General features: G+C 41.1%; 8 protein-coding genes across 18 annotated transcripts in view; 2 read left to right on the forward strand and 6 right to left on the reverse strand.

Moving 5' to 3' along the window:
* Positions 1-3660: 3660 nt before the first annotated feature.
* On the reverse strand, positions 3661-43469 carry nedd4a (NEDD4 E3 ubiquitin protein ligase a). 2 transcript variants are annotated; one of them, XM_061670613.1, is made up of 29 exons: positions 43273-43469; positions 40145-40218; positions 35489-35567; positions 35355-35393; positions 34968-35021; positions 21086-21136; positions 20630-20691; positions 20405-20507; positions 19632-19795; positions 19441-19549; positions 19063-19215; positions 18813-18896; positions 17969-18082; positions 17654-17857; positions 15281-15358; positions 15137-15191; positions 14988-15046; positions 14826-14891; positions 14518-14747; positions 14255-14376; positions 13914-13984; positions 13682-13777; positions 13520-13593; positions 13365-13425; positions 13216-13275; positions 13033-13140; positions 10477-10573; positions 10292-10364; positions 3661-6777 (listed from the first exon to the last, which is right to left on the reverse strand). In XM_061670613.1, exons 1-29 carry the CDS (start codon positions 43315-43317, stop codon positions 6675-6677), a joined length of 2688 nt encoding a protein of 895 aa, XP_061526597.1. In that variant the 5' UTR covers positions 43318-43469; the 3' UTR covers positions 3661-6674. The 2 variants fall into 2 exon arrangements, with proteins under 2 accessions (XP_061526597.1, XP_061526596.1); XM_061670612.1 differs by having other exon boundaries at positions 17963-18082.
* On the reverse strand, positions 30486-32080 carry LOC133399235 (E3 ubiquitin-protein ligase NEDD4-like). The gene has a single exon (XM_061670614.1). It carries the CDS (start codon positions 31826-31828, stop codon positions 30530-30532), a length of 1299 nt encoding a protein of 432 aa, XP_061526598.1. The 5' UTR covers positions 31829-32080; the 3' UTR covers positions 30486-30529.
* Positions 43470-45252: 1783 nt separating the features above from the next.
* Positions 45253-66618, reverse strand: LOC133399236 (DNA-binding protein RFX7-like). The gene is made up of 9 exons (XM_061670615.1): positions 66512-66618; positions 63857-63890; positions 57353-57444; positions 57158-57280; positions 54072-54192; positions 53582-53662; positions 53260-53473; positions 51711-51994; positions 45253-50794 (listed from the first exon to the last, which is right to left on the reverse strand). Exons 1-9 carry the CDS (start codon positions 66616-66618, stop codon positions 47717-47719), a joined length of 4134 nt encoding a protein of 1377 aa, XP_061526599.1. The 3' UTR covers positions 45253-47716.
* Positions 66619-67991: 1373 nt separating this feature from the next.
* On the forward strand, positions 67992-72626 carry tex9 (testis expressed 9). Of its 3 annotated transcripts, XM_061670622.1 has the most exons (12): positions 67992-68219; positions 68341-68409; positions 68651-68718; positions 68820-68892; positions 69103-69145; positions 69207-69262; positions 69362-69501; positions 70630-70721; positions 70811-70984; positions 71835-71969; positions 72120-72254; positions 72323-72626. In XM_061670622.1, exons 2-12 carry the CDS (start codon positions 68369-68371, stop codon positions 72398-72400), a joined length of 1035 nt encoding a protein of 344 aa, XP_061526606.1. In that variant the 5' UTR covers positions 67992-68219; positions 68341-68368; the 3' UTR covers positions 72401-72626. The 3 variants fall into 3 exon arrangements, with proteins under 3 accessions (XP_061526606.1, XP_061526604.1, XP_061526605.1); XM_061670620.1 differs by having other exon boundaries at positions 68651-68892; positions 72120-72626; XM_061670621.1 differs by having other exon boundaries at positions 68651-68892; positions 71835-71921; positions 72120-72626.
* On the reverse strand, positions 70163-82394 carry mns1 (meiosis-specific nuclear structural 1). Of its 3 annotated transcripts, XM_061670617.1 has the most exons (11): positions 82299-82394; positions 82134-82201; positions 80474-80683; positions 78200-78327; positions 77587-77689; positions 77240-77469; positions 75866-76082; positions 75675-75782; positions 74359-74616; positions 73766-73891; positions 70163-73405 (listed from the first exon to the last, which is right to left on the reverse strand). In XM_061670617.1, the coding sequence occupies exons 2-11, from the start codon at positions 82134-82136 to the stop codon at positions 73301-73303; spliced, it is 1488 nt and encodes a 495-aa protein (XP_061526601.1). In that variant the 5' UTR covers positions 82137-82201; positions 82299-82394; the 3' UTR covers positions 70163-73300. The 3 variants fall into 3 exon arrangements, with proteins under 3 accessions (XP_061526601.1, XP_061526600.1, XP_061526602.1); XM_061670616.1 differs by having other exon boundaries at positions 82134-82394; XM_061670618.1 differs by lacking the exons at positions 82134-82201; positions 82299-82394 and adding an exon at positions 80789-80847.
* Positions 82395-83114: 720 nt separating this feature from the next.
* Positions 83115-85377, reverse strand: LOC133416454 (uncharacterized). Of its 2 annotated transcripts, none has more exons than XR_009770251.1 (2): positions 85059-85377; positions 83115-83980 (listed from the first exon to the last, which is right to left on the reverse strand). XR_009770251.1 is itself a non-coding variant. In XM_061703360.1 (2 exons), exons 1-2 carry the CDS (start codon positions 85345-85347, stop codon positions 83429-83431), a joined length of 759 nt encoding a protein of 252 aa, XP_061559344.1. In that variant the 5' UTR covers positions 85348-85377; the 3' UTR covers positions 83115-83428. The 2 variants fall into 2 exon arrangements, 1 of the variants encoding a protein (XP_061559344.1); XM_061703360.1 differs by having other exon boundaries at positions 83115-83898.
* A 155-nt stretch (positions 85378-85532) lies between these two features.
* Positions 85533-116368, reverse strand: znf280d (zinc finger protein 280D). Of its 2 annotated transcripts, none has more exons than XM_061670624.1 (19): positions 116278-116368; positions 113633-113766; positions 113178-113422; positions 112988-113084; positions 110624-110836; positions 110471-110539; positions 103727-103833; positions 103461-103642; positions 99830-99987; positions 99641-99741; positions 99416-99562; positions 96252-96386; positions 95954-96171; positions 95409-95549; positions 95259-95327; positions 93836-93951; positions 93733-93754; positions 93364-93532; positions 85533-89410 (listed from the first exon to the last, which is right to left on the reverse strand). In XM_061670624.1, the coding sequence occupies exons 2-19, from the start codon at positions 113757-113759 to the stop codon at positions 88877-88879; spliced, it is 2850 nt and encodes a 949-aa protein (XP_061526608.1). In that variant the 5' UTR covers positions 113760-113766; positions 116278-116368; the 3' UTR covers positions 85533-88876. The 2 variants fall into 2 exon arrangements, with proteins under 2 accessions (XP_061526608.1, XP_061526607.1); XM_061670623.1 differs by having other exon boundaries at positions 116273-116361.
* Positions 116369-126881: 10513 nt separating this feature from the next.
* Positions 126882-143659, forward strand: part of tcf12 (transcription factor 12) — a 98520-nt gene continuing 81742 nt past the window's right edge. For all 4 annotated transcript variants that reach the window (XM_061670625.1, XM_061670627.1, XM_061670629.1 and 1 more), the window contains exons 1-4: positions 126882-127040; positions 128939-129027; positions 129216-129288; positions 138366-138439. In XM_061670625.1, coding sequence (XP_061526609.1) covers positions 128956-129027; positions 129216-129288; positions 138366-138439 — 219 coding nt within the window. In that variant the 5' untranslated portion in view covers positions 126882-127040; positions 128939-128955. The remainder of the gene's footprint in view (positions 127041-128938; positions 129028-129215; positions 129289-138365; positions 138440-143659) is intronic.

Below are 143659 nucleotides of genomic sequence, written 5' to 3' on the forward strand. Positions count from 1 at the left end.
ATGAAAATCAACAAATACTTGACGCTGCAAAAGAATTTCAAATTTCCAATATTAATGGTTTAAACCATAAAATATAGCACAAAGTGTGCTCCCAAAACACTTGGAAAGCAGGTCATAGCATTTCAAATTCTTACAAAAATACTGTAGACAGTAACTTGTCATGAAAAACTTTGGAGGAAGAATAATGCTAATAGAAGAGTTTTCCCACAAATAACGGGGTATACATTTCTCCACAAAAAAAGAAAAGGAAAAAGAAAAATCTGCGAATAGGTGACTCCGCGAATGCCGAACCGCGAATCTGCGGGAGTCAGCTTGATAAAAATAAATACAAAATGTAAAATAGTTCATTTTACCAATCAAATAATTTATTCTAATTTTTTGCTATTTATATTTAATGTCATTTTAATTCATCAAACAACGATTTAACAAAATAAATACAGACATTTTAAATGCATTTTTTATTTTATTTTACAAATAATAATAATAAATCAGTCAACCAATTACTTAAAGGAGATAAGTACAAACATAAATTTTAGAAAAATACATAAATACATTTTAACTAACACATTTCAGGGAAACGAAAATGAAATAAATGAAACAAATATTACTGGACTCTTGATAAATGTAAGCACAAATGTGGGTGCATTCACGGTCTGACCTGTGATTGTTGACATGTTTTGCCATGAAGACTTCAGCACTGTGAAGAACTGACTTTTATCAGAACCTTTCACTTTCCTTTATCAACACGAGCAATGCTGAATTGATAAGAGCGGACCCCTCTATATCACCGGCCAACTGCACACCAAATGTTCTCCGCCGACTCATGGAAATGAGCTTGTCCTTTCAAAGCTGGGGCCCCTTCAATTTACAAGGAAGCATTGATAGGAGCAAGACAGCTGCCTCGTCAATGTCGATATTGATCCCTTGCCCATCGTTTATTGTGGCGACGGATCGAAACCCCTCACCACACCCCAACCTTCTTGGACCTTTATTCAGCACTCCCAGCTGTGATATACTCTCAGTCACCACACAAAAAAGAAAACTTCAAGACACACTGCTGTGTTTAAAACAAAAACATAACATACCACAAAAAGCAAAAACGCTGGACTGCTTGTACAGAATACAATTATGCAAATATCACTGTTTTCTGCACATAAGGTGATACATTTGAGTTGACTTAACAATTTGACTCATATAGACTCATATGCCATTAACATTTAGTGCTTATAATGTTGTGAGATGCAAATACTGTTATGGTGTTATGCTAGTTGTTGGTCTGTGTGAACAAACTCATACATTGTAGCAACGACAATAACGGCATGTAATCTCCGCAGTACACAAACGCATAAGTGGCTGAGGCCTCACACAGCAGGCTGCTGACCTTTTGCTTACATAACTCATGACTCATTCGCGATGCGTTCGAGTCCGACTCTCCCTAGGCCAGGGGTGTGTAATTAATACAGATATTTGAGTAGAAAAAAAGACTTTTTCAACTCCTGTACTTGAGCAAGAAAAGAAGTACAGACTCGTTAATGGATTGAAGTAAAAAGCAAAAATGCATTTTTACTGTCCATGACTGTATATACAAAACCTGTTTTGATCACTTAACACGATGAAAGAAAAATGCACACAAAAAAAAGGTTTCCCTGTCATGAAATAACATACAAAAGTGTAAACAAAAAAATACCATTATTTACTGTATATGTTATTACAAGGCGGCACGGTGGACGACTGGTTATAGCGTCTGCCTCACAGTTCTGAGGACCGGGGTTCAATCCCCGGCCCCGCCTGTGTGGAGTTTGCATGCTCTCCGCGTGCCTGCGTGGGTTTTCTCTGGGCACTCTGGTTTCCTCCCACATCCCAAAAACATGCATGGTAGGTTAATTGACAACTCTAAATTGCCCGAAGGTGTGAACGTGAGTGCAAATGGTTGTTTGTTTGTATGTGCCCTGCGATTGGCTGGCAACCAGTTCAGGGTGTACCCCGCCTCCTGCCCGATGATAGCTGGGATAGGCTCCAGCCCGCCCGCGACCCTAGTGCAGAGAAGCGGCTCAGAAATTGGATGGATGGATGGATGGATGGATGGATGTTATTATAATACGGCTAAACTGTGGACAACTGGTGAGCACAGTTCTGAGGTCGAGGTGATGCCATGTTGGAAAGTTCAGAACCAAAATACACTCATCACTCATTTGCAATGCAATAGGGATTGAAAAGTGGAATCATCAGGCAACCAAACAAACGATTCCTAGGAATCGAATTACCAGCGAACCGGTTCTTTTCAATTCTCACCCCAACCGATGTTCCCGTCATTTTCTGCCTTTTAAGGCCCCGAGCCCCCACACAATCAAGTTGAATTGACCTTTCTCTATTTATGTTTTTTGTACCTTGTGTTGAGGATGTCAAAAGTAACGAGCCAATTTTGACAAGGTGAGGAGTAAAAGTAAAAAGTTGTCATAAAAATAAATACTCAAGTAAAGTACAGATACTTGAAAAGTAGAGCAATGAAATATTTGGACTTTGTTACCCCCCCACCCCCACTGTTAATCACCACTCTGAATATGGCACAGTTTGTGAGCAGATGCGGCCACTGATCAATGAGGTAAAAGTTATTATCGGGTTATGAATGCTGCCGAGGTTCTGAGGGGTGGAATGGGGAATGAGAAGGGGGAGGCCAGTAGGCAGCCTGCCAGCAGGGCCGCCGCCACCCATCCCCGCTGACCTCAGCGGTGTCCAAAAGGCCGGCCTGAATCGTGTGTGACCTATCCCCTGACCGCCGTGAAGGGGGAGGAGAGTTGTTTTAGTGCCAGATCAAGGGGGGCGCTGGAGAAATTATGGCTCGAGCACACAAAAGGTTCCCACCGCGGAGATGTGGAAGAGTCCACGCCGCGGCGCAAACGGCAGACACGTGAGGAGTGAGGCAGTATGACAACTTAGAGGGACTCTCATTAGTGGGAGAGAAGCAATTGCATCCAGTGTGTACACAACAGTCTTATGGAAAGCTGTGTGACCATTTATTCTATATCATTGATATCCAGTCTAAGGGCCATGCACTAATACGCTGTTTGTCCTCACTAGTTAAGTCAATTTAGACTAGCACTGGTAGAAACACTGTATCTTACAATTAACATTTTTTTCCACTGCTGTATGACATTTCTCTACACTAGTAGAACAACTTTGGCAATGGCATACCAGTAGGACAAGTGAGGCAAAACTGTACACTCGTCAATACTACTTGAACTATTATGAAGCGCTTGATGTCAACTAGTAGAACTAGTAAGACACAATTGTGCACCCAATTCATTCCAGTAGTACACTGAATTGGCTTACTGGTGAGGACAAAGCGCATACTGGTACATGGACCTTAGGATGGCTATTAAAGATATCGAATTAATGATCAAATGGTGTCCCATACAAAACAGTCTGATATGATACAACTGTTCAAGATGACCCAGCAAGAAAGGATATTTTCATCTTAGTGATTTCATTACTTCCAAAATGAAACACGATCCACTCTGGCATCGGTTGACTCTTGTTCTATTTTTTTTAAATCATCGCAAATAATGTAAAGGGAATTAATTAATTCTAGACGGAAACCCTCAAAATCAGAAAGAAATCAAATAAAATCATTAACACACATACACAAATCAGAGGCAGATATGATGGAGATGCAGTTGTTTTTACATTGCTTTATTAGTGAAATATATCTCAATTTGTTTGCTGTGCTATCAGCAAATTAAAATTTCGAAAACTATATTTCATTCCACACTTTAAACTATTTTAATATATATTATGTAGCATGAATGTTAGCTATAATGGACTTACAGGTGACATTTTAAAGAAAATGTCAGTCCAGATATTAAGTGTTATTATCTCATCGACGAAATTAACATAACAGTACTTGCTTTTCAGGATTAGAACATAAAGGATAGCTATTGTACATGACAAAAGAGAGACCATATATCGTTTTCAATACGAGAGACAAAGAAAAGAATGTGCTTCATTTCAGCAATGTTCACATGTAAACTTTTCCACAGGTGCACTTGAAGCAGAGGATCATTTTAAGAAGTGTGCAGGTGACACTCCAGAAGTAAGACTTGTTGATACAAAGTGCGCAACTTTATAAAAGCATCACATAGCTTTGTTGTCAGTGACGAGAACCAGCCCACAACACCCGCCCTTGTCAACAACCTCTAAACACAGCATGCGGTGTAAACACATCTTACCATTGAGAAAAGAATAAAACATTGTTTAAAAACCTATAGACCTACCACTGTATGAAAAGTCCATTGTGGATACACAGTATGATATGTAGACAATTCGTCAATGCACATAAACACAGTTTTCAATTGAGTGCTGCAGTGAGACTCCTGCTAAATGATACAGTCACGTGTTGGAACATGCTTCACAATGAGCAGAAAAAAACAAAAAGGCTGATTTATGTAGCGGTGGACCGGCTTTGAGTGACTTGTACAGCCATAATAAAAGCTTCATCATTTTGTAGGAGGCAACAATTTAATTGTGTCTAATAAGAGAGGCATATAAAATGATGCATAGTACTGTAACATACTCAAACTACTTTGCATCTGCACACAGACACGGATGTGGACTAGAATTCGTCAAGCATTGAACTGGTCCTGGCATTGGTACATTTCTAACTCCATTAAACTACACATACTTGGCTTACTTGCACTTACCCCACACATTTTGTGTTTTTAAGGGGCATACACTTCCCACCTTGATGTGTCTAATATACTGGAATGAATAATGTAAAAGCATGTATACAACTTAATAGAAACAATACATTTTACCCCTGTTTCAAGGAAAAAAAGACTTCAATGTCGGATTAGATTTTAATTTAAGAATACAGTGGTGCCTTGAGATTTGAGTGACCCGACTCACGAGTTTTTCGAGATATGAGCCGTTGTTCTGCCGCCTTTTGCTTTGACTTGCGAGCAAAAACTCGCGGTGCCAGTCAATCAACTAACTTCGCAACAAGCAGCAGTTTGGCAGATACAGTAATGAAAAATTGTTAAAAAAAGAAAACTCAAGCTGTTCATTGTCAATCCCAGTTGAAGTTTAGTGTCAAGCTCAACAAAAAACAAAGGGAATTAAACATTGTGCATTCAAAACAACCACACGATATTGCCTTTAAGCCCACAAGCTTAATGCTAAAACAAACGCCAGGCTATTGAATAGCATCTATGTGGTGGTGTAATAACCCTTCAAACAATGAATATTTGAACACAAACAGTGGGGCAAGATATGTATAAAGCTAGTATAATAGTACTCCCGGGCATACATTTTTTTTTTAATCCTCTACGAAAGACTTCAGGTAATATTAGTGTGGCTTGCTGAGGACTGACCCGTTTCCATGTATACGGAAACCATGGGCAGCCGTGGCCCAATGGTTAAGATCATCGCCTGCCACCGTGGGGGACCTAGGTTCAAGACCCCGACCGGACCATCCGCCAACATCCCCCGGACTCACGGCTGTGGGGTCCTTGAGCAAGACACTGATACCCTGAAATGCTCCCCAGGCGCTTCAGCTGCCCCCTGCTCCAGTGTGTTCCACTAACATGTGTTAACCGTGATGGGTTAAATGCAGAGAACAAATTTCATGTTCATGACAATAAAAAAGATGATTCTGATTCTATCTGCATTATACTGCCCTCAGGTGGTCAAAACATACACACACTAGAAGGACTAGCAGAGTCCATTGTCCAAAAACTGTTTAATTATTTACATTCTAATAATGTCAATATTGTATGTTTTTATAAAGTACAATATATAATATTTTTTCTTATTAAAAAACACACTCGAAAATATTTTCTTGTTTTTGTTTCAGGCTGGAACAGATTAATGGCTTTTCCATTAATTTCAATGAGAAATTATGACTTGCGATACAAGTGTTTTGGGTTACGAGCGTGGTCACGGATCAAATTAAACTCGTATCTCGAGGCACCAGTTTAATTCACTAATGAATCGGATGACTTCACTGTCATGCCTGTTATTCATTTTAAAAAAAATGTTTAAATTACTATTAGACGCGGGCAGTGATTACACACCTGGACCCACAATACTTGTCACTTACACAATTAACTCTTTACTTTTTACATGACGTTACTTTGCTAAAGTGAAGTAGAAGGACAACTTTCATAAAAGTGTAATGTGAAACCAAAGCCATGAGATTAATGTTTTGGTTATACGTAATAGTCCCATGCAGGGTCGGAATAATGCACAGGCTTGCACAGGGTCCCACACTGCTCGGCCGCCAAATAGGCATTAAAAAGATATTATTTGATTTAAATCTACATTAGATGAAAACAAAAAAAAAACATTTATTTCAATGGCTCACAGCAACTTCCAAAGCAATAATACAGGCGATTGGACATAAGGGGGCAAGTCCACAGACACCCTGAAAACTTTTAATATGGCTCTGGTCTCATGGCTAGTGTTTGTCATTTCACATTAAATGAAAAGACCCTGATTTGTAAAATTCAGAACACTAGCAGCGATAAGACACCTTTCACTCCAGACGTCGCCATTCCTTGTGTTGACCGAAGTGAGGGCTACGTGTCGGCCCTTTGTGCGTCTTACAGCCGACAGCTGTAATTTGGAACTTCACAACATCCGGCGCCGCTTGGCTTCTCACTTTTGTATCCGCGAATAGACTAATCCACGCCGTCGAAGCCCTGTGCATTCTCGATGGCGATGTGAAGTTTCTCCCTTAGTTCCTCAAACGACTCGTAGGGTGGAAGGTCCAGACGGTTAAAGCTTGATGGAAAAAAAACGGAAAGACGATCCAAAGTGAATCACAATTAGAGTCCAAAAATCACATCCGCCCACAAACTGCGGTACAGTGCTACCTTCAGACATTAGCATCTCTTGTAAATTGTCAGCTCAAGAGCATCTACGAAAAGATGTTTGAGCATGTATTCTACACCCTTGACTTGCGAGAGACCCGACTCGACCCGAGGTTTTCGAGATACAAGCCGTCGCTTGGTCTATTTTTTGTTTTGAGTTGCAAGCAGGCAGCACGGTGGACGACTGGTTAGAGCGTCAGCCTCAAAGTTCTGAGGACCCGGGTTCAATCCCCGCCTGCGGCTCAGAAAATGGATGGCTGGATGGAGTTGCGAGCAAATATTTGTGCTTGCATGAAGCTGTTTATTGCCACTCCCAGTTGAATTTTACTGTAAAACTAAATTAGACTCACGTGCAGCGTATTCAACTCGTCATCCATCCATTTTCTGAGCCGCTTCTCCTCACTCGGGTCGCGGGCGTGCTGCAGCCTATCCCAGCTATCATCGGGCAGGAGGCGGGGTACACCCTGAACTGGTTACCAGCCAATCGCAGGGCACATACAGACAACATTCACAGTCACACCTACGGGCAATTTAGAGTCTCCAATTAATGCATGTTTTTGGGATGTGGGAGGAAACCGGAGTACCCGGAGAAAACCCACGCAGGCACGGGGAGAACATGCAAACTCCACACAGGTGGGCCCGGGGATTGAACCCGGGTCCTCAGAACTGTGAGGCTGACGCTCTAACCAGTCGTCCACCGTGCCGCCCGTATTCAACCAAACCACATATATTTGTCTGATGAATAAACGCTAGATCAACGCTAACACACAATGCAAAATGCCATAGACATACCATCGGCTAATGAAACTAGCATAGATGTTGTGGTGCTATATCCCTTTTAGTGACGGCCATTTGAATACAAACGGTGCAACAAAACATGTAGACAAATAATATAACAACTCACAGGCATATATTCTTTATCCTCTGCTAAAAACAACTATTATTACTGCAGCTTACTGAGCTAGTTGTGACCGTCTTTTGTGTATAGACATTTGCATGGATTATACTACCCCCAGATGGCCAAGGCGTGCGCACCAGAAGGTGCTGCACAATGAATGCGTAAAATCATGATGCCTAAACTGTTTAATTCTTTGCATTCGATTTAATGTTATTACAGTATGTTTTTATGAAGTACAATACTCTAAACTTCTATTTGTCCTATTTAGAAACACATTACAATTTTGTATTCGTATTCTATTGTGGGGTGCGTAACAGATTAATGGCAATTCTATTCATTTCAATGGGGAAAGATGAGCATAGTCGTGGAAAAGATCAAAGTTATAAGTCAAGGTAGCACTGTCCTACTGTGCACTCAGTCCTCACTTGTGTGACAATTCAGTGCACAAGTTAGATACTTTAAATGAAACGCCAGATGATTACTAGTAGAATTTAACTCGTAGTATTGGGATTACGCCATTGTCAACTTGTGCACAGTTTTATCTCATATCATGTAGTTGCCCTACTAATTTTTTAAATGTATTAGTCAGATTCATGCAAGAATGCCAATGCTGCCTACTAATGAGGACATAGCGTACTAATACATAGACCTCAAGCTGAATATCAAGGATATCGAAGCAGTGCTCAAACAGCTTGCCACAGCGAGTTGATAAACAGTGCCCACATGGCAACTACAGAATGAGTCAGTGCCCACTCGAGGGCGCCAACATACTGATACGTCAAAGCATGCAACAAAGTCAACCAAGCAAATTGGTAAGCGCATTCCATCGGCTCATTCCTGCTGTAAAAACATGTCTCCGATAGCAACAAGGTACTTAACGGCACCTCACATGATGAATAGTGTCTCGTTCCTTCGATAAATATATCCTGTTTCTAACGGGTCCAATTATTGACCTGCATCAAGGAACGCCCAACACATTGTTAAATCTACTGAAGCACTGAGTGGTTGGAAGTAAATCTTTAATGACTAAAAATCAACAATCAATTATTTTCAATAGTGAGAGGCTATAAGAACATTTCAACAAGCTCATTTTCTGTTCATTTTTGGAACAGTGGACTGAACTTTGAACTAGTTCACGCTTAAAATGAACTTTCCCAACACTGAATGAAAGTCATATGGTTACTCCTGCGGTACAAGCCTGTGGGGAGAGTATATTTCATTTGAGTCTTTTATTAACTCTCAAGGCTCAGTGCTGGCCATCTGTGTCCACCTCGCTTCCTTTTTGAAAATAAAACATTTTTGCTGTCTTAATGCAATTGTAATGAAACTTCACGTGTGAGTATTTTTGTCAGATTTCCTTTATTCCTAACTTTAGCTATTTGACTATATCAATAATATACTGTTTACGTCACATTGTACCCTTTTGGATATATCACTGCCAACACATGACTTTTTTTTCCTTTTTTTTTTTAACCAAGTTACAAACGTTTTTGTACAAAGGAACAATTTCATGTAATAGTCTTGGTTTCCAAAAGAGGCATGTAATGGCTTAGTGTACTCAAATTGAGAAAAAAAAATGAATGACATAATTTGAATTTTTAAAAAGTGCAGTTGCATTGTCTTTACCGCTTATCGTCACTAGGGTTGCAGCTATCTTCGGTCGGGAGGCAGGGTACACCCTGAACCGGTCGGTGCATTGTATGACCATGGAGAAGAATTACATTTTCATTTAAAGAGTGGAAGCTCCCTCGGAAAGAAGAATGTAATAGAAAGATGTAGAAAGATGTAGAAAGACTGTACTAATAGTGATGAAGAAAACAAGGTGGCAGTGAGAACACCATTTTTGAATTTTGTATTACAACCTACGTATTGTGCAAGCCAATTGGAATCTGAAGGGTTAAAAAATATAAATGAATGGAGACTTTATATTAATGAAAAGACAGTAGTTAGTTAGTTAGTTAGACAATAGTTGCAACTTAATGCAGCATGGTCCTCAACGCTGCCGAACGCGACTTAACTGCGAACAAATTACAGAGAAGCTGAGTGTCTCCTTGTACAGTACTGTGTTCAGTTATTATATTTTGTTATTTATTGCACATCAATTGTTTTTTCGTTTTTTTTTTTTTCCTTCCCTGATATTCTATGAAGACGTAACTTGTAAAAGAATGGTGCAAGGAGCATGACAAATCAGATAAAGAAAACCAGACCTTTAGCATTAAGTACTGAGAATCTTTGGAATGTGTTAGGAAACGAGCCCGAAAACATTGCCAAATTGTCTTGTAAACTTTCCACAATGTTGTGATAAAACATGTCTCCCTACAGCGAGAAGAGCAGCATGCAACCTAATGCTCGTTTGAACACGTTCAATCTAGTTTCAAACGGTCATAAACTTCGATTAGTAGATTCAATTATTTTGATCGAGCATTCATGTTATACTGTGTTGCCCAACTACTGAAATGCCCCTCCCTTGATAAAATTAATAAAATTCCCATGACGAGCTGACAAACAATCTAGGAGGATCGCTCACCATGTGTGTGCTCGGGGGAGTTTGTCACGCGTTCCCCACAGCTCAATGGTGAACCGTTGTGGACCATTAGATCCTGGAAAATTCATTAAATAGCACACAAACACAAGGGTAATTACAATACGCGAATCAACAATGCCAAGAAAGACAGCAAACTTGTGGACCCAAACTGTACTTGTTAATCTCACCATAAAGTTCTGCAAAACCGTTCATCGGGACTCTGGAGGTTCCAGTCACAAACTGCAAGAGACGAATTCGCTTTTCGGCATCCATCAGCAGTACTGCCTACGAAAAGGACAAAGCGAAAGGAAGAACAATAATTAAACTCTTTGGAAAAAAGAAAAACAACAGAAAACATTCACCCCCAACAAAAACTCCCTTAAAGGTACATTTATAATTATAGTGGTGCATTGAGATACAAGTTTAATTTATTTAGTGACCACACATGTACAGTGTAAACTATTCAGACCCCCTTAGATTTTTCACTCTTTTTTTTTATATTGCAGCCATTTGCTAAAATCATTTAAGTTCATTTTTTTCCCACAATGTACACACAGCACCCCATATTGACAGAAAAGAAATGAAAGAAATTTGTGAAATTTTTTCAGATTTATTAAAAAAGAAAAACTGAAATATCACACAGCCATAAGTATTCAGACCCTTTGCTCAGTATTTATTAGAAGCACCCTTTTGTGCTAATACAGCCATGAGTCTTTGGGGGAATGATTCACACTTAGATTTGGGGATCATCTGCCATTCCTCCTTGCAGATCCTCTCCAGTTCTGTCAGGTTGGCTGGTGAACGTTGGTGCGCAGCCATTTTCAGGTCTTTCCAGAGATGCTCAATTGGGTTTAAGTCAGGGCTCTGGCTGGGCCATTCAAAAACAGTCACGGAGTTGTTCTGAAGCCAGTCCTTCGGTATTTTAGCTGTGTGCTTAGGGTCATTGTCTTTTTTGAAGGTGAACCTTCGGAGAAAGTTTTTGTCCAGGATATCCCTGTACTTGGCCACATTCATCTTTTCTTCGATTGCAAACAGTCTCCCTCTCCCTGCAGCTGAAAAACACCCCCCACAGCATGATGCTGCCACCACCAGGCTTCACTGTTGGGACTGTATTGGACAGGTGATGAGCAGTGCCTGGTTTTCTCCACACATGCCACTTAGAATTAAGGCCAACAATTTCAATCTTGGTCTCATCAGACCAGAGAATCTTATTTCTCACCATCTTGGAGTCCTTCAGGTGTTTTTTTTAGCAAACTCCCTGCGGGTTTTAATGTGTCTTACACTGAGGAGAGGCTTCCGTCGGGCCACTCTGCCATAAAGCCCCGACTGGTGGAAGGCTGCAGTGATGGTTGACTTTCTCCCATATCCCGACTGGATCTCTGGAGCTCAGCCACAGTGATCTTTGTGTTCTTCGTTCCCTCTCTCACCAAGGCTCTTCTCCCCCAATTGATGGATGGCCAGCTCTAGGAAGGGTTCTGATCGTCCCAAACGTCTTCCATTTCAGGATTATGGAGGCCAATGTGCTCTTAGGAACCTTAAGTACAGCAGAAATGTTTTCGTAACCTTGGCCAGATCTGTGCCTTGCCACAATTCTGTCTCTGAGCTCTTCAGGCAGTTCCTTTAACCTCATGATTCTGATTTGCTCTGACATGCACCGTGAGCTGTAAGGTTTTATATAGACAGGTGTGTGGCTTTCCTAATCAAGTCCAATCGGTATAATCAAACACAGCTGGACTCCAATGAAGGTGTAGAACCATTTTAAGGATGATCAGAAGAAATGGACAGCACCCGAGTTAAATATATGAGGGTCACAGCAAAGGTGTCTGAATACCTATGGCTGTGTGATATTTCAGTTTTTCTTTTTTAATAAATCAGCAAACATTTCAGCAATTACGTTTTTTTTCTGTCAATATGAGATGCTGTGTGTACATTAAATGCGGGAAAAAAATAACATAAATGATTTTAACAAATGGCTGCAATATAACAAAGAGTGCAACATTTAAAGGGGTCTGAAAACTTTCCGTACCCACTGTAACTCAAATCCTCTTACTCCATTGAAATGAATTGAAATGGCATTAATGCATTCCAGCCTCCCCCCAAAAACATATTTGTAAAAAAAAAAAAAGAAAACTAGAACTATATATATAAAATTGTTCTTTATAGAACCATAACAGTAATGACATAACAAAATAGATGAAATAAACGATTTTTGCCAAACATTTTTGCTTCAATTCAATCGGGATTGTACTGCTCCTTCTGGTCTGAGCGCCTTAGCTACCTGGAGGCATTAAAATACAAAAACACGATTGTACTTCACATGGAGCTAATTTCCGCTCCACGCTAAACCGCAGTAATAGTCATTTTTTGGGGATAAAGAATATGCCTGTGATTATTCTTATATTATCTGTCTAGAAGTGTTAATCTACCATTTGTGTTAAAATATATATTACTTAAAGGTTTATAACACCATGACACCAATGCTATTCGTTAGTCCGTCTAACGGAAAACGGAAAAAAAAAATAATAATTCGTCCAAACATTAGCGCACTCCTTGAATAAGTCGAGTCACTCGTATCTCACAGCACCACTGCATTTATTTATTGTTACTGTAATTGGGCTTTTATTTATTTTTGTTTCTATTTTCCTATTTTACTTCTGCTGTGAGTCAGCCCTTCTTAAAAGGAAGCGGAAAAACAACAACAGAGGTTTATGGTCTAGTGGCTCCAGGCATGGAACGTCTCTTACTTTCCAAAACCATTGGATAACTACGTGGTTGGAGTTGTAGCCACTCTTGTACTTGGTGTTCTGTCTCCAGTCGTTCACGTCCACATCTCCGAGACCACACATGAGCAACTGGGGGGGGAGGAACACAAGATCAAATTCATTCATGAAAGGGATAATAAAACCACAGATCCACAGAAAACTCACCTCAAGCTCGTTCTCGTCAAAGATCTTGATCAGATCTTGAGGGATTAACTCAAAAAATCCCTGCAAATAAAAGCATGTAGAATTTGCAACTTAAACTATAAATACTAATCAACAGTGGAGGTTTTTCTGCCAGCCCAAAATGTCATTACATCCTTGAAGGCAGTCATCTGCTTCTGGATTCGGTTTACAAAGCGCCACTGCATCACAAGACTGTTGATGAGAACATGTGCACATGTACAATTTACAGACACAATAACAGTTCAAAACTGTTGATAGGAGGTATTTTTTTTTCTTCGTTGCTTACTGGATGTATTCCTTCTTGTTGTCATTAGTGACAACAATCTCTGCACCGTCGGGCTTCAGCTCATGCTGGTGAGTCTGGTGAGGGCAAACGGAACATGAGCGACAAAGGAAACGTATCCGTACAAGATAAGGTAAGGAGGCAAACATATCACATAGAACCAACTTGTCCAAAGAGTTCCTCGTCAATGGTGAACATCAAATCCAGGTCAGTTGGGTCGTTCTCCAAAATCCACTTTAGTGAATTAAAATATTCACTATCCTGAGAAAAGAAAAAAAGAAAAATCACAAACATGAGGCTGGATTTCCTTTTATTTCAAAGACAGAAGGAATTCATCCATCATAACAACAGAATGTAAATATAATAAAGGAGAGATTTCTTGAATTTGGACACTTACAACGGACTCCATGTCCTGCAGGGTTATGGGTTTCTGCAGCATCATCTTGTAGAAAGGCCGAATGAAGAAAGCTACACATACAACGACACATAAGGTCAAAATCTTTCATTTCATCTACAGTCTTCAAATCCATAACCCTTGTGAAAAAACTACATGTAAATTAAGACAAACTAACAACCAATAATAATTGTTTTATATTCTAGAAAACTTTATCAGTTTCTAGGAAAAGTTTGAGGGCCCCTGGGAAATCTCAGGGCCCCACACAATGTTCTGTGTTTCATCCTGAAGTTTCACCTGCAAGCTGAATCTCTTTGTGTATATTAAAGTGAACAAAAACTCACCATCAAGCAGTTTTCCATGCCAGACGGCCATGCCTGCCACACGGCCAATACACTTGAAGTAAGTCAGATGGTCCTCGTTGCATAGACCTGAGTTGGGATTAATCTGCAGTGTATAGTTGTCCCTGAAAGACCAACCACATCAGAATTAATGTTACTTAAAAGGCATAATCTTCTCTAAGACGGCGTGCCTCATTGCTTTCGTGTTTAAATAAAGATATTGCAACACAACTTAATGATCTTCTCCAACATGGTTTTGGACTCACGTGGCAGAATATTCAAAGAGTCCGTAGTAGGGGTTGAACATCTCTTTGGACATGAGGAAGAACCACTCCCGGGCCAAGCCTCCATAGTCCAGACCGGTTTCTCCCTCAAACTCCACCCACAGTCGTGCTTTCAACAAGTCTGGCCGCTTAACTAGGAGGATTTGCCGGTATGAGTCCTCCAGCACTGCATTTCGTCTCACCTTCATCTCAAATCTATTCGGGATGTTGTCCTACAAGAGAATATGCGTTACATTTCCTTTACAGAAACCCCACAAACAGGTTGGTCAACATCGGTTGACAACACTCACTGGTTTCTTCAACTTCTTGCGGAAGTAGTCATATTTCTGCTTATAATCTCTGGAATAAGGCACTGCCTGTAACCAAGCGTACAGACAACCAATCAATCCATGACTTAGTTTTCAATGATGATCAAAGATGAGAATTAGATATGATACACAATTAATACTTACTGGTCCAGTTATTGCTGAGTTTTGTAACCTAGGATCATCCCATTGTGTGGTCTTGGTGTCTATGAAATACAGACAGAAGACTTTTAGTTCACTACAAATGTGATCTACATCTGTGGTCAGATGTAGATCAGATCAGGTGAGACACCCACTGTGATCAATGTAGAATATCCTCCCATCTGTGTGGACCCTCTCCTCCCAACCAGGCTGGGGAGAATAAAAATGTCAACAAAGGCTCACACAAACATTCAGAGAAAAAAAAAAGGACTTTCAATAGATATACTGTATAAACTCACTGGCAATGGGCCGAGATCGGAGGGGTCAAGTGTGGGTCTACTCCTCACACGAACAGGAATCGTAAGCCTGGGATCTTGCTGATTAGAAGCAAACAAACATGTTCAACGGAAACAGGAAACGCTTACGTGAGTTATTGAGCATTTATAATTGTGTAAAGTGTACCCCTGCCTACTCACGGCTCGCTATTCACAAATTCACCGATTAGGTTTTTTTCTGTGAAACCTATTCTCAGCTATTCTGAAAAAAAAAATGTTGTGCTTTCTTTAACGCCCTAAAATGTCACAAGGTGACGCCAAATCCCTACCTAGCTCAAAGAAAATTAGTGATTGGTGCCAAGGAAGTATGTTGACTAAAAATCTTTGTATGGCAGAGAGGGAGCTAAGTTGAGCTGAGGTTGTTAACGGTAGTTACAGAGAATTCTTGAATGTGACCGAGGCCTTCAGTTGATGATTGGTTGGCCATTAGCAGAAATACAGTATGGCGTAAAAGTCTGGGGACATATATGGAAAGCAGTTTGAGAATTTATCCATCTAAAGTATCATGTATTTGTACACTATTCGCCCTCACTAGTAAGACAATTCCGTGAACTAGTAGAATCACTGTGTCTTACTAATAAAGTTTCCCCCCCCCCAAAAAAAATGCTGAAATTGCTTTATGGAAAGCTGTTTGAGCATTTATTCAATATCCTTTATATCCATCTTAAGGCCCATGTACTAGTACACTCTTTGTACAACCTAGTAGGGCAACTACATGTAACTAAAATTGTGTACTAGTTGACATTGGTGCGCTATTAGTACTACTAGTGAAGGTAGACGTTAACTAGTAGAATATTTATACTGGCACCAGTAGTAGTAGTATCACACAGATGTCATCGAGTGCAGTTTTGTCTCGCTAGGAACATGTAGTTGTCCTACTAGTTTGCAAAGGTTGTCCTACTAATGAGGACAAAGAGTGTACTAGTGCATTGACCTTTAGCTGGATATCTGATAAATACTCAAACCGCTGTCCATAAAAACATTACTAGTAAGACAGTTGTTCTACTAGTGTGCTGTACTGTCTTACTAGTGCTGACAGAGAGCGTACCAGCACATGGACCTATTATAGCAAGTATATCGTATCAACACTCAATTAGGTTTCCATAGACATATGATGTACCATACAGTAAAAGTGACTTTTTAATTGCTTGTATACAAATACTTGATCACAATTGTTTGTGATTTCTGTTTGCAATGTTTTTTGGAGTCTGATTTGGACAGGGATAATTATATAGTGTCTTAATAGGATTGCTAAACCAACAAATCGAACAATGGCCAAAAACATAGGACACGGGACTCTACTAGGGCTGTGAAAAAATAGGCTATCTCAGCTAAGTCGACCACAAAAATTGGTCAACGCAAACAAATTCTGTCTCGAGCCAATCCAAAAAATATTAATAAAAGCATATTTGGGCGGCCCAGAACCATTTGCCCACTCTACATGTTTACCACACGGAAATTTGTTGCACACTGATGCATTGTTGGACCAGTGAACAACATTGCCAAAAACGACAGAGCAGCGTCTGTAAGCGATTTTTAAGAGACTATTAGATGTGTAGGCGGCACGGTGACCAACTGGTTAGCACATCTGCATCACAGTTCTGGAGGCCTGGGTTCAAATCCGGCCTCGCCTAAGTGGAGTGCATGTTCTCCCCGTGCCTACATGGGTTTTCTCCGGGTTCTTCCGGTTTCTTTCCACATCCCAAAAACATGCATGGTAGGTTAATTGAAGACTCTAAATTGCCCGGAGGTGTGAATGTGAGTGCGGTGCGAATGGTTGATTGTTTATATGTGCCTGCGACTGGCTGGCGACCAGTTCAGGGTGTATCCCGCCTCTCACCCAAAGTCAGCTGGGATAGGCTCCAGCGCGCCCGCGACCCTAGTGAGGATAAGTGGTACGGAAAATGAATGAATGAATATTAGCTGTGTAATGTACATATAATATGATGTATGAGTGAGCTGAATGTTTTTTTTTAACCTAAAAGTTCTTTTTTTTTTTACCTAACATGGTAATTGCGAGAGCACTAATTCTAATCGCGAATGATAACAGTTTCGCAAAGGCTGATTTTGCTATCTCAAATTCTGTACAGAGTTCATACCATACACTCAGTACCAATATATGCAGTTTAAGGATAGAAGTCCAGCCCTCATAAATGAGAATAAAATGCATGTTAGGAGTAAAATATATATATATATATATATATATATATATATATATACATATATATATTTTTTTTGGGGGGGGGGGGACGATTACTCAACAAACTATCTACAGGATAATCGATTCTAAAACGATTCAATAATGACAGCCCTAGACTATACGTCTTCAATTCTCACCCAGGTTGTAGTCTTTGTATTGTGGTCAATGAAAAAGGGTCTTCCATTGGGAGCACTGCGGACCTCCCAACCAACTGGCATGGAGCCAGATTCAGGTGCGGCTTCCGGGCTCGGAGTGTGCTGTGGAGATGCTTCAGGGGGGACGGACGGTAAGGGTGGTGTACTAGCCCTGCTCTGTGTGGCCGCTGATGCTGAATGTGTTCTCTGTCAGAAAAAAAATAAGAATAATTTGAAGAGACGTTATACGGAGACTGCATGTTTTTTTTGGTATGTTATTAATCATAATAACATTGTAAATGTGTGCTGTACCTGCACCTGGGGCCGTATCCACGAGCTGGTTCGGGTGTTGTGGTTGATATAATAGCGTCTTCCTTTACTGTCTCTCTTTTCCTCCCATCCTGGAGACAGCCCCCCAGAGGTCCCAAGCACCTATTGAATAACATGAAAATAAATAACTGCGATCACATTTAAGACCCTGAAAAGTGAATGTAGAGATTTCTTTCGAAATACGGTATGCATGTTTGAAGGTAATTGCTGAAAACGTGTAAAGACTGAAAATTATGTAGTACTCAATTGTGGAGCTATAGCGTTAAACTGATCACCACTTCTGGTTTTCCAGATTTTTGGGGGGGCGTGGCTAAAACATGGCACAGTGGCGCACCTCGGACCCGGCATTAGTTGCTTCTGCCCCACTATATAATAACTTGAGCGCCTTCGTTCCCATTAGTGGTTATCCGGCCCAATTGCGACGTGCAGTTAGCTTCCTAGCTATGCCTACACCCCGAAAATGTATCTTCCATTTGGATAGTCCGCAGGGTTTGCCGCTTTACAGCCTAGTTGTCAGCCTTGAGTGCTCGCACGTCATGCAGAGCGTTTGAGAGCGGAGAGAATATCAATTTTTTTATGATTTTGAAGCCTCATTTTATGTACAAGGAAAGTTTTTAATCATTTGAAAATTTGAAAGGTTAATAACATTTCTATGAGGTGTGTCAAATTTAGAAATATTTCTTTTCACTTGACAAGGACTTTAATCACTGATTACCTCCTTAATATGCGTGAGCAAGTTCCCACTTGTAAGTGCAGAAAAAACAAACAATTTCGACATAACGTTGGGTGAGTAAATCTTGGGAATGAGAGATTTCATAAAGGAAGGAAATACCACAGAATTAACAGGATGCTCCTCTGCTGGTGACGTGTGAAAACTTCTTGTGCGCACGGAATGGCTCGAATTACACGCATGATCCTGCAAGCAGAGAGAAGGGACACATCAATGACAAGAGTTGCCCATGGAGTGTCCATACGGGCCTCGCTCTCGCTCCCTCACATGAGGCTCATAATTCATATTGATGTCATTATCGCTCTACTCCAGTTTGGTAATCTTACAGGAATGTAACAAAGGAATGACTCACCACCTGGTGCTCGCAAGCTGTGGCCCCTGTAATATAAAAGTTTCTTAGCTCGTCATTCAACATCTGCATCTCCGGGGGCATCTGAGGTGGGGGCGATGTGAGCTGGTTGCCCTGGTTCAAACAGAATTCGTCTTCTCTAAAAACGTCCCATTCCTAGACAATAGGACAGTCACAAATCAAGCACGCATTGAGATCGGACAAGAAAAAACACCCAGAAAATGCCATCTTGTTTCAAAATTTGAGGGTGGTGACATCCAATGAGTTGACCATGGTAAGCTTCCGTTGCATATTGTTCAAAACCAATACAACTCTTGCTTTCATTAGGAAAAATCCCAACAATCCAAAAGGCAACATCATAATAATAAAAAAAGAAAATACCTCATCTTGCGCAGAGGTCTCATCAGGGTCTGAGATCTGTCTGCGTGTAATATAATTCTGCGCCGTCTCTCTTGTACTGGGTTGTCGCCTTGTGTCCACATTATTGTCTCTGTTCATGGGTGACACAAAAACACTCTGACCATCAAGACCACACCAATAGAAATATTAGATCATCACTGCGTCATCTTAACTGTAACGTCGGCGGTCGCCACTGTGTAGTTCGGCTCTCATGGTGGACATAGAAGGTTCTTCCGAGGTTATCCTGACGCTCCTCCCAGCCAGGGGGCAGAACAGGTGTCTGCTCGCTCTGCATAGGGCCTGACATGTCCTGAGATTCCAAAAACTCCCATGTAGGCTGCACAAAAAGCAAAACATGTTGCTATAATTCATTTTCATGCCGTGGTGTCCTTGCATGCATACAATAGTATTTTTGCATTTATGCTTTTACTCTTTTTCGCTGCGACTATCCACGCTGCTGCTGTAAAAGTTAATCACAGGGTACTAACACTAAGAGAAAGAAGAAAAAAAGAGAGAAAAGGAGAGAAAAAAGAAGAGAAAAAAGGAGAAAAAAAGAGGAAAAGGGGGAAAGAAAATAAAAAAAGAGGGGACAAAAAGAAATAAAAGAGAAAAGAAAGAAAAAGGAAAGAAGAAAAAAAAGAGAAAAAACTAACGCAAAGAATGGGTTCATCCTGGTTATGACCAGCCCTAAAGGCCTGGCAGGTAGTCTCTGCCCACCCTGGACACTACAAAACCCCCGATATACCCCTCCAAGATATATTATATATATATATATATATACACATCTCGGTGGATTTTGCCTTATTGTGGATGGGGTTGTTCACTGTATAGGCTTACTGTGTTCTAGTCCATCAAATTTGTGTCAATAACATTGAAAACAGATCGATGGTGGTCCACAATATTTTAAGGCTGCAATGAGACACAGTTGTTACTAAACCAGACTTACATCTGTGTTGTCATTCTGATCTGTTGGTTCCTCGTCTGAACCCCCGTTTCTTGGCATGTAGGTCATTTTGAGTCGCAGATGGCCCTTAACTCTGGACTTGTGACTGCACAAAAACATGATGAACAAATGTTTATAATATTGTTATAGTTTTGCAACAAACAATGAATTTCATTGCAATGCATAACAAAAGATTAAAAGCTTAAATGGTCATGAAGTGACACAAACCTTCTGGGGTGAAGCAGAAAATCCTTGAATGTGTAAGGCCTTTGTGCATTAGGATTTTCTGTCTGAGGAAAAAAATAAAATAAAATAAAACAACAAAAAACGAAAATACATTTTTATACTCAAAGCAATGCAAAGCACTGTACCACCACAGAGTATGTTTATTTTTTTTCACCCGGGAAACGTAACATGTACATGTACGGGGGTCATTTGTGAACATTTTGTATACTATAAAACAAATGCAGGAACATCACATAAACATGTTGGACTGTGTTTCCATAACTGGTGACAATGATGCGGAACAAACCCAACACTAAGGGTGTTCCTATTTACATAGAGGTAAAGCTGAGGTCTGCTCTTGTACGGTAAAGTAAATCACATGCAATGCCCATGAACTATACATACAGCACAATGAACAAGGGATTTGCTGCAGCTCTTTGCACATGACCAATAACTTACTGGTATCTGATTGAGAGGAACATCCACCTGTCCCAGAAAGTCATCACGTGTCTGACAAGGAGAAAGAGGGACACACACACACACACACACATCATGACTTGATAGTATTAGTATAAGCACACAAATTAAACACAAACTAATTAAATTGTCAGCATTATGTACGGTGGATATAAAAAGTCGGTGTACTCCTGTTCAAATACCAGATTTTGTGATATCTATATATATATGTATATACATATATAGAGATTTATATATAGACATATAAAGAGACCAAGATAAATCATTTCAAAACCTTTTCCACCGTTACTGTGACCTACAAACTGTACAACTGAACCGAATTTTTCTTAAATCTGTTTGTGAGGGGACGTAAAAATAACCAACGGAAATAATGTGCACACCATCTAATTACTGGAGAGGGGTGGGGAGCTGTGATTATAATTGACCAATCACATTCAAACTCATTTTAAAATGGGAGCCAGCACATACTGTATCTGTCACCATTTAAACCCAAATACATTTCAGATGTTCTAGTAGGCTTTTCCTGAAATTGTTTTCCTTTCTAGCAGAAGCCTGAAGGTTTTGTACAAACACTGACTGCTATTTCAAACTGTTCTCATTCTCTCCTTCCCGCCACCTCAACGGAGGCCCCTAGTTCCAGCTAAAGAGAAGCAACCCCAAAGCATGAAGGAGCCACCACCATGCTGCAATGTCAGTATGGTGGCTTTTTTTTTTTTTTTTTAGTGATGTGCTGTGTTTGCGACAAACATAACCTTTGGAATTATAGCCAAGTGCTTTCTGTATTTCTGTTATTGTCAAGCTTGTATTAGTAAATAACGAAATACGGGCATACAGTACAATAAACAGTCAAGGCAGAAGCATTTTTATGTCCTGATCCAGGAAATGGAAAGTCATGTGTTGAACCATCACGTTACGCCCAACCTGCTTCATCATCTCTAGGCCCTCAAAGGCATTTACAGAGCACTAAATGCCTTCAAGACACAACACTTTCTTTCACTCTATTTGTCATCACTGTGAAACTGCATTTACACCATGCCGCCAGTGTACTGTATATTGTGTACACATGTTTATACTGTGACGTTCACCTCCCTTTTGATTATGAGTAGCCTGGTAAGCTGCTAAAATGCATCTATTATGATTGTAGTCCATACAAATACAGCTGATGCTGTTAGTAGTAATGACTTGTGTAGTTTTTGTCTGATTTACATAATGCTTAAGGTCAATGGACTTGACTTTTACACAATTGTAAAAAGTGTATACAGTAAATAATTGGATTTTTCTAAAGAAGGCAATGGCATTTTATGTCCTCCATCTGCCCCCCATTGTGTTATCTAAGAACTAAGGTTACAAGTTCATTGTAGTTTTATCATGTTGAAGCTTGAAATACCCTTTTGGTAAAAGTCTGACTCAAAAGATCAAAAGTCACATTGTACAAATGATCTTGAGCCTAATTGGGAAAATGATCCTTTCAATAAAATGTCAGTGCAGTATTTTATAAACAGCTACAGGCCAACAGTGATGGCAATCCCAGGTGGTTTAAAAAGTTTTGTCTGACATTTACATGTTTGTATCAAACACTGAAAACAAACGTGAACATTTCAATGATAAAATGACACTGTTAAAAGCATGTCAGAAAAATCCTACGACCAAAGTCTGCTCAATTTTTAGGTTGCTGGCAAAGAGTTTTGTAACACAGTGAGGCATCTGTGAAGCAAAGTAAGTGATATTATCTCCACTTGGCAACTTTAAACAACTTGACAGGTGGACCGCAGAGCTTGTGAAACCTTAACTACTGACTAGCAAGCCAGTTAATGTTATTGGAGCAGCAGTACTACAAAGTGTCAAAAATGAAGTCAGTCTGATCAGCTGGTTAAAAACATTTTCAACAAATTCACTGTAAATTTGTAGAGTTGTTTATCAGCACAAAAACAACAGCGGAAAATCGGATATAATACACTGGACCAATCCATGTGGGGGTAATAAATAACCACGAAGATAAACTAGGAAGTCACCTTGACACTGCGCTTTAATATGTTTATTACAGCAAGAAAAGGCTTGGAAAATAACTGGGCTCCTTTCCTCTTAGTCTCATTTCTCCAAACAACGCGAACACTCCTGAAGGAATCTTGGCCAGTTCCAACTTGAACTCGGAAATGTACACAAACAAACAACCCCTCCACAAAAAGAGTGGCAGGTGCGCTGCACCACTTAGCCTGTCCAACGATTCTCTAATGGCATTTAGGTCAAGTTGTGCATAGCAGATATTGGTGATCGCTGGACATTTAAGAACAGTTTTTTAAAAAAATATATTTTAAGCTTACTTGTGTAACATGCACTCAGTTGTTGATTAACCCATGACATCGTCCATGGACTGATAACAGTTGACCTAAGTGTTAAAGACATTTTTACTCATCTTTAACACCCTGTTAAACTGATTTTGAAATCAACACATGATATATTCCATATACAGTGCATAGGCCTACGTCCAAACTGTCCAGCCCTAAAGTGGACTAAATTGTATCTTGATTTATGCTTTATTCATTGCAAAATAAAGGAAACACCTACCATTAGTCAAAAACTGAATCAAAAAGAAATAAAAGTAAAAAATATTTTTAAATTCCAGAATACTAGTCTTCTTTGGCAAATGTTACACCTCACCATAAACATTGTTTCATAATACAGTGGTGCCTTGAGATACGAGTAACCGGACCTACGTGGTTTTCAAGATACAAGCTGTTCGATCAATTTTTTTGCTTTGACTTGTGTGCCAAAATTCAAGGTACGAGCGCTCTATGATGGCAGTGAAATCAACTCACTTCACAACAATCAGCAGTTTGGCAGATAGGGAACAATTCTTCAAAAAAGAATAAATACAAATAAAAATAATTGAAACAACCAGACAATGCTTCATGCTAAGACATAATGCAAAACACCATAGACAGGCTAACAAATAGCATCCATTGTCAGTGCTATAATCCTTTGAAAAACACATATTTGAACACAAATGGTGCATCAACACATGCAGACAGTGAATATAACAATACTCACAGGTATCTATTTTTTAATCCTCTATGAAAAATGATCAATATTACTGCAGTTTACTGTGTCATTTACAGTAGTTGTGAAAGTCTTCTTCAGTCTTATTCTTTACGTTTGATTTAATTATGATACAATATATCTTAAAGTACAATATTCATGAACAATAAGTGTTTTTTTTTTTAAGTTACAAGCATGGTCACGGAACAAATTAAACTCGTATCACAAGACACCTTTGTACTTGTACATGTTGTGCATTTAAAAATTGTACAAACTACCATAGTGGCCATGGGTTTTTATTTACTTAGCCGCAAAGGTCTCCATTAGGCGCAAGGTATTAAAAATAAATAAATAAATTGATTGAGAAAACACAGAGAAACCCAAAACATAAACAATACTGAAGACAGTTCAAAGGCCACGACACAAATTGCTGTCTCAACATAACATAAGATCATCTTTAAAACCGCGCAGGGAACTCACTCACAACATCTGAGTGGCAGCCAATAAAACGCCACACTTTAATTCATCTGACAGACTGCTTACATACCTCAGTAAGTACTGTGATTTTGGTTAGCAACAGAGTTAGGAATGAAGACCTGCTGGGCTCAACAATTAATATTTTAACATCTGTGTTAATATATGAACTAGGGTAATTACTAGACTTTTCACCGATTTTATCGGCCTTATCGGCATCGGCCGATAATTAGCATTTTATGCTGATCGGCTTCCTCTTCTTTTCCTTTCGGCTTGTCCCTTTGGGGGTCGCCACGGCGCGTCATCCTTTTCCATGTAAGCCTATCTCCTGCATCCTCCTCTCGAACACCAACTGCCCTCATGTCTTCCCTCACGACATTCATCAACCTTCTCTTTGGTCTTCCTCTAGCGCTCTTGCCTGGTTGCTCCACCCACCAATATATTCAGTATTTCTCCTCTGGACGTCTCCAAACCATCGAAGTCTTCTCTCTCTAACTTTGTCTTCAAAACATCTAACCTTGGCTGTCCCTCTGATGAGCTCATTTTCCAACCTGGTCACTTCGAGAGCGAACCCCAACATCTTCATTTCGGCCACCTCCAGCTCTGCTTCCTGTTGTCTCTTCAGTGCCACTGTCTCTAATCCGTACATCATGGCTGGCCTCACCACTGTTTTATAAACTTTGCCCTTCATCCTAGCAGAGACTCTTCTGTCACATAACACACCTGACACCTTCCTCCACCCGTTCCAACCTCCTTGGACCCGTTTCTTCACTTCCTGACCACACTCACCATTGCTGTGGACGGTTGACCCCAAGTATTTAAAGTCCTCCACCCTTGCTATCTCTTCTCCCTGTAGCCTCATTCTTCCCCCACCACCCCTCTCATTCATGCACATATATTCTGTTTTACTTCGGCTAATCTTCATTCCTCTTCTTTCCATCTTCTTGCCTCCATCTTTCTAACTGTTCCTCCAGCTGCTCCCTGCTTTCACTGCAGATCACAATGTCATCTGCAAACATCATGGTCCACGGGATTCCAGTCTAATCTCATCTGTCAGTCTGTCCATCACCACTGCAAACAGGAAGGGGCTCAGGGCTGATCCCTGATGCAGTCCCACCTCCACCTTAAATTTGTCTGTCACACCTACAGCACACCTCACCACTGTTCTGCTGCCCTCGTACATGTCCTGTATAATTCCAATATACTTCTCTGCCACTTCAGACTTCCGCATGCAGTACCACAGCTTTCCATCAACATCCTCAAGGCAAATAATGCATCTGTGGAACTCTTTCTAGGCATGAAACCATACTGTTTCTCGCAAATACTCACTTCTGTCCTGAGTCTAGCCTCCACTACTCTTTCCCATAACTTCATTGTGTGGCTCATCAACTTTATTCCTCTATAGTTCCTACAGCTCTGCACATCACCTTTGTTCTTAAAAATCGGCACCAGCACACTTTTCTTCCATTCCTCAGGCATCTTCTCACGTGCTAGAATTCTATTGAACAAGCTGGTCAAAACCTCCACAGCCACCTCTCCTCGATGCTTCCATACCTCCATAGGAACGTTATCAGGACCAACTGCCTTTCCATTTTTCATCCTCTTTAATGCCTTTCTTACTAATCATTGCCACTTCCTGGTCCACCACACTTGCCTCTTCTACTCTCCCTTCTCTCTCATTTTCCTCATTCATCAACTCCTCGAAGTATTCTTTCCAACTGGAAAGATCATCCCAGATGATCGCACTACTTGTCACTTTAAACCGCATACACTCCTTGAAGTCTCAGCGCCCTTTGCACAATGGTCATTGCACCGGACTATTGCAATATTAGTCGTTCGAACTGCTCTAAGTGCTAGAGGACTCTGCATCTTTTTGCACAATTGTTTTTTGTCAATGTCTTTATGTCCCCAAAGTGTTCTGTAAATTGACTGTTTGTTGTACTAGAGCGGCTCCAACTACCGGAGACAAATTCCTTGTGTGTTTTGGACATACTTGGCAAATAAAGATGATTCTGATTCTGATTCTGAACTGTCCAGCACACTACTGGCACCAGTCAACATATTTCCATCTCTATCCTTAATCACCGTAGCCTGCTGCACATCCTTCCCATCTCCATCCCTCTGTCTGGCCAACCTGTATAGATCCTTTTCTCCTTCTTTAGTGTCCAACCTGCCATACATGTCATCATATGCCTTTGGCCTTTGCCACCTCTACCTTTGCCCTATGTCGTATCTCAATGTATTCCTTTCGCCTCTCCTCGGTCCTCTCGGTGTCCCACTTCTTCTTAGTTAACATTTTTCCTTGTTAGATTTACTGTACTGTGAGGTTCCACCACCAAGTCTCCTTCTCTCCTATCCTGCCAGAAGATATACCAAGTACTCTCCTGCCTGCCTCACTGATCACCTTGGCTGAAGTGGTCCAGTCTTCTGGAAGCTCCTCCTGTCCACCGAGAGCCTGTCTCAGCTCTTCCCGAAAAGCCGCACAACACTCGTCCTGTCTAGGCTTCCACCACATGGTTCTCTGCTCTGCCTTAGTCTTCCTAATCTTCCTCCACACCACCATCCTATGCTGTCTAGCCACACTCTCCCCTACCACTACCTTACAGTTGGTAACCTCCTTCAGATTACATCGTCTGCACAAGATGTAATCCATCTGTGTGCTTCTACCGCCGCTGTTGTAGGTCACCCTATGTTCATGCCTCTTCTGGAAAAAAGTGTTCACTTCAGCCATTTGCATCCTTTTTGTAAAGTCTACCACCGTCTGTCCCTCCAAGTTCCTTTCCTGGATGCCGTACTTACCCATCACTTCTTCATCACCCCTATTTCCTTCACCAACATGTCCATTACAATTTGCACCAATCACGACTCTCTGTCTGTCTGGGATGTTCAGAACTACTTCGTTTAGCTCCTTCCAGAATTTCTCGTTCACCTCTAGATCACATCCTACCTGTGGGGCATAGCCACTAATCACACTATACATAACACCCTCAATTTCAACTTTCAGCCTCATCACTCGATCTGATACTCTTTTCACCTCGAAGACATTCTTAGACAACTCTTCTTTTAAAATAACCCCGACTCTATTTCTCTTCCCATCTACACCATGGTAAAATAATTTAAACCCTGCCCTTAAATTTCAGCCTTACTGCCTTTCCACCTGGTCTCATGGACACACAATATAGCAACCTTTCTGCTAATCATCATGTCAACCAACTCCCGAGATTTTCCTGTCATAGTCGCAACATTTAAAGTTCCTACATTCAGTTCTAGGCTCTGTGCTTTCCTCTTCTCTTTCTGCCGAAGAACCCGCTTTCCACCTCTTCTTCTTCTTCGACTTTGACCCACAGTAGCTGAATTTCCACAGGCGCCCTGCAGGATGACAGCGCCGGTGGCGGACGTTGTTAACCCGGGTCACGACCGATCCGGTATGGAATTCTTTGAATGAACGCTCATATTTGTTTGGCAAAGTTTTAAGCCGGATGCCCTTCCTGACGCAACCCTCTGAATTTATCCAGGCTTGGGACCGGCCTACAGTTTGCACTGACCTGTGCCCCCCATAGGGCTGAATTTTATGCTGATCGTCAATGACGTCATTGATCGGCTCAGTAAAAGACATTTGCTCCGCATCGCAATCGTGCACAGTATATTTGAATTCAAAAGCTAGTTTATTTTTAGCCTTGTTGCGTGTCTTTTGGTGTAGTCCTGTAAATAGCTGACGTCCAATAAAGTTATTTAAAAAGAAAAAAACATGTTGGCGGTGTGGAACAGACAACACGTCTGAGACAGACAACACGTAATGCCCGGATCAGACTACAAGACATATTTGTTCTTTCACGATTGCACTATGACAGACTACTGCAATAAAATCTTGTATTCCAATACCACCGCATCCAATTTTTTATGATCATTGGGCTTTATCTTGTCAACTCAAATGCGACCGGATACACTTGTTACCGTGGCGACGACAACAAGAGTGACTATATTACGCCGACTATATTATGAGGGCAAAATGGGGAAAAACGTGTGATGGTGGTCACCAGTGCTCAGGACAGGAGAGGACGTTCGTTTCAGGCTTGCTTGAGGTATGTTCACGTACTTTTAATACGATACGGCTCAGAAGTAGGCAACAAAACGTTATGTAGCCTAGCAAGCGAGTGGTAGCACGAACGGTTGGATGCCACCGTTCTGTCGAATCATGCTCTCAAGTTTCAGTGTGTGTGAAATCATTTAATTAAAAATATAGTAATTTCATTAGTTAGTTAGCACCCATTATTTCTGTCATGTAATGTTGGTTTGACCTGACTGATAATACACGATCTGACTAGAGCAGTGATTTCCAACCTTTATGGAGCCAAGGAACATATTCTAACCTTCCTGCCATTTAATAGAAGACCATTAATTTGTTCTGTCTGTCACTATGCCTCACTTGCATAAATAGAGGAACAAAGATGCATTATTTATTGTAAATATCATTTTTGGAGCAATTAAGTACACAAGTATATACAGTAAATGAACAGGTCATTTAAATAGACACATTCCTCCATCTTGTGATCCGATCGGTGATCGGTTATCGTTTTTTTTCAACTCGCTGATCGGTGATCGTCCCCAAAAGTCCTGATCGTGTAAAGCCTCGTAATTACCGTTATAACCTGACACGAAAAATTAAGCGACTGTACGGGGAAAGGCGATTATTTGTTTCAAGTGGACGTCGCACCTGGCAAACAATTGAGAAGAGACAGCGATTAATAGTTAGTGTTGTTCACTGTCCAATGGGATAAAACAGTTTTTTGTTTTTGTCTTTTTCAAGGAAAACCCGAATCCTCAGTGACACCGGACATGCTCACGCAGTCAAAAAGCATAGTTTTTTATGTATATAAATCTATATATGGGGGGGGGGGGAACCTGATACTTCACAAACACAGCCTCGCAGGGGCACCCACACAGAGGAGGGAGCACACACCATGCTTTTACTGAGAAAGGCTCACGCTCCCACCCTGCCAACATTGACACCCACCAACACCAGCCCACCCCATTTCCAGACATGGTTGGCGTGACTGTGCGCTACTCTAGTGCCATGCTGTTAAATTTGAATCCACAGGACTGAGCCGTGCTACAAAGCACCAGACTATCCGGAGTCACAGGGAATATTTCAAAAGCACTTTATTTATATCAGCAAGGGGCAGTGCTTTTCTCACCACTAATATTAGCTTGGGTAAATACTTAGTTAGATTACTCATTGTGCAAAGAGACTAATGGTATATTTAAATAATATATAACTGAGTTTACATACTTGTAAATCCAAACGATCATAAGATAAGACCATTTGAGATTCAATATTTCAGGATTTTCTTTAAAAAAATTAAATTAAATTAAAAAAACTGCGAACAGATTTACTGTAATGTAACTGTAAATCTCTGAGTGTTCACATCGGGGTCGTAATTGCATTACTTACCTACAGCAATCTTCTCTGTTACCGAGTGCCCCTCTTACCTAGTGTATCGTGAGTTTACCGTCAGTACAAAGGCTTTAAGGGATAAAATCAGTAAAGTAGAGCAGAATTATCATATTATATTGAATGCAAAAAATAGTAGATATCATTGATAGGTCTGAGAAATAAATGGAATGGTGATATTAATGACTACCCTTGAGCAGGCGAAATTCATCTTGAAATGAGCACAGTATTTTGCTGATGCATACATTGTGTTGCACAACCGAACGAGCAACGTCACACTCATTCCATAAAATGTCACTTCAAGCTGTGAGAATTTTCTTCAACCGGTTTAACAACATTATAAGCAAACAGAAACTTCCTTTGTTATCTGCCGGAGTCTGAATAAAAATGGTGCTTAAGAGCTGCTTGCCATTGATGTCAGAAATAAAAATTACAATTTTCAGCTCAGGGAGCATCAGTCAATGTCAAACAAAGAAACTCACCTTAGCATTTTGGCTTAAGTTCTTTGCGGTACTGTTCCCTTTGCAGCTTGCATCTGCATTATTAGGTAAGCTCGGCAACTTAGCTGGACAGCACGGCGAAAGATGAATATGCACATGTGGAGAGTATGTACTACCGAGTTTTGTGTTGGAAACATGACATGAAATCCCAGTGTTGGCATAGGGCACCTCCAGAGAAAAGCTCTGTTGAATGGCGCGATGACAATGGTTTTCCTCTAACCTTTCTTGTTCTTTTGCTAAGGCACAGAGTTTTTCCTCTGAGGGTTTTGCTGAGGAGAACAAACAAGCCGAGGTACTACGGTACAGTTTTTTCTTATGGTTATGTTGAGTCTCAGGCTCTGCACCTGGGTAGGGAGCGTCAGGATATTCCGCACTGACTTCAGCTGTAACTGGTTTCTGATGGGCAAAGTGTAGCAGAACACTCCTTGAGTGATGCTGAGATTTCTCGTGAGCTGATGACTCTTCCATCACATCATTGCTGTCCAGCTCTGTACATTTAGGTTTGTCTTGAAAAGGAATATTAAAGTGTACCATATGTTTGGTGTCCCGACACTCAGATGAAGGGTTTCCTTTGAGACGTTGGCCACTTGTTGATGTGGCAGACTCTTTCCAAGTCATATCCTCTTCATCCTGTGAGAAATCAGTGGCAGGTGTCAAGAGTGGAGCTCTTGTTGTTGGGAGAGCAGGAAGAGCGACTGGGTTTACCGGAGAAGCAGGTGGCGTGCTACAGGGGCTCTTTGGGAATATAACCAAGGAGGAACAACGTCTCAAGGGGACCTTGGACGTGCAGCAGAGAATGCTCTTCTCTTGGGTGGTCCTGTGCTTTTCTGGAGTCTCTGGCTCGAAGATACTGTTGCTACTCCAGTACCCGGCATCGCTGGCCATACTACTGCTACACGAACCTCCATCAGAAACTGCAACCGCTCCGGCTTCACTGCTCCTGGGGTCTCCATCCCCTACGGTGCTATCCCGGTCTCCAGTGAGCGTGCCGCAGGGCTGTAGCGAGATCTGCACAACACCTTTTTGACTACATACTCCTGTGTTAACCCGCGGTATAAATACTGAAGAATATCGTTGTAAATTTCCATAGTCCGGTGACAGCGAAGTCACCTTGAAGTGTAGAGAACTGTGCGCCAGACTCTTTGTGGGGCTACCAGCTGACAAAATGACTCCACTCTCCTCACCATGGCTGCTGAGGCACTCTGACAGAGGGTCGGTGTGGCTTCTCCTTGACGCGAAGTCCAAACGAAGCCGCTGTGCCATTCGTTTAACTCTCTAATCCCTGCAGCACTGAGGAGCGCTGCATGATAAAAGTCGGTGGTCAGGAAAAAAGAAAAAGCAACTGCTCTGTGCTTTGCGATCACAATCATTAGTGGGTGTACATAGCCAAAATAGCTCTGGTGACATCCTACATTCCACTCCAGGCTGATCTCAGCTTTTAGTCAGAGGAGGTCAGTGGTTCTGTTTGGAGACATGACCAAAACATACAACCTTTCAAACAGGAGCAATCCAGGAGGTTAAGCCTCATATGGAGACCAAAATTATTCTAAAAACTTACACTGCCACTGATCTGATTAATAACCTTAACGTATTGGCCAGTTAAGATGGTTCCAGCCTATTCAGCGTCTCATAGCTCCTGTCTTGTCCGGTCACCTCACTCAAGTTGAACACTCCGAAACTAAAAACTACACGGTGCCGTTCTGTGTAGCTTCTCAAACCCAAGTGCTGTGTGTGAAATGTTACATCTGCCTGTGGCCTCTCACTGAAGACTCTACTTCCTGCTGGGGCTAGGCTTCTAATCTTTCTGCCGCTCGGTGCCCCCAAAAATATGTTTACCCGCTGCTATTGATTTACAGGAAATCAAGGGGAACGAATCTAAATAACTCTCTCTCGAAATTAGGAGTAGTTAACAAAATCATATACACTAATGGTCAAAATATTTGGTCCATATTATCAAATGCTTCTTCACTTGTATGATTGGCTAGCATCAGAAATAAGGTTGTAAATCTGCTACATTATCTGCCCCCCAACAGAAAATAGAAGATAAGAGTAAGGGCGACCTGATTTGACTGTGGCGTGACTGCTGTTATATGACACCTCATGTAACAGTCTGTACTGGTCTGATTTCCTGTCACTGCTGTTGCTGTTTATTAATGGCGGGCTATTGTGAACCAGGTTGTGCTATTTAAACTACCATGCTCTAAACCTTGTGACTGGCTATTAATTGATGGTGCATGAAATAAAGAATGGATGACGCGTATGTATTTATGTCCAGTCATATGTTATAGGACAATGAACCGTTCCGCCACTGAGCTAATATTAAAATTACCCAAATAATCTTAACACCTTTATAACTGTTACATGGCAATGTTTTAAAGCAGGAAAACCCAAAAGGATCACCATCACGTTTTAGAACTCTTTAATTATAAAACTATCAAAAGAGACCTTGGGCAGCATGAATAGTATCAATGTCATACTGTCACTAGCTTTTAAGATATTCTGTCATGAAACATTTACATAGGACTCAATAGTAGTACTACTAGGCGAAATGTCGAGCTGTGGGTAGCCAAAAAAACTGTTCCCGTCAATTGATTCTCGTTAGTGACATTTCATAGTCGACCAATCAAATGGACAGCAGGGATCTTAGCTCCACCTTACAGTACTGTACCATACCACATCAGCAGGTACCTAAACCAAAAGGGTGATGAAAAGTGGGATTGTAAAGATTCATGATTTTGGTTACTTTTAAACTTTTTACAGTGGAAAAACAAAACAAAGTATACTGTGCTGAAGTTAGCAGAAACATGCCAATTATTGGAAACTTGGAAATAGCTCAGAGCACTTCAGATGTAAATAGTAGCCCCTGGAATGTTATTACTCTGTTTCCGTGTTTCTGACCATAGAAGACAGTGGGTATAGCTTCTATCTCTTGAGTTGCCTCAATGAGCCAAGGGAAAAATCCTAGTATCTAGCTAGTCTTTCTGGTCAAGTACCTTGGTTTGTTCATGGTTTACAAACTTGCAAACGTCTTGCATAATGTTCACAATACGCTGCATTTCAGAGGTTGTGTTTTGGCCATTTTTGGTCGCAAAATTGTAGGGCATAATAATTCACTGATCATACAAATTCTGTCTAATTTGTAGAATTGATTGTTGAAATGGCAAAAAGGAGTCCAGCAGAGGCGCTGCTTATTCAGTCGCTTCTAGTTTGTGGTCCAAAGAGCAACAACATGATGTCAGCTAAGTTAAGTTGAACTACAGCCTCGCAGACCTCTGCTATGGGAACTCTTTTGGACAGCATCAAAACAATAGTTTAGAACATTTAGAGAGGGATTCTTACATCTACCATGAAAACGCAATAGATCAAGTGAAAATCACCATCCCTATCTGACATACCAACCATTTCATTTTCAATAAAATGTGCCCACAACATAAGGCAAGAACCTGCACTGTAATGAAATGCTAATATGCAGGAACTACTGTGTGTGTAATGACTGAAAAAGAATTGATGCATTGAATACCCAGTCTACTACCTCATCACATGATCTTCAGCTGCAAAACATAAGAATCCGTTGAATGTGTTTCTTGACGAAACTATTTACATACAATAACTCCTCTGTAAACAAACATCATCTGAAATCAACAGCCCATGTGACATTTTTTTGTACACCTTTAGGCAATGTGTGTCAGGATGGGGTTTTTTTTTTTTTTTTTTTAAGAAAAACATTTACCCATATTTACAGCTGGGAAAAAAATAAGTTGTTGCGGTTGTCAAACACTTTACTGTACATCATGGCAAAACAAGGGCCGCTTAATATTTAACAGGCAGTCAAACCAGACTTAACCTTGCAATCCGTCAGTCTGGGCCTTATTTGCCTAAATAAAACTTGCTACCCACATTCATAATATAGGACAACATAAAATAATTATATTTTTACAGTAGCTTGAATGCCATTGTGCAACGTCCTCATTTGTAACACTATACCCTACCTCTAAAATCTCTTCAACATGGCCATATAATACATAATACAGTAGTTAAAGTGTTTCAGGGAGCAACACTAACTATCAACCCAGAGATTATTGCAGTGTTTCTCAAAGTTTGGTCCACAGACCAATGTAGCTCATCCCACACATGACAGCACAATGCAGATCACAAGATTATGAACTCGAAGGGCCGTCTGAACAGCATAAGTATGTGAAGTGGGTGCGTTAAGTCATCAAAATATATATATTTTTAAATCTTCCTAGCGCATACATTTTCTCAGTTAATTCATCACAATGACACATGCACAAATGTGCACAAAGACAGGCACGTACAAAGCAGCAATTAGAAGACAAACATGTAACATTCCAGTCAGCCAAGTGTGCAACTTATTTAAAGTTACAATATGCATATCACTTACCAGGCGGTTCTCATCAAACACCTCCAGCAGCAGGCGGTGCTTCCTGGGATGGACCTAAAATCAAAGGTGAAGGAGACCACAAAGCCTTAATGATTACCTGCGTGAAACAATGTTACCTGTTCAGCAAGGCCAAAAGTTGAAACGAAAGCATTTCAGGTTCATGGTATGTTCATGTGAGCAGGGTGGAATCGTGTTTACATGTCGTCCTGTGTTAAGTTTGCGTGTTCATTCCACATTCTTAAAAATGCATCGTAGGTTCATTGAAGACTCTCACTTGTCCATAGTTGTGAATGTGAGTGTGAACTTGTTCGTCCGTATGCAATCTACCATAGACTGGGAACCAGTCCAGGGTATATTTATGTGAAGCAATACAACATTGACACTTACTCTAAAATAGAATTCCTCATTCCATTTTGGATCCAGTGACTTCAGGTGACAGGAGAGGAGCAAAAAACAAACACATGAGTACATGCATAACATGCGGTTGTAGTATAACTGCAAATATGTGCGTTCTCTGTCACCTTTTTAATTGTTTTAGTCTGGACACTTGCTATTTCCCCGCTGATGGGATCATAGAGTGACAGTCTTGTATACGGATCACTGCAAAATAAGAAAATGTATTTAAATGCGGTCATGAAGTCGACATTGATCTGCAGAGGACAATTGTCTACAAGTGCTCTATATTGCATTAGTGGTTCTCCATGGTGGGGATGTGCCCAAAGCAACATTAACATAATAGCTAATGGTTCAACTACTTCATGCACAATTGACTGTAATAGTTATTTCATAATGCTTTGGGTCAATGGGACGCACATTAAAACCACATCCAGTCTCATATTGCCACTTAGTCTTACAACACTGCATTATTTGCATGATTTTTTAAAGTCTTTTGATAAAATACACCAATTCAAATACTAAATCTAAGAAAAAATTTGGCCTTTTAGCAGAAAAAAAATGTGGTTTGTAACTCACATACCTGTTACACATTAACCTCCGCTGCTCTCAGACGAACCAAGAGCATTTCAAAGGTCAGAGAGCTTGTACAGAATTAATGCTTTCCTTAGATTTGAGGGAAAAAAAGGAGTCTTTCTTTGTTACAAATTTGAACTGTACTTTTTGTTAAACATAACAAAATGTTATCTTTGCCTTAATGGGATAATGGAGAACAAAAACAGTCATCACAGTTCACTGACAGACATGTGTGCACTATCATCACATACTGTCCTAATGCGATGAGAGACAAATTCAGCTAATTAAATTTTACGTTTGAAAAATAAGTTAGGGTTAGACAATTTACAATTAGATGTAAAGCATTGCATACGGTACTGTAGTGAATTAGGGATGCACCTATACGACTTTTTTCAGACCGAGTCGGAGTACTTCCATTTGAACACTTGCCGATACAAAGTACCAGTACTTGATAATGTCATTATGTCTTGCAATTTTGATGAAAATGTGTTTTATTCTGATCAAATATTTTTAAAAGACACCAACATTAATTGAACATAGCGTATGTTTCACTAAAATACAACACAGTACTCCTTATACATGCATATCATAAAGCTTTTCGACATTGTCTACTGTAAGCACTTCACTGCATTTTCACTTTATAAGTAATTTGTCATAACGGGAGACTTTAACATTCATATTGACAACATCATGGAAAAAAATCTAAAGAACTCTCTGCTGTACTAGACACATTTGACCTCTCTCAACATATTAAGAGTCCAACCCACACTCAAGGTCACATCTTAGACCTGATCTCGAAGGATGTTGAAATTCTATCAATTGACATTAAGGTTATTGCTATTTCTGATCCATTTTTGTGCATTCTTTGAATTAGAGATTCTTCCAAAAGTTCAGACAACCTCTATGACTATTAAGAAAAAGGTACATAAATGAGAGTACCGCCACGAAGTTTATGGAGACCATTGCTGTGCCACAAACTTTGAATGCTGAGACAGTTGATGAACATTTGGATAATTTCACCTGTAAAATCTCATATGTCATGAATGCTGTCGCTCCTATTAAAACTAAGACAATCTTGAGGCGACCTAGAAGACCGTGGAGGAGCACAATGATGGTAAAGACCTCTAAATCAAAGTGTAGGAAAGCAGAACGTAAGTGGAGAAAAACTAAAGTCCAAATTGACGATGACAAAGTATTTGTAATTTTAACCAAGCGTTAGTCAGGGCTAGACAGCAACACTTTTCTGAAATCATCAGTAAGAACGTCAACAATACTCGCACTCTGTTTAGCCACCCAGGAAAAACTCTATTACCATGTCAGAATTTGATACAGTTGACCCAAAAAACTAGAGAAAACGGTTCAGCAGCTGAAACCATCAACGAGATGTCTTGACTCAATACCATCTGACTATTTCAAAGCTATTGCAAAGTTTGTGCTAGCTGATTTGCAGCAAATAATCAATTGCTCACTTCAGTCAGGCGAGTATCCTAAAGCTCTTAAAGTAGCTGGCATTAAGCCTCTGCTAAAAAATAGAACACTGGACGCTTCCATGTAAGCAAGCTATAGACCCATCTCAAATCACCTTTTCAAAGCCAACATTTTTGAGAAAGTTATTTTTAATAAACTCAGCAATTTCTTGAACTTAAATGGACTTTTTGACAAATTTCAATCAGATTTGCGAACTCATCACAGTACAGAATCTGCTCTTATCAAAGTGCTAAATGGTATAAGGTTGAATACTGACTCGGGAAAGGTGTCAATTCTGGTCTTGTTGGACCTCAGTGCGGCTTTTGATACTGTAGATCATAATATACTGCGGAACAGGTTGGAAACATGGGTAGGACTAAATGGAACAGTCCTTAAATGGTTCAGGTCCTATCTGGAGGAAAGAAGTTATTTTGCAACCATTGGAAGTGTTCAGTCTCATCGAATGGCAATGGCCTAATGGGTCCTTCAAGGGTCAGTTCTTGGACCCCTCCTGTTCAGCCTGTATATGCTACCCTTGGCTCAAATTCTTCAGAACTTTCATTTTGACTATCATAGCTATGAAGATGACACACAGTTATATCTAGCACTGTCTTCAGATGACTACAGTTCAATTGAGGTGTTGTGTCACTGTCTAAAACAGATTAATAACTGAATGAGCCAAATTTTTCTTCAATTAAACCACAACAAAACTGAGATAATTGTTTTTGGCAATAAAGAAAAGAGGATTGATGTTAGTAAATACCTGGAGTCACTCTCTTTAAAAACCTAAGACCAAGTCCGAAACCTTGGTGTTCTGATTGATTCCCGACCTGACTATCAACAGTCATATCAAATCAATTACTAAAACTGCCTTCTACCATCTGAAGAACATATCCAGAATGAAGGCTTCCATGTGTCAAGCAGACCAGGAGAAGCTCATCCATGCTTTTATCTCAAGCAGACTTGACTATTGTAATGGTCTTCTGACTGGACTCCCTAAAAAGACCATTAAACAGCTGCAGCTCATTCAGAATGCTGCAGCTCGGGTTCTGACCAGAACAAAGATGTCAGAGCATATTACTCCAATTCTAAAGTCTTTACACTGGCTTCCAGTCAGCTTTAGAATAGATTTTTAAAGGTCTGCTACTGGTCTATAAATCACGAAACGGTTTAGGTCCTGAATACATGAATGAAATGCTAATAGAATATAAACCCAGTAGGGCTCTGAGATCGACAGACTCAGGTCAAATAGTGGAGCACAGAGTCCAAAGCAAACATGGTGAAGCAGCATTTAGCTATTATGCTGCACACGAATGGAATAAGTTGCTAACAGAAGTGGCGTCTGCCCCAAGTGTGCATGTTTTTAAGTCCAGGTTAAAAACTCTTCTTTTTTCCCATGCATTTTAGAGAATATCCACTTTTAAATGATATTTCTTGCCCTGTACGCTGTTTAAATTGTATTTTTCCTCTCATTGTTTTAAATGTTTATAAGATATTTGTTTCTCTTTTTAAATACTTTTAATCATGTAAAGCACATTGAGTTACCTTGTGGATGAAATTGGCTGTATAAATAAATTTGCTCCGCTTTGCTTTGCTACTACACTTTATTACCCCCAGCACTAAAGTGCTGTAATACAACCCCAATTCCAATGAAGTTGGGATGTTGTTTAAACATAAATAAAAACAGAATACAATGACTTGCAATTCATGTTCAACCTATATTTAATTGAATACACTACAAAGACAAGATATTTAATGTTCAAACTGATGAACCTGATTGTTTTTAGCAAAGAATCATTAACTTGGAATTTTATGGCTGCAACACATTCCAAAAACACTGGGACATGTGGAAAGACTGAAAATTGAGGAATGCTCATCAAAAACCTGTTTGGAACATCCCGCAGGTGGACAGGCTAATTGGTAACAGGTGGGTGCCATGATTGGGTATAAAAGGAACTTCCCTGAATTGCTCAGTCATTCACAAGCAAAGATGGGGCACTCCAGACCTGTCTCCCATTGAAAATGTGTGGCGCATTATCCATCCATCCATTTTCTGAGTCGTTAAAAAAAAAAAAAAAAAAAAGTTACATCTTACTTTACTTGACTGGCAAGTCGCTAGAGATTTCTCAACCATACAGCGAACGTGACCGGAAGGCCATTGTTCATCATACAACACACATTCAGGGTTTCATAAAATAAAAAAGCCCACATACAAACTAGCCTTACATATCTCGAACGAACACTCATAACAATGTGAGCAGTAACGAAGGCAAGCAAAGAGCAACGTTTAGCTTAAATAACTACAAGTATTTGCAAAGCCCCCCACAAAGCATGATGGGAAGTAGCAGAGCTCCTTGGCATCACTACGATAATTTAGACCACAAATATGCCACAAACAATAATCCCAAACACTTCAATAGCATTTCATATACTTACAAACATCTTTAAACATTGCTGTACTCTTTAATGCAGTACTGTACAGTACTGCTGATAAAGGGGATAAAATCTGCGAAAAAGTGAATTCACAATTGCCAAATTGCCAAACATTTTTATGAGACGTATGCAATTACTGTATGTGGAAGTGCAATGTATATCTATTGAGATTGGACCGACTTGAGTGATGTCCAAAAAATTTCCCCGAGGGGGACAATGAAGTTAATCCTAATATTTGTGTGGCTTTGAATACAATTTACGATCACATAATAAGAACAATTAATAGTTGGACCTCATATTTGACTTACCTTGCCCCAAGTATATCTTTTTTAGCCAGGTGCATCCCTGCAATAACTTTCACTTTAAGGATTCTGGATTCACTCTAAAGAAAACATAACAACAACAAAATGAAATTATTATGCAGTGCTTACATATTCTACATGTTATTGGGAGGAAACACAGTCAGAGATATAGTATTTTATCAATTCTGACTGGAATTGGATAGCAAGTCCTTATCCACTATATCAGTGGTTCTCAAACTTTTTACACCAAGTACCACCTAAATAAAATACATTGGCTCTCCAAGCACAATCAACATAATGACTGTGGAACATTAGCATACAGACACATACTAAACCACTGTAACATAATGCACAGTTTGAACATAAACAGTGCGCTTAAATATAGAAAAATAAACTGTATTTAAATGATGATTAAATTAAAATGTATTGCAAACCAAAGTTAAAACATATAAAAATATACCTAAATAAATATTTTAAAACAACTGGTCCTAAAAAGAATTATGCAAATGCATTGAAATTACAAGTTAAATACAACCGAACTGCACTTAACAAATGTGATTTTAAAACATTTAAGCCGCTCTAACATTGTGCACAATTTGAACACTTAATATAGTGATTCTATCACATACCAATAGAGGGAGCACGTGTACCACTAGTGATACTTGTTTTACACTTTCGAGAACCACTGCATTATATAGTTCCCTGCTGAGTTTTCCGTTTTGTACTGTTGCTCGAATGTATAGGTACTAGTAAGCTTAGGTTATCTCCTCTATAGTGCCCACAATGCATCTTGAAAATTACTGAACAACAATGGTCACTGCTCACTAGAAAAGCAACATAGGTATTGATAGACGAGGTAAAAATCCCTATAGAAGAGCAGTTTAGCAGCGGTGGGAGGAATTAAGGGCAAATACTGAACAAATTGATACTATACTGAGGTTTATTTTTTAGATAGTCCTTCTTTATTTGAATATTTATTTTTTGGACAATTTTTTCCCTACATTTGAACACAAATATCTGTACTTTCTACTTGGTCTTATTTGGCCCAAAAAAAGTATGTACGTAAATAAAAAGTCGCATCAGTACTTCTGCTTTCTTTCTTATTTTTTAATTTTTTTTACACAAGTACCTGTAATTCTACTAAACTGCAGTGAATGAGTACTTGAATGAACACAGCCAGTATGGATACCTAGCTTAAGGTCCATGTACGAGTACGCTCTTCTGTTCTCACTTGTAAGACAATTCAGTGCACTAGTGTTAAAAGTAGGGCTACTTTTTTCACTCCTGCATTCCACTACTGTATTACAGTTCTGCTGACTTGTCGGACAACTACATATTACTTTACCAGTGGGCATTTTGGTGCTAGTAATAGGCTCGAGGAGGGCTCTGTAAGACACACCTACTAGTTGGGCCTTGTAGTGTTTCTAGTGCAGCACAATAGTTTACTAGTAAGCTCTAATTCCATAAAAAAAAGGAATCACCAGAGGCTATCAGCTATCCGCAAACTCAGAGGACTCTAAATTGCTACTCCTGTTACTGTGTCAAAGCGTATTCCAATCAATTTTACTGTGCTGCTCGAACTGTCTGTTTCTATACAGTGCTGTCTGTTAAAAAACAGGACTAAACTCACACGCATAACCAACACTGCTGCAAAAATCGTCAACGTCAACATACCCAGCTTCACTGAACTCAATAACAACGCTATTACACGCGCTGCAACTTCAATAGCACAGGATGCTACTCACCCACTACATGAATACCTCATCCCACTGGCTTCAAGGCGCAGGTACAGGACGCTAAGGTGCAAGGCTCGTTTTGGAAAAAGCCTCATCCCCACAGTTATAGCTACCCTAAACAACAACACTAGTAGTGGAAAAAACATCACTAATAAGACACAATCATTCTACTACTGCAACCTAGTAGAGGTGTCATGATTAATCGACAACTAATCGATCATTAAATTAATTGACAACTATTTTGATAATCGATCGATAATCGTTTAAAGCGGTTATTTAACTTATAGTTGCCAAAACTCCTTTGATGTCAGCCTCTCAACTATGAACAGTCTGATTTCTGCAGTCATCCATGAAAGCTGATTATCTTTGTGTTTAATCTAAATATTTGCAAACATCTGTTTTTACTTTGAAAAACAATGATCAACATTTTTGCCTATTTTCTGACGACTGTTTACGGACCAAACCAAACTGAATCATAATCAATCTAAGGGAAAAGAACAACACTGTAGTCAGTTTAATATATTCTGAAAAAAATAAAAATAAACATTTGCAGCTGCAATGTGTGTATATCAAATAAGTAGCCCTCTCAACTTCAAGAGTTATGTCACTCCCTCACGTGTGATATTGCTTCATGATTAAACAGAACCAGATAACCAACAATAATCGGTCGATAAACAGTATCGGAGAAAAAAAAAAGATTTAGCAAAAAACGTGTACACCAAATAAATGTGGATCCGATTATTCGATGAAATAATTGATAGAATAACTGATTCTAAAAATATTCGATAGTGACAGCCTTATGAGCTGAATTGGTTTGGTAGCAGTGGTGAGAGGCACAGTACAAACCTTACTACTACACTTAAGTAGATTATTTTTAGTTTTGTAATTTCCTTGAATATTTATTATTGTGACAGCTTTTTTTTTTTTTTTTTTTTTTTTAACTTTCACTCCCTATCTGCGCTTTTGATTCCTTACTTTGTCACAGTACTTTTTAGTTCGCCATATAAAAATCGCTATCCAGCTCATTCGGGAATGATTCCAACCAGTGACTCCCATCACGTACACTTTTGCGAAATAAGTTTATTTGGACGTCACACGCCGATGACGTGTCCGAGAGCGACACGATTTGGCGATGAAGTGACTAGAAAGCGTAATGACGAAGAGTTGGCCTCAAAACGGGAAGTAAGCCTCCCAGAGGAGCGGGACATACTGCAAAGGTTCTCCTCAACTTAACATTTTTGAAGCGGACTCGGCACCAATTAGTCAGTTGGAACTGAAAAGCAAACATTAGTTTAACTGGCTTAATTCCCGAGACATTAGCAGTTACTCGTTAGCAAAGCTGCCTGGAGCAATATTGTGTTCAGAGACTTTTTTTTTTTTTTTTTTTTATATAATTACCTCGTCGCACGAAAGTCCTCGGATCTGTGACGAAAGTGCGGCCATAATATCCCAACCTTTCGTCTCCCGGAGGAAGAGAGCAGGTAAACGACACTTTGTTGCGACTGTTGAGATGATTTCCTCCGTGTGTTTACGCGAGGGAGTGCGACAAGGCGGTCACTCCCTCTATGCATCCTCCCGACCTCCCTCCTTCTCTTCCTCCTCTTCCTCCTCCTCTTTGACGCCCTCCTTTTCCACTGGTAAGCAAAACACCCGAATGCATCTTCAACCCCGTCACCATTTGAAAGCTGAATACAGTGGTACAAGTAACTCTGTTGAATTGATGAGCAACAATCTTAACTACATTTTATTGATAGAGCCCTTGTGCTAATGCTGTGCATTAAAAAGAAAAATTGAACAGAAGATAATTAACTCATTTACTGCCAGCCCTTTCAAAGCATCCAACACGCCAAAAGAAAGAGTTCTTGCTTTATCCGTTCTTTAGTAATCAGGAGTAAAACATGAGTTGGTGTTAGCCAAAACACCATTTTCTGACCAAAAAGCGGAGAACAAGCTTTTTGTGAAAAGAAACATGTCAAGCCGAGCAGTGACTTTGATGGTAATATGACAGACACCTCAAACTATTCAATAAAAACAAGCCCGCTGAGGCTGCTTCCCCGCACAAATGGATGGATGGAAGGGCTTTAATGGCAGCATAATTTATGTATTATTTACAGATATACGGCGAAAAAATACACCATGGGCGACGCTGACTCACCGCATGGCCCGAGTTGAACTTCATGAACTCCATCATCTTTTCTCGTGATTGCGACACAAAACTTTCTAGTAACTACCACAACATGTTCACTGTTCATACCATGCAAATACATACTTTGTTCATGTGTGAGATGCCTAAATTTGTCAGACTTCCAACGTGTTGGCATTTCTCCACCTCATAATCGATGCAACAAGCTGTGGTTCATCACATAATCTTTATCTTCCACTCAAAAGCTGCGCTTATCTGAAATCCAAATCGATGCAACGCCGCCATCCACACATCTACAGGTTCTCATTTTGCATTTGTGTTTGACTTTCTACCATTCAATAAACCCGTAAGTGAAGGTCAAACATCACGGCAAACAAAATTAAATAGTATTTATCAAAATTGCAGCGAGTCGGATAGAGATTTTTTTTTTACAACAAGCAATTTCTTTTTTTCTTTTTCTCAGAGCTCAATGAGTAGCCACCCCCTAAATCTAACGAAAGCCGTTCTCCCAGTAGCAGATGGGGCGGAGTGAGCGCTGGCTCGTTTCAATGAGACAGCACCGCCCTAAACAGGCTTTTCAGAAGACAAAAAATAGGGAGTGTAAGGTGCGATAATTCTTGATCCTTGGGGTATTTTGATGAAATCATATCACAGACATTGACAAATGGGAACTGAATTCGTTGGTTAAGTACAGTGAAGTGGCGTTAATGGATATTGTCACAAAGTAAAACATCACCACTCCGCTTGGCACCGTGCTCCTTTGCAGGTTGTCCTGACAAACTGAAGAAAACATCCATTATTCATGTAACTAGTTACGCCTGAAGTTTGTCTAATAGTGTCTGTGAGTCACAACAGTGCAAAATGGCTGCGACAATTATTAAAGGTTTGTTCGGCAAACTATTGTGCAATGAGAAACCTACACCAACACACCTATTCTGGTACATTGATTTTTACACTGGGAACCGAAAAAAATATTGCCCATTCACCAAACACAAAAGTTGGAAATACACGGTACAGAATTGTCTAAAATGTACGGGTAAGATGTGTGTCTTGATATGTTTGTCCATACCAGTGGTTCTTAAACTTTTTACACCAAGTTCCACTTGAAAAATACTTAGCTCTAGTACTACCATGACCAACATTAAAAACAGTAACATGTCCAAGTGTTAATCAAAAACAGAGGTTTTATTCCCAAAAAGTATATTTACTAGTGTTAGCCACTGTAACATTATGCATAGTTCCAACATTAACACTGCGCCTAAATATCAGAAAATTGACATTAAACCCACCCTCCCCCGTCTAAACCCTGACCTCCATGTGTGCTTTTTTCACCCACTGTGCAATATTCAATGTATCTGTGCAATAATTCATATACTGTGAATTTCTACAACTTAGACGACAATTCTATTCATCTTCTTGCATTACTAATTATCTTTGTTGTAAATATATATTTTACTAATTTTATTTTTCTGTACTTCATATATGAACATCTGCAATGGAGAGGGCATTGTGACAATAAAAGGCCTTCTCAAGTTTATTGTCTTCTAATTCAGCGATTCTTTCACGTACCACTTAGGGAGGCCGTGTACCACATCTTTACGACATGCAGACATTTACTCTTTGCAGCATTTTGGTGTACTTAAAATGGTTTATTAACATATATTTTTTTAAAAAGACCTCAAAAACCAAGCACTACCCCTTTAAAAAGCACATAAAATATATTCATTTTCACTCGACACGGCAACATAACAACTACAGTGGAGGGCAGTTCTACAGCTCTGAACCAATTCCAAGAGTAGTAAAGTCTGAAGAACATAAATATCAGTGCAAACCAAATTAAATATTCTTAGACACAATAAAAATAAACAGGAAAAAGACAGGAGAGATTTAACATATATTATTGAAAGTACTCATCGGGTTCAAAACTACCATGAAATAAGTCTAAAGAACTGTACTCCTCTACTTGAAAAACAATTGATATTCCTTTTATGCATCGGTGCATGACATCATCCAAGTTATCCTGACATACAGCAAAATTAAAAACAGTTCAACCGTATCCGTGCTAATATTATGCACGCTGCTGGAGCCTTTAAAACAACATAACAGTGCAAGATTAAATGGTTTTGACATCAACACATTCACTCTAACTGTACAATAAATAAAGTTAAATCATACATTAATTAGCGAAGTCTTCTTCGTACAACCTCATATGTTATAGCCCTTCAAAACTTGTCAATATGTCCACCGTTCAATACAGGAGTCTTTCATGACACAAGATGTTAGTGCATTTTAAAATGGATCTTTGGTATGGACATAAGGCCTTCTTACTGTTTTGATTCAGGACTTGTAGAGAAAAAGCACAGTGCATTTTTTGGTAGAAGAATTAATAGACAACTTTCAGATTGTCTGTGCAGGATGACAATTGCTCCGATCATATTCATCCATCTAATTGCATATTTTGCCATTCTTTAGTTTGCACCCACCACGTTAAACATGGTTTGAACATTTTGAAACAATGTCTCAAGAAACCTTTAGTTAGCTATGATTCCATTTCAAAGTGCTTTATGGCTTCAATTTAACGTTTATTTGTATATGGCCTATCTCTTTGGGGATAAGGAGTGAGTTTATGGATATCTGATAAACAGGCAACCGACCTTATGGGACTTTTAAAAAAAAAAGAAAAATTTAGTACATGTGGAGGGCTGGATTGCATCCAGTTATGTTTCTGGTTATTAGATAACCTGCATTTACTCCATCTGTGATCCACCTTGACATGTAAGATTGTACAAATCAGGGGTGGGGAATCTGTTCAGGGACCGTATATGAGCATTTCATCTGGCCCTGCCACATCCCAAGAACATGCATAGTAGGTTAATTGACAACTCATTCTCGTAGGCGTGAATGTGAGTGTGAATGGTTGTTTGTTTGTATGTGCCCTGCGATTGGCTGGCAACCAGTTCAGGGTGTACCCCGCCTCCTGTCCGATGATAGCTGGGATAGGCTCCAGCACGCCCGCGACCCTAGTGAGGAGAAGCGGCTCAGAAAATGGATGGATAGATGGATAGTATGGCCTCTGAGGATTGAAATGGCCCCTGATAGGAAAACGGTTCCCCACCCCTGGTACAAAAAATATACACCACGCTAAACTTTCTACACACATATAATAGTGATTATTATTATTTACATTTGCTAAATATTCTGCAAAGTGTTTCCTCTGGCTGAGGTGGGCATCGCTTTAGATTGGATCACTTTTTAGAATGGCCTGTTTAAAAATGTCATCAGTGGCAAGCATCACTTTTCAGACTTCACGAATTAATGCTCGTCATCGATGTAGAATATATTCTACAAATTTATGAATGTTTTAATAATCTACAGAAAATACAAAACATTTTTGAATTGCAGTTTTTTGGGGGCTACAAAATAGATGGAAATACATTTAAAAAGGTATAATTTTATCATGAGCTTTTGATCATGTGTCAGAAATGCTGTTACAGCAACAACACGAGGCGATGTTGTCTGATATAAAGAAATGGCCAGCATTTTGATCAGAGGGTTGCAGCATCATTTCAGCATCGCTCGGCACTTAAACTGGACAAACCTCACTGTGTCCAGTGTTCCACAAAAAAGTTACAATACATCAATCCGACAACGGAAACCACAGATTCAACATGGTCAACATGATATTAAGAGGCTCCACTCTTAGCCCATCAAACCGACAGTTGTGTGATCTTTGCTCTCAAGCCACTCAAGTCCACCAGAATGTGTCGTGCCGCTGGTGATTTGCTGAAACAGAGGCTGATTGTCCAATTCCTCTGGAGCAGCACTTTGATATTGCCCTTGCTGACGACTGGGGTCAAACAGAAGGTTTGCATCCAGTGTATTAAGGTCATTGATGCTACTGGAGAAGTCCGAAGACATTCTGAGTTCGTTCGGAAAATCTGCCCCTCCTGCCGCTAGCAGCGACACCTGTTGCACCAGCTGATTGCCGGCATGAAGGCTGCTGTCTGGTGGGGCGTCTTTTAAGGTGTCACTGAAACCCAAATGCTGTCGCTGTGAACTCAAAGTTTGCTGTGATGACTGGGCCTGCTGCTGATGCTTTCCCCCAGAGGCCGACTGCGCTCGGCCGTCGCTTGCAGAGAAAAACATTTGTTCATTATTGAGGTAATTTGGCCTTAGTGACACGCGTCTGCCGGTAGAGTCCGAAGGGATCGGGCTGACATTCTCAGACTGGAGGACGTGAGTGAGATTCATGCGTGCCGTATAGCCGGAAGGCAAATTATTAATACCCATAACCCGCACAGGGTCATGGTCTGCATCCAGCTTGCTCAGAAGGACATCAGTGATATTTTTGCCGCTGCATTGCTGACCCGGCATCGGTAGAACGTCCGTCTGCATCATGATGTTGAGGGGCACTGAGCGACTCCTTTGAGCCACGCTGCTCACCCCAAGATTTCCCTGGTTGTTGGCTAAAATGTTCAACACCTCAGGCGTTACCGGAGAGTTAAACGGGGAGACACACTGCTGGTGGATATTGTGAAGGCCACTAGTTCCCGTGTTCCCTACCAGGTTCCTCTGGTGTACGGCGGGGCTAACACTGCGACATCGAAAAGATCCACTCGTAGCGAGAAGGTTGGAGGTCTTGTTATCCAGTGGAGCAGGCACGGCGAACCCCTCTTGCGTGGTCGTGTTAGCCATGCTTGCTACCTGCTGCTGCACAGGGGAAATGGGAGTCAACCGGCCAAAACGGCCATCATGGTGCCTTACGTGAGGGACAGCGAAGGCGTGAGGCTTTTGAAAGTGGTCATCTATGAGGCCCTGATAGCTGGGCAAGATTCCCACGGTGCTGTTAGAGTTATTTAAGCTCCCACTGTTGCTATTGCAGCTATTATTCATCCAATCCAGCCTGGTCTTATCCGGGTGGGTGGCTGTTGGCCTCTGCATGGGTTTGACGGGGCTGCTGGAGACCGTGCTGCCGTCGTGGAAACTCGTGATGCTAGAGTTGATGGGTGTAAATGCAAAGGGATTCCTGCACTCCACGGGGCTGGGAGGCACAGTGCTGCTGCAGTTGGAGAGCGGAGTACCGACTGGAGTGTGTTGACTGCTTCCGAGGGTGCTGTCGACTGGCGTTATGGGGGTGATACATGAGCAGGGACTCTCTCTGGTCAAGCCTTGAACTCCTGTAATTTCCGACGTGGGAGTGGGTGTTGGTGTTTGGACTAAATTGTTGACGCCACTGCTGTTTGCAGCATGGCAGAAAGTGTTTATTGTCTGATTGGTGGGCATCATGTTATGTGCCATCGGAGCCTGCTGCCCTTGCAGCGTGATATTGTTTCCAAACTGTTGTTTATTGTTAAGTTTCATCTGCTCTTCCATCTGGACCAGCTCTTCCACGATGCTGTCTTGAGTTACATCATCATCAAACGAGAAGTATTCTATGTCTGTCCGCATAGGGAGTTCACTTGCTGTGGATGCTTGATCCAAAAAATCCAGTGGTCCAGAAACAGGGTTGGCTTGAGCATAGGTCTGTTGTTGAACATGTTGTAGACTTACTGACAAATTGGAATTATTAGGCATGGAATGCACGTCAGACATCATGTGCTCCTCTGGTTGCTGGATTGATGGGTGACCGACAGAGGTTTCCATAACATTGCAAGTGTTTTTCCTGTGCATTGAGCTCTGTGTTTTGGCAACAGCAAAGAAGCCGCTGGCTCTGAAAGAGTCATTGCCAAGTGTATGGACATGACTGGGGAGAAGAGAGTTAATGTTCATCTCCATCTCCCGGGTAACTGGTGCACTCTCAGGTCTTCGACTCCCATATCCAAGAGCAGCAGTGCTCTCTTCTGGGTGTGGGGACAGAAAAGCCCTTTTGACAGGAGAGAAGACTGGGCCTGGGCTGAGGCCTGAGCGCTTCCGGAAGCTCTTGGTCGCATAGATACATTCTCCAAATGAAGATACTATGTTGGTGTTGCATATAGAGGCAGCTTTCATATTCTGACAGGAAGGAGCTAAATCCAGAGTGCTTGTATTAGTTGTGTTGTTATTAATGTTAATGCCCGCTTCAATGGCCGCTGCGGTGTTGTTGCTCAAGCGGACATTTACATCATATTCCGTGCTGGATGTTTCCTCCAGGGCTTGGAAGACTTTAGTTTGAGGTATGGGCACGCTAGCAGCCCTCTGCGCTAAAGCTCCATGAGGCATCATTAAACTGCTCACATTTTGATTTTGTCTGTTCTTGTGTATATCTTCAACTTCCATTTCAACATCAATGTCATGGGTGTCAACATGCTCAGGCCTCGTCATCGGGGGCAGAATGGGGAGAGCAGAGGTACTCCTCGTATTTTGACGGGATCTCAGGATATCCTCTGACACGGTACAGCTGCTGATGCCTGCAGATGCTGGCCTCATTGTGGTGTTTGTAAGGGAAGTAGTGGCATTGCCGCTGTGGGGTGCGAGGGATATGGCTGTCATCTTGACCAGACTGACGGGACTTACGTGACACGTGGTCATCACAGTCTTGATGGGGTTGTTGGCAATAATCATGGTGGAGGGCGAGCACAAAGCGATAGCAGTGGTGGCCGCTGGCTTGGGAAGGATTTGAGGATAGCGTTGCCGAGCTGTGCGTTCCCCCACGTGACTTGGTAGAATATTTTGGGAGGTCTTTGAGGGTTGTTTCACTGGCTGAACTGGCTGGGTCACCACTTGGAAGTTTATAGGCAGCACTTTGCTCTCCTCGGTTCCTGCTGGACTGGCAGACATCAGCTGGGGGCTTTGCTGCGTCTACAGAGAAGGAAAGTCAATCAGAATAAAATCACTCAACTGTAGGTGAGGATGTAGATTAAAATGGTACATTCTAACCATTGACAACTACTAAATTTTTTAATCACCTGAGTAATTAATCTCAGACGTTCTTTGTGATTTTCAAACTCTTTCATTCTCAATTCCGAAAACTGTCGTAGTAGCAGCAATCGCTGTGAGGAATGGTTAACTTGTAGGTCCTTCCTTTCTAACCAACACTACACCCAATAGCATGTCCATACATTTCTATATATTATTTCCTCATAGTATTTATTCTAGGGCTGCAACTAATGATTATTTTAATAATTGAATAATCTGTCAATTATTTTTTCAATGAATTGGATTTTTAAAAAAACATTCAATTTCCATCTCTTTATTCAAAAATAGGACTACTTCAACTTTAAAGTGCACAAAATGCACGAACATAAATGGATTATTATTCAGTTACTGGTTTGGTCCGTAACTTGTCAGAAAATAGGCAAAAATGTTGATCATTGTTTTCCAAAGTAAAAGCAGATGTTTGCAAATGTCTTACTTCAATTAAACAGAGAGATAATCAGTCTGCTTTCATGCAAGAAAATTTGAGAATATTTATCATTGGGAGGCTGAAATTACAAGGATTTGGACAATTTGAAGTTAACGATTATCAAAATACTTGTCAATTACTTTGATAATCAATATCTTGTGGATTAATCACGTAATTGTTCATCTCTAATTTATTCTTTAAAACCTTTACTTCAGTCAAGTCAAAACAATGTTTGATGACATTTTCAACATGTAGTATGAACTATTTTTTTAGTTTATTGTACAGTATTCACCTCTAGTCAGTGTTTTATTCTTTACTTTTCGTTTGTGTCGGATAAATAGAAAAAATAACGGGGGCGGGGGGAATTCTCACCGCGGTAGGTCTTGGGACAGCAGTGACCACAATGCCAATGGTTGGCTGAGGAGAAAGAGAGACTGGGCTACAACATTGCCCACAGCTGTCATCTACAGTCTTGATCAAACCCTCTCCGGGTAAGGGTGAGTGCAGCTTTTGTTCTTGTTGCTTCCTTTGGATCTTCCTCTGGAGCTGCTGCTTGGCATCAACAGTTGGAGACGACAGAGTTGTCGTTTGAGGCTGGAAGCAGTGTGCGTCGGCGGTGGGCACAAAAGCTGAGACCGTCTGCAAAGGCTTAACTTCTGAAATAAATAGATAAATACTCTTAAATTGAAATTATGAATCAAGCAGTAATAGCATGAGAATGCTGTAGAAGAACATGCAAATAGTGTGTCGTGTCAGGAAAGGTAATCAGCTGTGCTGTGGGAAATTATCCAGTTTTACTTCTTATTTATCTAATACAAATAATGTATCTAGGTTCATCTCTCTATGCCAGTGATGTAAAGTGACAGGTAGAACAATGAAATGCTCTCCCACTAGATAATATAATCAAATATAATCTGTTTATCCACCTGTAGCCATTCAGATAATAATAGCTTTGTGTTCAACTAAATAGGCGCAGATTTCATACTGAATAAGTATTTGTGAGTAAAGTAAGACAAGATCATCATTATTTCAGTATATATGCTTTTCTTGCCATTTTTGTTTGGTGGTGTACCAGGAGATTTTTCTAATGTAAAATATGTGCCTTGGCTCATTAAAGGTTGGAAATCTGCCTGAGTGGTTGTGAGCAATGTTCCACTCTTACCACTCACATTAAAATGTTATTACTGATTAGAATATAATATATTGTCTTGGGCAGCATGTTGGCCTAGTGTTTAGCATGACTGCCTCATAGTTGAATGGTTCTGGGTTCAAGGCAAGCCCTCTTGTGTGGAGCATGTTTTCCCTGTGCTTGAGTGGGAGTTCTCTTTGCACTCTGGTTTTGCCTCACATTCCAAAAACATTCACGTAAGTTTAACTGCAGAATACAGATAGTCCATAGGTGTGAATGTGAGTGTGAATGTTTGTATGAATGATCCATGTGACTAGCTGGCAACCAGTGGGGATCTTACTAGGAATGTTTCTTTCACTACTGCACACTTAACTTATACATTACGAGCAAGGCAAAACTACGAGTAGGCATTTTAGTGCTAGTCTCCAGGAGGCTACCAGTGTGTGACATATTCTACTAGTTGGGTCTATTATTGCTACTAGTGCAGCACAGTAGTTTACTAAGGTTTAATTACATACTAGCCCAAGAGTGGCACTAACAATGAAAACAAACTTATTAGTAAGATACAGTCATTCTACTAGTGCGCTAAATTGCCTTACTGTGAGGACAAAGAGGATACTATTACTTTAAGATAGATGTCAAAGATATCGCATAAATGCTCAAAACGGCTTTCTAAGGATAGCAAATATATGCTCAAAGCCCTCACGTTACAACACAAGTAGAGCAGCACCAAGCCACTGCCACCAGATGTCGCTGAATGTGTGCACGAAGGGCCAACAACCAGCTGCTCACCTGTTGCTGCGCCTGTCATAATGGTGAGAGCTGCCAGGGACTTGTTGCTGATGTAGTGGCTGTCGATCAGGAAGCGAGCCAACTCTTCCACCGCCTCAAAGGGCCGTTTCAGTACCTTTTGAGCCCACTCACACACCAGATCACAAGCCGCAAAGCGAACTTCCTCCTTCATGCTGCCGAGGTGGCCCGCTGAGTCCAGTCCGTCACAATGCAGCTGGAACACAATAAATGCATGCTTAAATTGGCAATGTCGGTGAGAAATTCATTAAAAACACAAAGATTCATTGTGAAATTTAAGAAAGAGAGATGAAAATGGGCTCACTCCTTCTCCAGTTTTGTGTAACTCCAGACTTGGTAAACATGGAAAGTGAACAAAGGGTCTCTTCCTCAGTCCGCTATAGCAATATGTAAGGCAGTGTTAAGATAAATATGTGTAAAACCAAAACAGATTTGATTCATTATTGCTTATACTGTAAATATATAATCTATAAGTACAGGTAAACTCCATATTATAAGACATAGAAATATGGTTTACTTTAACACAATGATAGCACTCTGGGTGACTGAAGGTCATGAATGTAAAGTTTTGGACTTTTACGTCATAAGAAGGACAACAAACCAAAAAAAAAAAAAAGTGTCATGCGTCACGAAGGTCAAGATCACAGCGAATTCCCCCGAGCACTTGTGTATTATGCCCCTGCTTCAGAGGGGGAATTTATTTCATTTCATGTCTATATTTAGCGAGCTTATGAACTGTAAGAACAGATGGCCAGTGAGTAGAGACAGGCTGTTACAGTCCATTCCAGTGTAGGATATTTTGATTTTCCTCTCATGCCAAGTCGACGCGCCTTCATGTTGGGGAAGACGTTTTTCATCATTTTTCCGAAGTCTGCAGCACTCAGTGGATGGTAGTTAAGATTGTCACAGAAGCTCCTGAAGGGGGGAGAAAAAAAAAAAAAAAAAGAATTGGAAGAAACTGTACACTAAATTGATTCATTTGGACCTGTGTCCATTCAAACAATAAAAAAAGCCATAAATATATTTTCTTTATAAAACAGGATTAGATTACAGCATGTTTAGATGTACAGAGTTTGTGGCAACAGAATCTCACTGACAGGGCAGACTCCCAAAGATGTACACTGTGTGCGACACAATCTAATGAGATCCATACACGACGGTATGAAAAATTCTGCTTTTACAAATATAATAATTCTCCATTGCAATTGACATTGTCAAAGAGATATTAATTATATAATATGTTAATATTACTCTGGTTGTCCCTGCGGTAAATCTTGCTGAGAAATGTTTTCAATATTTTTGGTTACCTTCTGCTACACGACTATTAGACAACTCTTAGTCGTATAGAGTCCAAACTAGTGCGGAAACGATCGAATAACTCGAACAATTCGATTACAAAAAAGCCTCAGCAAAATCTCTGCCTCGAAGCTTTGGAGCGATCATTTTTCCACATTGACTAATCTTACTTGCAGACTCACGCACCACTCCCTGTATAAATAAATGGGTGCGATGGTGTCGAGCCAGGAGGAAAGACTCCGTAAAAGACCGATAATGCTCAAATACGGGAGATTATTTTACAATTAGAAAAGAAGATAAAATGCAATGTGTCGATTGTACGACAAAGCAGAACCAACTTACCACAAAAGCACGTCTACGCAGACTGGCTAAAAGCTAGCCGCTAACCTGAGCTCACAACAGCCACACTCTCATTTGCTGACTCCCACATCACTGTCACGTTAATTACTCTATCCACTTATTGTTCAATAAATAAAATGGACACGATAGTTTTTCCGGACTCGATAAATTGTCATTGTTGTGGTGAGTCGGCGCGCAGATAAACACAGTGGGCGAGTTGAACGACTGTCTCATTAGCCGCTAGTGGGCTCATGGAACGCCGGCGGACCTGTACACTGTTGCCGATGTTGGCTCCGTCCAATATTCCACGTGCAACGCCTAGATTCAGACAACAGAGACAACTTAAGTTAAAGTTACAGGTTTGTTGTTGTTGTGTCTTTAGCTTACGAGCTCACGACTAGCCTGCGAGCTAACGAGTTAAGGAGCTAAACTGCTCGCTCCACCGCGGCGTTGTCATTTAAAACATCATAGCGGGGACGTTAACTCTTTATTAAGCATAACCTCAGTGGCAGACATTATTCGGCCAATAGTTGACCACAGCGAACGTCAATGTATATTTGATTGATAGGTGAAGGGCTCGTCTTCAGTGCACCAACTACTGTACACAGTAGCCGAGTTTACATGGACACTTTTTTTTTTTCTCATTCCGATTGAAATCAATCTGATTGAAGCTCGCTGGTCAACTGTCTACATGTGAGGGGATCTATTCCGATCGGGTGTGACATGCGCACTTCGTCGTGAACGTCACGTCATTTATCAAGATGGAGGTCCGTCGTCTATTCATCACAGTAGTTGGGAGTGGTTTTATACATTTATTTAAAAAAAAAAAAAACGCTTGATAAAAACAACTTATAAGTAGCTAAAAACAAGATCCATCGGGAGCAGCCATATTTACGCCGTGCGTAAACAATGACGTTACCGTCCATTTATGTTGAGATGAAGCATGCACAGACAGAGCGCTTCCTGGCTCTATTCCAAATGACAGCATACATAGTGAAAATGTATTTCTGGTCGGCTTGGCAAAAGTAATATTCCACCCCCGTGAAACCGAATGAAATTCCATTTGGAGTCGCCCTGCTTATTCCGATTGAGGTGTTTATATAGAGCATTTTGATTCAGCTTGGGCTTCTAAAGTGATTATAATTGGAATAGAAGGGTCCATGTAAACCAGGCTGGTCTTGCAGCTCTTTATTCTTTATTTCAGACTCGGGGGAAGCCAAATCAATGAGTAAAGAAAACCAATTTGATAGAGAAACAAGAAAGGAAATAATAATAATAATAAAAACCATACTGATTTAAAAGCAAAAAATAGAACAAAAAAAATGATAAGGGCGAGTCTAATTTTTCATACTTTCAGAGCATAAAAACAACAACAATATTATCGTTTATTGTAATTTTTGGGACAATATATTGTCTTAAAAAAATTTTTTTGTGACAGGTCTTCTCATGAGGCCAGGCCCCACCTTTTACAGCCACACACACTCAATGTCACAGATACTACAGTGTGGAACATGAGCATGGAGACCCCAACTGAACAAAAATAATACCTGCACCGCACATGCACATTTTGTTGTTTAAGAATTCAAAATACATTTTTATTCGATTGCTTGATTAATTGATGGGACAATCTGTAGAAAAATGTATTCTAAAACTATTTGGTAGCTGCAGCCTTAGTGCAAACGGAGAAGTATTATTTTTATAATTTTGACACAAATTTTGATATAGCTCTTCTATTGGAATTTCATTACACCGTGCAAGTGTACTTAATGATGTGGCTGGTGAGTACACTATATACTGTAGTCTATTCTTTGCAGAAGGTGCTCAATGCGGCACACAACGGCAACTGTGGTTATCAATTATTAAATAGAAATGAAATACCAATAAAAGCTTTTATGTCTAGGAGTGTTTCACATCGTGATCCTTTTCACCTGTCTTCCCCAAAGGCGCCAATATATCTGTGTGTGTGTGTGTGTTTGGGGAGGGGGCTGAATTTAGTTGACTTCGAAAGACAGTTACGTAACACTGCCAGAGCATTTCAATGGCTGTCTCAGACTTTCCATTCTAATATTACCAGCACATGCTGCGCTGTGATTCTCAGGACTGCAGCGTCTATTTATAAAGATGCTTCAGCTGGCAGCAATTTGGAGGTCTCTGATGTTAACGTTTGTGGTTGTCATGAACTAATGTGCCTGGTAGTAATAAAGCCTCCGTTCTTATCAAGAAAGAAACATTTGAAAGGACTCACTTGTATTCATCATAGACTTCCTGTTTGGGGAGCGAGGTCTCCGGGTGTTCCTCTAAGTGATTGCGGATCCAGTTGAAGGCGTGCATCTGCTGCGTGCGGCTTGATGACACAGCACTCTGATCACTGATAAAACACATTCATTCATTTAACTCATTAAAGTCTTTCACACCAACTATTACTTCTGATGTTGTTTACCTTTTCTCAGTACTGCCGCTGGGGATGGGACCAGAAGGCAACTTAAGGTAGAGGTAGAGCTTTTCAATGTCTGTGAACTTTTCAACATCTTGCTGTGGAAGGAGAAAGGGGGAAACAGAAAATGTCATTTATCAACAAAACATCATCTTCCACAAAGAGCAAAGGTCATTCTTTGCACTTGAACAGGCATCAATCCAGCCATCTATCTCAGCTGACACCGTGGACTGATCGCCTGTCAGTCACAATGGCTTCCCAATAAATTGCCGGTGTAACAGTAGCCGAGCTCGCCGAAGTGGAACGTTTCCGTGTTTGAAGTGTGTGTTCACACAGCCAAAGTGCGCCTCATGGGATAATTAGATCAGATGCGTTGCAGCATCAGCACAATTGCATTCAGTTCACATTAGGGTACTTCATTGTCCCAAAGGGAACCTTGTCTTGCAGATGGGGTAAAAGACAGTTAGGACACCTTAGAAACAGTAAATACATTTTAAAACAGTCAAGACAATTTTTTTAAAAAGTACACAATGCAGACAAGACCTAGAAAGTTGATAGATAAAAACAAAGATACACAGTCTGATGCACTAGTTACACCTTAACTATTGTGTCACGTTACACATTTAGCAATTTCATTGGTCTGGGGACAAATGAGTCTCTGTGCCTGGTCCTATTTGTCCTGTAATAGGGGCCTCTACAGTAAATTTGCAGCCAGAAAGAAGGACCTCAAGGCAGTGGTGAAGAGCATGCTGGTCAATGAGTCTTTAGTCTTTCTCTCGTTATTCAGCCACCTTGACAATGTGAGCCTTGGGCCTTTTGTCTGTCACCACAGTGCTGCCATACCGAGCAATAAAAGCACAAGCAAGAACAGACTGGGTAAAACATTGATAAAATAGGGATTTTTCCTAAAGGCTCTGGATGTTGTGGGGCTGTCCTGTTTGACACAGACTGGGGTGGTGGTCCCCCTTTTTAAGAAGGGGGACCGGAGGGTGTGTTCCAACTGCAGGGGGATCACACTCCTCAGCCTCCCTGGTAAGGTCTATTCAGGGGTGCTCGAGAGGAGGGTCCGTCGGGAAGTCGAATCTCAGATTCAGGAGGAGCAGTGTAGTTTTCGTCCTGGCCGTGGAACGGTGGACAAGCTCTACACCCTTGGCAGGGTCATCGAGGGTGCATGGGAGTTCACCCAACCAGTCTACGTGTGTTTTGTGGACTTGGAGAAGGCGTTCGACCGTGTCCCTCGGGGAATCCTGTGGGGGGTGCTTCGGGAGTATGGGGTACCGAACCCCCTGATACGGGTTCCGTCCCTGTACGATCGGTGTCAGAGCTTTGTCCGCATTGCCAGCAGTAAGTCGGACTCGTTTACGGTGAGGGTTGGACTCCGCCAAGCCTGCTCTTTGTCACCGATTCTGTTCATAACTTTTATAGACAGAATTTCTAGGCGCAGCCGAGGCGTAGAGGAGGTCTGGTTTGGTGGCCTCAGAATTGCATCTCTCCTTTTTGCAGATGGTGTGGTTCTGTTCGCTTCATCAAGCCATGATCTCCAACTCTCACTGGAGCGGTTCTCAGCCGAGTGTGAAGTGGCTGGGATGAAAATCAGCACCTCCAAATCTGAGCCCATGGTCCTCTGTCAGAAAAGGGTGGCGTGCCCTCTCCAGGTCAGGGATGAGATCCTGCCCCAAGTGGAAGGGTTCAAGTATCACGAGTGAAGGAATTGAACGGGAGCTCGACAAGCGGATCGGTGCAGCGTCTGCAGTGATGCGGACTTTGTATCGGTCCGTTGTGGTAAAGAAGGAGCTAAGATGAAAGGCGAAGCTCTTTATTTACCTGTCGATCTACGTTCCTATCCTCACCTATGGTCACGAGCTGTGGGTCTTGACCGAAAGAACAAGATTCCGGATACAAGCGGTCGAAATAGGTTTTGGGCGTCCGGGTGTCCGAGCTCTCCCTTAGAGATAGGGTGAGAAGCTCGGTCATCCGGGAAGATCTCAAGAGTAGAGCCGCTGCTCCTCCACATCGAGAGGAGCCAGATGAGGTGGCTGGGGCATCTGATTCGGATGCCTCCCGGGCGCCTCCCTGGTGAGGTGTTCCGGGCACGTCCCACCGGGAGGACAACCCGGGGACGACCCAGGACACGCTGGAGAAACTATGTCTCTCGGCTGGCCTGGGAACGCCTCGGGATCCCCTCGGAAGAGCTGGAGGAAGTGGCTGGGGAGAGGGAAGTCTGGGCGTCACTGCTAAAGCTACTGCCCCGCGACCCGACCTCGGATAAGCGGTAGAAAATGGATGGATGGATTAAAACTGTTCGTTGGGGAAAGAAAACGATGTGTTCGACACAAAGGAGCATGGGCAGTAAGTGTCAGGTGTTACAACCTTACACTCTCCTCATGTACCTGCAGTGTTTCGCCTCTAATACTATCTCGGAAGACGGCAAATTTATGGCTCGATTTCAACCTACCCATCCTTCATCAGTACTTTACACAAAGGAAAGCAATCCGGTAAAATGTTGGAAAATAATGGCTTTTCTGCGTCTAAGGGGCTAAATAGATTCACACCATTCAAACTTGCTCACTCAGAAGCATTTTTAACCTACACAACATTTCAGTATACTTCAAAATTGGTAGCACCTTGAGACAAAAGCTGGTACATCCCAAAGACCGGGCACCCTATACCCAGAAAATAACTTGTGTATGCTTTCAAATGGAGTGAGGAATTCATTGGTGTATATATTGGGGAAGCCAAGCAACCACTGAGCAGGTGCATGTCTCAACACAGATGGGCTAACTCTTCAGGTCAAGACTCCGCTGTCTACCTGCATCTCAAAGAAAAACTGAAATAAGGAAAAATTTGCACTGTCCATTTCTGGACAGACAAGAAAGATGCTTTGAAAGAGGAGTTAAGGTTGAAAAACCATCTCTGAACAGACGTACACTATAAAACTGTTAATTCATCTCTTACTAAGAGACTCAATAGTTTAGTTTTAGTTTACAAATAACAAAGGCGAGACAGCCACTTGTAACCTTTAGGTGCTTCCATGACCAATGTTAATAGTACATGGAATATTAAGTCTTAGTATGGATCCTACACCATCCCAACGGAAGATTTGAAATTGCCCAAATGTGTGAATGTGAGTGTGAATAGTTATTTTCTCTTGCACTGTATGTATCCAGTGTGTACCCCTAAAGTCAGCACGGATAACCTCCAGCTCACCTGGAACCCTTATGGGGGACAAGCGCTGTATAAAATGGACAGATGAGGGCATATCAGACAAAATATGGACAAAATAAGTGAGTCGTAAAAACATGATCTGAGATTTATTTTATTTTCCCTGTTGCCATCTTCGATTCTGTCAATGGTGTAGTAACAGCACAGGCCAGGCTAAACTTGACTAATTCCTGCCTGGAATGAGCTTGGTTGATGAGGCAGTCCCTCACCTCTCATCACTGAGCTACCAGTTCCAGAAAAATGCACCCTCAAACTGGATTTTCCATAAATTGAGCCAAATGTGCAGTGTGTGATCAAATTCATATCCACTTATCAAATCTAAGGTAGAATGATGAGGGAAAAGCACACATTTTCTAATCACCTTGTGGCGGGCAACAGTACTGCAATGACAGACGTGCCTTAATGTCACATCAGTACCAAACATGTAACCTTATGCATGACCTCTGGGACTGTTTGTGCAAGGCTTTGTTTAATCCATGTTCTCCCCTCCAGTGTAAACTACAGAGATACAGATCAGCACTATGGGAACACATCGCAAACAGATAAAAAGTAGGTGTCACACATACTATAGCATGTAGAATATTATTTTACCTAGCAGTACAGTACTGTTGACAAAGCCAAAATCCAGCCTGAATGGTACCCTTCCTTTTCTGCATGTTTTGAAACACAGAAGCATGGTGTTCATTCATCACGCTCATCTTTGGCTGACTTGTCCTTGACGTGGCCTCCTCAGCAGAGAGCGGCACTGTGTACTAATGATGCTCAAGGATAAAGGGGCAAGCAACGATGCTGATGCGCCTGGTTAATGTTCTCTTTGCTGCGGGCAATGTGGAAGGTCCAGAAATTCAAATCTAAACACTTGGTATTCAGGTCAACTCTTTGTTGAGCATATATGGACACAAGTATTGAGACACATTACACCTAAGAGGAAGTGAAGTATAATGAATCATCAACTATTCCCAGTTCACGATTCACAAATTCAACTATTCATGTTTTTGCGCTTTCTACAGCACCCGAGATGTCACAGGATGGCATCAAAACCCTGCCTAATAGGGAAGTAGTAATTGGAGTCGAGCAAGTATGTTCAAGTGATAAATCTCCACTGAGAGACTCGCATCTTTGTATCTCAGGGAGGTGATAAGTTTAGCCTGGGTTGTTAGTGGAAGTTACCAAGAGTCTTCACCGCAGGTGCATGTACCATGTACAGTGGATCCCCGAACATCACAGTTTGGCATCCGTGGGTTCACCTATTTGCTTTTTTTTTTTTTTTTGCAATTTAGCCCCTTTTTTGGGTGATTTTGTTTTTTTTTTTGGGGGGGGGGGCAGTATTTTCCCACTTCACACTTTTTCCAAAAAATAAAACTCATGGCAAATATAATAGGCGTCAATTATGCACGGTCAGGCATGGTCCATATTCCCCACGAACAGCGGGTTCCACTGTGCACGTACACTTCTTTTTTCTTTTTTTTTTTTCAAAAACCAGATCTGGGAAGTCCTTCGACAGGATTTTGGCTTGTGTCTGCAGGAATTGGTGTGCATTCGTCCAGGAGTACATTTGTGAGCTTAGATATCACTATTCACACCAAACTCATTCAAATATAGGGGTCTTTGGTTAATGACGGTCTTGATGCGCATTGAACTAGTTCGTATTTACTGTTTTTCAGTAATCCAGCGTTAGCGTTGGTTAGTGAAAGAAAGTGTGAAGAAACCAATCTGGGTCACGTCGCCACCGCTGTCGTAAACCGAAGAACCCCTGTGGGCCTTTATGGACTTCGCTTTGCCCAATGGGAACAAGAAAGTACCTTCCTCAAACTGTTACCACAATGCTTGAAGCATTGAATTGTTCAAAATCAATTGAGAATTAACATTCAAACGGTCTCGTCCAAACTTTGATTCTAAAAGTAACAAATTAAGAGTCGTGTCCCAAGGATTTTGTCCATACCCAAGAAAGGATCTGATGGGGGTCAAATGAAATCAAATCTGTAGCTCAGGATGCTCCCACTGCATGCAGAGTACGCAAATACACTTGCGCACAGTGCCAGCATGTGCCTCCACTCAGACATTTCTCTACTTGGACTCCTAAGAATAAACACATCCATTTAACCTTTTTTAATTCCCGTCTCTGTTATTGTTGTTGTTGTTGCCGTCGTTGGGGAACCACAGGTTTCCTGGGGCAGCAAGCAGCCAAGATGTCATGACAGTAAGGGGGTCGGACATCCTGAAGGTTGATTCCCCAGGTCTACGTTTAGTCATAGCGGATCTTTAGACCGAATGCTGTGGAACCTCCCAAATGTATTTCTCCAAAAAGGATATCATTTGAAGTTCAACTTACATTTTCTGGAAAAATATGCCTCAAAAGCCGAACAAAAGGATGTCAGCACATTGTGTGAGAACATTTATTGACTGATGAATTCATTTAAAAGCAAGTTATCCAAACTGAAATGAATAGGAATCTGTTTCTTTGTACAGATTGTTGTTTTTCTTCTTCGGACTTTAGTTTCTGACTCACTTTTCTGCTTTTCTTGACCAAGACAGTGGATGCCTACAGGCACACGATATGATCACACAGAACTTTGTTTTTATATATAATTAAATAGAAAGTAAAGAATTCAACAATGGATTGGAATGGATATCCCCCTGGACAAGCTCCTTCTGGTGTGTGCGCCTTGGCCACCTGGGGGCACTATAATACACTTACGCATCTACATGGAGCCACTCAAAACACCTCAATAAACTGCGGCAATATTAGTCGTTTTTCGCAGAGGATGAAGAATATGTGCCTATGAGTGTTGTTATATTATCAGTCTACATGTGTTGCGTCACCGTTTGTGTTCAGATATCAGTTGCTTAAAAGCTTATAACCAATGCTATTCGTTAGCCCGCCAATGGTGTTTTGCATTGTTTCTCAGCATTAAGATAAACTGACTTATTCAAAGCACAGCTATGTTGTTGTTTAAGATACTCAATAAGTAATTATCTTTGTTTTATGTTTAACTTGACAGTAAACCTCAAGTGGGAGTTATCAGAAAAAAAAAAACAAAAAAAAAAGAAATTGGCCAAACAACGGCTCGTAGCTCAAGTCGGGTCACTCGTATTTCAAGGCACCGCTGTATTTCCACTTACATTAGTAAAGAAAACAGCAAACCCAAGTAGTCAGCTTAAAAGCCACATTGCAACCCCTCATTTTGATCGTGGTCACTGTTGTGGTCAAATCGGCAGTCATTTACAGTCGTTTTTGAATATTTAATAAAAAGCACAAAGTACGTATCTAACCAAAAGAATACTCACCAGAATGTTGTCCACTTTTGATTGAACCGTTTTGCTGAAAAGAAGAGATAATAGTATAAATTAGTACGCTCGTAGGCTGCTATGTAACATGAGCGCTGGCGCATTTATTTATAAAGCAGAGGAATGTCTGGCATGAGTTGACCCTCCCTGCAGCATCTTTCAGGTCATGTAGCCCACCACCACGGACACATGCTATCACATGTTAAAAGACAAGGCTGTTCACATTGTCATACTGTCTGTTGCAATATTATATGATATTAAATCACAGTAAGTTTGTGCACACTGGAGCAATATGTATCTACACTTTGGACAGGAAGGATGAGCAACAAGATGACTTATTAAAGTGGCACTGATTATTGCTTCTTCCATTATTTCCATCCATCCATCAATTTTTTTTAAAATCAAGATCGGCGTCATTATATACAAAGTCGACACACCCCGGTCCTACTAGAACAGCTGAACTTTATTTGAGGTTCATCAGAGCCACTTTAAATGGTGCCAGGTGTGTAATGACTCACCTTTAACATGAATTTGAATGTGATTGTTTAATTTTGAACACAACCGCATCCCAGTTATAAGAGGGTGTGCACGCTTGCGCAACCACAATCTCAGTTGTTTATTTAGACTTACCCTCTCGCAAAGAATTTTTTTTTCAATTGGGTTGTACTGATAATGGGTCACATTAATGGTGGGAAAAGTTTTGAAATGCTTTATCTTGGTTTCATTTTTTTATATCACAAACACCTGGCATTTGAACACGGGTGTGTAGACTTTGTATAAAACTCATGGGTTTAGGGTTAGGGAAAACTGTAAACTCCACACAGGAAGGCCACGGCTGAGTTTCTAACCCAGAACCTCAGAAGTGTGCGGCAGATGAACTCACATCTATCCGCCACGCTGCCCTATTTCCTTTTTTAAATCCAAACAAATGAGGATCCCAAACTAGAGCGACAAGAGAGAGTTTGCATTCGGGGGAAATGATGCAGTGCCCCACCATATTCAGTAGATGCCTTTAAATAAATGGTGCCATTGTGTGTTTTTTTTTTTTTTTAATTTTATTTTATTACTGGGCCTGACACAAGTTGAGAAAATGTAAATAGTCCACATCAAATACATGTTTGTCAACTAACAGCTGCTATATTTGCTTTGCTCATTCAGAGCGGGATTGCAGCGGCGGCGGCGGCGGGCAGACTTGGCCAGGTTTAATTCCTAATCTGCAGACAGGTCATCTTGTTGTTGACAGCGAGACAGAAGGTACGAGCGGGTCACATTTAAGGACACCGGCTCGGCGAGGGTCAGCGCGGGGGCCCTAAGCCGCACCGAGAACAGTTCACTTTAATTCGCTGCTACCAGGAGCCCGGTGATCTCTCATTAGCTTGCTTTCAGGACACATTTAGCAGGTACGACAGATTAGACCTGGGATCTGTTTTTTCGACCGACAGATTAGAGACAAACTAGTACTCGAAAGAGATTAAACGGATCTATTCAATTCCAGTCTCGATACTGGGGTATTGTTTTCCCTCACTGCCTTCCCTCCATCACCTGCTCAGTTGCAAATAACTTTCCTTGTCTTGCTTCTTCGGGTTCAGACAGAAAAGCGTCATTTTGGTCCAGACGTGATTTGAACTCAGCAACCAAATACAATCTCTCCAATTTTACAACCCATGGATCTAGCTATGTCCGTTTCTGCAATATAATTCTAAATTGCCCAATGTGTGAATGTTTACATGTAATGTCTATTGTATATCATGTTTAAATGTCTATATGGCAGCCAGTCAAAGGTTTACACCACCTCTCGCCCAGACTCAGCTGGGATAAACTCCAGGAAATACAGAAATGTCCTTGTTGTGCTCATTCATTCATTCATTCTTCTTACCCAAGAGGAAGGAGTTGAATTCTCTGACGCGATACATCTGCGTATTACACAGTCGCACATCCACATTTGTCCCGCATCTAAATATATCAACCTATGAAGGGTTCAAATGTAAAAGCAGTCACCTCCATTTATTTTGGTGAAAGAAGTGAAGTTTGCATTAGGGGCAAGTGAGGCAGTGCCCCAGCATATCCAGTAAATGTTCATTTAAATCACAGGTGCCCAAACTTTCTCACAAGGTCCAAAACCACTCAAATATTTCACGTATTTGTAATAACATTGAAATATACAGTGAACCCGCTCATATTTACATTTCACAAATTCATATTGTTTTCCGGTGGAACTTATCCTCCGCTATTAGCTGAAAAACTCACTTTTTGTATTCTACACACACGATGGCACAAAAAGCCTCGGCCAATAAGAAGGGTGGAATTGGTGTCAAAAGTATGTTGGAGGAGCTACGTTTAGCCTGGGTTGTTCGCCGAAGTTAGGAGAGTCTTTACTGCACGTGTATCTTTTTGCCTCGCAGGGTGGCTATTTAAAAATTCAACTCAAATCATCTATATGCTATTTATTTATTAGGGCGATGCTCTTAGGTGCGAGCGATGTCGCTACGGTAATATATAATATAAGATATGTTGAAAAGTAATTATGTTTTACTGCGATTTGAAGGTGTTTTTTTTTTTGGGACCAGATCCGGGAGGGGATATCACACCAAAATGTTCGCACAAAAAGGTTGGCAAATACAAAACACGCAAGCATGGCATGGGCGCCCCCCTCACCAGATGGAGTTCTTGATCCTGAGCTGCAGAGCCCCGACCTCGGCGCCCTGTAGCCCGGAGAGCAGGCGCCGCTGCTGCCGCTGCTGCCGGGGGTCCTCCTCGGCCATCTCAGGCGAACCCAACGAGGCGGCGTGGACGGGCCGACTTAAACAAGGGGAGGTCGTCGCGGAGCTAAGCCGACATCATCATCATCAGCAGCAGCAGCAGCAGCAGCAGCAGCATCATCGGCGCGCCGTGTTGTTGTTGTTGTTGTTGTGGTCGTCGGCCAGCAGCGCTCGTCCGACATGTCGCCCCTCCGGCCCGCCGCACTTTGCGCTCTTCATGGGAAAGAAAGAAGCGTCAAACACTCGCCGGTACCCGGACGCAACGCGCAAATGTCCCAAGCGGTGGGCGGACGTGCGAGGAACGACGAGTTAGTCCCTCGGCCGCAGCTCACCTTTCTGGGACTCGTGCGTGTCCGTGCGCGCCGTGGAGTAGCTGTCAGGCACGCGCATGCGCAGTGGCGTCCAGGGCAATCCGGTGGTAGGGGGGAGAATCATACGTAAACACAACGCAATTGATGCCCCGCTCCACTAGTTTGCACTACAGCGTGTACAGTATTGCACGGTATACTGCAAGGTCGTCGGCAAACGTTTTGCGCTCAAGAAAACCACATTTGATTTTTACAACGGGCAGACGGGCCAGGTCATGCGTCCATGTAGTTAAACAAGAAAAAAAGGTTCAAATGTGTATGGAAAATAGTCATTTTTAACAATCAAATGTATTTTGTTTTTTTGTTTGTTTTTAAAGTAATTGTTTCAGGTGGCATCAAAAGCATCAAATTACAGTCATTCATTTGTATGCTTTCAAAATACTTGTTTTGAAGCTGATCAATATCGATGGCTTTTCTGTTGCGTTTCCCCCCCTTACATTTTGTTCGAAAGTAGACCACACGCTTTTCTGTCACTACTCAGTATGTGAAAATGTATGTTAATGTGTGTTAAAATGTTTGTATTGTGAAATACCGTTACTGTATGGTGACTTGACTAAAAATACTACCAAAAAAAAGACATAAATGTATTAAATCTATGTATAATCACCGCATTAAATACAAATAGTGTAAATTTTATTTAAAAATACAAACATTACAATGAAGTTTGTAACTATGCGTATAACCTGTTGTTATTATTTTTTTAATGCATACGTACAGTGCATTTTTACGACAGTAAAATTTTTCAATGCAGTTGTATTTAACTTGAAGTGCTATGTATTTGAGCTTCAATAATTGTTTGGGCTCTTTCTTTCCGTCCAATTTATATTAAACTTTGAATACATTTGAATTGAGTTCTCAGGTTGTTGTGAGCAATGTTCCAACTCCCAGCATTCACACAAAAGTGTTATTCTGGATTAGAACGTTATAACGCGTTTGACGTCATGCAACGCCCACGTGATTAGGGCAGTTAAATGACGTTGCTTGTTTGTTTGTTTTTTCGAACAAATATTGCTGCAGCGTCAACACACTGGTGACACTGCATGAGATTAAAAGGCGAAATACGTAGTTATCAACCGTCTGCGCGTTTTATTTGTCGCGTTTGCGACTCGCTTCGCAGACGGGAGCCACTCATATCTCACGTGTTCTAATTCGGCCTCCGTAGTTTCAGATTGTTGCAGTCGTTGCTAGGCTACCGTGACCAGTTCTTGTAAACACGCCCGATTTTACGACGCCACGGTAAACCATTAAATCAAATAAATAATACCACCATAGATTATTTGATTAATTTAAAAAAATAATATATATATTTACACATTTGTTGACTTATACTGAACTGTTTCGGGGATTTGACCGTCAGGTCCCAAGAAGTTTGAAGCCCACCAGAGATGCCCGCTACTGACCTTTTGGCCAAGGAGGAGAAGTACAAGTAAGAGCACTGCAACATTATTTGACTCGGCAGTTTTCAGTATATTTTGTGACCGAACGTTGACCCAAAGTAGATTTTTGATTCATAAATGTGTTAAATAGACAGTAACCCCATGATAAATGTAAATGTTAGGTTTTTAGAGAGCTCTTTTTGAATTCAAAGATAACTGCTAGTGAAGGTTTTGCACCTTTTACTATTAACCATGTATTTATTTATTGGTTTTTTTGTTTTGTTTTTTCAGGCTGCTAAATGCAAAGCTGGAGGCCAAAGCGGCCAATCTGGCAATGCAAGCAGATCAACTGAAGGGGAGTTTTGACACAAATGCCACCAAAACGGAGGCTCGTCGCTGCGCTTTTACTTAACCTCAATGTGGCTCTCGTATCATTATGAGTATTATGATTTTCAGAAAGAACGAGATGATTTTCTGTCCAAGCCTTCAACCGCGCTCCCGCTGCAGGACTTCGAGGATGAAAAAGCAGCAAGGTGTTTCCTCCCATATTCCAAAAACATGCATGGTAGTGTTAAAATGCAAAATGAAATAGTCTTTAGGTGTGAATGTTTGTCTACATGTGCCCTGGCACTGGCTGGCGACCGTCCAGGGTCGACGCCGCCTCTCGCCCAAAGTCAGCAACAGAAAATGGATTTATTGCAATAATCAATGTTTTTTTTCTTCTACTTTCCATTCTCTTCCAGTAACACCAAGGATCGAGAAACACCTGTGCCGAAGCCTCGCAAGGTATCACGATAAAAAATGCTCGAAATGAATGTATGATAATCATTTTACAACTTGCTCCTAGGTGGAACCCAAAAAGTCACAAACGTCGGAAGCACTAGCGCCCCATTCTAACCCAGCGTGAGTTACGATCGGACAGAATGACGACATACGCCGTAACGATGCGTTCACGGGCCACGTTCTCTCCGTGAAAGTTAGTTTTCTTGTGTCGACTTTCAGAGTTTGCGGAGACGCTTTGGGAGCGGCGGGAGATTCCGCCGAATCCTTCGTGGCGACGACGATAAAAAACATAGAGGGCAGGATGAACCATTTGGTCCCTCACGACAACGTGTTCAGCGATGGCGACAACGAAGGGACGGGTATGTGGTTTCATTCATGCGTTTTCCCGAGCGCTTATCCTCGAGGGTCCCAGGCGGGGTACACCTTGGACTGCTCATCAGCCCCTCACAGGACACATCAACAACCATTCACACTCAGTGCACCTGGTGGTACATCTTTACTGTCCCCTCAAAATAACAACGCACAGCCATGAGTGGCTTAAACCGCCAGCAACAAAAGTGAGTACACCCCTAAGTGAAAATGTCTAACTTGAGCCCAAGGTGTCCCCCTTTTGTGTGGCCACTATTATTTCCATCCGTTTTCTGTACCGCTTATCCTCACTCGAGTCGCGGGCATGCTGGACCCTATCCCAGGCAACTGCGGGCGAGAGGCGGGGCATACCCTGAACTTGATCGCCAGCCAATCGCAGACTATTAGTTCCCGTATCTGCATATTCACAAATTCACATATAGGCATGCCTTGAAATAAGAGTTTCATTTGTTCCATGACCACGTGTAATTCAAAACACGCATCTCAAATCATTGTTCCTGTTCGGACAAGAATGGAAAGGACAATCTGTTCCGGCCTCCCCTCCAAAAACAGTTTGGTCGTGTTTCCTCTCGATGTGGACGAATGCTATTTTTCGTTCTAAAAATGAAAAATAGCATTCTAGAAGACTGAACTTTATAAAAACGTACAGTAACGGCATAAATAATATATAAATAATTCAACATTTTTTGCTTTAATTCAATGCACATTGTGGGGTACACATGGATACGGTCACAACTTCCAAGTAAGCCAAAATCATACCGGTCATTTTTCGTGAAGGATATAAAATATATGCCAAAGTATTATTTTATCTGTCTACAAGTGACGCTGCACCGTTTTGTTCAAATATCCGTCGCTTCAAGTGCTGTAACACCGCCACATAGACGCTATTAGTGAGCCTGTCTATGGCGTTTTGCATTGCTTGTTAACATTAAGTTAAGCAAGCTTTAAAAAGCGCCAATTATTTTTCCTTATAGATTGGTCTTTTTTTTCTTTTTAAGTCTAATTCATGTCTATAAGCGGCCCGAAAAGTCCACAAACAAGCCGAAAGGCTAGTTAAGTCAAACAACCCCTGAGGGTTAAAATTATTCAATGGATTTCACTGGTTTATTTGGTTTCAGGGGTTTCTTGTGCACAAGTCCATGCCCTGATGGCCAATATCAAGATGATGCAAGAGGAAATGGATCAGCTTCTCAGTGAAAGAAAAAGGAAGGTACAATCCAGTCCAACAAAACGTATGGGCCCCCTTTCAGCGGTAGAAAGCCACAGAAATCCTCATTGTCATTGTGGCCGGGGGGTCAGGATGATGAAAACATCAAGCTGAACACCAAAGTCAAGCAGCTGGAGGAGGATCGGATCAAGCTCCAGAGGACCGTCAACGTCCAGCAGACCAAGACGGACAAGCTCAAAGCTTCCGAAAACGAGGCCGCCGTCAAATGCGACAGCCTTCAGCTGCAAGTGTCCGCTTTGCAAAAGGTACGAGACGTCGATAGCGTCCATCTAGACCAGGGGTGTCCACATTTTTTTCCACTGAGGGGAACATAAATGGAAGAGGGGGGGCAACTTCATCTTATGTTTGCGAACGTCGAGAAACGGATGGTAAGCCGCAAAAGAATCACTGCCTAAGTACAGTCACTTGTATTTAACCTGCGAGTGGAATACATTTGCATTTGAGCTTCGTGAACTGGTTTTTACATTCTATTTAGTTACAATTTTTAGTTACCTTTTATTTGAGTTGAATCTTCATTAAGCACAGTGCTAATGCTCAAACTGCGCTTCATGTTTTCAGGAATATTGTATTTTAATGTTGGTCACAATGGCGGTACTTGGGGAACTCAGTATTTTTGGTGGTGGTACTTGGTGTCAAAAGTTTGAGAACCACTGTGCTAAGCAGTTATTTGGAAAAAAAAAATCTCGTAACATTCAAAATGTATTTAAGGTTTGTTTCTTTTCATCAAAACGTGTGATATCTTAATTTTGCTATTTTTATTTATTTGATAAAAAAAATACCCAGTATCTTGTAACATTAGACTGTACATTTAAAAACAATAAATCAAAAGGAGGGTGATGTCTTGAAACATTTTGTTTTTCTTTTTAAGTGTCATATCTGTAACATTACACTTTAAAAAAATTTTTAAATTACATTTTTTATTTTTCCATTTGTCTAAAAATGTTGTCTTTCCAAATTTTCTCCTTTTCCCTCTGATGCGGGCCATGTTTTTAAATTCTTAACACAACACAGCGGGCGGCAAATAGCTCCGATGCAGAACTTTGGACGCCTCTGGTAGAACATCTCAGCCATTTGACAATGCAATGTGACCTGCAGGAAATGGAAAAGCTGAATAAATCCAGCAAGCAAGGAGCAGCCGCACACAACACTGTGGAGCTTCGTCTCACCAGAGCTCTGGATGAGGTGGAACGCTTAAAGTCGGAACTCAACAAAAGCAAACAGATGAACAGGGCAAGCGCACTCAAAGGACATATTTATTCAAACGCTTCGTCTTACTAAAAGTGAAACACACGAGTCCCAAGTTACGCTGGACAAGAATACTTAAGCTTCCTAGTTCCAACTTGCTCTTAGTAGTCATTTCTATCTTTTCCATCAATCAAGGACAAGACCAACGAGGAACAGCAGACTCGGGAAAATCTACTGGCGGAAAATAAACTGCTGAAAAAGCAGAAAGGGGAACTGGTCGTGGGTTTGAAGAAGCAGCTCAAGCTGATCGACGTTCTTAAAAGACAAAAGGTGCCCTTCTCTCCTCGAACTGGAAAACGGTCGCTGGGCGGTAATGTGGAATTGTGTTTTTTGTGCAGATGCATCTTGAAGCTGCCAAACTGCTATCTTTCACAGAGGAAGAGTTCATCAAGGCCCTCGACTGGGGCAAAACATAAAAGACTTCATATTAGTTCCATACTGACTTAGTAAAGTCGTGGGACATCGCAAATGTATGTACTGTATTTTACCTCCTTTCGCTAAACATTCATTTTGGGAAATAGTGAATGATACTGACAAAAAAAAAAAAAAAAAAAGGACTTCACATTAAAACCATTGCTGTGGACCCACCCTTCAAGTCTTATTTGTGTTTTTCCATGACTGACATAATTAATTCACCGATTATCTTGGATTTATTCCATCCAGTGGTGTCAATCTTGAGGACTAGCCGTTACAATTGGGGATGTTTGAAACCACTTTTTTCTGACAGCCCGATACCAGTACGAGTGTTTACTCAAGTACTCACTGATACTAGTACGTTTGAGATATCAAATTTCAATGACAGGTAATTGCGAACAAACATTTCTTTCTGAGGCACATGATGATTCGCCAATGTGTAAACTGCCACAGTGTAGCGCCAACTACTGGCAAGGGGGACTTTAATGTCACGATTCTTTTGTTGCCTTAAGTATCGGTGGCTGGTATCGTAAGGCCGGTATCAGCCCGTACTCGCCTGGTCCTGGTTATAATCCTTGCATATGCCTCGAGAAACTGTTTTTGAGATGGAGCTAACAATTCCACCGGGTCACTGGTGTTTCGTTGACCCAAGGCCCAAGACACCACCAGAGGATCAACAGACCACAACATCGACCATCACCATCAGAAAGCTATTAATTGACCAATATTTTACTGACGTCTGTGTAGCTGTTTCTAATATTTTGACCTTGTCATTAGCACCTCTCGTATTAGATGTCATCCATTATGCATGTGTGTCTATAACCATTCACTAGAGATTGGCCATGAAAGCGGGATCGGTTGTTATAGTAAGCTAAAGACAGCAACAAATAAAAGAAAATGAATCAATCATCTCCGCCATGGTTTTCAGCGTTATCTGCTTGACTTGTCTGGAAGTTTTTCCTGAAGTCTTCGTCAAAATGCTTCAGGTCGTCTTCACGAAGCAAACCCTGAAAGCAGACAATGGCGGTCATGGAGGCTACAACACTTGTTTCTCCAACATGAAATATACATGTAAAACAATAAAGTGTTTCCCCAAAAAAAAAAAAAAGCAGCCGGCTTGCCCGTTAGGCAATTTAGGGAAATGCTAAGGGCGCCACTAAATCAGGGAGAGAGTTATTAGAAATAACTTTTTCAATGGGGAAAAACTAGCGCCATGGCCTGCTCTATATGGGGTGCCACTAAATCAGGGAGAAAAAAATAATAATTCCCCTACAATATAATTTTACTAAACCTAGTTATTAAAATACAAATGTATGATGATCTTTCACGCGTTTGGCAGTGAGCGCCATATTGGACCGCTGCGTTACCTTTGGTAGGTGCCCGAGCAGTTTGGTTGCGTGCCGTTGGAGAAGCTGCAGTCTTTCCTCTTCGATGATCTGTCTGCACAGCGCCTCTCTCTCCTGCTCCATTGCTTCTTCTTTAGCCTTCATATCCTACAAGGAAGAGACAGCAAAGGCAACGAGTCAGAGAACAAATGTAGTTTTCTCCCCATGTTAAGGGTTCGTTAATATCTCACCGTTGATGCATACTTGGGCCCAACTAGTCGGCATGTGCCACGCACTAGTAGCCTCCTGGGCCCTACTAGTTTTGCCTCACTTGTACGTTCTTGTTCTACTAGGCTCGAAATAATTTATTTTCTTTTGGAGCAGTTTTGCTAAACAAAGACTTGATTTGAGGAGCAACTTCCTATTTTTTTTTTTTTTTTTTTTTTGCAGGTTAACCCCACAGGGTCCTGAAGCAAGAATTTTATTAAACAATAAAAACACAACAATATAACAGGTGAGTTGAATGTCAACCTTAAGATCCACATCAAGGATGAATAAATCCTTGCAATTGAATAAATGCTCAAATGTCTTTCCATAGCGATGCTTATGATTGACAAGTGAAGTTCAGCGGGTACCCTGTCGGCCTGGTGCTGCCGTCGTCTGTCCTCGATCAGCTTCTCCACCTCGCGTTTGTGCTCCATCATCTTCATGCGTCGCCTCTGGGCGTTCATCTGCTCGATGCGGTCGTCCTCCGCAAACTTGTCCATGGTCATTTTGCGGAACGCCTCGTCTTCATCTTTCTCCGCCTGCCGACGCATCTCCTTCATAGCCATCTGCTCCTGGCAGGTCCTCTGCATCATCAGCCTCTGTCTGATGTTCCTCTCCATGTCTTCCTGGAAGATGGGGGGAAAAAAAGTTTCTATTTCAAAGCGTTTGCTGCTCTAATGCAACAGTCCCTGTACTGGTATGTGAAGAATCACTGAATTCAAAGTTCAAAACTATGCATAATGTTACAGTGCCTTACAATAATATTCAATATACTTTTGAGGAATAAAATCTCTCTCGTTTTTGATGAATTGATGAACGCTTTGGCCTGCCGTAATACGCCGTTTTTATTGTTGCACCCTACGATGGTTCTTGGAGAGCAAAGTATTTTTTGTTTAGGTCACGAGAATGTGTCAAACTCGAGGCCTGCGAGCCAGATCCAGCCCTCCATGTTATTTTAGTGGCCTGCAAAAACACATTTTCCTTGACGTCTCTTTAAAACAAGTTATCCCTCATGAAATTGATACTCATCAAGTGCAGGGGTGATTATATCATTTGAGAGGGTGATTATTTTCGAGTAAGGCACAATAATTGTAACTGCCATCGTCTCTCTCGTCATACACCAAGTCTGTATACAGTCACAGCGCAGCTCAGCTTCTGGCTTGCGGGTGACGGAAATCATGGCTTTTTTTTTTTTTTTTTTTATATAAATGTAATCAAATCTGTTCACCCTTAGACCAAAATATTTTTGGGGGGCATTTTGTCCCCCCTACTCCTGTACCAAATGTGAACTAAACAATAACCTTAAAACCAAGCTACACTGAAAGAAAATAAATCCTTAATTTATGTACATCAGTTGCACATGATTAAATTGTGGTAAACTGATGTAATTTATTTCCGCAAAAATTTGATAATATACATCAGTTCTAATGAAGTCAATTCAAAGGACCTTTTTCAGTGTATGTGAGCAAGGAGCGCTAGCAATTTTGCATGGATATCTGCTATAACAAAACAATGTTTATATTTATGCTTGCATATATTTCCTTTTCCATTTTATTACCCTCAACTCAAGAGTTATTTCCCAAATTCCCCAATTTAACTTCCAGAAACTTTAGGGGAATTTTCCACCTCTTTTCAACCGTTACTTCTGATGTTGTCAAAGCTCATTAGGAGAAAAGATTCTTACAATATCTTTCCTTCTAAAGGCTTCTTCTTGTTCCTCGAGACAAAGATCCTGGCGAATTCTCTCCATCTCGTCCCGCTGTCGCCTCTCCTCGGCCATTTTCTCAGCAAGCTGGACGAGAGCAGGGACACTTTCTTGAAGGAGTGCTACACTGATGCGTGTTAAAAAACAAGAGTATCTTCAGTCATATCAACCGTATCTCTGAGGTGCTGTATTGCTTCTTCTCGCGCTCTGATCTTTGCTGTCCTGTCCTGCTGCGACTTCTTCTGCTGGTTTGCGAAGTCCCTGATGCGTCTGTTCTCCTCCTCCATCCTTTCTTTCTCCAAACGCTGCCACTCGGCCCGCTGCGTCTGGAAGTCCTCGATGTGCTTCTGGGTGGCACGCACCCTCTCCAGCTTCTTTTGTCGCTCCCTTCAACGCAGGACCGACACCCGTCAGTCTTGCTGATTCATTATTACGTTGTTCTGCATTGATTAACCCGGCCATCTATTTTGTAACTCCCAGCTGACTTGTGCTAGAAGCATTCTACACCCAGGACTGGTTGCAAGCGGTACGTCCTAACCACAAGGCTAACGAAGCAATAAAGGTACAGTGAACTCCCGGGATGGGGGCAGATTGTATAGATGCCAAATTACGGAAGACCCTAAATTGTACCCTCTCCAGCTTCCTCCTACATTCTAAAAACATCCATGTTAATTTTACTAAAGATTCAAGTGTCCATAGGTGGGAATGTGAGTGTTAATTCTTGTATGTTTGTGCACTGCGATTAACTGGTGACCAGTCCAGGGCGTACCCTGCTTCTAGCCCAAGTCAGTTGGGGGGCTCCACACTATACAGGAAATACTTAGGACACTTTAGGAATACTAAACTGGGTCAAACAGAAGTAGCTGTCAGAGGGGCCTGCTTTGGACACTCGTATTACAAAACCAAACGTTTTTGTTGTTGTTGTTTTTTAGGACATTGACACTTTTATACTAAGTCCATGTTAGAGAGTCACTCTATGGAGGTCTAAATAGCCAAAATATGGGACCTTTAAACTTGACCAAATATGGTTCAATGCTTACAAGGCAATCTATTTAAACTTGCCTAAGAGTGCAAAGTGTTACAAGTAAAAAAAAAATAATAATAATAATAATTAAAAAAAAAAAAACTTGACTCAAATCTCACATGTAAATGTTCAACCATGGACAATGACTTCTTCAACAGTTATCACTAAATATCATTACCGGTATACCTTTTTTCACCATCATGTTATTCTTATATTAAACTATACAAATTTCATTAGCTTTTTAATTTTTATTTTACTTGAAATATCACTCTATTTTGCTTAAATTATTGTATACATTATTTCAGCATACATTTTAACAAAAATGACTTTGCTTTAGTTTAGTTTAGCTGCTTTAGTTTTTTTTTTTTTTTTTTGGGGGGGGGGAGGCAAATGACAATGGTAAGACACAATCGAGGTTCTGCGACCTCGTCGTGAGGTGTCGATTTCCAATGACCTATTTTACTATTACCAAATATGGCTCCGTGCCCGATGAAGTGTAAACGCGATCATCAAGACTCACATCTGATCCTCTTTGTAAATCTTGCGCACGATCTCATCCACCATGAGCTTCTCCTTGAGGAAGTCGTCGTAGGCCCCTTGTCTCTTGTGCTCCCGTTCGATGAGCTGCAGGCTGAGCTCGTGCTGGTACTGGAGCTGTTCCTCTTGCTTCTGCTGCTCCAGCTTCTCCTCTTCCAGGGTCGCCTGGTCAAAGTCGCTCTTCATCTTGTTGTAGAGCTCTGCCTCTTCACGCTGACGCCAGAGAGGAGACAGGGACAGTACAGGCGATCACCTCGGCCGATTTGTTTTTCGGAGATACTATTCAAGAGGCAGCGTGTAGAAGGAAAAAGTGCACATGAGGGGTGTCACCATTGTCTCACACTTGATAGCGTCGTGCTCCGCCATCTGTGCCGCTTGCTCCTTGCTCACGTAGGCCAATTTCAACTTTGACTCCAATTCTCGAAGCTCAATGCTGAAAATATGTTTTAAGAAACAACTGAAAATGAATTAAAAGGAAACCAATGCAGAGAATAAAAATAAAATACACCAAGTATGAGCCTTTAAAAAGATAGATATTTTGAAATTACAAACGCAAAACAAACAGTAGCATGAACATTGTTGTGTTCGAATGTGCACATTGTCAACCCGAATTTAACGACATTTTAAACAACCAAGGATTTCCCAATGATGTTTAACTCTGCCATGATTACGTGCATTGCTCGATCAAAAACAGACGATGAAACGATGAAACTAGATTAGTTCAAGAAAGAAGATCCAGGAATTAAAAATTAATTCCACATTTGGATGACGAAGATCAGTCTCATTCAATGACGACATTCTTTCAACACTGCCATTGACGGCTGTTGGATTCAAATATCCATGTTAACATGGAGGAGTGGCAGTGAAGGAGTTATGGTAAGATGGGGATCTTGTCACTAAGTTTTTGCGAGCAGTGTAATTGTATGAAGAGTGTGCGCAGTACCTGTTCTCTCTAATATACTGCCTAATTTTGCCTTCTCTTTGCCTGTCATGGTTGATGCGGGCCAGCTCTTTAGCCAGCTTCTCCTCTTGGACAAGCTGCTTCTCCCTCAACATTTTCTCGGTGTGGGCCTGCAAGTTGGTTAGTGAGTGGTGGTGAGGGGTGATCACGTTCAAATGAGGCTACTTATTTGTAGTACCGGTATATATACATAGTATATACAAAACCCTATTCCAATGAAGTTGGGCCATTGTGTAAAATGTTCCAAACATATACAGTTCAATACTTTGCAAATCCTTTTCAACCTATCTTCAATTGAATACATTAGAAAGAAAAGATATTTGATGTTCAAACGGGTGAACGTAATTGCTTTTTTTGCAAATAGGCTCTCATTTTGAATTTGAGGCCTGCAACACGTTCTAAAAATGCCAGGACAGGGGCAACAAAAGAGAGAGAAAGTCGAGGAATGCTAATAAAAAAAAACAACACCAGCTGTTTGGAACATTCCATAGGTGAACAGGTTAAATGGAAACAGGTGAGTGTCCTGATTGGGTATAAAATGAACATTCCCAAAAGGCTCAGTTGTTCACAAGCAAGGATGAGGCGAGGGTCACCACTTTTTGAACAACTGCATGAGCGCTTCAACAGTTTTAAGAACTACGTTCCTCAACGTACATTTGCAAAGGAATTTAGCGATTCAGTCATCGACGGTTCATAATATCATCAAAAGAGTCTGAGAATCTGAAGTAATTCCTGCATGTGAACGGCAAAGGCGAAAACCAACGTTTAATGCCAGTGACCTTCCATCCTTCAGGCACTGCATTAAAGATCGGCATCATTGTGTGATGGATATTGCCACGTGAGCTCAGGAACACTTCAGAAAACCCATCCATCCATCCATCCATCCATCCATTCATCCATTCATCCATTTTCTGAGCCGCTTCTCCTCACTAGGGTCGCGGGCGTGCTGGAGCCTATCCCAGCTATCATCGGGCAGGAGGCGGGGTACACCCTGAACTGGTTGCCAGCCAATCGCAGGGCACATACAAACAAACAACCATTTGCACTCGCATTCACACCTACGGGCAATTTAGAGTCTCCAATTCATGCATGTTTTTTGGGATGTGGGAGGAAACCGGAGTGCCCGGAGAAAACCCACGCAGGCACAGGGAGAACATGCAAACTCCACACAGGCGGGGCCCGGGATTGAACCCCGGTCCTCAGAACTGTGAGGCTGACGCTCTAACCAGTCATACACTGTGCCACCACTTCAGAAAACCATTTTCAGTTAAAGCAGTTAGTCACTGGATTTATAAAAGCAAGTTAAAACTCCACCATATACCTAACCCTATATCATCAACACCCAACTGCAAGCTTCTCTGGCCCGTGCTTATCTGAGATTGACAGACACAAAGTGGAAAAGTGTACTGTGGTGTTACTAGTCCACATTTCAATTTCTTTGGAGGAAATCATGGAGGTTGTGTCCTCTGGGCCAGAGAGAAAAAGCACCATTCGGATTGTTATTGGCGCAAAGTGAAAAAGCCAGCATCTGTGATGGGTTGGGAGTGTGTTCGTGCCCATGGCACTAAACTTTAAACTTGCACATCTGTGAAGTCACCATTAATGCACATAGGTTTTGGATCAACATATGCTGCCATCCAAGCAACGTCTTTTTCAGGGACGTTCCTGCTTATTTCAGCAAGGCAATGCCAAGACACATTCTGCATGTGTTACAACAGTGTGGCTTCGTAGGAAAAGAGTCTGAGTACGAGACTGGCCCGCCACCAGTCCAGACCTGCCTCCTATTGAAAATGTATGGCACATTATGAAGAGCAAAATACGACAATGGAGATCCTAGACTGTTGAGCAACTGAACTATCAAACCAGAATGGGAAAGAATTCCACATACAAAGCTTCAACAGTTTGTGTCCTCAGTTCCCGAACACTTACTGAGTGTTGTTAAAAGGAAAGGCGACGTCCAAACTTTTTTGTGATGTGTTGCAGACATCCAACTCAAAATGACTGAACATTTGCCCAAAAAAACAAAGTTTATCAGTTTAAACATTAAATATCTTGTCTTTGTAGTGTATTCAATTGAATATAGGTGGAATGGATTTGCAAGTCATTGTACTCCGTTGTATTTACGTTTTACTTTACTTTAACAACTTCAATGGAATTGAGATAGATAGCAATATAGATTCGAGAGATACTGTAGATAGTGTCAACCCCCCCCCCCCCCCTCCCCCATGTACGTGGTTCAGCATTGCGAAAACACACCTGTACCATGGCGCTCTCTATCTCTCTCTCTTTCAGCTCTTCCTGCACCTGTCGTAAGAACCTCTTCCTGTCCACATTGTCCTCCTCCTTCATGGCGGCCACCATTTTCCGGTCGCGGTCCACTCGCAGGCCCTCGAGCTGCTTCTGCTCCTCGAGGGCACGCCGCTGTTCCACCAGCCGATACTGCTGACTGCGGGTCAGGTTACGACTCTTGACACGGCGGGAAAGACAATGCACACGATTATGGAAAGCCGTTTGAGAATTTCTTTCATATCCAGCTTGAGGTTCATGTACTAGTTTGCTCTTTTTCCTCACTAGTAAGCAAATTCAGCACACTGGTAGAAAGACGCAGGCGCACAAGCAGAACGATTGTGTCTTACCGTTTTTTTTCACTACTGTATATTTCTGCACACGAAAGCAAAACAAAAAAATTTTTATGTAGCGCATTTCATATACAACATAACTAAATGTGCTTTACGTGAGAAAAAGCATTTTAAAAAGAACAGCTTATAAACATTTAAAACAAAGAGAAAAATACAAATACAATGAAACACCATACATTGCAAGTAGATCATTGAAAACTGGAAATGCTCTTTTAAAAAAAAAGAGTTTTTAACCTGAATTTATAAACACTCTGTGCTCCACTATTTGACCTGAGTCTGTGGATCTCAGAGCCCTACTGGGTTTATATTCCATGAGAATTTCATTCATGAATTCAGGACCAAAGCCATTTAGTGAGTTATAGATAAGTAGCAGAACTTTAAAGTATATTCTAAAGCTGACTAGGAGTCACTGTAGAGACTTTAGAATAGGATTCTGAATGAGCTGCACCTGTTTATTGCTTTTTGGGGGTAATCCAGTCAGAAGACCATTACAATAGTCAAGTCTCCTTGAGATAAAAGCATGAATGAGTTTCTCCTGGTCTGCTTGGCACATGCAAGCCTTCACTCTGGATATGTTCTTCAGCTGGTACAATGCTGTTTTAGTGAATGATTTGATATGACTGTTGGAAGTCAGGTCGGAATCGATCAGTTTGGGTTTTTAAAGAGAGTGACTCCAGGTATTTACTAACAGCAATCCTCTTTTCTTTATTGACAAAAACAATTATCTCAGTCATGGCACTCAGTTACTAGTAGGACAACTATACGTTAACAGTGAGACAAAACTACTAATGGGTATTTTGATGGTTCTACTAGGGTCCAGGAGGCTAACAGCGCATGACACATGCCTATCAGTTGGGGCTATAGTAGTGCTACTAGTGCAACACAGTTAAATGGATACATGAAGGCCAAAAACAGCACTAGTAGTGTAGAGACCTTACTAGTAAGACAATTCAGCACACTAGGCTAGATCGACTGTGTCGTCTTAATATTTTTTTGCTCACTCGGAGGACAACCACACGCTACGAGTGAAGCAAAGCTGCACACTCGTTGACATCTGCGCGCTACTAGTAATACTAGTGAAGCACTAGAAGTTAATTAGCAGAACTTTAGAATGTCACTAGTAGCACACAGTTGTCAAATATTGCAGTTTTGCCTCACTTGTAACATGTACTAAAAGTGCCACTAGTAGTGGGAGAAAAAAAACCTTATTTTGGTAGTGGGGAAAAACACCGCACACACACACACACATCGTTTATGCATTGCCACGGAAGTTTTACCATCTTTTTCGCTTATTTCCGCCGTCTTCAATTCAACCTTCTTGGCACGTGACTTCGCTTCGAGAAATCTTTTTAAAAAACAACAATTAAAAAAATGGTTTAACGTCACACCAACTTCAAACGCGCTTCCTATTATGGAGCCTTTCTTTTTCACAGAGCTTGTACCGTGTCGAAGTAAAGCTTTCAGGTCGTTTGAAGCGTGTTGACGACGTTTCGCCAAACGTTTGATGATGTGTTTCCCTGGGAACCGCGTCCGGTGCTCATCCAATAGTAAAGGTCGTTTGGTGATTGCGTCATATCCGGGATGTCCGCACTGCCCGCAATTTATTTTATTTTTATTTATTTTTACTGTCGTCAGGTAGATGTGATTACACGTCGGCTCATCGGTCTAAATTACATTTAATTAAACAACGGCAAAAAAAATACACGTATTAAAACAAATGAATGTTCATTTTAGATTGGCACTTATGCTGGAGCCTATCAGCATGACTTAAATTGATCATTGTACTAGTGGCTCATTCAGTACCTGGACCAATAGAAAGCCGTTTGAGCAATTACACGATAAACTGAGTTTAAGGTCAGTGTACTTAATACTTGCTTTGTCCTCATTTGTAAGACAATTACTACTAGGCTCAACCAGACCGCATACATCACTCACTTATAGACTTCTGGCCCCCTACTCGTAGCACTGCGTCCGGGCAAGGGAAAACCTCTTCCTGATATATATATATATTTTTTTAATCTTCATAGAGGTTTTTGGACCTGTCCTTTGCCTGGTCCCTCACCTAGGATCTGTTTGCCATGGGTGACCCTGCCAACTTAGCTTCTAGGATCATTGGGACACACAAACCCCCTCCACCACTATAAGGTTGACAGCTCGAGGAGGGTTGTCACCACTAGCTAACGCGTAACACCAAAGAGTATATACATTGATTACCGAAAAAAATTATTTCAAGGTTTATTTATAATTAGGACAGAAAAAAACAAAAGTAGCACTGAAACTCTCTTTGCAAGTCTCCCTCCACTGACAAATTGAAAAAAACTTTTAAATTACAAAAGATAAATATTGAAGACGTAAGAACCAATTTAAAACAATGGCCATTTGAAAAAAAGCACTGTATTTGACTTTGGCAGTCGTAGTTCAGCTAGTGCAAAAAACATCCATATAATTGCAAAGATGCAAGCATTGGAGTCAACTGTTCAAGTACTGCAGGTTGCAGAAGTATTGCAAAAACGTTCAAGTGAGCAGGATTACAAAAGAAAACAAAAAATTGCGCATTTCACAAATTGTGACGTCATCTGATGGTGTCATGCAATGTTCTATTTTTTGTACATAAATTTTGCCCTTCTGTCCTTGAGGCAAATTTATCAATGACACTATGGTTAAAGTCAGGGATGTTTTTGACAAGATTCCTCTCAATAAAGAGCATGGCTAATGCATTGAGATGATCCTGTGACATTGTGTTCCTGAGGAAGGTCTTGATTCTCTCCAGTGTTGAGCAACACCTCTCAGATTCAGCTGTGGTCCTCGGCGTCGTGATGAGGCTCTTCAGCAGAGCCACCGTATCCGAGAAGATGTCCTGAAGATTGTTCTCCATGAAAAGCTGGTACAGAGTCACAACACCACTGCAGTTCCGGAACTCATCATTGCTGTAGACTAGAGCCAGTTCAGTTTTCAGCCTGCTCTTGTTCAGCAATGGGTAAGCCTCGATGGTGGTGTTCAGTGCTGCTTCAGGAAACTGGCTGTGGTACTCCTGAAATCTGGCTGCACATAGCAGTGTAGCACTAATCAGATGCTTTGTGAAGGCAAATCTTTCACTTATATGGCACATGATGGTGTCACAAACCTAAAAAATGAACACAAAAATATCTAAATAACTCAGTGTATGTATGAGTTCATTATAGCATATTAAAAACATAATACTATGCATATCAAATCATGTTTTTGCAATATATACGTGGTGTATTACTGTCAATATTATATTTCCCTCTTGCACTAATTGTATAAATACTGCTGTAATATAATTGGAAAATATTCATTACTTAACCAAGACCAACAAGCAAGTTTAAATATTGAGAGATTAAATTTAGCAGCACGGTGGACGACTGGTTAGAGCATCAGCCTCACAGTTCTGAGGACCCGGGTTCAATCGCCGGCCCCGACTGTGTGGAGTTTGCATGTTCTCCCCGTGCCTGCGTGGGTTTTCTCCGGGCACTCCGGTTTCCTCCCCCATCCCAAAAACATGCATTAATTGGAGACTCTAAATTGCCCGTAGGCATGACTGAGTGCGAATGGTTGTTTGTTTCTATGTGCCCTGCGATTGGCTGGCAACCAGTTCAGGGTGTACCCCGCCTCCCGCCCAATGACAGTTGGGATAGGGGTAGGATCAAACTCTCCCGAGTCCCTGATGGTTCCAAAACACTGGAGCAGGTCTTCTTTGTGCTCAAAAACAGTGTTCACAGCTTGGCTGTGGAAGTTCCACCTCACTGTGCTTGCTTTTGTGAGTCTGTGGGCTACCACGCTATCAAGCACACTGGTTCTCTGTGGAGATCTTGGGGGGAAAAATGCAGCAAATCCAGCCAGGTCTGAGAAGAAATTACTCACTGTGGGGACATGTGAAGTCACCTGCTGCACGATGAGGTTTAGTTGGTGAGCATCGAAACCTAGTATCATGACCAGGCAGTGCAAGTTCAAATGCACCACAGAACTTAACGCAATCTATTATTTTAGATAGGATGTGCCTGTTTTTGTCAACCTCCCTATTGTGGCTACGAATGGCTAACCTGTAGCCCTCATCAAGCTGGCAAGCAACGTTTACTTTCCCAAACATGGCTAGACGCAGTGAATTTGCCACGTGGATCCCAGAAAGCTCATGCTTTTTTTTTTTTTTGCCTTTTCAGCAAAGTGTTTTAAATCCCTCATACCTATTCTTGTCCATGCGGAATCACATGCTGACGTGGGGAAAAGCAGGCAGGGGAAACAAAACAGAGCATTCGTCTCGCTGCACGCCGCTAGCCAGGCCCTGTTGCTAAACCAGCTCTTAAAGAAAGACTTCGTGTATTCTCTCCCTCTGTCTTTTGACTTCTGCTTAATTTTAATGTTCGGCTGGTCGGGCCCGCTTTCTTTAACGTCGAGCTTCTGCTGGAACGTTCTTCTCTCAAAAGGTGCTGCTTTAAGAGACTTCACTGAATTGCTCAAGGTCTCTGCCGCCATTGTTTTGTTTCAAACTGCAGGTAGACCGGAAATGACGTTTTGACACGAACCGCGATTGGCATTTCTTTTCAAACCCGTTTTACGTTAAACGGGCGATGGAATGCAACCCCCCGGCCCCCCAAATATCTCTTGCATTGGACGAGACCCCAATGTCAAAACTTCACCGAAAAACGTCGGAGCATCATTAAACAGGAAATTACGTCAGAAAACGAGACAAGCAATTAACGAATTCTTTTTACTCTTCATTAGCTGTATACAATTTATCATACTCAACTGAAACTACATATACGTATCATTTGTAATATTTTTATTATAATATTAAATTTTATTTAACTTTTCTTATTCATGGTAGTGACCCTGCTGACCGGTAGGGCGGCGCCCCGACTACCCTTATTGACCAGCTGCCACTTCAAATTGTTGCAAGAGCTTTCCATAGGGCCAGGTACCAAACGCACGGCCGCTGTTGAGTACAGGAGTACAATAATAAGCAATAGCTTTGGCTCCATCTTCGACTTATCTGTTGGTCCATGTTCCCAACTTCACTTATATACAAGCCAAAATGAGTTTCCTCTGCATGGTGTCTGGGCTCGGTCATCCTGGAGGGGATCAGAGTGAAGCCACTGCTCCTGCGCATCAAGACAAACCAGATGATGTGGCTCGGGCATCTGGCTAGGCGGCCTTCTGGTGAGGTGTTTCGGGCACGGCCCTTTGGGGGGAGGCCCAGGACAGGCTGGAGTTAGTGTCTCCTGGCTGGCCTGGGAACACCTCTGGATCTCCCCCAGAAGAGCTGGATGAAGCGGCTGGGGAGAGAGGAAGTCAAGGGTACCGTGACCCAACACTAGATAAGCGGAAGCAGAATGTATGGATGGAAAAGTTTACCCTTTTAAGAGAGTGTTTTCAATTAGAGGCTATAAGCGACATTAAAAGGTGGACAACATTTTAAAATTATTTATCTTGGTCTAATTTTTTTACATCACAAAAACTTGGCCTTTGAACAGGGGTGTGTGGACATTTCCACTGAATGTGGGGGTCCTACCAAAGAAATTACAAATGACAAAATGAGAATGTATGACTAAATTCTTCAATTACATTCCAAAAAGTCCAGTGAAGATTAAGATAAACAGCAGCCATGAAAAGCCTCAACTTACCCCACCTGTTTTTTTTTTTTTTTTTTTTATAAAACAAATAATGTCATCTGGGAATAAATGTATAACATATCACAAGTGTAAACGGAAGGCTTTTTGTTCACAACATGATCTGGACTACTCCACACCGCTTATAACCCTCAAGGTAAGGGGGTAGGAAAAAAAAAAAAAAAAATTAAATACTAAAAATAGTAACCCTTTCTATGAGGATGTGCACCAGGATTGTTCATTAAAATTAACACACATCTGGAGTTAAGATCTTTCAATATTTAAAATTTTGATTATTATTATTTTTTTTCCCCCCAGAGGGTCGGAAAAGAACTACAACCGACCGTACAGATTCAACATCTGTGCAAATGTTTGGTTAAAAGACAAAACCTCTAATCTTCTGGCCAATGTGAATTTCTTGACTAGATACAGTGCCACCAGAAAGTATTCAGACCCCTTCACTTTTTCCACATTTTGCTATGTTACAGACTTATTCTAAAGCAATAGTTTTCTTTTCTTTATAAAATCTCATGACAGAGTAAAAACATTTACCTTGGCTTAATATTTTGTTGAAGCACATGTGGCAGCAATCACAGCCTCAAGTCTTCTTGGGTATGTCTGTACGAACTTTGGGGCATTTTCTCCCATTCGTCTGCAGATCCTCTCAAGGCAAGTGAGGTTGGATGGGAAGTGTCGGTGGACAGCCATTTTTAGGGCTTTACAGAGATGTTCGATTGGATTCAAGTCCGGACTCTGGCTGGGCCACTCGAGGACATTTACAGGCTGATCCTGAAGCTTCTCTTTTGTTATCTTGACTGTGTGCTTTGGGTCATGGTCGTGTTGGAAGGTGAATCGATGCCCTACTCTGAGTTCCAGAGTACTCTGGTGCAAGTTCTCTTGAAGAATTTCATCTTACGCTCCATGCAAACTAGTCACCCAGTTCCTGCAGCAGAACAACAGCATGATGCTGCCACCACCACGCTTCACAGTAAGGATTGTGCTAGCCAGGTGATGAGCAGTGCTTCTGCTCCAGATATGACTCTTGCAATTCAGGCCAAAAAGTTATATTTTGGTTTCATCAGACCAGAGAATTTTGTTTCTGCAGGTCTGAGAATCCTTAAAGTGCCTTTTGGCAAACTCCAAGCGGGCTACCATGTGAGAAGTGGCTTCTGTCTGGCCACTCTACCATAAAGGCTTGATTTGTGGAGTGCATTAGCAATGGTTGACCTTCTGGACCTTCTATCTCTGCAGGGAAACACTGGAGCTCAGCCTTAGTGACAATAGGGTTCTTGTTCACCATAGGGTTCTTGTTCACCTCTGTGACCTCTTCTTCCACAATTACTCAGCTTGGTTGGACGGCCAGATCGACGAAGGGTCCTGGTGGTTCTAAACCTCTTCCATTTCCGAATAATCAAGACCACAGGGCTTTTCGTGACCTTCAATGCTGCTGAAATTATTTTGTATCCTTCCCCAGATTAGTGCCTTGACACAATCCTGTCTCAGAGGTCTGTAGACAATTCCTTAGACTCCATTACTTGGTTTCTGCTCTGATATGCACTGCCAACTATGAGACCTTATACAGACAGGTGTGTGCCATTCCAAATGATGTTCAATCAACTGAATTTACCACAGGTGGCCTCCATTCAAGTTGGAGAAGCATCTCAAGGGTAATCAGTGGAAATCAGATGCACCTGAGCTTAAGTTTGAGTGTCATAGCAAAGGGTGTGAATATTTATGTACCTATTGTGTTTGAATCGTTTACATTTTTTATAAATTTATACAACTGCCTAAAAATGTTTTTACTTTGTCATTATGGGATATTTGATGTAGATTTTTAAATATAAAACTATACTTAACTCAGCTTTTGAGTAAGTCTGTAACAGCAAAATGTGGAAAACATGAAGGGGTGTGAATACTTTCTGGTGGGACTGTAGACTATCCTTGTATCAAGTATTGTATATCATGCCCTCTTGTGGCCTGTTTAAAGACACCTCTATTCATGCGTTTCAGGTCAAATGCCATTATGATAAAACCTTCGGCCCATATTTGTACACATCTAAAGTACTGTGATAAACACACGTTTACATATTAAATAAAACCGTTTCTGTACACAAAAAAAAAAAAAAAAAGTGTGCCGGACAGATGCCAATGGACCAAATGTATCGTGCCGCTCACCGGTGGGATCCAATGATTTTGTTTCAAAATTTAACAATAAGAGGTTAACAGCATCCAATATCATGATATAATATCTACAATGTGCCTTTGGCAGGAAGTTTTGAGTGATTCATGGTCAAGTCAATGACAAAAACTGCCATTCTTCTGTGGGGAATGCTTAAAAGGTTTCAGAAATATAAAAAGAGTTTGCGATTGGCATTGTTTGTTCCGCCATTTTCCGCTCAGTCCGTGTTGTGGGCTGGGGCGGGGTGACAGTCCTCCGTCATTTGTGAGTCTCCAACTAGCTTAACATGTTCAACGCCATCCAACGCGTGAGAAGGGGAGGAACCGGACTGTGTTGCGTTTTCTTCAGGAGAATCTTCAACCACTGACTGTGCTGCGTTTTCTCCTGGAGAATCTTCAACCGCTGACTGTGTCGCGTTTTCACCAGGAGAATCTTCAACCACTGACTGTGTCGCGTTTTCACCAGGAGAATCTTCAACCACTGACTGTGCTGCGTTTTCTCCTGGAGAATCTTCAACTACTGACTGTGCTGCATTTTCTCCTGGAGAATCTTCAACTGGTGACCGTGTCGCGTTTTCACCAGGAGAATCTTCAACTGCTGACTGTGTCGCGTTTTCTTCTGGAGAATCTTCAACAGTTGCTGGCAACACTGGTGCAGATTGTGGTTGTTCAACACTCACTTGAGGCAAATGTTCCATTTCTTCAATTTGCAACGTTGTTTCCATCGGTGATGATTTTAAAACTGTGCATGGCTGTGGAAAAAGAAAACGTGCAGCATTTAGTGTCATTATCAAAAAAAAAAAAAAAAAACACACAATTACAATACCAGTACTGATGTCATCACTTCTGTGTTTGCTTGAACTTGGAGGCTACATATTTATTTATTTAACCTTTATTTATCCAGGTATAGCAATTGAGAACAGATTGTCATTTGCAATCCTGACATGGCATCAGACAGAAGAGTAAAACAAAGCCAAATTAAAGCAACACAACAAGCTAAAAACAGGTGCAGCGATCACATTACATTACATTATTCTTTTCCTTTCGCCTTGTCACGTTAGGGGTCGTCACAGCATGCCATCCTTTTCCATGCAAGCCTTTCTGCTGCATCCTCCTCTCTAACACCAACTACCTTCATGTCTTCCCTCACTACATCTATTTAACTTTTCTTAGGTCTTCCTTTAACTCTTGTCATCATCCCTCTATCTATGTACGAAGACTGCTTGTCTCCAAAAATGATGAGCTCATTTCTAATCCTATCCAACCTGCTCACCATATCCCTCTCTAACTTCTCAAACGATGGCATTGGAATGAATGAGTTGAGTTTTATTATGTGTTGCAGAGCATTTCAATTGTTTGTGGCAGAAAATTGAAAAGACAATTGGCCAAGAACAATGCAGAGTTTGGGAAACATCCATCCATCCATCTTCCGCTTATCCGAGGTTAGGTCACGGGGGTACTAGCTTTAGCAGGGACGCTCAGACGTCCTTATCCCCAGTCACTTCATCCAGCTCTTCCGGGAGGATCCCGGGGCATTCCGTGGCCAGCCGGGAGACATAGTCCTCCAGTGTTTCCTGGGTCGTCCCCGGGGTCTTGGCCGCTTGTATCCGGTATCTTGTTCTTTTGGTCACGACCCACAGCTCGTGACCATAGGTGAGGGTAGGAACGTAGTTCGACGGGTAAATTGAGAGCTTCGCCTTTCGACTTAGCTCCTTCTTTACGACAACGGACCGCATCACTGCAGACGCTGCACCGATACACCTGTCAATCTCCCGTTCCATTCTTCCCTCACTCGTGAACAAGACCCCAAGATACTTAAACTCCTCCACTTGGGGTGGGATCTCATCCCCGAGCTGGAGAGGGAACGCCACCCTTTTCCGACTGAGGACCATAGTCTCAGATTTGGAGGTGCTGATTTTCATCCCAGCCGCTTCACACTCGGCTGCGAACCGCTCCAGTGAGCGTTGGCGATCACGGCTTGATGAAGCCAACAGAACCACATCATCTGCAAAAAGCAGAGATGCAATGCTGAGGCCACCAAATCGGAACCCTCTAATGCCTCGGCTGCGCCTAGAAATTCTGTCCATAAAAGTAATGAACAGAATTGGTGACAAAGGGCAACCTTGGCGGAGTCCAACCCTCACCGAAAACGAGTCAGACTTACTGCCAGCAATGTGGACCAAACAGTCGTACAGGGACCGAACAGCTTGTATCAGGGGGTTCGGTTCTCCATACTCCCAAAGCACCACCCCCACTGAGGGACATGGTAAAATGCCATCTCCTAGTCCACAAAACTCCCACGAGGACCCTACTGAGGGTCTAGAACTGGTCCGCTGTTCCACGGCCAGGACGAAACCACACTGCTATTCCTGAATCTGAGATTCGACTTCCCGACGTCCAAGACATGCGGCTGCAAGTCCGATGACACAACCACAAAGTCGATCATCGAACTGCGACCTCGGGTGTACTGGTGCCAAGTAGGTCCGCAGGTCCCGAACGGCAACTATGCGGGGGTCCACTGTTTAGACTAGTGGTGTTCAAACAAAAAATAATGCTTCACTCTCCAAGTACCACTATAAAGATCAACATTAAAATACAATAAAGTAGGAGTAAGCCTAAATTGTCTCATAAAAAACAAGACAGGTTTTATTCCTAAAAAGTTATATATTTACAGAAAAGTATATTATTAAAGGGCGCCTGTAACATTATGCAAAGTTTATTAGATATTAACATTGCACTAAAACATACAAAAAACTCTAATAAACGTAGAACTTAAATGAAATTAAATTCAGCTGAATTATTCTTAACAAATCTACTGAGCTGGGTGGAAAAAAAAAGTTGAAGCCACTGTAACATTAGTCACAGTTTAAACATTTAGAATCCAGAGTAATGCCCCTTTTACTTGTTCAACTGATTTCCTTGCCAGTGATAAGTTCCTGTCTACCCATTCTGCAACTACCTCAAGCTCAGTATATCATTTCACGTGCAATACGTGGTTACTGTATTCAGAATCAATTTCATCCTTTTCAATGTGGGGCAGTTCTCATTTAATGCATCGATATTAAAATTTTAAAAAGTAAAATTCATAGTCCCGATTAGGGTTGGGAATCTCTGGCATCAGGCCGATACGATACATATCTAGATACACAGGTAGCGATTTGATTAAAAAAACGATATCTTTACGGACGGAATGATTCGATATGATTCAATTCAGTATGGGAGCGATAAGATTCTTGATTCAATTCGGTGCAGAAAAAATTTGATAGTTAACATTTGCACATGTGCTAATCATAAAGAACCTTGACTTGTCTTAACCCAATTCTATAAAATGAAATTTGTCTAACCTTATTTTCAAACATGTAGAGTATAAGACCACTTAACCCTGAGCATTGTTGCTTTATGAAACTGTACAAAATAAATATTATATATAGTTTTATTTAAAACAAATATTTAAATAGACCACAACAATATAATTAATTTGGAAGATTTTCTCTCCACAAACTCTGAACAAACAATATTTAAAGAGACATGGGGTGGGCCTCGCACATCGTGCCATCAAGCTAGTACCGCCACTGCACACACGCACTGCTCTTTTTTTTTTTTTTTTTTTGTCTGCTTGCGGAGTGCTGACTGACTTTTTGAACCTTTAGGTTGCGATGACTAGCTTAGTTCAACTGGCGATTGTTGCGTCAGTTTTGGGACATACCTGGCCGTGTGTCCTCTCGGAAGTTTCTTTTTCGGGTCGCACAGTACCAACACGAAAGTATAAGTGGACCGCGAGGAATCAAGAAGAAGCATTCCATTCCTGAGTTACAGCCCAAGGAAATTGCCGAGATGTACCTACATTTGCCATATTGTTTGAAGTTTTACAATCTGCGGCGCACATTTCGCCGCCGGCCCCGGTGTCGACGGCGGACTTGAGATAAGGTAGGTAACGTGACGTTACATTAAATGTTTACAACTCCTGGGGGAATGCTACTTTCCTACCACGAAAGTAGCTTAACTACTGAAAAGCTATTTGATGTTGAAATAATGACGCTACGCAGAAATTCAGTAGCGTCGCTAGTATCCAGCACTGTTGTGTTTGGTTGTAAGCGTAACGTTACCTGCAGAGCATAGCACGAGACCTCTGGCGCTTATTTTTTTCCTAGCCTCGCAATAACCGGTCCACAGCCCTACAACCGATGTAGCTAAGGATTCCTGGCGGATTTTGTATCGATAATGGAGTCTGCTACCGATATAGTCGTATCTCTCGCCTTTAAGAAAGGACATCTGGTCGCATCGGGTTATCGTTCCCAACCCTAGTCCCGATCACGTCTTATCCAACATTTCACAGATGTCATCTAGATACTTTACATTGGCACCAGGTGGTCTATAACAGCAGCTCACTAATATAGGTTTCAAGCGTGATAGATGTATCTATAACTAAAGAATTTAAGTCGCACCGTTTTTTGTTGGAATATGATCCTGAAAGTTGATGAGTATTTCTCCTAATACTTGTCTCTATCCCTTCTGAACAAATTGAACCTTGATTGAAACTTCTGAGTCACAGAAAAGCTGATACAATGAGATTCTGATATAGCTAACAAATTAACATTGTTGATTCAACTAGATTTTATAAATCATGCAACCTTTCTTCGGCAGATTAACCGTATGTACTGCATTATGACTAGACTCCATAGTGAATGTAATACATAGAGCATACCTTTGAAGAGTCAACAGATGTTTCTGTGTTGTTTTGGTGTGCTGTTGCAGGTGTTAGGAATATCAGTTTGTCGTGCCTCAGGATCGCCATTTCTCCCCTTTCCCGTGCCTCCTTTAGCTTGGGGAGTAGTTCCTTCCTTTTCATTCGTAAAGCATCACTCTGGTCCTGGCTGGATTCAGAAGACCGGATAATTGTATTAAATATTCAGATTTAAATTTAACAGTGCAATTAAAATGTATTGCGATGTTTTGGGGTAACCCTAAATTCAAAAGCAACTTCAGATTAGTGGATGGACTTTACTCTTTAAGGTTTTGGTGTAAAGCGAATGCTCTATTTTAATATTGTATGTATGTCATGTTTTCTACTCACACTCCAGTTTCGGCTTTGCCACCTGTTGGGTTGAAAACAGAGTACAAATTTAAGAGACGTGCAACAACACAAAACGGGACGTCATGGGCTTCAAAACTCATACCTTTCTCCTCAATGACTTTGCATACGTGATTTGGTCTGTCATTTATATGTTTGCTCATCACGTCACCACCTGACGCATCCACCAGGAGGTCACAGTTGAGACACACCAGCGTTAATCTACAGCAGACGTGTCAATTTATCAGACATGAAACATCATCAGAGGTGACTTCAGAATAATATGTCAAGTAAAATTAAAAAGTAGTCCTCCAAATATTTATTGTAGCTGGTGAGTAACTTCTGATATAAAAAAAGAGAATTAACGTCAAATAAAATTAAAATTAATTATATTTGGGAGTTGCGATTGGCTGGCGACCAGTTCAGAGTGTACCCCGCCACTCGCCCGAAGATGGCTGGGATAGGGTCTAGCACGCCCGCAACCCTTGTGAGGATAAAGCGGTACGGAAAATGGATGGATGGATATATTTGGGAGTCCACACACACCTGCCATGATTTAAATTAAGTGTCCAGAAACCAACAACACATGTATTGGGGCCTACAGAATCATTATTTGCTTAATTCACTTTTACGACTGACAGACGAAGCTGTTTGTTGAACAGACTTATTGATAGTTTGTGTGTGTGTTTTGTCCCCCCCCCCCCAAAAAAAAAATTGTCATTTTGATTGGCCCGCAAAGGCTTTATGTGAAGCCATGTGACTTCCTTGTCCGGTCTGATTGGTGAATTGAAGTCAAATGACACTAGTGATCACACTGGATTGGTGCAATGGCGCCGTATGCCCAAGTTGACGAAGTCTAAAAATAGATGGGCTTTACACGATCAGGATTTTTGGGGCCGATCGCCGATCATCAAGTTTTAAAAAAACGATAACCAATGCTCGATCTGATCACAAGATGGAACAATGTGTTTACATGAGTTGTTCATTTATTGTATATACTTGTGTACTGTATTCTGAGTAGCTTCAAAATTATTCTCTAGCATTTTAGGTTGGGTCAAATCAACATTACAACATGACAGAAATAATGGGTGCTAACTTACTGTAATTAAATTACTTTATTGCAATTAAATTACTTTAACAAATAATGTTATTGACATGCTTACTATAACTTTCTCACTCAAAGAACTGTGTCATCTTTTTTCAAAATCACAACACACATTTATTAATAACTACCGCTACACATATTCTGCTTATACATTTATATTTATAGTGTGAAGTGCTTAAAAACCTGTCATACTCCCAACCTGTTAGTATTTCTGCCCCTTTACGATCTGTATGGTCATGATTAGTCATTACAGTGGTTTGGAAACCTGAATTTTCACCGACAAGTACTTGACCTGTACATATTGTCGGTGGCATATTGTCGGTGGCAGTAAAAGGTTGGATTCCAGTTAACAATAAATGTCCATGGCAATGAATAAGGTAATAAGAAAGGAATAAACAGCATCAAGTCAACTCAAGAAACCTACTTTATTGTAGATGAATGTTTCCTCTGATCCGCTTTGGAAAATCTGCTCTTGTTGACCGTGCTATGAAATCTGAACAAAGGGCAAACAACACTTTAAATAACGCATACATGCTGAAACAAGGGGCCTCAAAAATGATTTAAAACAACTGACCTTATCATGTGGTTTCCAATGGCAACTTTGCAACTTGTCCGATAATTGCACGCGCCACAAACGGAGGATACCAGGAAGTGGGAAAAGAAGTCATCAATTTTGGTGTTGCACTCAATGCAGGTGTAGCAACCTCCATTCACACTGAAATTTGGAAATGGGCACACAGTTAAAGAGTAGAACAGCCTGTCCTATCCTACCATTCTTTCGATAAATCTCTAAGAATCTGTGCTATATGACGGAATCCAGCATGTCGTCTTTGACGACTGAGTCCAATTACTCCAAATCACGGTCATTTGTTCACAAACTCAACTGTCATATTATTTTTAGTCAGTTTACTGAGTGCCTGAAAAAAATAAACACAAAATGAGATACTTTGTGTATCTTAGGGTTCCAATAATGTCTATTAATCTGCTTTCAGTCTGTCATGAATACCGGGAGCTCCATATCAGTTATTCCTGAATAACGGCCTCTGGGGGATTGAATGTTTTCAGCTACGTGTAGGTGGATTTATGAGTCTGGCTAAGCGAATATTTGAGGTAACAAACCTTATGCTTTTGAGTGACAGGTTGCAATTGGTAGTTGAATGCCCTTTCTTCTTCTGATTTATCTTGGCCTTTCCTGCTTCAGAGGTGTTTCTTTTGGATTTGGCCCAACCGGTGGTTGCACTGTTGCTTAGCGTTTCAGGAGTGAAAATTATAGCAGATCGATCCACCGAACCCGAAGTGGCGACCATCTTGCCACTGAGCGAGGCTCGAATGGTAACCTGGAGAAGTGGAAGAGTACATGAATGTGAGCGTGGCACTTCATAAGACAAGGAAGCATTGGGGACGAGATGAGTCACACCTTTGTCCCCGCAGGGAGGCCCTCCAGAACTGAAGGCTTTCTGAAAGTCTTGTGGACTTGAGTCCTGTGGTCAATTCTGTCTTTGAAGGTGAGGAAATTCAGTCGACATTTTCCACAGCGATGGATGCCTTTTTTCTGAAACACAAAACAGATTGTACGTGATGTAAAACACTGCATAGTGTTGGTCAAGTTTCTTCCAAAACGTTTTATTAAGTTACAATGTTAACGTTAAAATGGGTATAGCCTACCTGTAATTCAAGTGAATTCCGCCTTATTATTTAAGTATTTTGTCTGTTTTGTTTTATTGTTTGATTCAAAAATGTAAAATGTAAATGCATAGCTTTGTGAAAGATTTATGTAGCTACACATCATTACAAACTAAGAGGGACCTGAAATGGTGATGTGGCTCATCAGTATTCATTATTACATTGCTGTTGTACGAAAAAGCATTTATGTTGAATAAGTTCCATTTTGTACAATAAAACAAATCTGTTTAAGGTACATTTACATTTCTAGGGTTAAAGCTGACGAATAATAGTTGTTTGTGGTGTGTTTTTATGAAATACTACCACTAGAGATTTATCTTGCTCCTGACAAATACACAACGGTCAAATGTGACATGCATGGTTATCGTTTTACATCGACAATATACAACCCCAATTCCAATGAAGTTGGGACGTTGTGTTAAACATAAATAAAAACAGAATACAATGATTTGCAAATCATGTTCAACCTATATTTAATTGAATACACTACAAAGACAAGCGATTTAATGTTCAAACTGATAAACGGTATTGTTTTTAGCAAATAATCATTAACTTAGAATTTTATGGCTGCAACACGCTGCAAAAAAGCTGGGACAGGGTCATGTTTACCGCTGAGTTACATCACCTTTTCTTTTAACAACATTCAATAAACGTTTGGGAACTGAGGACACTAATTGTTGAAGCTTTGTAGGTGGAATTCTTTCCCATTCTTGCTTGATGTACAGCTTCAGCTGTTCAACTGTCCGGGGTCTCCGTTGTCGTATTTTACGCTTCATAATGCGCCTCACATTTTCAATGGGAGACAGGTCTGGACTGCAGGCAGGCCAGTCTAGTATCCGCACTCTTTTACTACGAAGCCACGCTGTCGTAACACGTGGAGAATGTGGTTTGGCATTGTCTTGCTGAAATAAGCAGGGGCGTCCCTGTAAAAGACGTTGCTTGGATGGCAGCATATGTTTCTCCAAAACCTGTATGTACCTTTCAGGATTAATGGTGCCTTCACAGATGTGTAAGTTACCCAAACCATTGGCACTAACACAGCCCCATGCCATCACAGATGCTGGCTTTTGAACTTTGCGTCCATAACAGTCTGGATGGTTATTTTCTTCTTTGGCCCGGAGGACATGACGTCCACAATTTCCAAGAACAATTTGAAATGTGGACTCGTCGGACCACAGAACACTTTTCCACTTTGGATCAGTCCATCTTAGATGAGCTCGGGCCCAGAGAAGCCGGTGGCGTTTCTGGGTGTTGTTGATAAATGGCTTTTGCTTTGCATAGTAGAGTTTTAAGTTTCATTTACGGATGTAGCGCCGAACTGTATTTACTGATATTGGTTTTCTGAAGTGTTCCTGAGCCCATGTGCTGATATCCTTTACACATTGATGTTGGTTTTTGATGCAGTGCCGCCTGAGGGATCGAAGGTCACGGGCATTCAATGTTGGTTTTCGGCCTTGCCGCTTACATGCAGTGATTTCTCCAGATTCTCTGAACCTTTTGATGATATTATGGACCGTAGATGATGAAATCCCTAAATTCCTTGCAATTGTACATTGAGGAACATTGTCCTTAAACAAATACTACAATACATGAAAGCTGTATTTTTTGTTCGTCTAAATGTAAACAAGAGTAGCGCGCCGTTGGCTTCATGGTAACGACGACATTCCCAACATGGTTGTCACGTAGGCACGATGATCATCCGGGCTGGCTTATCTCATGCTAATACCTATGCCCAAGAAGCCCAAGACGTTGTGTGAGGTCATGTGACTTTCTTGTGTCGTTTGATTGGTGAACTGGACTTAAACGTCCCGAGTGCACACAGCGCCCAAAGCGGAAGTCGAAGTCTTGCGCACAAAATATTTGACAAATAAGCAATAATTGATAAATAAAAGTAGTGAGCAACATTTAGATCATTGTAACTGAGGAAAAGTACCGTTACTTCTTAACAGCAGAAGTAGCGAAAGCGTTTTTTTCAGGTCTCATCAACTCCTGTGACTTATCCATGTCCTGAGCGCACAGGCGGAACCCCAGGCCAACGCGCTCGCATATTAGTCCGCCGCGGAGTACTATTCACAATTACATCTGTGTGTGGATGGTGGATTTTTGGAATGGAGCTAGCTGCCAGCGTTCAATGAATACAAAACAGCCTATGACGTCAGCGACTGTTCTTTTACACTCTTGTTAAAATGAACTCTAGTCCAATTGGTCAGTAGCTCATCCGTTAGTGAGAGATCTTCAGGTGAGCCACAGGAAATTATCCCAATAAGTTCACTGAACTGGTCCGAAAATTTCTCATTTATTATAAATGATAATTGCTTTGTGGTCAACACACATTTCACACTGCGCAAGTAAATCTGTAAATTAAAACAAGTGCTTCCTTGTTAGATGATCATGGATCATGGGCAAGGCAAGTTCTGTCTCACAGGTTTTGTATCGCAAACGTCTCTGGTATTTTTGGTGTAAAACTCAAACTTTCAGACTCCGTTGCTAACACCAGTTAGCCGCAGTTCTTCCGGCTACGTCACAGTCTTACCCGGATTACCACTATTGTGCATGTGAATCACAGCCAGAAAGCAGATAGCAGAAAGCAGAGTGAGGATACAGGCAGTTTGGAGAGGAAAACAAAACATAAAAAAATAAAATAAACAGTGACGTTGATTATTTAATTAAACGTTGAAAATCAATCGTGACTAGTCGACTAATCTTGGCAGCCCTACTGTACATATGCCTTTTTGTGGCATTTTTCTTCGGTGGTGTGCAGTGAGATTATTCAAATGTAAAATATATCCCTTGGTTCAACAAAGGTTGGGAAACACTGCGCCTCAACTAGTTTAGTAGGTCACTTTCTGAAATGCTTTGTTGCTTTATTAAAAGGATCGTTGGAAGCTAGCATCTTACCTGATGTTTCATGAAGTGTTGCATGTACCTTTGACTATTTCTCAGAATCCTGAGACAAAAAGGACACAGCAGGTCTTTTGTGTTTACATGGGCACTTCGGAAATGTGTCTCTACGTCTGAGAAAAAGGAGGATCTATAATTGCAAACCTGTGTGGGGTAGAATGACATGAGTTAATCTGGATCATAATGTGTATATGGTTTGTGACATGTTCACAAGCAGCAGACCTGACAGACGTAGGGCATCTCCCCGGGCTTATGGTTGTCTTTCATGTGCTCCAGGAGCACTTGCTCTGACTCAAACGCTAGCTCACATATCTTGCAATTCGCTAAAAGTAGGAAATAAAAGTACAAATGGTCACTCAAGGAGATGCACAGAACTGGAACGTGAGCTGATAAGGTCTTGATGTGACATACTGGAGGATTCGATAGGGCTGTGAGCGCTCTCAATGTGGCACTGCAGCTGGAATGGAGTCATGTACATGCGGTAGCAATGCTGGCAAGTTGTGTGGCTCTCTAAGCTCTCATTGTTCTGCTTCTCCAGCTCCAGGTGGTGTTTCACGTGGTTCATGAACCTAGAACAGAGTGACAGACACGTTGGTCACCTCAACGCTCATGAGTGATGGAATTACTTGACCCTGCAGAGTTGCAACAGAATAAAGTCTTCTCATTCATTTCCAACGTTCATATGAGGCGCTTGGATAGATTATTAAATCCAGAGATAGCGGATGGTAAAATTAGCTTCTCGCGCTAACTGCGATTGGCTATTAATATTGTCACTTGTGTGAGTACTAGACTGGCCTGCCAGCAGTCCAGACCTGTCTCCCATTGAAACAGTGTGGCGCATTATGAAGCACAAAATATGAGAACAGAGACCTCAGACTGTTCAGCAACTGAAGTTGTAGATCAAGCAAGAATGGGAAATAATTCCAACTACAAATCTTTAACAAGTAGTCTTGTCTGTTGTTAAAAGGAAAGCTGCTGTAACACAGTGGTGAACATACCCCTGTCCCAGCATTTTTGGACTGTGTTGCAGGCATCGCATTAAAAATGAGTGAATATTTGCACAAAAGAAAAAATGGTTTATCAGTTTGAACATTAAATACCTTGTCTTTATACAGTATTCAATTGAATATAGGTTGAAAAGGATTTGCAAATCATTGTCTTCCTTGTTTTACACAACATCCGAACCTCATTGGAATTGGGCATGTCGTTACGACAAATTCAACTTGTATCTCAAGGCACCACTTCATCTCCAATTTTTGGGGGGATAGAAATATAAACTTCAGAAGCATAGTTTTCAATTGAGAGTGACTTAGTAGTTTAGTACACTATGCTGTATCTGATTTAGAAAACGTCACAAATCTTGATTTCCATTGTGCAGCAGATTTAATTGATAAATGTTTCTACAGTTTTAAGACTAGCTTTTGAATATTTGCAAACCCAAGATGATGTGATCAATGGTATCCTTATGCAATTAGTAAAGCATATAAAGTGAGGTGGATGAAGAGTACTTCATTTATCTTTTGTAAATCTTTGGGACCTGCACTTTTATAAAATGGTCCTTTGAATTACACCAAGTTGTGTTCTGCCTAATGATGCAGCAGCAATAAACGCATCCACGGCTATGTGCCACTACTGACCCATTTTTTAGGCTTTTCTTTCTGCTACCTCAACTTCCCCAATAGAATCTCTTATGTGGGTGACTTTTGACCTCTACAGTGAGAGGGCAATTGAGGTATAGATGTGCTTTCCCATTAAAAGCCGCTTACAGACGCTTTTTTTTATTTTTTTTAGCATTTCTACCACAGTTAATCAAAGCAATGGTTCATACACCACCTAAACTAGCACTCATTTTTCATCTTTCGGCCCACGAGGGTAAAAAGTCATCCATCTAAGATGGTCAGTGTGTCTTTATTGGCACTGACATTTTTACAGCCAAATTTACATTACACCTTTACATAATGCCACACATAACTGTGTGGCATTATGTACATTACACGTCTGTAAAATATGTACGTATTTGTAAATAACTCGACCTGTACGAGTATATTGCAGTAGACTGGCATATTCACAGCATGGAGAAAACACAGGAGCCACACAACCCTTTTAACATCTAAAATAAAGATCATTGTTATTTTCCTTTTTTTATTTCTGCATGCAGCAAAAACATTTGCAAGTCCAGGGAAAAGGATGCTGGGTTGAAGCTTACTTTCAAGTACAATCCTGAGAGAAAGGCAAGGTACACCCTACACTGGTCACCGGCCAGTCACACGGCACATATAGACCAACAACGAATTGCACTTGCATTCAAAAGTATGGACAATTTAGATTTTTCAATTAACCTAACGTCATATTTCTAGAATATAGGTGGAATTTGGGCGGCACGATGGAGACTGGTTAGCACATCTGCCTCACAGTTCTTAGGACCGGGGTTCAAATCCCGGCCCCGCCAGTGTGGAGTTTGCAAGTTCTCCCCGTGCCTGGGTGGGTTTTCTCCGGGCACTCCGGTTTCCTCCCACATCCCAAAAACATGCATGGTAGGTTGATTGGAAACTCTGAATTGCCTTTAGGTGTGAATGTGTGCGCGAATGGTTGTTTGTTTATATGTGCCCTGCGATTGGCTGGCATCCAGTTAAGGGTGTACCCTGTCTCTCGCCCGAAGATAGCTGGGGTAGGCTCCAGCACGCCCGCGACGCTTGTTAGGATAAGCGGTACAGAAAATGGATGGATGGGTGGAATTTAGAGTACCTAGAGAAAATCTACGCAAGCACAGGGGTGAACATGAAAACCTCACACAGAAAGGCTGAAGCTGATATTTGAACCCAGAACCTCAGCATTATGAGGCAGATGTGGTAGCCACTTGTCTGAAGTGTTACCAGGGACTGCAAATGGCCGTCCATTTATTTATTTATTTTTACCCCACTCAATTGTAGCGCTCTCTTTCCACATTAACTACAAGATCCGACATTGAGCCTTTTTATGTGGTGGCTGAGGAGCCAATTTGTGGTGACCCTGTCAGAACCTGTACTGGCCTCGTACATTCATGATACCATACGTTAAGTTTTAGCGATTATTTCATTCTTAGCGTGTTTATACTGTATTTTGCAGTACAATTGCATTCATAGGTGTGACTGTGTACTAACCTCACTAAAATCAAGGGATTGCAATAATGCTTAAAAGAATAAAACAATGACAAAATTATTAAAATATTGTACATTGGTATGCATGTATATATGTGCATAGGCTCCCTCCCCCTTACACACTCCCTCCCTCACTGGCTCCTCTTATGTCCTGAACACCACAACCTTCAACTGTTTATCCAATCCCATTAAGATACCTTCAAGGTAGTTGGAATTTGTACAACTCTCGTAGCAATTCATGTAATACAAATGAAGGACCGCTACTTGCTAAGAGCAGACCGTCCCTGAAGGTTTCTTTGCGTTGGGGTGGGACCGGTATGTGCGTGTGTCTGCTCACTGCTCAGCTGCAGCAACCAGGCAAAACGAGAGGAGAGACGGCAAGTAGTTGGATGGTGTGCATGACACATTATTCGTTCATTTTGACAATAAAGATGTTATCAATCGACCATGGCCTGCCTCCGTGGTATCAAGTAATCAGACAGCACAGTACATTGTCTGTCTTTTTACTGTTAGAGGAGGGCGTTTGGTGGTGAGGACTTACAGCTGCTCATCAGGTAGTGTTAAGACTTTTCAAACAGGTGTGCATACAGTAGATCGCACTTGTGCTTTTCTTATATTTCAGGATAGACTTGCACATTTTGCAAGCGACCTTGCTTATCAGTTTCATTTTAAGTGAAATATTGCCACACGCTTGAGGCACCGCTGCCTGAACCCAGCACCTCTTGATTTCAGCGTCTGTGTCCAAAACACGTGAGTGGCGATGAGTCGACCACAAGCTACAACCGTCATTGCGCAGTAGCAAAGTTTGCAAAGTCGACGTGTCGATTAATCGACAAATATGTTCAACCCCTACGCAGCAGACAGTCAGGACAAGCCAAAAGATTTGGTGTTTTACACAAATTTACCTGATGTTGCTCTTGAGAACTTTCAAGCAACACTGACACTTGAAAGTGATGCTGCTCCTCTCCACAGGTGCCTTGACACAATCTCCCTCAAATCTGCCGTAGTAGAAATCTGACACCAGCATGATGCGTTTATGCGTGACATCGGCTAGTGGAGCGCTACTTTCCGCTCTAGCCCGGCAACTCTGAAACAAGAGATTTATACATTAAAATCCCCATGGCATCGATAAAATATTTAAATGGAACATCGACTGACAACATAAACATACAGTCATATGTTGATTCAATGCCTCCTGCTGAAGGAATTCTTCTTTACAATGTGGACATTTGTTCTTCACTTCACCATTTTCCACTGGTTTGGTCGCATTTGCTTGGCCTAAAGTTAAACCAGAGCAGAAGAATAACTAGTCAGAATTTCCACAATGCATTTTGCAGACATGCAAACACCAAAGGCATGAAAAAGGTGACCCAAAAAAAAATAATTTTAGGGAGGGTTTGGGGGATCCGAGCCCATGCACAGTATTTTTTTATTTTTATTTTAACATAATTTAAGCAGACTCTAAAGACAACAAGAAGGCGAAAAACACACACACACATATATATATATATATATATATATATATTCTTCATGCAGAAAAACGTACTTACACTGCTCAAGTACATGTTGCTGTACAAATTTAAGATTAAAATAAAATTTGCCTAATTTCATTGCTTTTTTGTTCTGGCCTCCAATTTGAGCCAAGCCCATCTCCACCTGCAACTGATGCCTGCTTCAAGCTGTGCCACATGAATAGCATCCTCCTCTTAAGCACTCTTATTCTGGAAAAGAATTGACTAAAATCATGGTTTGTTTCACTTCATTTTTCACTATTACCAACTTCAAAGGCTAATCCTAAATACAGCCTCCAGGAAAAGATTAAGTACAATATTTTTCTGTTTTTATTGGTCATCCCTGAATTTGAAGTTAGTTCATTCTGTGTTGTGACATAATCCTTAACAGCGCTCCGTCGCTTAATACATTTTACATTAACATCAGTAAACGAATTAGGTAATTGTAGCCGCCTCTCCTAATTAATGTACTACCGTATCAGATCTTGTCACCGATGTTACATGTGCTTCGCGGTTCCGCTTGGGACCACAAACAGGGCCCAACCCACAGCACCTCAACATGAAAATACAAAAGACCAGCGCAACAAATACCACACTGGCTGCTCTAATGAGCAAAAATGTCGCTTCAACATAAGAGTAGCAATAGAGGATGTCCGCTCCAGAGGTGGGTAGAGTAGCCAAACCTTGTCCTCAAGTAAGTGTACTGTCACTTGACAATAATGTGACTCAAGTAAAAGTAAATAGTCGTCCTCCAAAAAAATTACTTGAGTCACAGTAAAACGTACACAGTGAAATTATTACTCAAGTACTGAGTAAATAGTGAGGAGGGTTGGGCATCGTTTGAATTAGATCGATTCCAGTTCCGATTCTGGTTCCAAACAATTCTCGAATCTGATTCTTATAGGGGGCTGGGTCAAAAGGTTAGGATGGTTTAAATAAAAGATGTCCAAATTATGAACATCAATTTTCTTAGCAGCCCACAGCATAGACTAAAATGAACATTTGACTCGAGGGTCTTTATAACCAGGATCAATATCAAACCTATGAACTAAAAGGCAATGTGTGTGCAACTAACCCAACTGACTTAATATTAATTAATTAATGTTTCCGCTAAAAGTTAAATATAGCACTGTTAAAAGTTATTTGGGACAGTTTCATCACATCAAATGGTTTATATATGCAGGTTTTAACTTGACTTCCTGTTTTAAGCTTGTAGCCCTGTATTTTGAAACCTCCTTTACACAATATAATCTTATTCCAAGTGTTGCACTGAGGCGGCTGGTCATTAATTTTAACCAAGTTAAAACACACTTTTATTTGCCGCAGCCACCGTTGGGCACAAACATATCATCGTGCGCGTTCTTCTTTGTTGGTTTACACGGCCTCTTCGTTGTTTTTCGGCACTACTTCTTCGAGGCTGGAGGACTAGGCATCGAAACTGGGAACCGAAATTTTAAAATTTCAACAGTTCCTGGAGAACCGGCACGCTAGTCCCGATTCCTGTCGGTTCTCGATGCCCAACCCTAATAGTGAGTAACTTCTGATTTTTTTTTTTTACCCACAGCATGAACGTCAATAAAAATAACATTTTAAAAAATTACAAAATAAAATGCGAACGTGCAAATTCTGATGTTGCTGTGTGTGTGTGTGTGTGTGTGTATGCAGGGCCCAAACTACAACAAAAAAAATCAGCAATTTACTGCACAGTGTTTTCAAGTAAGCTGACACATCCACGTTTGGGCAGACAGTGCCAGACAAATACTATAACCCCAATTCCAATGAAGTTGGGACGTTGTGTTAAACATGAATAAAAACAGAATATAATGATTTGCAAATCATGTTCAACCTATATTTAACTAAATACACGACAAAGACAAGATATTTAATGTTCAAACTGATAAACTTTATTGTTTTTAGCAAATAATCACTAACTAATTTTATGGCTAGAACACATTCCAAAAAAGCTGGGACAGGGTCATATTTACCACGGTGTTACATTACCTTTTTTCTTAACAACATTCAATAAACATTTGGGAACTGAGGACAGTAATTGTTGAAGCTTCCATTCATCCATTTTCAACATCACTCATCCTGGTTAGGGTTGCGGGGCGCTGGAGCCTATCCCAGCTGACTTCGGGCGAAAGGCGGACTAGACCCTGAACTGGTCGCCAGTCAGTCGCAGGGCACATATAGACACGGACAACCATTCACACTCACACCGTCACTGAGTGGGAACTGAACCCACGCTGCCCGCACCAAAGTCAGGCTAGTGTACCACTACACCATCAATGACATTTGTTGAAGCTTTGTAGGTGGAATTCTTTCCCATTCTTGCTTGATGTACAGCTTCAGCTGTTCAACAGTCCGGTGTCTCCGTTGTCATATTTTACGCTTTATAATGCGCCACACATTTTCAATGGGAGACAGGTCTGGACTGTAGGCAGGCCAATCTCGTACCCGCACTCTATTACTACGAAGCCAGGCTGTTGTAACACATGCAGAATGTGATTTGGTATCGTCTTGCTGAAATAAGCAGGGCCCATGAAAAAGACGTTGCTTGGATGGGAGCATATGTTTCTCCAAAACTTGTATGTACCTTTCAGCATTAGTGGTGCCTTCACAGATGTGTAAGTTACCCATGGCATTGGCACTAACACAGCCCGATACCATCACAGATGCTGGCTTTTTAACTTTGCATCCATAACAGTCCGGGTGGTTCTTTTCCTCTTTGGCCCGGAGGACATGACATCCACAATTTCCAAGACCAATTTGAAATGTGGACTCGGAAACCACAGAACTCTTTTCTACTTTGCATCAGTCCATCTTAGATGAGCTCGGGCCCAGAGAAGCAGGCAGCGTTTCTGGATGTTGTTGATAAATGGCTTTTGCTTTGCATAGTAGAGTTTCAAGTTGCACTTACGGATGTAGCGCCAAACTCTATTTACTGACATTGCTTTTCTGAATTGTTCCTGAGCCCGTGTGGTGATATCCTTTATACATTGATGTTGCTTTTTGATGCAGTGCTGCCCGAGAGATCGACGGTCAGGGCATTCAATGTTGGTTTTCGGCCTTGCCGCTTACATGCAGTGATTTGTCCAGATTCTCTGAACCTTTTGATGATATTATGGACCGTAGATGAACTCCCTAAATTCCTTGCAATTCTACGTTGAGGAACATTGTCCTTAAACTGTTCAACTATTTTCTCACGCACTTGTTCACAAAGAGATGAACCTCGCCCCATCTTTGCTTGTGAATGACTGAGCAATTCAGGGAAGTTTCTTTTATGCCCAATCATGGCACCCACCTGTTCCCAAGTAGCCTGTTCACATGTGCGATGTTCCAAACAGGTGTTTGATGAGCATTCCTCAACTTTCTTCGTCTTTTTTGCCACCCGTCCCAGCTTTTTTGGAATGTGTTGCAGCCATAAAACTCTAAGTTAATGATTATGTGCTAAAAACAATAAAGTTTATCAGTTTGAACATTAAATATCTTGTCGATGTAGTGTATTCAATTAAATATAGGTTGAACATGATTTGCAAATCTTTGTATTTTGTTTTTATTTATGCTTAACACAACGTCCCGACTTAATTGGAATAGGGGTTGTACATGAAAGCTGTTTCGGAAGCCTCTCCTCAGTGCAAGACACATGAAAGCCCGCATGGAGTTTGCTTAAAAAAAAAATTGTTTTTTTTTTTTTTTTTTTTAAACACCTGTAGGACTCCAAGATGGTGAGAGATAAGAGTCTCTGGTCTGATGAGACCAAGATAAAAGTTGTTGGCCTTAATTCTAAGCGGTATGTGTGGAGAAAACCAGGCACTGCTCAACGCCTGTCATCATGCTGTGGGGGTGTTTTTCAGCTGCAGGGACAGGACGACTGGTTGCAATCGAAGGAAAGATGAATGTGGCCAAGTATAGGGATATCCTGGACGAAAACCTTCTCCAGAGTGCTCAGGACCTCAGAGTGGGCCGAAGGTTCACCTTGCAACAACACGATGACCCTAAGCACACAGCTAAATTAATGGAGTGGCTTCAGAACAATTCAGTGACTGTTCTTGAATGGCGCCCTGACTTAAACCCAATTGAGCATCTCTGGAGAGACCTGAAAATGGCTGTCCACCAACCTTCACCGTCCAACCTGACAGAACTGGAGAGGACCTGCAAGGAGGAATGGCAGAGGATCCCCAAATTCAGGCGTGAAAAACTTGTCATCATTCCCAAAAAAGACTCACAGCTGTATTAGCTCAAAAGAGTGCTTCTACTAAATACTGAGCAAAGGGCCTGAATTCTTATGGCTGTGTGGTATTTCACTTTTTCCTTTTTATCTGCAAAAATGTCATTTACATAACTTTAAAGCTGTATAATTGTGGACAAAGGGGTCAACAAAGTTGAATTACATATAGGGGGGGAAATCACCATGCTCGGCGATGCAGCTTTGGCTCGGTTTCTCTTAGTCTTTTCGAGGCAAGTTAAGCTATGTCTCAACAATTCAGTACCATATTGTTCTCAGTCTTTGCATATGATTTCAGCACTTCAGACATATTTAACGTATTTTGAAACAAAACATGAAAATAACTAACTATTTAGTGCCACATAGAAAATATGTGTCTAATATTCTCCAGTATTAATATGAGTTTTACACTTCTCTAGGGGAATTGGTAGAGGAGGCGCTGACGCAGCACCACAGAAAATATAGATCTTTGGAAGAATTTCACTGAAGCGCAACCGCCAACCCAGGGCAGCGATGTACGATTTTAGATTTCAGAGCCTTGTTTGACACACAGCAGTGTTTGCAGGCCAAGTGAGCACAGGCTGGAAGTCAGAGGAGCTGAAGTATATTTACATTCGAAGAGTATTTGTATCGTATTCGGAGAGTATGAATTGTGGTAGTTCGCAGAATTGTGTGTTTGTGTCAGAACTGTGTATAAATGAGCTCTTGTATGACGAGGATCACGGTCTCCATGTCAACAACCAGTAAACAACACGAAGTGTCATGACTGACGTGAATTCCGGTGAGTTTACGTCACTCACAGCGAATTATATAGGTCAATACGATTATTTTGCAATAAAAGGCCATTCCTAAATGTTGTTTGAGCTGGATTATACAATGAAAACACTTTCAGATGTCCAAGGTGTGACAAAAAGCAAAACAATATACAAGCATAGAAATTAGTTGCATAAATGCTGCTTTACACAAAAAGTTAATTGTCTCCATATTCTGTGAGACGTGACCAAAAAAAAACCTCGTAAAACACTGCACTTTCACTGCACATAACTAAAGAACGAAAAGGGTAGTATCTAGCATTTTTTCCCTGCTGAAGTAAGAGGTTTCATCCTTTAATTTGGTAGATTTGGTATGTGTATAATCATCACACACAGTATTCTTCAAAATTCTCAAAAACGGCTCGCATTCAAGGGGCTGTGTTTTCTGAAAAAGGCTGGCATTAAATGAGTTAAAACAATTTGGGAAAACCAAGATGATGATGGCATGTGTATGGAAGCTTCTGATAAGTTCACTGACAACATTGGATTTAGAGACGCATCTGTGAATATATCTGAAGACATACCTGAAACACACTGCTTCCTTGTGTAAGTAACATGATGGGAAACTCAAAAGAAATCAGCCAAGATATCAGGAAGAGCATTGTGGACTTGCACAAGTCTTGTTCATCCTTGGGGGCAATTTCCAGAAGTCTCAAGGTGCCACACGCATCTTTTTAAACAACTATAACCAAGTATAAAAACCTTGGGAATGTCCAGCCATCTTACTGCTCAGGAAGGAGACTGGTTCCGTGTCACAGAGACGAACGTGCATATCAATGCAAGAACAAAAGCAAAAGACCTTGTGAAGATGCTGGCTACAGCTGGTAAGAGTGTGTCATTATCCACAGTGAGAAGAGTACTGTACCAACATAGGCTGAAAGGCCACTCTGCCAGGAAGAAGCCATTACTCAAAATGAAGGGGGGGGGGGGGGGGGGGGGGGAAGACAAAAACAGATTACAGTTTGCAAACGTACACAAAACAGGAAAAGTTTAGTCTGATTTCATGTCACAGTTAGGGAAAAAGTATTTTTTTTATATAATTTATGAAAACTTCTGATTTCAACTGTATTCTCTCTTTTTTTTACTACTGTGTTTTGTTGTGTACCGTGGGGACAATTAGTTTGGGACCTTCACTGCCTCCTCTTCTTGCTGTTAATTATGCTGCATCTTTTGGAGTAGACCTCAGTGCTGCCTGTCATGTTGGACCACAAAGAGGTCCTACACTAAAGGCGCACAACTGTAAAATCAGACTTGCTTGTTGTATACAGTGAAAGTCCATAAAACAATTGCTTTAAAAATCCATGATACAGTGGGGGTTCACTGTAGTTAGTTAGACTTGGCAATAAAACACAGTAAAAACTTACTGATGTCAGCTTTGAATCTTTTCACAGCTTTGTCGATTTGCTGAGGTATCAACACCCGCTTCACTGTCTCTGTGGGACACCCAAAAATAAAAGAAAATAAGTACATTGATTGACGAGTACCTCAAATAAGTGTGAAGCCTTTCAAAAGCACACCTCTGTTTAAGCTGTTAGTCTGAACAGGCAAGGGGATGGTCTGCGCGTGGGTGACTTGCAGCAGACGATGTTTGGGTGAATACACAGTGGGGCTCTGCACATTAGCCAATGTCACAACGTTGTTTCGGATCTGCTGCACATGAGGCCGATGGACAACACCGGGTACAGTAGTGACTGGGGTGACCTGCTGGAATAGCTGCCGCGGCTGACCGGCTGAAATTAAAAACATCCAAACCCTTAAATGCAAATTCAAAACCACAGCAAAAGATTCACATTAACTCATTTTCCTTTTAAAAACCCTGTTCAATTTGTTGCTAAAATTATAGATGTTTGAAGCTAACTGCTGAAAACGTGCAAAGACTGAGAACTAACTCAATTGTGAGCTATAGTGTCACCCTATCAATGTTCCAGATTTTTGGGGATGTGGCTAAAACGGGACCCAGTGAGCCTTGAGATCGAGCGCCTCGTTATCACAGTGTGGAAAAGCCCCTTGACAACCCAGTGAGATATATTCCAGCCACCTGAGGTTTTAAGTGGATATGTTTTTTGGCTCAAAAATGTTGTTATGTGGACACGAGTAATACACTAAACTACGTAGCATCTATTTTTCCAGGTTAAAGAAGTGATATTTCATTCACAGTTTAGCGGGACATGGTTTTACGCATTCACCGGACAAGCCCACAGTGTCTGAGAATGGAGACAACAGCTTGATTTTTGACAATTTTTAACCTATATTTTATAAACCGTGGGTACGGAAAGCATTCAGAGACCCTTAAATATTTCACTCCTTGTTATATTGCAGCCATTTGCTAAAATTATTTAAGTTAATTTTCTTTCCCTCATTGATGTACACACAGTACCCCACATTGACAGAATAAAAAACAGAATGGTTAAAATTTTCACAGATTTATTAAAAAAGAAAAACAGAAATATCACACAGCCATAAGTATTCAGACCCTTTTCCTGGTATTTAGTAGAAGCACCCTTTTGAACTAATACAGCCATGAGTCTTTTTTGGAATGATGTTTTTCACACCTGGATTTGGGGATCCTCTGCCATTCCTCCTTGCAGATCCTCTTCAGTTCTGTCAGGGTGGATGGTGAACATTGGTGGACAGCGATTTTCAGGTCTCTCCAGAGATGCTCAATTGGGTTTAAGTCAGGGCTCTGGGTGGGCCATTCAAGAACAGTAACAGAGTTGTTTTGAAGCCACCCCTTCATTATTTTAGCTGTGTGCTTAGGGTCATTGTGCTGTTGCAAGGTGAACCGTCACCCCAGTCTGAGGTTCTGAGCACTCTGGAGAAGGTTTTCGTCCAGGATATCCCTGTACTTGGCTGCATTCATCTTTCCTTCGACTGCAACCAATCGTCCTGTCCCTGCAGCAGAAAAACACCCCCACAGCATGATGCTTCCACCACCATGCTTCACTGTTGGGACTGTATTGGATAGGTGATGAGCAGTGCCTGGTTTTCTCCACACATTCCGCTTAGAATTAAGGTAAAAAAGTTCTATCTTGGTCTCATCAGACGAGAGAATCATATTTCTCACCATCTTGGAGTCCTTCAGGTGTTTTTTTAGCAAACCCCATGTGGGCTTTCATGTGTCTTGCACTGAGGAGAGGCTTCCGCCGGGCCACTCTGCCATAAAGCACCGCCTCGTGGAGGACTGCAGTGATGGTTGACTTTCTCGAACTTTCTCCCATCTCCCGACTGCATCTCTGGAGCTCAGCCAAAGTGATCTTTGAGTTCTTCTTAACCTCTCTCACCAAGGCTCTTCTACTCCAATTGCTCAGTTTGGCCGGACAGCCAGCTCAACCAGCTCAGAGCCAATGTGCTCTTAGGAACCTTAAGTACAGCAGAAATGTTTTCGTAACCTTGGCCAGATCTGTGCCTTGCCACAATTCTGTCTCTGAGCTCTTCAGGCAGTTCCTTTAACCTCATGATTCTCATTTGCTTTGACATGCACTGTAGCTATAAGGTCTTATATAGACAGGTGTGTGCCTTTCCCAATCAAGTCCAATCAGTATAATCAAACACAGCTGGACTCCAATGAAGGTGAAGAACCATCTCAAGCATGATCAGAAGAGTTAAATATATAAGTGTCACAGCAAAGGGTCTACTTATGGTTGTGTGATATTTCGCTTTTTTTTTTTTTTTTTTTTTTTTTTTAAATCTGCAAAAATTTCAACAATTCCGTTTTTTTCTGTCAATATGGGGTGCTGTGTGTACATTAATTAGACAATAAATTTACTTAAATTATTTTAACAAATGGCTGCAATATAACAGAGTGAAAAACACCCTTCGCAAATGTATTTTCACTTTCTAAGGACTTTCAATACTCCTGATGACATGCAACTCAACTTTACCTGGTACAAAGGTAAATTTGGTCCCAGGAGGATACTGTTTCCCAAGAGTGGCAATGAGGTTATTGTTGCTGGTTAACTGCGGGGTTACGATGAAGCCCTTGGATTAAAACAAATCGTTATGTAGAATATTATTTACTCAAGTTACAGTACATAGGGTTAAAAAATAACGAAATGGTTTAAATTACAATACCTGATTATTAACAATAACAGGCTGCGGAGTCAGTGTCGTGAGATTGGCTGTTGGAGTACTGATGGCATTTCCAGCTATTTTCAAAGGTAACATTATAGAAGAGGCCAGGGCTGGCGCAGCAGCAGAAGGAGCAGGAGAAGGGGCAGGAGCAGCAACAGGAACAGGAGCAGAGTTGACCACATGCTTGACCACATTGTCCTTTGGAGGAGGTGGAGCAACAGGCGGAATCTCGTGGTCCTTTTTCGCTGGAAAATGTTTAAAAAAGGCAGCGCAAATGGACATCTGATATTAGGCCCAGCAACCAAAATAATGGCTTCACACAAATACGTTGATATATACTGTAAATTCAATCTGCAATCTCTATGACAAATTAACAGCCAAATGTAAACTTGAACCACATACTGCATTACTCTAATGACCATTTTAAACAACAAACAATAAAAAATTGCACATACACACTACTCCAACAAAGATGGGCTCGTCGTCGTCGTCCTCCTCCTCCTCCTCAGTCAACTGCTCTGGAGCTGCTCTCTGCCATGGCTCCAGCTCTTCTTCCTCACATTCCATAAAGAGTTCAGACATTTTGGACCTACAATGCAAACAAACAAACATTTCCTCAGATAATACTGTGATATAAACACCATATGTGAGAAAGTGAGAAAGTACAGTGTTGCCTTGACTAACAAGTTTAATTTGTTCCGTGACAACGCTAAATTCAAAACAATATTTATCGCAAATCAATATTTGCAAACCGAAATGAATGGAAATGCCATTTGTTTCAGACACCCCAATTACAACAACAATAAATTGGAAGGTGTTTTTAATTGGAAAAATAGTGCTTTGTATTGTACTTAAAATGTATGTTATTATTGTAAATAACATAATTAAATATAATGTAAAGAATTAAACAGTTTGTGCACCATGATAATTCAATGGGACATTGAGCTGCTCCTCCTGCTGTGCAGCAATAAAATACAAACACACATACTACACAACACGAAATAAAGACAGTCACAACTAACCTGAATAATAATTGTAATTTTTCATAGAGGATAATGAATATATACCTGTTAATATTATTGTATGCTCTGTCTGCACGTGTTGCTACGGCTTGTGCTCGAGTAAGTTGTATATAGGTTCATTTAATTATTACAAGGACATTACGGCGGGCGACTGGTTAGCACATCTGCCTCACAGTTCTGAGGACCAGGGTTCAATCCCCGGCCCCGCCTGTGTGGAGTTTGCATGTTCTCCACGTGCCTGCGTGGGTTTTCTCCGGGCACTCCGGTTTCCTCCCATATCCCAAAAGCATGTATGGTAGGTTAATTGACCATTCTAAATTGCACGTAGGTATGAATTTGAGTGTGAATGGTTGTTTGTTTATATGTGCCCTGCGATTGGCTGGCAACCAGTTCAGGGTGTACCCCGCCTCCTGCCCGATCATAGCTGGGATAGCTCCAGCACACACGCCCGCAACCCTAGTGAGAAGCAGCGGCTCAGAAAATGGATGGATGGATGGTTATTAACCAATTACTATTGTTTATTTGGCATTGTTTAATGATTTAAACAAAACAAATAAACAACTATTACGCAATATCACATGAGCGGATGCGATCTACTCTCCACAACCTTTTTCAAACAGAGCTATTTTTTGGGTACTGATAAATGCGAAGGGCCACTAGTTTGATATACACTTCTGTGGCTGCTTCAGGTGCAACTACAATTCAATTACAGGTTATTCATACTATGGCTGCAAATAATGTTTATTTTCATAATAGGTAAAACTGACTATTCTTTTTTTCTATAAATTGATTATGATTCAGTTACTAGTTTGGTACATAGAAAATAGGGGAAAATGATGCTCATTGTTTTCCAAAGTAACAGCAGATGTTTTCAAATGTCTTATTTTGATTAAACACAAAGATCAGTCTTCTTTCACAAAGGACTTTAGAAATCTGAGAATATTTACTGTTGAGAGGCTGAAATCGGAGTATTTGGACAAAGAAACAATGGCTCTAAATAACTAATTAATGACCAAAATAGTTGTCGATTAATTTGATAATCGACTAGTTGTTGACGAATCGATGAATTGTTGCACCTCAAAAACTGTCAACAGGTACTCTAATTGTGTATTTCCACTTCTTACTAAATCAACAGTAAAGCAATTACGTCAAAATCGAATCAAATCAAATACCAACCTAAAGAGCAGAAATTTGAATTGCAAACTAGACTCGAAATCGCGAGGTTCTTAACAATACCCAGCCCTAATAGATTGCTCTACTTGTGATCATTTTGTATTGCTATTGACTTCACCAACAACACAAACAAGCGTTTCAGATGAGGGTCGATTAGACCAAAAGCCAGTTCTGTGAGATATTGGGACTTTCGTCACATGGAAAATAATTCAACGTTCCATTTACACAAAGCTTCCAATCAAGATGGCGGCGGTATTGACGACGTAAACGGAAAAACGTTCCCAAATCCAGATCGCATTTCTATTCAGACTGCGAGCAAATTTACTCAAAGAAACAAACAAACAAACAAACAACCCCCCCGCCCCCTCCAAAAAAGACCAGTTACAAATATGTGTGTCAATACTACACGTGCGACACTTTATAAAAAGACAACACATGGGTTAACGACAAACCTCTCATGTAAACACACACGTATGAACACAACACACGGCTTGATTGTTACTTAAATGAAAATATAGTTCAAACGCGCATATGTCAAAATAGACATCAAAATATATCAAAGACTGGAAAACATTCTCACTAAGTAACGTTTAAAAAAATGCTAACTAGCTAACGCGTTCGTGATTTATTTTTTCCCCCAATGCTGCTTCTCTCCAACCACATTTGCTACAAAGATGAGCGACTCATTTATAACAGCAATTCGGGGACGTGGGTGCATTAATTCAACCATTCGTCATGCGTTGGTTGGTTCATCACTTGCTGCCCGTAGTAGAAGCTTTAGCTAGCATTAGCTTGGAGTCATTGTCTTGAAATTTTAAATATGGAACTTTGGGATAAACTGCATAGCACGGAGGATGTTTTCTGTTTTTTTTTTTTTTTAGGAATGAGCTATTTGCTTACCTTACCGGTCAAGTAAAAGTCTGTCACCAGCGTTGCAGTAGTTATTAGATGTGGACCGTGAGGTGCAGTTACTGCGCTTCTTTCCCCCCCTCCACCCCAACACCAGCGGTGGAAATGGTGCCCTGCGTGAGCCAAACGCGGCGGAAACACTCTCACTGTGAATCCAGTTCCACTTGAACTGACTCGGAAAGAGCAGATCTACTAGCGCCTGTACTAAAAACGAACCGTCGAACCTTACGGAAAGCAGCTTGAGGATTGTTTTTTTTTTTTGTACCACCACGCAACTTTGCCCTCACTCGTGTAGTGGGACAACTTTGGCATAGGGTAATACGAAAACTAGGGAGCACAAGTAGAACTAGTTTTTCCCCCCCACTACTACTGCCAATTTTGGCCAACTGGTATGCAATTAAACCTTACTAGTAAACTACTGTGCTGCACTGAAAATACAACGTGGTCCAATTTGTAGGCATCGGCACGTGCACACATAGAGTCCGGGTGGTGCTCAAGCACTTTCCCTTTTTACTGGAGCCTTTTTTTTTCTTTCTTCATTCATATATTAAGTATCTCCATTAAAGAAATGCTAATGGAATATAAATCCAGTCAGGTTCTAAGAGCTACACGCTCAGGTCAGATAGTGGAGCACAGAGTAAAGAGATGCAGCATTTAGCTGTTATGCTGCACACAAATGGAATAAGCTGTCAACAGAAGTGAAGTCAACCCAAAGTGTGAATACTTTTAAGTCCATGTTAAAAACTATTCTTTTTTTCCCTCATGCTTATGATTGAGAATTTTAGACCATTTCCATTTCTTGCACTATACGTGAATAATTTTAGTGAGCTGTCTTTTATTTTTCTGTACTCAGTTTTTAACTGTCTTTTGCTCTTTATTTTAAATGCTTTTAATCATGTAAAGCACATTGCTTTACAGCAATGCTTTGCTTTATGGTTAGCCATTTGAGCATTTATTCAATGTCCTTGAAAGCCAGCTTAAGGTTCATGTTCTTAGTCCTCAGTAGTAGGACAACTTTGGCATACTAGTAGGATATTTAAAATTTGTTCAAACATCTTGCCATAAAGCGGCTTGTGCATTTATTCGATATCCTACTGGCGCGCTGAATAATGAATGAAATCTCTTACGCTGTGAATAAAAGCTCAAACGGCTTTATAGCAAACTGTTTGAGCATTTATATGATATCCTACTAGTGCATTGAATTATGAATGAAACTTGCACACTTAAATAAATGCTCAAACCGTTTTTATGACATTATGAATTTCTGCTAGTTAACATCTAGCACTTTGCTAGTAGTACAGAAAACCTCAGCTATTTGCGTGGGATAGGGACAAAGCCCTGCCATGAATAGCGAAAATGTCAGAGTAATTGACACCCCCCCCCCTCCCCCAACAGTTAATTGGCTATAAATGTCACAAGATGGCAGCAAATGACTACATTTTTCTAAATGAAGTTCCTCAACTCACTTCAAATTGTATCCATGGCTCTTTTTTTTGGCAGTACATTGCTTCACTAGTAGTAATTGTTTCCCACAGATGTCAACTATGGCACTTTCTTCATTCATTCATTCATCTTCCGTTCCGCTTATCCTCACTAGGGTCGTGCTGGAGCCTATCCCAGCTATCTTCGGGCGAGAGGTCGCCAGCCAATCACAGGGCACATATCAACAAACAACCATTTGCACTCACATTCACACCTACGGGCAATTTAGAGTTTTCAATTGAGCTACCATGCATGTTTTTGGGATGTGGAAGGAAACCGGAGTGCACGGAGAAAATCCACGCAGGCACGAGGAGAACATGCAAACTCCACACAGGCGGGGCCAGGATTTGAACCCCGGTCCTCAGAACTGTGAGGCAGATGTGCTAACCAGTCGCCCACCGTTCCGCAGCACTTTCTTCAATCTATTCCAAAAATTGTTGCCCTGAACTTGTCTATGCTTGTATTTCCTCCCTCTTTCTGTGCCTTTGTATATCAGATACGTCAAGTAGAACAGGTAACACAGTGGTATTGTGAAAACAAAACGGCTTTAATTAACTTGCCATATTCGTCCAACCTGCTTCCTGATATTCAATGCTGTTGTGATAGAACATTAACTAACTGTAAGTTACCGGCTCTAGCGTTTACAACACTATGACGATGATTTTGAGTTTCTATCAACCCGCTATTTTTATGTCTTTTTGAGATAGTACCACAGCCATAACAGGGGTTTTCAAAGTGATTATCGCTGTCCAACAAGTGTCCTATTCGCTGATGTTGTCACGCATCTAATTACACTGGGTAGCGAAAAAATTTTTTTTTGTTGTTGTTGTAAATTGTCTGTTTTTTTTTTTTCAACTGAATTAGGACAATTTTGCATCGCTGAATCCGAAAATGGCATCCGTTTCTCTTGTTCAGGTCTGTTTTTTTATGACAAATTAGACTTTATTAATCAAAGTGTAAATTTAATAGTAGACATTGATAAAAGTAAGTACCTGTAAATTGAATGGTCACCTTTTTTTCAAAATTCAGGGCATGAACCTTTGTTTATTTGAACCTCTAAAAAGCGAAATTACTTGTACATGTAAACAAAAACATGTGGACATAGTTCAACATTTTGACCTGATTGAGTAAAACCAATTTGATATTTGGATGAATCCATCCATCCATCCATTTTCTGAGCCGCTTATCCTCACAAGGGTTGCGGGAGTGACCAGTGTTATCTGATAGCAGGATGCTGTGTTGCTGGGTGAAAGCACACACTGTTGCTCCTGGGTTGTTTACTAGGCTCTGTGTAAAAGGCAGGCAGATTAATGCCAGATTAATGTCTTTTCTGATGCATGGGTCTCTATTTCGAAGACGCTGTCAAAAGGTCCCACGTTCATACGGAGCCACAAAACGAGCTAGCCCTTGCTGAAAATATCTGGAGAGCAACACAATTGCTTTGATTTGTTTCCCAGGTCAATTTTAGCTGTGTTACTATAGCAAAATTTATCGAGCATAATTATTCGTGCCCAATGATAAAACTACAAACACACACACACGTCATATCCAGACGCGATGCAACAAAGATTGAACGATAAAAATAATAAGGTAAACATGCAAACCTGGTGAATCTGACTCTATAAATAGTTGTTAAACATTTGGTTGTTGCTGAGTGATTTGAGTTTGTCCAGCAGGTGGCAGTCTGGAATTATTAATACTGTTCTGTTCAAGGCAGCGGGTTATACATAGCCATGTTCCAACATTTGACACTTTGTTTGAATTAGGTTACAATTGGAAAGTAAGCATTTCCTGTCATGAAAATTACAAAACCTTCATGTTATAGATCAGTGTTTCTCAACCTTTATTGGGTCACGGCACCCATTTTACATTAGAAAAAATGTCACGGCACACCACCAAACAAAAAAGCCACAAACAGTATATGGACTGAAGTAATGATAATCCCGTCTCAATTTACTCACAAATTTACTTACTCTGTGTGAACTAAGGGCCTGTTCAGTTAAACACAAAGCTATTGTTCTGTTGTATAAATGGCAACAGGTACAGAGCTTAGTACTGTATACCTTCTTTCCTTGACAGAAATACAGGGTTTCCCCAAATATTTTACAGTTTCTTTGTCTAAAAGCATAGCCAATTCTCACACAAATGAGCAAAATTTTTAGAAAGTTGTTTCACGTTCAACTTACATTTAACTTTGTTTGACTTGAAGCGAAGGTGAAAAATGACATTCACTTGCAATTAAAAAGCATTTTGTGTTTTATAACAGACACATAGTCAAAAAGAGTGTGGAACATGCATTTTCAACAGCAAAGCAGATTTGGACATGGCACTACATATTCAAAGAGGAATGCAAAAATGAAAATGTGTGTCATATCACAGACGGGGCATATATTGAACATTTGTTAAATCTTTGTAAAATCTGTTAATACATCGATATCTGTTTAAATGGTTGTCAGAATTCTGATTTAAATATTTTTTTAGTTTTTAACAAAAATCATATTCAATGACATTTGCTTAGGACATGCAGTTACTCCAATATTTATATTTCAAATTATGTCAATTTCTTGTGGTAAGGTTGTATAACATGCTCACTTACAGTGGCATCTCTATTTGCGACTACCCTGATTTATGATTTTTTTTCGAGATACGAGGAATCGCTCGGCTGATTTATTTATTTAATTTTTTCTCCCCGCCTCAATTACTTGAGTTATGAGTGCGCTTCAGGCAGTTCCGCAGCTCCAGTGAAGTGCAAAAAAATAATTAAGGTGGAAACTCTTAGTGGAACCTCAGTTCATTTACAAATTGGTTTACAAACAAATCTTTGAGACAAATATTGATTGGGTTCACAAACTATGCTTCCTGACATACTGTACACGCTCAACGCTCACTTGTGCGTTCTCTCACACAGCAAAAATGTCCATCGCTCCACACATTTCAGGTATATTATTCTTATTTTGCTGTAATTTAGCTCTCAGTATGATTCCCAAGAAAACGAAACATGCAAGTGGTTGTGCTACGAAAGACAAGACGTGGTGTCCACTGTAGCTCTCGCTGGTTAGGTAGCTTAGTTTATTGTTCCAGGTGATGTTGGGTTGTGTTGTTCATGGATGCAAAATGACTATAAATAAATACCCAGAGAAAGCATCTCAGTGACCATGAAACCGTGAAACTCCTAAAAATCTGTTGTACTAGAGCGGCTCCAACTACCGGAGACAAATTCCTTGTGTGTTTTGGACATACTTGGTAAATAAAGATGATTCTGATTCTGATGAAGTCTAAATCCTTATTTCCATGCAAACAACAGTAAAATATGGTCTTAATGAGGTCAAACGCTAACTTTGCATTTATCCATCCATCCATCCATTTTCTGAGCCGCTTCTCCTCACTAGGGTCGCGGGCGTGCTGGAGCCTATCCCAGCTGTCATCGGGCAGGAGGTACACCCTGAACTGGTTGCCAGCCAATCGCAGGGCACAGACAAACAAACAACCATTCGCACTCACATTCACACCTACGGGCAATTTAGAGTCTCCAGTTAATGCATGTTTTTTGGGATGTGGGAGGAAACCGGAGTGCCCGGAGAAAACCCACGCAGGCACGGGGAGAACATGCAAACTCCGCACAGGTGGGGCCGGGGATTGAACCCGGGTCCTCAGAACTGTGACGCTGATGCTCTAACCAGTCGGTCACCGTGCCGCCAACTTTGCATTTATGACTACCCATATTAGTCTTCATAAAACAGTCTTAAAGTCAAGTGTTATTTCTGGCTGCAGGCCACTGTGTGCTTCCTGTGTGTGAAGCTGTTAATGGTGCCAAAGATGTTACAAGTTTACTCCTTTCCTCTTAGCATAATGGAGCTCACACACTAAAACATCTGGTTAGGACCATAGGGACAATTATAGTTGTTGCTTAGAAGGTCAACACATGTTGTTTTATGTGTGTGTTGTTCTGTATGCAGTTATACACATTTGATTTACAAAATATCCGTCCACACCCATTTTCTTGCAACCCGATAAGCCAAAAGAATTGCTTACAAACCAGTATTATTTCCATTCCTGACACTTTGCAAAGATTATTTCTTGGTATTTCCTACACAGCAGAACCTCCAAAGTCTAACACATTATTTTCTGGTTGATTTTCAAGTTGTTCTAATGTAAAAAAAAAAATTTCCCGTAGAAAATAATGTCAAAAATGAATTAATTCATTCCAGGTTCAAAATGTTGCCATTAGAAAACCTTGATGTTTTTAAGTAACCCGTTAACTGTCATTAAGGGAAGTTAACCACCGTATAATAAAATAAAATGAAACTAAAATAAAGTAAAACTACTACTACAGCCTTAGTAGATGACAGTCAGACACACCAGAGACGGCGGAGCAGTCTAGGTTTCTGATATGTGCGGCCCCACGTGGTGGGATTTATAGAACTTGAATTGGCTTTCTATTTGCATCATGAAATGTAAATCATTGGGGTTTGCCTGGGAAATTTGCACCTCCTTGTGGAGACATGAGGGGGTTTTCAAGGCTTTTGCTAATTATAAGGTGAAAGGTTGATATGAGCGGCACGGTGGGCGACTGGTTGGAGCGTCAGCCTCACAGTTCTGAGGAGCGGGGTTCAATCCCCGGTCCCGCCAGTGTGGAGTTTGCATGTTCTCCCCGTGCCTGCGTGGGTTTTCTCCGGGCACTCCGGTTTCCTCCCACATCCCAAAAACATGCATTAATTGGAGACTCTAAATTGCCCATAGGCATGACTGTGAGTGCGAATGGTTGTTTGTTTCTATGTGCCCTGCAATTGGCTGGCAACTAGTTCAGGGTGTACCCCGCCTCCTGCCCGATGACAGCTGGGATAGGCTCCAGCACGCCCGCGACCCTAGTGAGGAGAAGCGGCTCAGAAAATGGATGGATGGATGGATGGATGAAGGTTGATATGAAGGAAGTATGATATCTTTGTTGTTCGAAGAGCTCGACATACGTATTGTGGCAATGTCGAGTCATACAAGGAAAATTCGGGAGCACTTTTACTGCACTCGATAAGTGGCTCTTTAAATGAGCCACAGCAGCAGATGCACACTCGCAACAAGCTTGTCACCAGCCTGGGTGTCACCACGAAACGAAAACCAAAGGTAAGTAAAACACACATACAACTGCTATTTCAAACTTCTAAACATTATGATTGCAATGTTATTATCACAACTATGTAGAAACATGCCGCTTGAAATGCGAGGAAGTATGCATCAATAATGCAATGCAAGCGTTTTTTGTGTTTTTATAAAATTAGGTTAATTAGGTTGATTGGCAGGCTAAGGTTTAAAAAAACAGTTAGTAAACAAGATATCAGATAAAATGCTGACTTCATTAAAGCAATCGATGCATTTTGGGGGATGAGGCCAGAATAAAATGGCGCAATAAAATGGTTAGCGGAATTAAAGTGCTGTTAAATTCTTCATGGAAGCCAAATTCACTGCAGTCCCTGTGAGCTCATCCATCACTCACCCACCCTTTCTGCACTGTTTCCTAGTTTCATTGACTTGGGTCATTCAAGGACAACTGTGCTCTCACGACAAAGCAGGCATTAGACCCTGCTGAAAAAACTCACAACATCCATCCATCCATCCATCCATTTTCTGAGCCGCTTCTCCTCACTAGGGTCGCGGGCGTGCTGGAGCCTATCCCAGCTGTCATCGGGCAGGAGGCGGGGTACACCCTGAACTGGTTGCCAGCCAATCACAGGGCACATACAAACAGACAACCATTCGCACTCACAGTCACACCTACGGGCAATTTCGAGTCTCCAGGTAATGCATGCTTTTGGGATGTGGGAGGAAACCGGAGTGCCCAGAGAAAACCCACGCAGGCACGGGGAGAACATGCAAACTCCACACAGGCGGGGCCGGGGATTGAACCCGGGTCCTCAGAACTGTGAGGCTGACGCTCTAACCAGTCGTCCACCGTGCCGCCAGTCACAACATTCAACAATAAAAAGTAAATCATTTCCACGATAAACAATTGTTTGTTTTTAGCGCTAGGTTTTTGAGGGAAAATGTCATTAGCAATTAGCATAATCACCAAGTAATTTTTTAACTAACCGTCACAGTATCAATACAAATGACCAAAGTGCATGCTAAAAATTTTGTTTTTTTCTTCATGTCCTAGTGACCTAACTTATGTGTTTTTAGAGATACAAACTGTTGTTAGCACGATTTTCTGCTTTGAACTGTGAGCAAAAAAATTAACTACGGGTGTTTTATGATAGCAGTGAACTTCATTCACGACAAGCAACAGTTTGGCACATAGTGGATGATTCCTCAAAAAGAGGTTTAAAGATGTTTATTGCCACTACCAGTTGAAGTTTACTGTCAAATTAAACATAGAACAAAGAGAATTACATGTTGTGTATTTAAAACAACAACATAGCTTTTTTTTTTTAGATAAGTCTGTTTAGCTTGATGCCAACAAACAATGCAAAATGCTATAAACGAGCAAACAAATAACATCGGTGTCGCACTGTTATAACCCATTTAAGCGACAGGTTTTTGAACACAAAGTGTGCAGCAACACATGTGGAGAGACAATATAACAATACTTACAGGCATATATTATTTATCCTATGCAAACAATAACTAATATTACTCGAGCTTACTGAGCAATTTTGACATCTCCTTCATGTATGTATGGAAGTTTGTATTGTACTGCTCCAAGTGAGCAAGGGGCTCACACGAGGAGGAGCAGCACTATGAGCATTGAATTGAACCAAAAAAAAACAACAACAAAAAAGTAGCTAAAACGGTTTTTATTCTTTATAGGGCTGCAACTAACATTGCCTTAGCAATTTGTTGTTGGAGCCCTAATTCTTTACATTCAGTTTAATTATGTCAATACTGTAAGTTTTCATGAAGTACAATACTATAGTGTGCTATTTTTCTTATTAAAAACACATTAAAAACAATGTTGTGTTTTGGGGGAGGCAGGAACAGATTAATACCATTTCAATTAATTTGACATAACAAATTGAGTGTTTTGAGTTACAAGCCTGGTCACAGAACGACTTAAACCCATATCTAGAAGCATCAAAGTACTTCTACTTTTTTTTTTTTTTTTTTTTTTTACAGTATCAGTACTTCTACTTTACTACAGATTGTGTGTACTTTTGTCACCCTTGAATAGCAGTAATCAGCACCAATGAGAAGCCTTCAGCCAAAGCAAACATGACACTGACTTCACTGCAGTCCTCTGGTCTGGTTTCTCGCCAGCGCGGAGGAAAAAAAGTAGTCCCAAACAGTTGGTGCCCTGCATCGTGCCGGAATGAATGCTTCAGAGAGAGAGGGGAGAAAAGGACATTGCACTCCATATACATACGGGTTCGTCTTCTGGAAGCATTATAGCAATCGTCTCATAGCGTTCTGTTTAAGTTCCGAAAAAGCCTGACTTGCATCCATCATTGTTTACATTTCACGCTCTACTATACTTTAGCACCCTGTGTCTTTAACGCGTATGTGTGTTGGAATGGCACTTAATTATTCTTTTTTTCTTTTTTTAATTTGCTTCTTTAACCTTCTTAAAAACATTCGACGTGACGTGACCAAATTGGTTTAATTTTGGCACCATGTCAGTCAAAATACACATGACATGGTTATTCAAATGCACCATAACCTAAGCAGGATTTGAGGTGGTAAAATTACTCATCCTCTGTACTTATAAGTACTCAGAAGAAGACTAACAAACAAAAAAAAACCTGGTAAAAAGTAGTACTGATTCACTTCCTGTACGTAAGTAAAAGTAAAAATATACAAACTGAAATGTCTGAAACAACCTGCCATTCTACTTCAACCGGAGAACAAATTAGGCATCACCATTTAATTTTATTTTTTTTACTGTATTTAACTTTTTTTTATGTTTTCAGGAAACACAGGTATTAAACAATCATATAATTTCATTCATCTAGCCTAACCATAAACAGTACACTTTTTAAAATATATATATAAATATATCATATAATATATTTTGCTGTGTTCAGCCCAACCCGGTTATAGACACTCAGGCACCAAAAAAAAAATACATCTTTCAAAACATCGCTGACTAAATCTTTCACAAGTCAATTAAAGAAGTTCAGTTTTATTTGAATATTAATTTAGTTTTAGCATGACTCCAATTATATTAACAATGTTGCAAAAACTATGCTTATTTTTGCTCGAGTAGTTGCTAGCTGTGTTAGCTGCTATGCTAACCGGGCAAGAACAAACTTAGCAATATAATAAAAACCAATAAAAACGTTAATACTATTGTATTTTTCTGATATAATTATCAGGGTTGCGCTGGGTTGAGTGACACGCTTCATTACAGCTTAAAAGATTGAAAAAAATATGAAAAGTAAAAAAGATTACTTTGTTAGGTCTCCATGGTCACAGCAATTAGCTTGATGATGTCATTTCTGATGAGACATGTAGCTTACTTTTTTCTCTTCCTCTACATGGCTATACATCTTTTAGTAAGAAACAGGGTTGCTAGACACAACCTCGGAGTATAATTACTACTATTTAAAGTATGTCTTTGATCAAACAAAATGTTTGACCAATTGACAAGGGTGACATATCAACAAAATCCTACCCCCCCCCCCCCCCCCCCCCAAAAAATATGATACAAAACTCATTTTAGCTATTTGTAAACTGAGCTTTGGGGTGCTCGAGCTATTTGCTATTTTAAACAATACTCAGGAAACATTTTTACATTTTTATGTTTCTGTATTCTGGGCATGGATAATTTTAAGTTTCATAGTCTTTTTTTTTTGTCGTTATCTATGGAGGTTGGAAAAAGTAACGAGCCCAGGTTGATAAAAGTAAGGAGTAGAAAATGCAAATATCTGTTTTCGAATGTAGTAAGAACGAAGTAGTTGTACTTCGTTACTTCTCACCACGAGATTTTGATAATTCATACGGTCGTCGATAAATGACCGACTGACCCACAGTCGACCGAGCGAGGCTTCGGGGGCGATTAAGCCGAGATGATGTGCGTCCTCGCCCGCTACCCGGAGCAGCATCACCCGCTGAGAGGGAGCAGCGTGTCTCTGTGTTTGGCGGAGGGATACACGAACCCCACATGTCATCTTGGTGCTGAGGCACTCGCACAGCAAAAATGTCTGCCTCAGGGAAACTCTAAGTGATACAAATAGAGCATATTTCCCACTGCTATTGCCGTTTTAAGGCACATATAACGCGTGTCGAGGCGTACTGCGACCAGGCGAGTCTTCACCAGATCACCCTAGTCAGGATTGCACTCGGAAAAAAGGTAAGATATCAGGAGGGACTCGTGCGAAATGGGTTCGGACCTGTGAAAGAAGTTGAGAGTTGAGGAGGACTGTAATTGTGTCTTGTGGTCTGCTGCCGAGATTTCACATTGTCGCTCGTTCATTTCCCTCTATGTACATTCGAAGAAGAGTGGATTTGTGTGTCACTCGCTGGAAGGAGACGTTTTTCTGTCAACTAAATGTACAAAAAAAAAAAAAAAAAAAAAAGCGCACTGGCTAGCTCGGTCCAATCCTTCTGAAGTCGTACTGTAATTGAGGCTAGCGTTAGCAACTTGGCAATGTTACTTGTTACTAACCCTATTAGAACGTTCCTTTCTAAAATATTTAAATACACAACTCCAGTATGTGTTCAGTTTAAAACGCCTGTGTCTTTGTAACAACATGCAGAGTGATGATGAGAGGATATGCATGGACGCGATGCTGCTGCATGTCTTGTCTTTAATTAACATGGTGAATGCATTGATTTGAATGTGCATAAAATGTCTGTGTATTACTTATAACGCACCAATATTCTTCCCCTTATTGTGCACCCACAACACAGCTGTAAAAATACCTGAAATGTCATTATTTCACCCTGAAATGTGATCTTCAAAATACACAAAAATGTAATTCTTTTGTACAGGTTCTGCAAAGTTCACGTACACTGAAGTGGCCCAGGATCAAATTTGAAATTTAGCTTTACCAGTGTGTGTAAAAAAGAAAAACGGTGGGACTCTTGAAACTGTACAATTCATAAATGTGTGTCTGTGTGTTTTTTTTTTTATGGGGTAGTGTTTAAGAGGGAGTCCCCAGAACTGTCTGTGCTTCCACTACATTTGCACAGGTTCCAGCAGAAACGTGCACCTGTTGGTCTTTGAAAGGTCATTGGGAATCTCAAATCCGTAAATGAGTCCAAGTCATGTACAGTGGACCCCTGCATATTTGTGGTGCGGCATTTATGAATTCACCTATTCATTGATTTATTTTAGTTTTTTAAACCTTTCCCCATCATTCGCGGAAAAACTCACCTGTGCAAGAAGTTGTCCGCTCAACCAAACAGCCACGCCAGAAGGCAAAAGGTCCGCTTCCACTCCCCGACTCACTCATCCAATCACAAATCGACAGCAGCCGAGTTCGATCGTACACTTTATTGTATAATGTGTTCGTATTGTTGATTATGAATACAAAACATATTTATTACTTGATTAATCAATGGAATAATCAGTTGAATACTCAGTTCTAAAAATATTCGATACCTGCAGCTGTAGTTTCAACTATTAATATAAGTAGTTATAATCACTTTTAGAGGAGCGTCAATTATTTGCGGTAATTCGCTATTCGGACTCGGGCTCAGTCTCTTTCATCTGTCCACTCTAATTTCTATTTTCGTGGGACTGTGGCGACATTGCCCATGGGGGTGCCTGCAGCAGTCCACCAGTTTTGCACAGGTTCGTGTAGAAACATGCACCTTGGTTTTTAAGGGGTCATCTCGCAACAGTGACCGAGTAAAACAGCTTGAGAATGATGAGATGCACTAAACATAAGGAACAGAAGTCAAACAGAGGTCAGAAGGTAGTCATTTTTTTTATTAAAAAATGAGTGGTGTTAAGCATACACTTTCCCTTTTCTCTGAAACGTTGATTATTTATTATCCATGTATTAATGTCAGATAGGCTATTAATACAGTATGTTTAAAAAAAAAAAATCAGTAGTGCACAGTTTGATAGACAGTTGTTATGAGGATGTCAAAAATTACACAGAACATACTATGTGTGCATGGAAAATGAACGGTACTTTGTGTAAGGGTTAACAAAACAAACCAGCAGTGTGATGTGACCTGATGGGAACGTGTGTGTGTGTGTGTGTGTGTGTGTGTGTGTGTGTGTGTGTTCCCCTCCAGGTCTCAAACTCGCCAGGATGAATCCTCAGCAGCGGATTGCCGCTCTCGGAACAGACAAGGAATTAAGCGACCTCCTGGATTTTAGTGCGGTAGGATACACTTTCCAGTCTTTTTGCCGCGTGCGTGTCTCTCTCAGAGGTGTTCCCACTTGAAGCATATCTCATTCATCATTGACGATTGTGGTCCCTGATTCTTAGCCTGCTCCTGAACTGCAGCACTTGGAAACCTGGGGGATATGTTGATTTCTGTTTCATTTAGTTCACATTCATTTTCACAGATGTTCTCTCCACCTGTCAACGGAGGGAAAAACAGGCCAACGACACTCGGAAGCAGCCAGTTTAGTGCATCAGGTAAGATCCACCAGTGACATGAAGTGTTGTGCAGTCTCACACATACGGTCTGCTGTCTGTAATTTTACGGCCACTGTAGAGGGCTGGAAGAGCTTGAAATCGATCTTGAAAGTGCTTGAATTTTACTTTGAAATGAGTGCATCAACTCTGACTTTGAATTGAATCCCATTTCAGTAATATAAGCCAGGTTGTTTGCTTATCAGAAATAAAAGTGGGCCAGTATAGAATAGGCAGAGGAAGAGAGCGATTGAGGTGAAAAGTAATATGTGCCGTAGATGAGTGCTAATATTATTTAAAATGTTATTTAATATTATTTAAGGGCTATGTAGATTGCACCCATCACACTGGGCCAGTGATTGAATGGGTAGGATAGGTAAGAGGCTGTTGAATTCAGATACAGAAGATGCGGACTTCGATGGATTTGTGACAAAAGATGAATAAAAAAATAATGTGAGTCTATTTTTAAATACATAGTAGAATAAAGCTCTACCAAACTCACTGTTTTGCTTCCGTTACCTTGTTTTAGCATGCGCCGAATAATACGGTGCGCCTTATGTATGGCTTAAGTACAGAAATAGACCCATCAAACATGCCGGGTTCCCTCTCGTACTCGTTGGAGTCAGTCTCATTGCCGGGTGGCTGTTCAGCAATGATGCCAGCTTTTGCGAAAGCTCGGACAACAGTCAAAGCAGATACCTTACTTAGCCCAGGCATCCACAATCCATTCACATATGGTGGCGTAACTCGCCAGTCTTAGTAAAGGTGTGTTCGCCGTCTCTCATCCATCGGTCCCACGCCGCTCGCAACTTCACTTTGAATGCCCTGTTTACACAAATATCCAGCGGTTGGAGTTCGCCGGCAGTTGCTGCGCCCCGTTTTGTTCTTGCGCGGATGGCGAGATGGCGCCTTTTCATAAAACGAAAGCCCCAAAGAAGGACCTCCTTGAAAGTGTTCGATCTTCATGTCTTGTGCTATCGTTATTGCCTTCAGTCGAATGGTGACTGTAGAAACGCTTCTCCCGGCTGTTCTTGTGCTTGATTTTGAATTCTCTCGTGGCTGCTCTATTCCCATTTACAACCACGGTACTGATAGCCTGTAGTTTGAATTGTGCCTCGTAAGCATGTCTCTTCGCTGATGCCATTTTCGGGGGTCCTTAGCCAAACAAATGTTGTTTAGCTAGTGCAGTATACCTACCGGAGGCTTGGCGGAGGTAAGCGTACGTACTGTGCGCGGGTTTACGTAATGTTCTCTAATTGGTTTATCGCTGCCAGCGTACATAGTGTACGTATTACGTCCCTATGTCGGCGGGAAAAAGCTCCGACAGTCAATGAAGCGCAGCGCTGACCAAACTCGCACAACATTTTACAGATTTTGGAACTCAGCGCACACATAAGGCGCACTGGGTTAAAAGGCGCACCGTCGATTTGTGAGAAAATTAAAGGCTTTTAAGTGCGCCTTATAGTGCGGAAAACACGGTATATACAGCGGTGCTTTGAGATATCAGTAACTCGACGAGATAAAAGCCATTGTTCTGTCTATTTTTCTGCTTTGACTTGAAAGCGCAGACTTGAGGTAAGTGCGTTGTGTGGTGGCAGTTAATGCAACTCGCTTCACAATAAGCTACATTTAGATAAAAAGAAGTGTTCTTAAAAAAGCTGTTTATTACCCTTCTCAGTTGAAGTTCAGACTCAAACTAAACATAAAACAAAGAGAATTACTCCTTGTGTATTTAAGACAACAACAGAGTTTAGCATTTCAGTCCGCTAGCTTATTGCTAACTCTATAATGGCATCTATGTTGCGGTGCTGTAACCAATTAAGCAACGGATTGAACACAAAAAGTACAGCAATACATGTAGATAGACTAATATTACTGCTGTACTGATGGTCTTAGATTAATATTACTGCTGTACTGATGAGCTTAGAGGATTTGTAAGATCTCAATGAACTTTATAGCCGTCTGTGTTATACTGCCCGCAGGTGGCCAAGGCGGGCACATCAGAAAGCAGCATAATGGCCATTCAATTAATGCACTAGGATTAAAACAGTTTATTTTAAATTGTATTTAATTATATCATGACTAAAGAACAATATTATGGACAGCGATTTTTCTTCATTAAAATATAAAATAAACGTTTTTTGTTTTTTTGGGGGGGGCAGGATTTAATGGAGGATTTAATGGCATTTCCATTCATTTCAATGGGAAAACATGATTTGAGATATGAGTGTTTTGAGTTATGAACATGGTCACGGAATGAATTAAACTCGTATCTCAAGACACCACTGCACCTTATTGATCCTGCTGGAAATTATGGTGTAAAAGGTTAAAAAGGTAAGACCACAAATAAGATTACTACACACGATCATAGTTTTTTTAGTTAATCAGATTATGTCTGCCTGCACAAACAGTCATTAATTCTCCAGAAATTATATCGCTTGTGATTTTGGACCACTTTAACTGACAAAGAAGTTAGTGCGTTGTTTGTTTTGAATAAACAGAGGTCGGATTACGCTTCCTCACCGTGAATGCGACAGGACATTTAACGAAAGTGCATGTATTGTGTGACGCCAGAAGAGAGAGTCAACAAAACAAGCATTATGTTTTCTGAAAGCATGTTTTGTGTGTGCCCACAAAGCCTTGTTGTCCTCGGTTATCTGGGAAATGAAAGACACACATCGCAGTGGAACTGAACAAAAAGACAGAGGCGGGAGAGCAGAGCTGTCATCCGTGAAGTAAAATGGGAGGATGCTTTTTAGAACACCTTGTCCCTCCTCGGGAAAGCAAATGAAGACGCTACTCCCTACACACAGAAATCCCTTATTTTAAGATCCAGGCTGGAAACAACTCACTGATAAAGATGATGCCAGAGGATTCCCTCTCAGAAAGCCTCAAACGATATTCCTTGATTACAATTAGCCTGCTAACAAATGGCTACTTTTGACCAGTCTGAGCTCCAGGCTGCTTACATGCACAACATGCCTGAGGTGAATCGTGCAACAAAAAATGAGCTACAAGCTATGGGAATGTTGTGTGTGTGTTTGTGTGTACGTGTGTTTGTGGACGCGTGTGTGCATGTTTTTTTTTGTGTGTGAGAGAGATTAGCTTTACCCCTCCCCCACACGACCGGAGTCAGAATTGAAGGAATTCATCATCGATAAATATCTTAATCTTATTTGGGTTGTTCAAAACTGGACTTCCCAAGAGAAAATATTCAATGTAGGGATTATGTTGCCGGAATATATGTACAGTGAAACCTCCAAAGCCAAACGCCCTGAAAATCAGTTGCCTCAAAAGTCAAACATAAATTGGAGTTCAAACCATCATTATGTGTGACTAGTGTTCGCAAGATGCTAGCAAATCTAAGCTATATACACTCTGCATGTAGGGTTTGGGTAAAAATATCAATACCAGTACGGAACGCTCTGTTCTGTATAAAATGATTTTTAATTGAAATGGGTCTCCTTCACTCACTTTGCGTTTGCACACATTTGTGCTTAAATGGAGTGTACGCACGTTTGACGCACAAAACTGTGACTCATCAATATGTTTGTACTTGAATTTTTGCATACTCTGTGAACAAATTTAGAACCCCTTCAGACCATGCGTAGTGATCGGCTTTTGAAAAATCATCAAACACATCTTTTACCCCAGATGCACAACGTACTGAAACTACAGTCATTTATAAAAATAATAAGAAGAACTTTAACATTAATAAATAACTCTGAAAAGGACACTTATCATCTCTTCACAAACAAAACTACTGTATACTATCATATAAATGTTTTTTTTTAAATAATATACAGCATAATACCTTGAAAATTAGTTGAAAAGTTTGACATACTGTCAAAAGCATACTGCTAGCCTTGTCGTTGGCTAGCCAGACGCTGAGCTGCACTGTATTTGTTTATGGAGCAGCATAAAGTTAGACCACAATATATCGTGAGCCTATACTTCCTGTCCCTTACATAATATGATGAAATAGGAATACGGACACATGCACTGTGAGACCCGTCTTTTACACAGTGGTGCCTTGAGATAAGAGTGACCCGACCAATGAGTTTTTCGAGATAAAAGGCGTTGTTTGGCAGATTTTTTGCTTTCACTTAGAAGCAAAAAAAATTGATTCGAGCGCTGCATGGTGGCAGTGAACTCAACACTTACTCAGATTTCTCCAAAAGCAGCAGTTCCAAATCTTAAATAAGAGGCTTGAAGCTGTTTAATGCCGCTCCCATTTTAAAGTTTATTGTCAAATTAAATGTAAGAATGCAGGAGAATTACACTTTGTGTATTTAAAACAACCTTACAAATTTGCCTTCGGCTAGCTTAATGCTAACACACAATGAAAACTGCAATTGAGAGGCTAACAAATAGCAAAAATAGTCGTACCCTTTAAGCAACAGATATTTGATCACAAATGATGCATCAACACTTGTAGACAGACAATATAACAATACTCACAGGCATACATTCTTTATCATTGCGAAACAACTAATATTATCGCAGTGTGCTGAGTCACTTACAGTAGTTGTGAAAGTCTTCTTTGTTTGCATCTTCTTGACTGTATTGTGCTGCCTCCCGGTGGCCAAGTCATGCATCCTAAGGAGTCAGTGAATTAATCATAATGCACAGTTTAATTCTTTACATTCTATTGAATTGTACTATAGGTGTTATAAAGTGCAATATTACAGAGTGCTGTTTTCCTGTTTTTACATTTCACACATTTTTGGGGGGATGGCTTGAATTAATGAATGACATTTCCATTTATTTCAGTGAGAAAAGATTATTTGTGATTGTTTTGCTTTACAAGCGTTCTCACAGAAATATCTTAAGTCACCACTGTATTTTGGTTACCACTTGGAGGTTATCAATATGGATACCCACTGGTGTTAAGTAGTGATAGAGTAATTTTATTACAGTCAATGACATAATTGGGGGCAATGGTTTCGTGGTGTGAGTGTAACCTTGCTGTCATGAGAGTCATAATATCCCTAAGTACCAAGATATGTGAGTCACTGATGGTGTAGTGGTACACTCGCCTGACTTTGGTGCAGGCAGCGTGGGTTCAGTTCCCACTCAGTGATGGTGTGAATGTGAGTGCGAGTGGTTGTCCGTGTCTATATGTGCCCTGCGACTGACTGGCGACCAGTTCAGGGTGTAGTCCTCCTTTCGCCCAAAAGTCAGCTGGGATAGGCTCCAGCGTCCCGTGACCCTAACCAGGATAAGCGGTGTTGAAAATGGATGGATGGACCAAGATATGTGTTTAAATATATTGGGACAGCTTGCCATAGGGGAAAAGAGTACTTTCTGCATAAAATTATGATGACAAAATAAACTGCTGAACCTCCAAAGCATATCTGGCCAACCGTGAGTACATCCCTCCTGCAGCCGGCCTCCGATTTGTGCTCCTGTGTTTGTGATCCTCAAAGAGAGAAGAAGGGCCGACATAAGTGATTGTGAACATAAGGCGAGGGAGTGTGCAGACAGGTGTGGAAATTGCCTGGAATGAGAGTTTGGACTATTGCGTCTCAGCTGGGCATAGCCAAATAATTGAGGCAGAGCGTAACCGGCAAGACATGCCACAGAAAGATGTATTGGAAAAAAATATATATTTCCAGGGCTTTTGACAGGGATTCATCGCTTCTCCCTTCCAGCTGTGTTGATGATGAATGTTTATGGAGCCATTGACTCGTCAGTATAGTTGCTACTGATGAATGACTTGTGAAGCTTGCTTGCTAAAGATGCTGAGACTATGAACTGTAATGTGATAGGAGTCTATTTTCAAACTGGTTACACATGACCTTGACTTATTTGATGACATGAAGAAGAACTAAAATATCAAATTGATAATACTGTACTTGATGCAATATTCCATCTGTCTATCCATTTTCTTCCACTTATCTGAGGTCGGGTCATCCGGAGCCTTTAGGAACTCAGGGCGAATCTCATCTACCCCCAGGGCTCTGCCACCGAGGAGCTTTTTAACCACCTTGGTGACCTCAACCCCAGAGATAGGAGAGCCCACCTCAGAGACACCACACTTTGCTTCCTCATGGGAAGGCGTGTCGGTGGACTTGATGAGGTCTTCGAAGTATTCTCACCACCGACTCACAACATCCCGAGTCAAGGTCAGCAGTGCTCCATCCTCACTATACACAGTGTTGATGGTGCACAGCTTCCCGCTCCTGAGATGCCAGATGGCGGACCAGAATTTTCTCAAAGCCGTCCGAAAGTCGTTCTCGGTGGCCTCACCGAACTCCGAGTTTCGGCCTCAGCGACCACCCAACTTGCATTCCGCTTGGCCATCCGGTACCCATCAGCTGCCTCAGGAGTCCCACAGGCCAAAAAGGCTTGACCGCATTCCCTCACTGCTGGTGTCCACCACCGGGTTCGGGGATTGCCACCACGACAGGCACCGTCTACCTTACGGCCACAGCTCCGGTCGGCCGCCTCCGCAATGGAGGTGCGGAACATGGTCCACTCGGACTCAATGTCGTCGTTCCCGCCCCCCCCGAGAAGTGGATGAAGAGGTGGGAGTTGAAATTCCTTCTCCCAGCAGACCGTCACAAAATGTTTGGACCGGCATCTTCCCCCACCATCGGAGCCAATCACCACCAGGTGGTGATCAGTTGACAGCTCCGTCCCTCTCTTCACCCGAGTGTCCAAGACACACGGCCGCAAGTCACGACCACAAAGTCGATCATCGAACTGCGACCTCGGCGTCTCTCACCGTGGGCAACTCCAGAGTGGCAGAGAGTCCAACCCCTCTCAAGAGGACTGGTACCAGAGCCCAAGCCATGTGTGGAGGCGAGCCCGACAATATCTAGTCGGAACTTCTCAACCTCACACATCAACTCGGGCTCCTTCCCTGCCAGAGAGGTGACATTCCACGTGTCTAGAGCCAGCTTCTGTAGCCGAGGTTCGGAATGCCAAGGTCCCCGCCTTCGGCCACTGCCCAGCTCACACTGCACCCGACCCCTATGGCCCCTCCCACAGGTGGTGAGCCCATGGGAAGGGGGACCCACGTTACCCTCTCGGGCTGTGCCCGGCCAGGCCCGTGCAGGCCCGGCCACCAGGCGCTCGTCTTCGAGCCCCACTCCAGGCGGGCAAGGGAAACCTACATCCAATTGTTTTATCCACCATAGGGTTCTTTGGAGCCGTGCTTTGTCTGGTCCCTCACCTAAGACCTGTTTGCCATGGGTGATCCTACCAGGGGCGTGAAACCCCAGACAATTTAGCTCGTAGCAACACACAAACCCCTCCACCACGATGAGGTGACGGCTCAAGGAGGGGTGATGCAATATTGCTAAGTCAATTCGCTAGACAATGGCCCTCAGGGTCTATTTCCATTCATTGCTCCACGAATTTGGCTCCATTTCTTTTCCCCAGCAGGCTACATGCATTTTTGGATCTAATGCATGATTACAGTTTCACTGAAGGTTTGTGGGATGGGTATTGTATTACTTTTCACAGCATCTATGATTTATTAGGCAATTTTCTGTTTGAAGACAAAGTTAAATTATATATATTTTTTTCTGAAGTATAGAATATAACATCAGGGACAATCTATAACCTGGTGAATGTCGATTCACTGCCATCTCTGCAGGTACCGTGAGCACAATATTGCCTCAAGCAACACAAACAATCAAACATATTTTGCTGACTGTATCGCCCAAATCAGGTTTATTTTTTTTTTAAATCAAATATGTGTTTCAACATTTGCCAGATGGTCTACCTGCCCAATTCCGAGTTATTGATTTTATTTATTTATCTGTTTGACTTTCAAACATAAAAGTTAACTTTCATTTTGAAATCGGTTTGAGTGTCTCAACACTCGGCTTTGTGTGTTGTCACTTGGCGTACATCAGTAGCACTTGAAATGCAACATTTATTGTATTTGACACCTTATGACACCTTAAGGCCTGCCACACACTGCGCGATATGGCCTAAACCAAATTGAAGTGACGTGCAGTGTGTGGGGCTCAGCCACTAGTTTTCATGAGTGGACAACCATCGGCTACTAGCTTTGCTTTGATTCATAATTTGAATCGCTGTCAAATGGCATCGCAGTATCGCAGATGTAATAGCCAATGAAAAATGCACATGAGCTTTCACAAAAAAATACGTTTCTGGATACTAAGCATTAAGCAAGACCCAGCAGGCGAAGCTGTACCAATACAATTATATATTGTAAACAGTATAGTGTTTTGCAATAATACTTAGCTGTCTTTATAATTTCATATGTACCTGTAGCTCGAAAGCAAAGCGTGGGAAGTCTCTGTTGCTGGATGGCACAGGTGCAGTCAGAGAATGGGGGGGATCAATTTTTGCCAACAATTTCTCAAAATATACTATACATGATCGCTCATTTACAGTTGCTCGTTTCGTCGTTTTGTGAAAATGTGCTTCCTTCTTGACAATTACACCATGTTTTTGTGGTTCAGTAAAAAAAAAAAAAGTACAAGTAATAAAAAATAATACAGTACTGTATATTGTATGTAGAGCCTCAAAAACAGATACAGGGTTGCAGTTTTTCCAGTGCAGCGCGGTGGTAGACGTGCAGTGCTCAATCGCTTGGTGTGCGGGTGTGACTCACAAACTGCAAAGTTTTTGCAATGGTCCACTTCAGTTGCTTTCGGCCGTGGGCCTAAAACATAGTTTTCAAGCTTTTAGAAAATGATATTGCAGGCTAAAATTGAATTTTTTTATGTTAAGTCTTTCGAACGTGCCACATGCCAAATTTAATAATTTGACAATTCTGAACCACGACTCACCATCCCTACACCATACACTTTAGTTCTTGTCCTGTGCATACATAGGTGCAGATAGCTAGACCTTATGCCAGTATACCGTAGAGTAGATGAGGCCATGTTCTTCATAAATTTACTTAATTTACAGTATTTCTGCCAGCAAAGATGATCTTATGCTCAAACTTGATCTATGGGAAGTTGGAAAGCGCGTACTGCATAGACCTAGTACAGGTGCCACAGGCTGTCGCTGTGCAGGATTCAGGCATATGCACATTGAAGCACATGAGTAATCTTGACTTGTTGACTGAGTTGTTTGTCCTCCCTGGACAGGTATGGATGAGCGGAGCAACCAAGCATCTTGGGCCCCAGGTGGCGAGTCCAGTCCTTCGTACGAACCCTCCCGGGTAAGATAACCGGCACCTTAATGCCTCTGAATGCCCTTTCTGCTCTACAGCACATCATTTAACAGTCATCACGCGGAGGTGGTAGACTGACCAGTGAATGACCTGTAGTAGACATACTGTGTTATTCTGTGAGTGGGAGACCTGGTTGATTGGAGGGGGCATGTATCAATGTTTACACCGCCCCCAAAAGAAAAACAGGACTTTCATTTGAATTTTAATAGAGCAATAATTCTTTAAATGGAAGCTAATATGCTTAAGTGAAAGTAAATGCATTTAAAGGTCCCATGCCATCAGATTTTTAAAAATTCTTTTTTATAATCTTTCATTTCCTTTTATTGGGTTTGCAAGATAATTTGGGTTGCAAATGCCCAAAAGCCATTTTTCAAGCTATTCTAGTGGTCTTTTTACGCCTGGCAGTTGAGCCGGCTACATGTACGACATGTAAATAAGCTTTGCTCCTATTTGATTGCTCATCTTCCCCAATTTTATATACGGTAAACAGCTTCGCTCTGATTCGGGTTCATTTAATTCAGTGTGTGTGTGTAATACAATATAATTCCGAAGCGCTTCGGAATTTCCCCCAAAATAAATTTAATCCATTTATTATTCCTCAACTCCTCTGAGTTTTGTAGGTGACACAAAGTTTAAGCTTGCACAAGACGGAGCCGCCTTGACACTCAACAATTTTACCTGAGATGAGCGGACGTGTAGCAACCACAAAGTCGGCAGTTACTCGAGTGTTAATTAACACATCACACTGTCGCCGATTTCAAATCCTGTCGTTTGCAAGCTGTTTTGGTGTTCAAAGGCTATTGCATTCAATCGACCAACTGCATATACTGAATGTCAAATTTAAACCAGGTCACAGACTTATTTTGTCCTGTTATGCATAAAACAGTAGATAAAATTGGATTGGCATGGTACCTTTAATTTATGTGACATTTACATTTATGTTGAGTTTAAACAAATACTGAGTGAATAACTTATAACAAATTAAAACATTTCAATAAAAAAAATAAAATTGCTTACTTAAATAAAAAATACAAATAAATTAATGTAAAATGGCTAACTTAAATAAATAAAAAATAAGGTTGGTAACTTAAATCAAAAGAAGTAACCGCTGTTCCATTTTCTTGCAAAGCTTGTACCTTTCATTGGGAAATAAAATTTTACATGGCTTGCTGAAAAAATATTCCAAGACCTATTCAAAATTTTAGTCCACAAGATCGTGTCCATTAATAAATATTTTTAAGCAGCCAGCTAGGTGTTCTCCTTGCAGGTGATTGCGGAGGTCTGTTTTCACCTAAGGATTAATTAAAAAGAGTATTCGAGAGAGAATTAAAAGTGTCAAAACTACACAAATATATAGCTACACAATTCAGTAGTACATAGTTCTCGGTCTTTGCACGTTTTCAGCAATTATCTTCAAACGTGTGTGATGTATTTAGAAACAAATCTCTGAATTCACTTTACAGGGTCAAGACAGGGTTTAGACATTTTTTTAAACTTGTGCTAGCCCGCTGCTAAATCCAAAACAGTATATCTCGTGGGCTTAGAACGTCTGACCTGGACCATCTCTAGTTGTGTGCGAGGGAACCTGTAGGTAAAGTGTGCAGACACTGGCTGGCGTTCATAAGAGCAAACAGCTATACTGAGTGAGATATGTGAACAGCTCTCTCTCTCTCTCTCTCTCTCTCTCTCTATTTGTTAGCCCCTCACACATCAGTCGTTCTCGATGTCCGGTATGAATTTCGTTTAATGTCAATCTCCTGTCACTTTCTATCAGAATTCAGTTAAATGTCAGCGCCACTCTGGCCGTGGTGCCTTGTTTATTCCTCTGTGCCCTTCCCGAATGAACATCTACAGGCAATGGTAACACTGGCAGCTTGATTTGAATTGTAAGACAGAGACGGTTGGGATATATTTGCTCCAGGTGCATATAAATGAATGTTTGTGACATTGCAACGGCATCAGCCAGCAGACAGCTGTTTACGCCATCAGAAGATGCACGCACACACACACACATACACAAGCACGCACACACGCACAGCTGCATAGGCAGTTGATACTGATACAGAATTGTTTTACATAGCTTAGGAAGAATAATGACATGAATTGTTATTTAAAGTCTCAAGTGGCATATCTACAGTACAGTGTATGCACTCTCTGGCGATAACATTAATACAGTTGTACAATCTAATCCTTGGTCCTTATACACTACATGAAAATACGGAATATTTCTATTATTCTGCAGCTCTCATTCAACTAGATAAGGTAACCAAAATATGAGGAACACCTCTCACTCTAGTCTTGTATTGGATGTCATCAGATTATTCAGGTGCACCTAATGTTACCAGATGGACAATGACCTGAAGCAGACTGCTAAAGCAACCGGTGTTTTTTAAGGCAAAGAAGTGGAGGTTTGGCAATGGCAAAGTCTATCACCAGACCTCAATCCGACTGAGCATGCATTACACTTGCTGAAGGCAGAACTGAAGGGAAGATGCTCCAAGAATAGTTGCAGGAGAAGCCTGGCAGAGCATCACAGGGATGAAATCCAGCCTCTGGTGATGTCTGTGCATACCAGACTGCAGGCTGTAATTGACTGCAAAGGATTTTAAACCAACTATTAAAAAAAAATCAAAGTTTGATTTAGGATTGCTAATTTATTCCATTACTTTTGGTCCCTTAAAAAGATGATAATTGTGTCCATGTCCCTGATAGGGCTGAACAATTTTGGAAAATAATCTAAATGTTATTTATTATGTGATTAAGATCCTCTTCATACATTTCTTTTAAACAAACAGAAGCAATAAATGAATCTGTATTACAATAAACAATACCAGAGTTATTATATATAAATTGTTTGGTCTTATAGGTTAGATAAGATAAAGGCAAATGAATCATGAATTAATATGAAAGACGATTTATTGAGCTACTTCGATTAGTTGTAAATATACTAGACAGTTTAACTTGCAGTCTTGTAATTTAAAATTCTACTGAACAAGTGTGCCAGATTACAACAATATTACAACGTGGACTGCACTTCTTAAGCACTGAACCTATCTTAACAGTCTATAAATAAAAAATATATATATGCAGTACATATATAGAAAATTAAAGCCTACTGGTCTTTAGTCAGTAAAATCACACACATACGTATGGATATACTCTCAAACATGTCGGTCAGTGATCCGTGTGTGTGTGTGTGTGTGAAAAAGAGAGAGAGAGAGATGAAAGAGATGGTAACACGAGAAGCTTGTTCTTTTGGTGTGGTTATGGCTGTTTTTTTCTTTCTTTCTTTGTTTGATTAACAAATCGCAGCATTTGCAATTTTAAAATTGCATTCCACTACATTGCAATGTCGGTTGGAATTCAATTAATCGTCCAGCCCTAGTTGCTGAGGATAGGTTTCATAGGAAAATAAAGCAGGAATAGGCAGGGGTTTACCTTTTTACTGTTTTTGATATTGTTGCAGTATCAGTATATCAACAGTTGCAACTTTCTTAGCTATTACTTAAATATTGGATCCATTAACATTAACATTATTTGGGAATTTTTGTTTTTCCAAGACTGAATCCATCCATGTTTCTCCCAGCTTAAGGCTTTGGACAGCCAAGCCGTCCTCTGCGTTTCGTCTGCTACAAAGGAAATTCAGACCTTCTCTGCACTTGTTTGTGCCGCAGAGCCACGAGTGTATGTGATCAGTGGACTGTGAACGGTCCCGAGTCCTGCCGTGCTAACCTTGGCTTGCAGCCAGTCACTGTATCCTGGGCAGCTGTGGCCGTAGGCTGCCGCTCTGACAGCCAAGGCACTGCCTCCTCTGCTGCACCCCCCACCCCCTTCCCCCAGTGCCTTGCCCCGACTTCATACTGGACCCCGCACGCATCCATCATGTGCGCATCCTCGCCTCCAAAGCTGCGGTCACACACTCACCTGGGATATGGCACCAATTAGACGACTTTTTAAATACTGTTGCAAGTGATTGGGAGGGCGGGTGATCGATGGCCTGCCTACTGCTACAGTAATCTGACAGTTATTTAGCCACTGGTGCTACTAGCGCCCTGTGGCAGTGATGACACCATGTGTTAGCGTCTTGAATGGATGTAGGCCACCAGTGTTTGATGAGGGTTCTGTGATTGATGATCTAACAGTTCCAATGGAGCAAACACACAACTGACCATTATTCCGCCCACCTCCCCTTTCCTTCCCTTTTCGAGCTGCCCTGCTAGCCTTTTCCTGCTTTACACTGGCAGTCATAACAATCAAAAACCACATGTATAGGACTGATTAAATTGTCCGTTACCAGCAAGCGCTTTATTGCTTTCTTTTATTTAATTTTGTCTGTAGTTTGACGTCTTTTCCTGGTTCTGCTGCAGTGGGGAGGAAATGCTACTTATGTTTGTTGTGGCCTGTAATTCTAAGAGTGAGTGTGTATGTGTGTTTCTCGATCTTCTCACAAGCTTTTGTTGTCATTGAGGCTGTTCATGGTGTGATTAACAGTGTGTGCGGCCTGGCAGCAGCACAATAGGGAATCTCAGAGGATTCCCTTCATACAGAGCAACCATCCACTGCCTTTGAAATTCCTCCATCACCATCCACTCACAAAAAAAAAAAGATGGATAATAAGATTTTTTTGACTGTATATTGAATTCAGAGGCTATGAGTTGGCCAAAATAAGTCTAGAAATGCAAGCCAACTGCTGTTCACGATCTCTCTGGTGGTAGCTAATGCAGCATGGGGAGTTGTGTTTGACTGAAGCACACAAGGATTTGGGATTAGGACAGTAACAGCGAGTGTCTTTTATTACTTTGGACTCAGAGTTTTCAAAAATCATGCTGTGGCCGATATTTAGACCTAAGCCTCTGAAGTAGATAACTGTCATGAAAAGGTACTGTTAAGCTGCAGGAGAAAAGAAAAAGCAATTTGTTTCCTGTGAATGATGTCAGATTGCATGTTTCACATTTTTCTTCCACTTCTGTTAAACAACACTTGATACGTTGAATTATATTTTTAAATTGAAAAAGTTATGGTAATGACGGCACGGTGGCCGACTGGTTAGGGCGTCTGCCTCACAGTTCTGAGGATCGGGGTTCAGTCCTCGGCCCCGCCTGTGTGGAGTTTGCATGTTCTCCCTGTGCCTGCGTGGGTTTTCTCCGGGCACTACGGTTTCCTCCCACATCCCAAAAACATGCATGGTAGGTTAATTGAACACTCTAA

This window comes from Phycodurus eques, chromosome 2 (genome assembly GCF_024500275.1).
Source record: "Phycodurus eques isolate BA_2022a chromosome 2, UOR_Pequ_1.1, whole genome shotgun sequence".
NCBI lineage: Eukaryota > Metazoa > Chordata > Actinopteri > Syngnathiformes > Syngnathidae > Phycodurus > Phycodurus eques.

Coding starts and splice junctions, on each gene's coding strand:
- LOC133399235 (XM_061670614.1), bottom strand. CDS start 31,828: ATGGCACAGCGGCTTCGTTTGGACTTCGCGTCAAGGAGAAGCCACACC.
- nedd4a (XM_061670612.1), bottom strand. CDS start 43,317: ATGGCCGCACTTTCGTCACAGATCCGAGGACTTTCGTGCGACGAG. Junction 40,219..43,272: donor GAGGACTTTCGTGCGACGAG/GTAATTATATAA, acceptor TGTTTTCTTTAG/AGTGAATCCAGAATCCTTAA. Junction 35,022..35,354: donor ATGAGGAATTCTATTTTAGA/GTAAGTGTCAAT, acceptor CTTTGATTTTAG/GTCCATCCCAGGAAGCACCG.
- LOC133399236 (XM_061670615.1), bottom strand. CDS start 66,618: ATGGCCGAGGAGGACCCCCGGCAGCAGCGGCAGCAGCGGCGCCTGCTC. Junction 54,193..57,157: donor GAAGTCTATGATGAATACAA/GTGAGTCCTTTC, acceptor TCCCCCCTTCAG/GAGCTTCTGTGACAATCTTA. Junction 53,474..53,581: donor TACACAAAACTGGAGAAGGA/GTGAGCCCATTT, acceptor ATTGTGTTCCAG/CTGCATTGTGACGGACTGGA.
- tex9 (XM_061670620.1), top strand. CDS start 68,777: ATGTGGCTCTCGTATCATTATGAGTATTATGATTTTCAGAAAGAACGA. Junction 68,893..69,102: donor GAGGATGAAAAAGCAGCAAG/GTGTTTCCTCCC, acceptor ATTCTCTTCCAG/TAACACCAAGGATCGAGAAA. Junction 71,970..72,119: donor AAAGCAAACAGATGAACAGG/GCAAGCGCACTC, acceptor CCATCAATCAAG/GACAAGACCAACGAGGAACA.
- mns1 (XM_061670617.1), bottom strand. Junction 77,470..77,586: donor CTATCAAGTGTGAGACAATG/GTGACACCCCTC, acceptor CTCTGGCGTCAG/CGTGAAGAGGCAGAGCTCTA. Junction 76,083..77,239: donor ATTTACAAAGAGGATCAGAT/GTGAGTCTTGAT, acceptor CCTGCGTTGAAG/GGAGCGACAAAAGAAGCTGG.
- LOC133416454 (XM_061703360.1), bottom strand. CDS start 85,347: ATGGCGGCAGAGACCTTGAGCAATTCAGTGAAGTCTCTTAAAGCAGCA. Junction 83,899..85,058: donor TTCCGCATGGACAAGAATAG/GTATGAGGGATT, acceptor TGCTATGTGCAG/CCAGATTTCAGGAGTACCAC.
- znf280d (XM_061670624.1), bottom strand. CDS start 113,759: ATGTCTGAACTCTTTATGGAATGTGAGGAAGAAGAGCTGGAGCCATGG. Junction 96,387..99,415: donor AACACTTCATGAAACATCAG/GTAAGATGCTAG, acceptor TTTGTGTTTCAG/AAAAAAGGCATCCATCGCTG. Junction 93,533..93,732: donor GGCAAAGCCGAAACTGGAGT/GTGAGTAGAAAA, acceptor TTCTGAATCCAG/CCAGGACCAGAGTGATGCTT.